Source organism: Cherax quadricarinatus, chromosome 61 (assembly GCF_038502225.1).
Source record: "Cherax quadricarinatus isolate ZL_2023a chromosome 61, ASM3850222v1, whole genome shotgun sequence".
Taxonomy (NCBI): Eukaryota; Metazoa; Arthropoda; class Malacostraca; order Decapoda; family Parastacidae; genus Cherax; species Cherax quadricarinatus.
The window spans coordinates 2,962,775-3,089,642 of NC_091352.1; the positions used below are offsets into that span (position 1 = coordinate 2,962,775).

Below are 126,868 nucleotides of genomic sequence, written 5' to 3' on the forward strand. Positions count from 1 at the left end.
ACTTAGGATAGATGCCTTGGGACGACGTTTCGGTCTATCCTGGATCATTAAGCCATCAGTTTGACAATGTTGAGCAGCGGTATTAGACAGCTAGTTGCAGCGGTACGAGAGACAGCTAGTTGCAGCGGCACGAGAGGCAGTTGCAGCGGCACGAGAGACAGCTAGTTGCAGCGGCACGAGAGACAGCTAGTTGCAGCGGCACGAGAGGCAGTTGCAGCGGCACGAGAGACAGCTAGTTGCAGCGGCACGAGAGACAGCTAGTTGAAGTGGCACGAGAGACAGCTAGTTGCACCGGCACGAGAGACAGCTAGTTGTAGCGGCACGAGAGACGGCTAGTTGTAGCGGCACGAGAGACGGCTAGTTGCAGCGGCACAAGAGACAGCTAGTTGTAACGGCACGAGAGACAGTTGTAGCAGCACGAGAGACAGCTAGTTGCAGCGGCACGAGAGACAGCTAGTTGTAGCGGCACGAGAGACAGCTAGTTGCAGCGGCACGAGAGACAGCTAGTTGTAACGGCACGAGAGACAGTTGCAGCGGCACGAGAGACAGCTAGTTGTAGCGGCACGAGAGACGGCTAGTTGTAGCGGCACGAGAGACAGCTAGTTGTAGCGGCACAAGAGACAGCTAGTTGTAACGGCACGAGAGACAGTTGTAGCAGCACGAGACAGCTAGTTGCAGCGGCACGAGACAGCTAGTTGTAGCGGCACGAGAGACAGCTAGTTGCAGCAGCACGAGAGAGAGCTAGTTGTAACGGCACGAGAGACAGTTGTAGCAGCACAAGAGACAGCTAGTTGCAGCGGCACGAGACAGCTAGTTGTAGCGGCACGAGACAGCTAGTTGCAGCGGCACGAGAGACAGCTAGTTGTAACGGCACGAGAGACAGTTGTAGCAGCACGAGAGACAGCTAGTTGTAGCGGCACGAGAGACAGCTAGTTGTAACGGCACGAGAGACAATTGTAGCAGCACGAGAGAGAGCTAGTTGTAGCGGCACGAGAGACAGCTAGTTGCAGCGGCACGAGAGACAGCTAGTTGTAACGGCACGAGAGACAGTTGTAGCAGCACGAGAGACAGCTAGTTGCATCGGCACGAGACAGCTAGTTGTAGCGGCACGAGAGACAGCTAGTTGCAGCGGCACGAGAGACAGCTAGTTGTAACGGCACGAGAGACAGTTGTAGCAGCACGAGAGACAGCTAGTTGTAGCGGCACGAGAGACAGCTAGTCGCAGAGGTACGAGAGACAGCTAGTTGTAACGGCACGAGAGAGTTGTAGCAGCACGAGAGACAGCTAGTTGCAGCGGCACGAGACAGCTAGTTGTAGCGGCACGAGAGACAGCTAGTTGCAGCGGCACAAGAGACAGCTAGTTGTAACGGCACGAGAGACAGTTGTAGCAGCACGAGAGACAGCTAGTTGCAGCGGCACGAGAGACAGCTAGTTGCAGCGGCACGAGAGACAGCTAGTTGCAGCGGCACGAGAGACAGCTAGTTGCAGCGGCACGAGAGACAGCTAGTTGTAACGGCACGAGAGACAGTTGTAGCAGCACGAGAGACAGCTAGTTGCTAGTGTCAATTATCAGATAATTGTTTCTTCTCCCCCGGGGTACATAACACGACCAGCGCAGATTTAGTCCATATTTTAGTACCTATTTTCAATATACTAATAATTATCAGATGAAAGCATTCATGGTTATCCTGTGAAGCGAGGTGATTAACTTAATGAGTTATCCTAGATAATTTACACTATGTATGATAATTGTAATTAAGTATACCTGTGCCTAAATAAACTTACACTACACAAACTAGACCACATCTGTAGTCAAGATTAACACTACATCTGGAAATTAGTCACTTCTTTTGTTTTGAGTTATCCTAGGTAATTTACACGTATATTACTATGTATGATAATTTGTATAACTGTTTGTGTACCTGTACGTAAATAATTTAAACTTATACACCAATAACCCGCACGCAGGAGAGAGGAGCTTACGACGACGTTTCGGTCCGACTTAGACCATTTATAGTCACTGATACAAGAGTCAGGGAGATATTCTGGCTCCCTCACTCTTCTGTAAATGGTCCAAGTCGGACCGAACCTTCTCTCACTTATGTGCGGCTTATTTGTGTGTAAATGAGTTCATTTAGGTAGAGGTACACATAAATACGGGTTATTTATCTATTGTTCCAGTCAAGGTATTGTGGCTTGTTTTTTTATCTTCAATCCCAGCTGACACCTGGTCATAGTAAACAGCAATACTCTTGATTACCTAATACAGCAATGTGTCGAGCATCTCCGAGAGAAGACTGGTAACTGGAGGGGTGAACTGGCTGGTAGGGACAAGACAGTTTATTCACTCCAGCTCTGGGGGGTAGAGTGAGGTGTTGAGGAGCTTAGGAAACGTACACCCTCACCCTCGACGTGTGAAGCCAGACTGTCGGAAGTTGAGGATGTGAGAGGCTGCCAGCTCAGCCTGTGGGCGGGGCACACACCCAGGAGAGATGATGTGGGCGGGGCACACACCCAGGAGAGATGATGTGGGCGGGGCACACACCCAGGAGAGATGATGTGGCCGGGCACACACCCAGGAGAGATGATGTGGGCGGGGCACACACCCAGGAGAGATGATGTGGGCGGGGCACACACCCAGGAGAGATGATGTGGGCGGGGCACACACCCAGGAGAGATTATGTGGGCGGGACACACACCCAGGAGAGATGATGTGGGCGGGGCACACACCCAGGAGAGATTATGTGGGCGGGGCACACACCCAGGAGAGATGATGTGGGCGGGGCACACACCCAGGAGAGATTATGTGGGCGGGACACACACCCAGGAGAGATGATGTGGGCGGGGCACACACCCAGGAGAGATGATGTGGGCGGGGCACACACCCAGAAGAGATGATGTGGGCGGGGCACACACCCAGGAGAGATGATGTGGGCGGGGCACACACCCAGGAGAGATGATGTGGGTGGGGCACACACCCAGGAGAGATGATGTGGGCGGGGTTCAGTAGGGACGGATTACAACGTGGGCGTGGTTTAACAGGGAGAAGATGTAGGAGTGGTCGAACAGTGGAGCAAAGTAATTAATGCATGGGACCCTGTATACAGGGATGAAGGAAGTAGGCTCCTAATATGAAGTAAGGATGGTCTGGGGTGCATAATAAAGATATTAAACTAACTAATATGGAATGTAGGGGGATGTGGGCGGTGGCCAGCAGGACGAAGAGCACGTGGGTGGTGGCCAGCTGGACGAAGAGCACGTGGGCGGTGGCCAGCAGGACGAAGAGCACGTGGGTGGTGGCCAGCTGGACGAAGAGCACGTGGGTGGTGGCCAGCAGGACGAAGAGCACGTGGGTGGTGGCCAGCAGGACGAAGAGCACGTGGGTGGTGGCCAGCAGGACGAAGAGCACGTGGGTGGTGCTCAGCAGGACGAAGAGCACGTGGGTGGTGCCCAGCAGGACGAAGAGCACGTGGGTGGTGCTCAGCAGGACGAAGAGCACGTGGGTGGTGCTCAGCAGGACGAAGAGCACGTGGGTGGTGCCCAGCAGGACGAAGAGCACGTGGGTGGTGCCCAGCTGGACGAAGAGCACGTGGGTGGTGGCCAGCAGGACGAAGAGCACGTGGGTGGTGCTCAGCAGGACGAAGAGCACGTGGGTGGTGCACAGCAGGACGAAGAGCACGTGGGTGGTGCCCAGCTGGACGAAGAGCACGTGGGTGGTGGCCAGCAGGACGAAGAGCACGTGGGTGGTGCCCAGCTGGACGAAGAGCACGTGGGTGGTGCCCAGCAGGACGAAGAGCACGTGGGTGGTGCCCAGCTGGACGAAGAGCACGTGGGTGGTGCCCAGCAGGACGAAGAGCACGTGGGTGGTGCCCAGCAGGACGAAGAGCACGTGGGTGGTGGCCAGCAGGACGAAGAGCACGTGGGTGGTGCCCAGCTGGACGAAGAGCACGTGGGTGGTGCCCAGCAGGACGAAGAGCACGTGGGCGGTGGCCAGCAGGACGAAGAGCACGTGGGTGGTGCCCAGCAGGACGAAGAGCACGTGGGTGGTGCCCAGCAGGACGAAGAGCACGTGGGTGGTGGCCAGCAGGACGAAGAGCACGTGGGCGGTGGCCAGCAGGACGAAGAGCACGTGGGTGGTGCCCAGCAGGACGAAGAGCACGTGGGTGGTGGCCAGCAGGACGAAGAGCACGTGGGTGGTGGCCAGCAGGACGAAGAGCACGTGGGCGGTGGCCAGCAGGACGAAGAGCACGTGGGTGGTGCCCAGCAGGACGAAGAGCACGTGGGTGGTGGCCAGCAGGACGAAGAGCACGTGGGTGGTGGCCAGCAGGACGAAGAGCACGTGGGTGGTGCCCAGCAGGACGAAGAGCACGTGGGTGGTGGCCAGCAGGACGAAGAGCACGTGGGTGGTGGCCAGCAGGACGAAGAGCACGTGGGCGGTGGCCAGCAGGACGAAGAGCACGTGGGTGGTGCCCAGCAGGACGAAGAGCACGTGGGTGGTGGCCAGCTGGACGAAGAGCACGTGGGTGGTGCCCAGCAGGACGAAGAGCACGTGGGTGGTGCCCAGCAGGACGAAGAGCACGTGGGTGGTGGCCAGCAGGACGAAGAGCACGTGGGCGGTGGCCAGCAGGACGAAGAGCACGTGGGTGGTGCCCAGCAGGACGAAGAGCACGTGGGTGGTGGCCAGCAGGACGAAGAGCACGTGGGTGGTGGCCAGCAGGACGAAGAGCACGTGGGTGGTGCCCAGCTGGACGAAGAGCACGTGGGTGGTGCCCAGCAGGACGAAGAGCACGTGGGTGGTGCCCAGCTGGACGAAGAGCACGTGGGTGGTGCCCAGCTGGACGAAGAGCACGTGGGTGGTGCCCAGCAGGACGAAGAGCACGTGGGCGGTGGCCAGCAGGACGAAGAGCACGTGGGTGGTGCCCAGCAGGACGAAGAGCACGTGGGCGGTGGCCAGCAGGACGAAGAGCACGTGGGTGGTGCCCAGCTGGACGAAGAGAACGTGGGTGGTGGCCAGCAGGACGAAGAGCACGTGGGTGGTGGCCAGCAGGACGAAGAGCACGTGGGCGGTGCCCAGCAGGACGAAGAGCACGTGGGCGGTGGCCAGCAGGACGAAGAGCACGTGGGTGGTGTCCAGCTGGACGAAGAGCACGTGGGTGGTGGCCAGCAGGACGAAGAGCACGTGGGTGGTGCCCAGCAGGACGAAGAGCACGTGGTTGGTGCCCAGCTGGACGAAGAGCACGTGGGTGATGCCCAGCAGGACGAAGAGCACGTGGGTGGTGCCTAGCAGGACGAAGAGCACGTGGGTGGTGCCCAGCAGGACGAAGAGCACGTGTGTGGTGCCCAGCAGGACGAAGAGCACGTGGGTGGTGCCCAGCAGGACGAAGAGCACGTGGGTGGTGCCTAGCAGGACGAAGAGCACGTGGGTGGTGCCCAGCAGGACGAAGAGCACGTGGGTGGTGCCCAGCTGGACGAAGAGCACGTGGGTGATGCCCAGCAGGACGATGAGCACGTGGGTGGTGCCCAGCAGGACGAAGAGCACGTGGGTGGTGCCCAGCAGGACGAAGAGCACGTGGGTGGTGCCCAGCTGGACGAAGAGCACGTGGGTGGCGCCCAGCAGGACGAAGAGCACGTGGGTGATGCCCAGCAGGACGAAGAGCACGTGGGTGGTGCCCAGCAGTACGAAGAGCACGTGGGTGGTGCCCAGCAGGACGAAGAGCACGTGGGTGGTGCCCAGCAGGACGAAGAGCACGTGGGTGGTGCCCAGCAGGACGAAGAGCACGTGAGTGGTGCCCAGCAGGACGAAGAGCACGTGGGTGGTGCCCAGCTGTACGAAGAGCACGTGGGTGATGCCCAGCAGGACGAAGAGCACGTGGGTGGTGCCCAGCAGGACGAAGAGCACGTGTGTGGTGCCCAGCAGGACGAAGAGCACGTGGGTGGTGCCCAGCAGGACGAAGAGCACGTGGGTGGTGCCTAGCAGGACGAAGAGCACGTGGGTGGTGCCCAGCAGGACGAAGAGCACGTGGGTGGTGCCCAGCTGGACGAAGAGCACGTGGGTGATGCCCAGCAGGACGATGAGCACGTGGGTGGTGCCCAGCAGGACGAAGAGCACGTGGGTGGTGCCCAGCAGGACGAAGAGCACGTGGGTGGTGCCCAGCTGGACGAAGAGCACGTGGGTGGCGCCCAGCAGGACGAAGAGCACGTGGGTGATGCCCAGCAGGACGAAGAGCACGTGGGTGGTCCCCAGCAGTACGAAGAGCACGTGGGTGGTGCCCAGCAGGACGAAGAGCACGTGGGTGGTGCCCAGCAGGACGAAGAGCACGTGGGTGGTGCCCAGCAGGACGAAGAGCACGTGAGTGGTGCCCAGCAGGACGAAGAGCACGTGGGTGGTGCCCAGCTGTACGAAGAGCACGTGGGTGATGCCCAGCAGGACGAAGAGCACGTGGGTGGTGCCCAGCAGGACGAAGAGCACGTGGGTGGTGCCCAGCAGGACGAAGAGCACGTGGGTGGTGCCCAGCTGGACGAAGAGCACGTGGGTGGCGCCCTGCAGAACGAAGAGCACGTGGGTGATGCCCAGCAGGACGAAGAGCACGTGGGTGGTGCCCAGCAGGACGAAGAGCACGTGGGTGATGCCCAGCAGGACGAAGAGCACGTGGGTGGTGCCTAGCAGGACGAAGAGCACGTGGGTGGTGCCCAGCAGGACGAAGAGCACGTGGGTGGTGCCCAGCAGGACGAAGAGCACGTGGGTGGTGCCCAGCAGGACGAAGAGCACGTGGGTGGTGCCCAGCAGGACGAAGAGCACGTGGGTGGTGGCCAGCAGGACGAAGAGCACGTGGGTGGTGCCCAGCAGGACGAAGAGCACGTGGGTGGTGCCCAGCAGGACGAAGAGCACGTGGGTGGTGCCCAGCAGGACGAAGAGCACGTGGGTGGTGCCCAGCTGGACGAAGAGCACGTGGGTGGTGCCCAGCTGGACGAAGAGCACGTGGGTGGTGCCCAGCAGGACGAAGAGCACGTGGGTGGTGCCCAGCAGGACGAAGAGCACGTGGGTGGTGCCCAGAAGGACGAAGAGCAAGTGGGCGGGGCCCAGTGGGCCGAAAAGCATGTGTGGGGCCTACCAAGCCGTAGAGCATGTAGGCGGGTGCAGCCAGAGAGTAAAGTGAATAATGGAAGTGCCCGGTAGGGAAAGGGGGTGCCTAAAACTTAGGCCTATCACAATCCAGTAGACTCAAGATGATGTAATTCACTCATTTTCCACAGATGACTCTGCTGACAAGTCTACTCCACGTCGAACCAGGTAAGAACCAGGAATAATGGATTTAAGTTGGATAAATTTAGATTTAGAAAGGACATAGGTAAGTACTGGTTTTCTAACAGAGTTGTAGATGCGTGGAACAGTCTTCCCAGTGGGGTGATAGAGGCTAGGACCTTGGGTAGCTTTAAGAAGAGACTGGACAAATATATGAGTGGGAGGGGCTGGGTTTGATTGGTGTTGGGGGGGTGCGGGAGTTGTTTCTTGAGTAGCTTTAGGTAGAGATCGTTTTGATAAGGACCTGCCTCGTATGGGCCAGTAGGCCTTCTGCAGTGTTCCTACATTCTTATGTTCTTATGTTCTTAAGAATATAAGAAAGGAGGAACACTGCAATAGGCCTACTGGCCCATACTTGTCAGGTTCTTGTCAAATCCAAACTAAGTAATAAAAATATTCGCCCAACCCATTATCAATGTTACCCAAGGAATAATTTTTTAATAACTCTGTTAGCTCAAGTGCAAGTCTCTCTCAAATCCAACCCCCTTCCATGACCCCCTCCCCTCTACAACAATGATCGTGTGGAAAAAGACACTTATGTACAGTTAAGGACATTTATTAAAGGAAACGTTTCGTCACGAGTGGCTTCTTCAGTCCTAATACAGAGAAAACTAAGAAAACATTTATATATATAGTGGCAGGAGTCAGGTGAGGTGACGCGTGGGGGGAGGTGGTAGTAGTAGTAGTAGTAGTAGTAATGGAACTAAGGAGGTGAGGCAAGAGAGGGACCTGCTGGCATCAAGTAACACCAGTTCCCAGGATGGGTAATATCCTCTTGCTTAGTAATTTTGAAATACTGTAACTACCGGATTTTTGCTTTATAGTGTTACTGACAGAAATTAGTGCGCTTCAATGCATTTTCTCCGTCTTAAGTCGTCTTCTTTAATAACTAGTTTAGCTTCATTGAATTTCATGAGGTGTCCAACATCTTCTCTGGTTTAGAAAGACACGTAAGCAAACACTATAACATATTTATTAGAAAACGTTTCGGTCCTGGGACCTTGATCACTTCTTGTCTTTCTAAACCAACTTGTCGGTATTTATTACCAAGGTTTATACCAACATCTTCTCTATGTTGAACACATGCGTTTTTGCGGTCATCATTTCTGCAAGCATTTTTGTGTTCTGCTATTCTAATGTCCAGAGTTCTGGCTGTTTCCCCTACATATACTTTGTCATACCCCCCACATGGTATAGTGTAGATTCCTGCACTTGTGCTAGAATCATGCTTGGGTTTTTGTATCAGGTTCCTAATAGTAGTTGAGGAGCTGGTAGATATTTTAGCCAGTTTTCTGTCAAACATTTTTGAAACATTAGTGGCAACGTTGCTGACCGGTAAAACGATGTAACTTGGAGGCTTTTCTTCAATTTGATAGGTGTTGGTCTTGCTGAGGATACGTGTCGCACGTTTCCTGCAGTCACGTATGAAGTGTACGGGAAAGTGCAGTGAACTAAAAGAGTTGGTGATGTATGTACATTCTTCTTCGAGGAACTGTGGACTGGAAATTCTGTAGGCTCTCAGAAAGAAGCCAATAACTACCCCTCTTTTAGTTCTTGTGTCATGGTGAGAGAAGAAATGTAGAAGATCGTTCTTGTAGGTAGGCTTCCGGTAGACTTTAAAAGAAAGTTTATTTTCCCCTTTGCATAAGAGAACGTCGAGAAAAGGTAATTGGTTATCCTTCTCCTCCTCTAGTGTAAATTTAATAGTAGGTTCCAGAGTGTTGATGGTGTTGAGGATGCCTCGTACGTCAAGATTTTTGGGTACAATGACCAAAATATCATCTACGTACCGCATCCATGTAACTGAGCGAGGGATGTTACTGAGGATCCTTCTTGATTCCAGGTCCTCCATATATAAATTGGCAAGAACTGCACTAAGGGGGGATCCCATGGCTAGTCCGAAGAGTTGTTTGTACTTCTTGTCCTCAAACCTAAAACAGTTATAACGAACACAAAGTTCGACAAGGCTCACAAAATCTTGGCGGGGTACAGGTAACTCTGTATCATCTTTAATCACCCTGCGAAGAAGATCAATGGCTTGATCAACTGGGACATTGGTGAATAAGGCAGTCACGTCAAAACTTGCAAGCTTCTTATCACTCATGTCGAGATCCCTAGAATAGCAGAACACAAAAATGCTTGCAGAAATGATGACCGCAAAAACGCATGTGTTCAACATAGAGACGATGTTGGACACCTCATGAAATTCAATGAAGCTAAACTAGTTATTAAAGAAGACGACTTAAGACGGAAAAAATGCAAGCATTTTTTCTTAGTTTTCTCTGTATTAGGACTGAAGAAGCCACTCGTGGCGAAACGTTTCCTTTAATAAATGTCCTGAACTGTACATAAGTGTCTTTTTCCACATCTTGTCGGTATCACCATACCATTTCCTCAACAATGATCGTTCTTCCTGGTGGGGAACTGAAACAAAATTTACGTAGAAGAAACGGGGAAGGAATCACTCCAGACAAGTTGAGAGAGAGAGACTGGTGTAGCTTGGATCACACCGACAATGTTCGTCTCTGACACACATCCAGAGAAGGTCATCTCGTGCACTGGGACAAAACAGCAATGGTCTAAGAATGTCCAGCAGGAAATAAGGCAGATGACACTGTGATGAATGATTTTGAAAACCGACAAGTTGAAGAATTGAGACACTTATGCAATATATGGGAATCTTTATGGGTAAGGAGAGGAGGAGTGTGAGGTAATCAGTCCCTCAGCCTGGAATCGATGTGTTCAGTCCACATCGATTCCAGGCTGAACACCGATTCCAGGCTGAGGGACTGATGACACTGTGTTGAAGCATCCTTATTTGCTACCTCAAACACAGTAGAAGAAAGGAATGGCAAATACACCTTCTCAACTTGTACATATGATTAAGCTTATTTAGATACAGGTGCACATAAATACAGTCATACATATTATTATACATAGTAACACGTGTAAATTACCCAACAGGATAACCCAAAAAAAGTCAAAGTGATTTATAGAAATAGATAGTTTTTACCAGCAGACAGTCTCTGTGTGGACTTCCAGGTGATAGTGGTAACTGTGGCTAGACTGGGGAGACTGTTGTCAGGTGATGGTGGTAACTGTGGCTAGACTGAGGAGACTGTTGTCAGGTGATGGTGGTAACTGTGTCTAGAGTTACCTGGTTACCTGGAGGTTATTCCGGGGATCAACGCCCCCGCGGCCCGGTCCATGACCAGGCCTCCCGATGGATCAGGGCCTGATCAACTAGGCTGTTACTGCTGGCCGCACGCAGTCCAACGTACGAGCCACAGCCCGGCTGATCCGGCACTGACTTTGGGTATCTGTCCAGCTCTCTCTTGAAGGCAGCCAGGGGCTTATTGGCAATTCCCCTAATGCTTGATGGGAGGCTGTTGAACAGTTTTGGGCCCCGGACACTTATGGTGTTTTCCCTTAGTGTACCAATGGCGCCCCTACTTTTTATTGGCGGCATTTTGCATCGCCTGCCCAGTCTTTTACTTTCGTAGGGAGTGATTTCTGTGTGCAGATTTGGGACCATTCCTTCCAAGATTTTCCAAGTGTAGATTATGATATATCTCTCCCTCCTGCGTTCCAATGAGTACAAGTCAAGTGCTTCCAAGCGTTCCCAGTAGTTAAGGTGCTTGACAGAACTTATACGTGCAGTAAAGGATCTCTGTACACTCTCTAGATCTGCGATTTCACCTGCTTTGAATGGAGATGTTAATGTACAGCAGTATTCCAGCCTAGAGAGAACAAGTGATTTGAAAAGGATCATCATTGGCTTGGCATCTCTCGTTTTGAAAGTTCTCATTATCCATCCTATCATTTTCTTTGCACGTGCGATCGTGGCACTGTTGTGATCCTTGAAAGTGAGATCCTCAGACATTACTACTCCCAGGTCCCTTACATTATTTTTCCGCTCTATTGTATGACCGGAGTCAGTAGTATACTCTGTTCTAGTTATTATCTCCTCCAGTTTTCCATAACGGAGTAGTTGGAATTTGAACATCATATTGTTTACCGTTGACCACTGGAAAACTTTGTTTATATCTTCTTGGAGGTTAACCGCGTCCTCAGCAGATGACAGCCTCATGCAGATCCTAGTATCATCCGCAAAGGATGATACGATGCTGTTGTGACACTGTGGTGTATATCTCTGTCTATGTCTGATATGAGGATAAGGAATAAGATGGGGGCGAGTACTGTGCCTTGTGGAACAGAGCTCTTCACTATGGCAGCCTCCGATTTAACTCTGTTGACCACTACTCTTTGTGTTCGATTTGTCAGGAAGTTGAAGATCCATCTCCCCACTTTCCCAGTTATTCCTTTAGCACGTATTTTATGGGCTATTACGCCATGATCGTATTTGTCAAATGCTTTTGCAAAGTCTGTGTATATTATTACATCTGCATTCTGATTTTCTTCCAGTACATCCAAGGCCATGTCATAGTGATCCAGTAGTTGTGAGAGGCAGGAGCGACCTGCCCTGAACCCATGTTGCCCTGGATTGTGCAGATTTTGGGAATCCAGGTGATTTGCAATCCTGCTCCTTAGCACTCTTTCAAAGATTTTTATGATGTGGGACGTCAGAGCTATTGGTCTATAGTTCTTAGCTAACGCTTTGCTGCCACCTTTATGGAGTGGGGCTATATCCGTTGTTTTAAGTGACTGTGGAATTTCACCCATGTCCACGCTCCTCCTCCATAGTGTACTTAGGGCACGTGAGAGGGGTTTCTTGCAGTTCTTAATGAAAACAGAGTTCCACGAGTCTGGGCCAGGGGCTGAGTGCATAGGCATGTTGTCAATGGCTTTTTCGAAATCTATGGGAGTTAGGGTAATGTCGGAAATCTGGCATACATTTATGGAGTTTTGAGGCTCATTCATGAAGAAATCATTTGGGTCGTCGATCCTCAGACCGATTAGTGGTTCACTAAACACAGAGTCGTACTGGGATTTCAATATTTCACTCATTTCCTTGTTGTCATCTGTGTAAGTCCCATCCTGTCTGAGTAAGGGCCCGATACTAGATGTGGTATTTGCCTTGTTTTTGGCATATGAAAAGAAATATTTTGAATTTCTTTCAATTTCACTAATAGCTTTAAGCTCCTCCTGCCTCTCCTGGTTCCTGTAAGAGTCATTTAACTTAAGTTCGATAGTTTCCACTTCCCTGGTCAGCGCCTCCTTTAGTGTATCAGATATTCTAGCACTCCTGAGGAGCTCAGTGACTCTTCGTCGTCTTCTGTAGAGGGAGCATCTTTCTCTCTCCAGTTTACTCCTGCTCTTCTTCTTTCTTAGGGGAATATGCCTAGAACATGCTTCGGCTACCAGGAAGTTGATCCTTTCAAGGCACTGGTTTGGATCCATGTCATTTAAGACATCTTCCCAACATGTTTCGTTTAGGACATGGTTTACCTGGTCCCAGTTGATGTTCTTGTTGTTGAAATTGTATTTTGTGAAGACACCTTCACAGGTACATGCATTCTGCTGTTCAGGACCCCTATGCATGTACGTCTGGACTTCGATTAGGTTGTGATCAGAATTAGTTGTTTTTGATATTCTTATGTCTCTTATCAGGTCCTCATTATTTGTGAAGATAAGGTCAAGTGTGTTTTCTAGTCTTGTTGGTTCCACTATCTGCTGGCTTAAGGTGTGTTTTTCGCAGAGACTTAGTAGCTCATGTGTGTGTGACCTTTCATCTGTGCTACCTCCGGGGATTGTTTCAGTTATAACATTATTTGCTACATTCTTCCATTTTATATGCCTTAGGTTGAAATCACCAAACAGTAAGATGTTTGGGGATGGAGCTGGAAGGTTTTCCAAACAGTAATCAATTTTCAGTAGCTGTTCCTTGAACTGTTGTGAGGTTGCATCTGGTGGCTTGTATACAACCACAATGACTAGGTTTTGGTTCTCGATCTTTATTGATAGAACTTCAACTACCTCATTTGTGGTGTTCAGCAACTCTGTGCAGATAAGGGACTCTTTGACATACAGGCCAACCCCCCCTTGTTGCCTGTTTTTTCTGTCGCATCTAAAAGGGTTGTAACCACTTATCCATATTTCACTGTCAAAGTGATCTTTTGTGTGAGTCTCTGTGAAGGCTGCAAACATTGCATTAGACTCCTCTAGAAGTCCACTGATAAAAGGTATTTTGTTGTTGGTGGATGGCTTAAGGCCCTGTATATTAGCAAATATGAACGAGGTTGTATTCTGTGTTTGTTGGGGGGATTTTGTTATTGGCATCAGTAGTTGTAATTCTGGAGGGCCATGGGTGGCCACTGGCTGCGCCTCCAGTCCAACAAGGCTCCAAGGTGGTGGACTATTTTTATTTCCTTCCATTTTCTTTTTCCGTTTCCTGCCACTAAAAAATCACCTGGAGTTGGGTTGTCGTAGCTACTATTGTTTGTCTTGTGGGGTCTGTGCCTCCTGGTCCCTTTTAGATGGTATGCAGGGCACTCGATGTTGTAACACTGCTTCTGGAGGACCGAGGAGTGGCACATTTTTTGGTGAAAGAAAGTACAGGAAGAAGAACGACACACTCCTTTAGACAGGAGGTAGCTACATTTTTTGGGAGGCTCAAAGTTGCATGTCCCATTTTTTTCCCTGTTATTCCATGCTTACAGATGCCCCAAGCATAATATTTGCACAAATTCACCTTTGGTTGAGAATTGTTGGGTGTGTTGTCAATTTCTGCAGGTTCTGGGACTGCACTATAATCCTCAGTATCCAAACCAGGGCCACCCCGTCCTGGATTCCATCTTTCCCCAGTAGAGGAAGAAGGAAGAGACTCCTCTCCAACATCTGTACTGTGGGCCACGGTCTTGTGCAATGGTGGAGTTTACCTGGAGTTTACCTGGAGAGAGTTCCGGGGGTCAACGCCCCCGCGGCCCGGTCTGAGACCAGGCCTCCTGGTGGATCAGAGCCTGATCAACCAGGCTGTTGCTGCTGGCTGCACGCAAACCAACATACGAGCCACAGCCCGGCTGATCCGGAACTGACTTTAGGTGCTTGTCCAGTGCCAGCTTGAAGACTGCCAGGGGTCTGTTGGTAATCCCCCTTATGTGTGCTGGGAGGCAGTTGAACAGTCTCGGGCCCCTGACACTTATTGTATGGTCTCTTAACGTGCTAGTGACACCCCTGCTTTTCATTGGGGGGATGGTGCATCGTCTGCCAAGTCTTTTGCTTTCGTAGTGGGTGATTTTCGTGTGCAAGTTCGGTACTAGTCCCTCTAGGATTTTCCAGGTGTATATAATCATGTATCTCTCCCTCCTGCGTTCCAGGGAATACAGGTTTAGGAACCTCAAGCGCTCCCAATAATTGAGGTGTTTTATCTCCGTTATGCGCGCCGTGAAAGTTCTCTGTACATTTTCTAGGTCGGCAATTTCACCTGCCTTGAAAGGTGCTGTTAGTGTGCAGCAATATTCCAGCCTAGATAGAACAAGTGACCTGAAGAGTGTCATCATGGGCTTGGCCTCCCTAGTTTTGAAGGTTCTCATTATCCATCCTGTCATTTTTCTAGCAGATGCGATTGATACAGTGTTATGGTCCTTGAAGGTGAGATCCTCCGACATGATCACTCCCAGGTCTTTGACGTTGGTGTTTCGCTCTATTTTGTGGCCAGAATTTGTTTTGTACTCTGATGAAGATTTAATTTCCTCATGTTTACCATATCTGAGTAATTGAAATTTCTCATCGTTGAACTTCATATTGTTTTCTGCAGCCCACTGAAAGATTTGGTTGATGTCTGCCTGGAGCTTTGCAGTGTCTGCAATGGAAGACACTGTCATGCAGATTCGGGTGTCATCTGCAAAGGAAGACACGGTGCTGTGGCTGACATCCTTGTCTATGTCGGATATAAGGATGAGGAACAAGATGGGAGCGAGTACTGTGCCTTGTGGAACAGAGCTTTTCACCGTAGCTGCCTCGGACTTTACTCTGTTGACGACTACTCTCTGTGTTCTGTTAGTGAGGAAATTATAGATCCATCGACCGACTTTTCCTGTTATTCCTTTAGCACGCATTTTGTGCGTTGTATATTTACGGTTTTAGATGGTTGTATATTTACTGTTTTTGTGGTGGTTTTGGTAGTGTCCCTAGGAGAGTCTGGGCTGGCAGTAAGGCTGGGGGCTGGGTCTGAGTCAGCACTGGGGCTGGGGGCTGAGCCTGGGCCAGCGGCTGGGCCTGGGCCAGCACCAGCACCAGCACTGGGTATTAGTGCTATGACTGGGGGAGCCTGGGCCAGCACCAGCACTGTGGGTATTAGTGGGGAGATTGTTGTCAGGTGATGGTGGTAACTGTGGCTAGACTGGGGAGACTGTTGTCAGGTGATGATGGTAACTGTGGCTAGACTGGGGAGACTGTTGTCAGGTGATGGTGGTAACTGTGGCTAGACTGGGGAGACTGTTGTCAGGTGATGGTGGTAACTGTGGCTAGACTGGGGAGACTGTTGTCAGGTGATGGTGGTAACTGTGGCTAGACTGGGGAGACTGTTGTCAGGTGATGGTGGTAACTGTGGCTAGACTGGGGAGACTGTTGTCAGGTGATGGTGGTAACTGTGGCTAGAGTGGGGAGATTGTTGTCAGGTGATGGTGGTAACTGTGGCTAGAGTGGGGAGACTGTTGTCAGGTGATGGTAATAACTGTGGCTAGACTGGGGAGACTGTTGTCAGGTGATGGTGGTAAGTGTGGCTAGACTGGGGAGACTGTTGTCAGGTGATGGTGGTAACTGAGGCTAGACTGGTGAGACTGTTGTCAGGCGATGGTGGTAACTGAGGCTAGACTGGTGAGACTTGTCAGGCGATGGTGGTAACTGAGGCTTGGCCGGAGAAGGAAAATTGTTATCTCTACTAATAAGTCTTTGAAGAGACCAGAGAAAGCCAGGAAAAATGAAAGAGAAAGGCTATTAAGTTTTATTCGGTAACATTTACTGCGGCAGCGCAGGCAGTGTGGCTCGGGGTTACAAAGACACTGATAATCTTCCTTGTTCACATTACCTAAGTTGTTTAGCTTCTTGATGTATATGAACGTCTTGCATGACCTCTTATTGTTCTTCATTTCCTCTGTTTCTTAAGGTAATAGGTAATGTTCTTACCTCGACGTTAAACCACTGCCCTATTAATATTAGTTTCATGGGAAAACGTTAAACTCCAAATGGGGTCATTCAGCGCATGGGGAATGGGAAGTATAATTAAATTTTATCCAAGGTAAGTAAATAAGTTTATTTAGGCACAGGTACACAAGTACAAGTATCATACATAGTGTAAATTGTCTAGGATAACACAAGAAAAGTCAGTGTGACTTATTTTCATTGGGTACTTGGTAATTAGGGATAGCAACAGTTCCTTGAATCAAGAGCCTCACTTCAGCACCCAGGAACCTCTCTGAAAGGTGGGCCAAAGCCAGTGTTTGCTGGTTAGGTTAGGTCAGGTAAGGTTTGTCAGGAAACAGGACAAGTGTTTACTGACGCGGGTCTTAGTAATATGACCCGCAGCTGGAGCTTTTGGTCATCTGACTGAGGCCTTCCACTGGCTTACCCCTCCACCCCCATTAAAAATTAGGACTATCATTATCGATATATTCAGTGTCTGCTGTTCTAGCACGTCTCTTATATAAGTTGCGGCGCTCAAGAATGTAAAAAAACAATCCGGTGCAACATCTGGGTATCTTTATTCTGGGAAGATTTCGCCAACCAGTGGCTTCTTCAGTCCAGTTCAGAGAAAGGTAGAAGATGATTAGGAATTTGAGGAAATCAGTCCCTCAGCCTGGAGTCGATGTGTTCGCTTCATCAGTCTTGATAAAGACGCAGCATATTCGCACATGTAAAGCTTATATAAGCTCCGTCTCCGCGAATGTGCTGCATCTTTATCAAGAGTGAAGGACTGAACACATCGACTCCAAGCTGAGGGACTGATTACCTCAAACTCCTCCTCATCTTTCATCTTTCTCTGCACTGAAGAATCCATTGATTGGAGAAACGTTTCCAGATTAAGGATACCCAGATGTTTTAAACCATTTATTCATAACATAATCCGTATATCCGACTCGGCGCTCAAGATCATTGTTCAGCATTACTGAATCTGGGACTTGTGCGTTGTCCTTGGTAGTGTGTAGACGTCTCCGTCCGTCCCAGCCCTTAGCCATGATCAACCAGGAAGCCTGGTCAAGGACCGGGCCGCGGGGGCGTTGACCCCCGGAACACTCTCCAGGTAGCATCAATGACTGTTTTCTCTCCTATTCTTCCTGGGATGCTTGTGTTATATTCTTCTTGCTGGACACATCATTCTCTACCTGGGACTCTGTTTTTATCATATTCTTAACGTCAGTTACTCCCGAATAAAAAAAACTGCACCCATTTCCTTATAATTACTCAAATCAGCCACATATTGACTAAACCCATTCTACTTCCTCTGCTCTATACGTCTCTGAGCTTTCCCAGTGTTTGTCTTGAAGATTAGACAAAACACTGAAAGTTAGACAAAATACTGAAAGTTAGACAAAATACTGAAAGTTAGACAAAACACTGAAGGTTAGACAAAATACTGAAAGTTAGACAAAACACTGAAAGTTAGACAAAATACTGAAAGTTAGACAAAATACTGAAAGTTAGACAAAACACTGAAAGTTAGACAAAACACTGAAAGTTAGACAAAACACTGAAAGTTAGACAAAATACTGAAAGTTAGACAAAACACTGAAAGTTAGACAAAATACTGAAAGTTAGACAAAACACTGATAGTTAGACAAAATACTGAAAGTTAGACAAAACACTGAAAGTTAGACAAAATACTGAAAGTTAGACAAAACACTGAAAGTTAGACAAAACACTGAAAGTTAGACAAATACTGAAAGTTAGACAAAACACTGAAAGTTAGACAAAATACTGAAAGTTAGACAAAACACTGAAAGTTAGACAAAATACTGAAAGTTAGACAAAATACTGAAAGTTAGACAAAATACTGAAAGTTAGACAAAACACTGAAAGTTAGACAAAACACTGAAAGTTAGACAAAATACTGAAAGTTAGACAAAACACTGAAAGTTAGACAAAACACTGAAAGTTAGACAAAACACTGAAAGTTAGACAAAACACTGAAAGTTAGACAAAACACTGAAAGTTAGACAAAATACTGAAGATTAGACAAAACTTTCAGACTTATGCAAATCACTTCTCTTTGTGGAGATGTGAAGTTAATCCCATGTGTCAGAAATCTTTCCTACGAAGGTGGAAAGGCGTAGAATTTGGAGTAACATGGGTAAAGTGTACAAATTAAAAAAAAAACAGGATAAATTAAAGAGATATAAATAAAGTTCAGAAAGTATCTAACCGTGAAAAGACTCGTAACATTTACTTCAGGTTGTGTAAATTTAGATTTAGAAAAGATGTAGGGACTTAGTGGTTTGGCAGTAGAGTTGGAGATAGGAGAAACAACCTTCTAAGTATACCACTGGCTCCTGGCTGAGATATACTCGCCTCCTGATATTGTTCTTATCTATGGGTTTTGAGACTCTCTTACCGCGGGTTCAAACCCCATCCGTGGTATGGTTAGGTTGGCTAGTTCGTTTACAATAGCTCTCTTCTCATGCTGACATCAAGGAAATTAGCTCGTGGATCGGGCTGCAATATTTGCAGCCCGATCACTTCACTCAACATCAGTTGGGCCAGATGACAGTCATGTTCTCCTCCTACAACTGAAAACCGCCGTTACCAAGTACTTTGGGCCATGACACCTCTCAGTCTCCCATGTGCGGGTTATTTGTGTGTTGTTCCAAATAACCTGGAGCCAGAAAAAAAGCATGTGTGTGTGTGTGTCCGTCCTCAGCTTACGGCTAGATAAGATAAGATAAGAGTTCGTTCGGATTTTTAACCCCGGAGGGTTAGCCACCCAGGATAACCCAAGAAAGTCAGTGTGTCATCGAGGACTGTCTAACTTATTTCCATTGTGGTCCTCAATCTTGTCCCCCAGGATGCGACACACATCAGTCGACTAACACCCAGGTACCTATTTGCTGCTAGGTGAACAGGACAACAGGTGTAAGGAAACGTGTCGAAATGGTTCCACCAGCCGGGAATCGAACCCGGGCCCTCCGTGTGTGAAGCGGGAGCTTTAGCCACCAGACCACTAGACTGCTAAATTTGTTACTAATTTCGCTCCTAAAGCAATTTCTGAACTATTACAATAAGTCTAACATTATTTAATAATGATTCAAGACTCCCCGAATTATTACTAAGGCCTAAAAATTGGTGGCTCGGTGGCCTGGTGGCTAAAGCTCCCGCTTCACACACGGAGGGCCCGGGTTCAATTCCCGGCGGGTGGAAACATTGCGACACGTTTCCTTACACCTGTTGTCCTGTTCACCTAGCAGCAAATAGGTACCTGGGTGTTAGTCGACTGGTGTGGGTCGCATCCTGGGGGACAAGATTAAGGACCCCAATGGAAATAAGTTAGACAGTCCTCGATGACGCACTGACTTTCTTGGGTTATCCTGGGTAGCTAACCCTCCGGGGTTAAAAATCCGAACGAAATCTTATCTTATCTTATCTTAAATGCTATGTTGGATTTAAGGATTCGTTAAGAAGGTAGAGTCCGAATTAAAGTGTCGTTAAGGAGGTTAAGGGGGACTATACTATTCCAGGCATGCCACGTAAACTACTAAACACTTAGTAATTTCTAGCCGTCAGTGGGGGTTAGGGTATCTTCAAATTTCCACAGAGGTCCTCATAGCTACTAGGGCTCTAGTGATCACCACCTTGCTACAGTAAATACATCTTACTGTCTTCCACCATCACTTGTGAATTTCTCCTAGTATCCTTGCTTTATCCCTGGGACGTTTGTCATAGTTATATACTGCCTGTTGTTTCTCATTATCATATACTGGGAAAAACTAAGCTATTATTACTGACTGGGTTTAGTCTACTAAGGTCCACCTGAGTTAACTGAGACGCATTGTTCCTATTTTCCCTTTCTGCGGGGAAATTTGCTTCCCATATAATCCCCTCTTAGATTTAGGCAACATATATTTTTTTCCGGGAGGGTATAACTTTCTTTTGTGTCTACTAATTGTTTTATTACACATAAAATACATTATTTTTGTATCGAATAGATAAATAAAAAATGTATGTGTATAAGGCGCAAACTTTGGTGGCCCATAATGAAGGTAGAACAACAAGAGCCTCGTGGACACTTCTCTCCTCGATAGTTTCTCAACAGAAATCTTTAAAATCATCTTCTCTGCCTCATCATGGACTCCCAAGACTCTTCATCACTTACTAAACTTATTCTCAACAACTTTGTAAGTTTAGATAATTAGTTTATGACTCCATTCAGGAAGAACTAACAACGGAAATAAGTTAAATTATTATTATAATCAAAAAGAAGCGCTAAGCCACAAGGGCTATACAGCAAAATAAGTTAAAAATCCAAACAAAATCGTCTCTTAATACTGCTTAAGTACAGCTTTATCTGCTAGTGTAATAAAGTCTTATTATTTGACAGATAGTACAGGGAAAACCTCGAGCACAACAAGGGAAGGTTTGTGTGATCAAGAAGTTACTACGGACGGTCAAGAAGTTACGTGAAAAGAAGGCTGATAATGACCTCATAAAAGCAAAATTTAATCGTAGGGCTGAGAAACTTGTGGAGGAAGTCATGATCCTTAAGGTATGTTCCTGATCAGCCGGGCTGTGGCTCGTACGTTGGTTTGCGTGCAGCCAGCAGCAACAGCCTGGTTGATCAGGCTCTGATCCACCAGGAGGCCTGGTCACAGACCGGGCCGCGGGGGCGTTGACCCCCGGAACTCTCTCCAGGTATGTTAATTGTAATATATGTTTTAGAGCTGGGGATAGTTTATTCATGGAATGTAGAATAAGTAGGAAGAAAAATTTATTTTTATTGTTCATGTACTGTACATTATCTCTTTCTGGTTTTTAACACTTTATTATCACTTGATTGGTAACAATAGCAGTACCTATATATAATTCTCAGTATATATATAGTGTGTTATAAAATAGGCCATATGAAAAAAAAAAATTTCCTACTCACTACTGTAGGTAAAGCTATAAAGTTAATAGTTGGTCAGTATCTTGACAGGTTTTTCTTGAAGGATTGGAGATATAGAATGGTCGTTTATTCTTCAAAAATGTTGTTAAGTAGAAAATGAGATAGCAAATTGGTCTAGTCTAGGATTTACTACAGATCCGTTGTATCTGTGGAAATGCTGCTTACCATGTATTAGTGTCACTCATAAAGAGAAGGTACACAACTTGCAAATTGCAGATTATTATTATTATTATTATTATTATAATCAAGGGGAAGCGCTAAACCCGTAGGATTATACAGCGTCCGGGGGGGATGTGGAAGGCATTCAGGCTTAATTCGGGGAACTGGAGCACAGATCCAATTCCCTAAATCAAGAGCCCCTCACCAACATCAAGGAACCTTCCATGAGGGGTGCAAATTGCAGAGCCAGCCATAGTAATACAATAGAAGGAAATAGCAGTAGATACTGTGCATTTTTTCAAGTCAGAGATCAGAAGCAAGAACAGGGGTAAATATTCATGTGAATAGATTTCTTTTGAATTGCATGAAAAATGTACTTGGAGGAAGAGCTTCCCCAGATGTGTAAGTAGTAATCAAGCCTAGTCCAAATGATCTGAGGAAGTAATGGAAATGTAAGCAGGTACTACAATTAATAAGCCATAATGGTGATCTCAGAGGAATACAGCTTCATGGTGTGCAAGAAACCTTTGGTAAGGGACAACTTCAAACACTCGAAAAAAAAAATAGTAGTTTTAGCGGCAACGTGGTTGGTTAGGCATTCATCCAGGAAGTATAATCTCGGGCAGTCATCCAGGAAGTTTAATCTCGGGCAGTCATCCAGGAAGTATAATCTCGGGCAGTCATCCAGGAAGTTTAATCTCAGGCAGTCATCCAGGAAGTGGTCTCTGGCAGTCATCCAGAAAGTATTGTCTCAAGCAGTCAACCAGGAAGTATGGTCTCAGACAGGGCTATGAGAGTGGAACTTAAAACCAGTCATAGGAATTGGGTATGGAAGTACTGGCCATGTTTCTAAAAGATAAGGAAAGCTTAAGAAGAGAGACAATGATAAAACTGGTATTTTATTATGTATATATAAACTAAGTAGTGTACCAGCATACAAATATCTTATTATTTTTTTAACTATTCCATGTACATAGCCTTATCTGCTAACATGTTTCTGTTTTAATTGCTGTTAAATTTTTAAAAGCATATCTTATTTCAGCGCATTGCTCCGATTGATATAATGAAGTTCATCATCCTGAATAAGAAATCATTCACAGCAGTTGCAAGTAATGTAAGTGACCTGTGCTTTATATTTGATTCTGGCATGTTTCACTATTCAAATTTAGAAAAATTATCAACATCTTAAGTATGTAATTAACAAACTGTGGCATGGCTGGGGATTGAACCCGTGTTACCTTGGCCCACCTAATGGGAAGCAGGTTAAAATTCACAATGCTCTAACCACTGGACCATACAGTGGTTAAAGTGTTGTGAATTTTGACCTTCTTCCCACAAGGTGGGCCAAGGTAGCATGGGTTCGATCTCTGTCCATAACACAATTTGTTAATTGTATAAGTACCACTTGTTTTGTGGTTGCATTAATCTTAAGTATGTATTTTTTATTAAATAATTCTGAAGGGTATTTGGATCTTTTGTTTTAACCAAACTTTGCTACACTGAATATTGTGTTGTCTTTGGCTTAATAACTCTTTCACTGTCTCCCATGAAGATTTACGGTATTGACACCACTGTCACTCATGTAGATCTACATTTTATGCACAGTGCCCTGAAATATTCTGTGAGCAGTAATTTTGTCTTAGATGAGAGAATGGGTCTGCACTTAGTATAAAAGAACTCTTGCCTCGAGCAGTGCGTGATGGGAAAAGCAAACCTCTGACTATGTGTTCAGTTTACATAGCAACTTTGAGGTATTTTCTAGGGTAGGTTTTATGGTTTTATTGGCCTTTTCTTGGTATTAATTGATGGAATGGAAGACATATTGAAATAAAGATGACTTTGATCGGCTTCAGGAATGAGAATGGCTTGAAATAGAGCTTAAATTAAATTGTTTGATTTTTGGCAACTTTCATGATGCAAAGTGGGGGCCACTACACTCTGTCTGGTTTATGAGTTTTAAATAGGCCTATTTCTACTATTGAGCCTGCTTAAACCATGACCAATCATTCTTGGTTATATTTTATATTGTCCAAGATATAGGATAAAACTTTGAATTTTCTGTGTGATGAGTTCAAATTGGAAGGCACATGTTATATAGGAAAGGTCTGGGGAAGGGATTAATGAACAAAGGATAAGCTGCTTTAGCGGCTGGAATCAACACTGTTTATTTTGGACTCTTGTTTTTAAACTGAAATTCACTTAATTTTGTGCAAAATTGGTCATATTACAAACTTAGGCAGTTTCTTGACTCAGTTGATAGACCGGAAGGCTTACTAGTGATATAAGTAGTAAGAATTGTAATTGACTTAAAATAGGACTCACAGTGGGTGGAGTCACTGATACATAAATTGCTCCCAGACCGTCAGCTTTGTGCCAGTGTATTTCATTAAGTTTTCCATCAAATTTCACGTTTTTTGGCATCATTTCCTCCTGAAAAAGACTACCATTTCAGAAGATTTTTTGTATTGCAACACTGTCAGCACTTTTAATTTCAGGGGATGCAACAATGAAAGGGTTAAATATTTTGTTGGAAAGTCACACTATTAGAACTGATAAAGTTATGATTGAGTTGAGGGAAGTTATCCTTTGAGGTATTTCAGTCTCTCCATACCTCCTCTTTGCAAGTGTAGAAAAATGGTGACCAACCTTAGTGTGTGGATTCTTCTTCTTTCAACAAACTGGCCATATCCCATCAAAGCAGGGTGGCCCAAAAAGAAGAACAAAAGTAACGTGTGGATTGTTGTGACATATGTAGCTTCGTTCCTTCAGATGTTGTTTGGTGCTACAAGTTTATTAAAATATTTCTAAAAGATTAATGACATGGACTCCCTTCCCTCATTTATGCAGAGCTTCAAAAGGCAAGAAGGTATGCCAGACATAGAAATGTTTCAGCATGAATATGGTGATATTAAATAAATTTTAAATATTTTTTTCCTCAGCCAAAGGCAAAAATAGAGGAGAGAGCATTGTGTCGTCTTGCTACACACAAAGGCATTAGTGCTATCATTAATAAATTTCGAGAGCAGTATCCGAAGTGGGCAGAAGAGGTTCCAGTCTTACTCAAGGTTAGTATTATTAAAGAAATGTAAAATTGGACATTTTCATGTATTTTAATATAATACTGCAACATCAGTGATAGAACACATTATTCTTTTTGATCAACTATAATTGATTTATAGTCTAAACAAAAGATGTTTGGCAATATGGTAACAATCTTTTTATGACATGTATAAAACACAGGCTGTATGGAAGACTTTATTAGTAGATGTTTTGATTGGAGACCAAGGTTTATAGTATCTTAAAAACAGTACGTACTTAGATGACATGAAATATATAGAGCAGCGGTGCAGGTGAACATTGGGGTAAAGTACCCTTTATGTCAAGTTATGCAGCTGGCTGAGCAGAAGAGGGGGGAGAGGCTAAACAAGATGATGACTACCCACACTGTATTAGGGTGTTTGTAATGCTAAATTGGGCTGCCTCTAGGCACTGCCGTTTGTCCTTTGTTTTCTCCTGAAAGAACAAGTTAGGCCTCAGTCAAACATGTCTTCTAAATGTTGGAGCAAGGACCAAGCTGGAGGCAGTGGAAATGTTGTGTCTGAGGTCATTGTGTGTTTTGAATACTATTCAAAGAATTCTTAGTTCGGAGATTAAAAGGAAGTGCAGATTACTAAAAGTATTACCTAGAGGGCTAAAGGGTTGTTAAGATGGCTCAGACATTTAGAGAAGATGGAGCAAAATAGTATGACTTGAAGGGTATATAAATCTAGAGTGGAGGGAAGAAGGGGTAAGGTTCATCCTAGGAAAAGTTGGAGGGTGGGGGTTGAAGAAGGTTTTGTATGCAAGGGGCTTGGACATCTAACAGGCATATATGAACTCATTTAATAGGAGTGAATGGAGGCAATTGGTTTTTATGATGATGTGCTGTTGGAGTGTAAGCAAGGTAATATTTATAAAGGGATTCAGGGAAACTGCTTAGCTGGACTTAGAGTCCTGAATGCAGGAAGTCCGGTGCCTGCACTTTGAAGGAGAAGTGTTATTATTATAGGTTGGAGGGGCATCTGAGCTGAAGTGTCGGCATGCCTCTGGCAAGGCGGTGATGCAGTGAGTGATGGTGAAAGTGTTTCTTCATTTTTGGGCCACCCCTACCTTGGCAGGAGAGAGCTGGTGTGGTGATGATAAAAAAAATTAAAAAGCATTGATTGACTTCCTATACATGTTGAACTTGAATGACTGAAGAAATCAGATGGTTTTACATGGTACCATAATGTGTGTAGGACACCCTTTATCTCTATTCTCATAAGGCTTTTCCAACCCAGCCAGCAGAATATTTCCTCACTTCCTAAAAGTGGGAAACTTGGTATTAACTTGTACAACCTTAGTTTGTTGATAATAAAACCAATTTCATATATGCAATCACATTTTAAACACCATTGTACTCTTGATAGGATGATGTCTTCTATATCATGTCTTCCCATCCCTAAGCTAGTAATCATGGTCTGAATGCTTGCTAGAAATGGTACTGGAACACACATTAAACATCATTTGAAACCAGGGAGTTTCAAAATGTAACCTACCTTTGTGTATTTCAGGGTCTTGGAATTCTTCATCGAAAAAAGAAGTTGGAGAGATTGAAGCGGAGGGGCAAGTTGGAAAAGTATCTGGAAAAGGAGCAACGCTCTCTCAAGCTTCTGCAAGAACTAACTAATATTGATATAGACCCAAAGATCATTAAGGGGGCTATTGATATGTCAGAGGAAATTAAAAAGGAAAAAGCTAACAGCAAAAGTAGAAAGAGAAAGAAGGAGGGGAATATGACACCAAAAGTAGTAAAGAGAAAATTGGAGGAAACAGAAAAGAATAAAATATATGTAGAGAATATTAGCAAAGGAAATAACATAGAAATGGGAGAAAGTGGTAGTAAAAAGAGCGGCAGTTTAGATGATGATACTGATGATGCAAGTGATGATAAAACTACTGATAAAAAGCTAAAGAAAATAGAAATTATTAGAAAGAAAGCTATAAGTGAAGATGATAACAGTAGTGAAGAGGAGAACGAAAACGAAGTAAATGGAGGAAATATTAAAAATAAAGATAATGGTGATATGTCAGATTGCGAAGTTAATGTTGGCAATACATCAGATTGTGAAGATAATGTTGGTGATACATCAGATTTTGTAGTTCAAAGCTTAAGTCAGAACTTACAACATGAAGAGCAGACAGGGAATAATTCTGAAAGCAAAGATGAAAGCAGCAGTGAAGAGGAGTTAGAACATAGTGATTCTTACAGTGAGAGTGGTGAGGATGGACTGACAGTTACTACAGAATGTAGAAATGTAGAGAACCCTTCCATTAGCAAGGTTTCTAAAGCCTCAAGGATTGCAGAAGTGAAGCAGTTGGACCTCAAGAACATTGATGGAACTATTGAAGGAGATCACAGTAGTGTCGTTTCTGATTCTGAAGATGAAGCTTTTTTCGTAGGAAAAACAGCATCCAAAAAAAATAAAAAGAGCAAAAAAAGCAGTTTCTTCTTAGGATCCGGAAACTGCAGCGAAGATTTAGAAGACAGTGATGAGGAATCAGAAGGTGAAGACAGAGGACAAAGACCTGCCAAGGAATCCTACAGTAATGCTGAAGATTCTGATGATATAGACACTGGCAAATATCTTAGAATGAATATGTTCAGACTGAATTGCAGTAGGAGAGGTGCAGACCGAGGACGTGGGGGGAACAGAGGACGAGGTAGTGGCAGGGGACATACAGTGGATAGAAGTAGAGTTTGGGACAGAGGACAGAGCAAAAACAGAGGGTGGGGAGGGAACTGGGAAAGAGGCAGTGGCAGAAGAGAGGAAAACTGGAAAAGGGTGATTGGAGAGAATTATGAAAATTCTTCCAAGATTGAGAGAAATCATGGAGATTTTAAAAATAAAGAAAAAGAAGTTCGAAGAGGTAGAGAGAGAGATTACAACTGGAATGAAGAGAGAGAAATTGGAAGAGGAGGCCGAGGCAATAGAAGAGGTGGCCGAGGAATTGCAGGAAATGAAAAACACAGAAGAGGAACATTTAACCAGGAGTCAGGCAATAGGTTCCAAAACCAAGGAGCAAGAAGAGAAAATGGAAGACAGTTTTCCTGGAAAAGGTATGCATTTTATTTTATTTGAGCCATGTCTTTTATCACTTGCCATAATCAGCATTTGTTATTCACATATATGTACTAATGTTTCTTTAATGGTAAAAGATTTTAAGCGAAGTTGAGACAGGCTTGACTCCTTAGTATTGCCTTGAAATACTTCATTCTTTGTTACATCAGCATTTCATCAGTTTTCATATCCAGTTATACAATTTTTATTTTTATTTTTTAATGTACCAACTGTCTCCCACCAAGGCAGGGTAACGAGACTCAAGAAATCGTAATGACACGATTGCAAATAAACCATACCCCCGGCCGGGAGACTCTATGACCGCGGGTTCAATCCCGGCCGGGGGTATGGTTTTTTTTAAGGCAGGGTAATTTATACAGAAGGGGTTACTAGCATCTTGCTCCTGGCATTTTAGGAAAATCTCTTCTTTCAGCAAACTGGTCATATCCCACTGAGGCAGCATGGCCCAAAAATAAAAAGTTTCTCTTTTTAATTTTACTAATATATACAGGAGAAGGGGTTACTAGCCCCTTGCTCCCGGCATTTTAGTCGCCTCTTACGATACGCATGGCTTATGGAGGAAGAATTCTTTTCCACTTCCTCATGGAGAACAACTTTTTATGTATCATATATATTTATTACCTAGATTTGCCACAGATGGAAGAACTATCATCTCTTCCTCAACCACTAGTGGGATTCCTTCTTTAGGCAATAACAATATTACCATATATTTGTCAGTTTATTTTTATGTTTGTTATTTAAATACCAACACAATTGTTTTTTGGATGCTGCTTTTTGGGATTTTAGAAAAGGATCCCAAGGCAGATGTCTGACATGCAGTTGTTGGGAATACTAGCTACAATTTCTTCATAACACTTATTAAACTCAAACTCATCAAGTTCTTCAATTCTTGTTACATCATCTTGAATTTCTTCATCAGCTTTGATGCTGCTAGCAGACCAGCAGCACTCTCTCAGTTCTTGATGTGTGAAATGCTCTCCTGAGTTTCTTTCAATTCATTTTCTATATTGTCATTTGTTTTACACGACTAATCCACTGCGTCGTCATGGAAAAGTTATTCTTTCGTCCGGGATCAAAAAATGTGTTGACTATTATGTTATAGTCAGTGGCATAAGACTTGAACCTGGTTAACATTATTTTGAGAGCTGATAGTGTGTTACCCCAGGTGTAAGAATCTTGGATCACTCAAAGCTGTTGACGAAATGTTTCAAATATTGTACGTGAGGCAGCATTTCTGTGACAAAACATTTGTTTTGTGAAATATTTTTTAAAAAAGATAACTTGGTGTCAAGATTCTATTTATTTCCAGCAAGTGATGACTGGTGTGTTATCATTAGTATTTTAATAAAAACTAAGCTCTAAACCCACCAGGGTCATACACCACTGCAGGTGTATAATCAAAGCAATATTTTACAGTGGCTTTTTTTTCTTCAGTACAGTCTAACATTAAAGGTGATGCATTTTCTTGATTTTTGGCTACTTCAAAAATTCACTTGAGCACTCAGGATTAGCAATGTCTTATCTGCAACACTTTCTATGTCCAGTTTTCCTGTGCACATGCACAAGTGTTGTCATATCAGAAAAAGGTTGTTTAATTTCAATTTTTTTTTATTTTCAGGGCTATCATCATGAAACTCATACACTATGATGTTCCTACATCACACACTTTAAGTAAAAAAAAAAAATTAAAAACATTGGACAAATAAAATATGGCTTGAATGCCCCCTCCTCCCCATTTAATGTTGCATTAGTATGATCTTGTATATATTCACTTGTGTAATGTTCATCTTATTCTTTCAGTGATCTCAGTAACCCAAACATGATACCCTTGCCAAGGAAAGATGATACTTCTGGTTCTACACCAAAACCACCACCAGCAGCAGCAGCAAAAGCACCACAAGGTGAGATTACCCACGTACAGTATTTTCCGTCATATAAGGTGCATGACAGAATCATCATAATGGAAAATCACTGATTATATTCAAGTGTTAATAACCCTCTTACTTTACGCTAAAGCGTAAAGTAAGAGGCTTATTAGCCTACCCTTGACCCTGACCTTGACCATATAAGGCACCAAGTGATTTTCCAAGACTTTTTGTAGGAAAAAAGAGGTGCTCCTTATATGCTGGAAAACATGGTATATACTATATTCAGTAGGCTGTACACACAAAATTTTTTGCAAAGTTTTTATATTTTGCTGGGTAATTTTGTATACATACCGAGTGTCTATGCATACGTCCCCTCCCTCCTAAATACCCTAACCTCAGCCTCACTATCTACATTAAAACTGTTTTACTGTTTTTAGTAACCTACAACCTATTCCTTATATTGTAATATCTGCCAAATTGCTTTCTTTGCAAATACTGTAGAGTACATAAATACTGTACGTATATGGATATTGGCAGTTTGGAGGGATATGTTGTGTATCTTTATATGTGTATGCTTCTAAACTGTTGTATTCTGAGCACCTCTGCAAAAACAGTGATAATGTGTGAGTGTGGTGAAAGTGTTGAATGATGATGAAAGTATTTTCTTTTTCGGGATTTTCTTTCTTTTTTGGGTCACCCTGCCTCGGTGGGAGACGGCCGACTTGTTGAAAAAAAAAAAAAAATTATATATATATATGTAGTCCACTTGGTGACTTTTACATTACAGTAACCAAGGCATTCAGGTTTGATCAAGTAAGGATAGTGCAGGTCTAGTCACTATTAATAAAGATTTGGAAACTATCATTGTGTCACTTCTCCATTATATGAGGTTGTTCATGTAATGAATACAAGAGGCATGTGCAGTAGATAGCTGTCAAAGGCAATCATATAGAATATGTAAACTGAAGGGAAGACTACAATACAGTGCCAGGTAGCCAAGGTTATAAATGCTACTTGTGTTGATCAGAATACATGTGCCGTAAGTCAACCTCCTCTAACTTTGGTATTTCCTGTAGGTGGATCATCAAGAGGCGGGACACAAAGTCTACACCCATCATGGCAAGCTAAGTTACGTGAGAGAGAACAGTCAGTGTCCATCAACCAGTTCCAGGGTAAACGACTTGTGTTTAATGATGATTAAAAGATTACAATTTATATTAACTTGAGCATAATTTAAATTATTAATGACCATTAATCCTTAAATGGTCCAAACATATATATATGTTTTTTCAACATCTGAAAGTATGTAAAAAAATGTAGATCTTTTTTTTGTTTTACATTTGAAAACATTTAAAAAAACTTATCTACATTTTTTTTTGTTATATTTGAAAATATGTAAAAAAAAAAAGTAGATCTACTTTTGTAGCACTACGAATCTGAACGTCGATTTGTTTGGACCGTTTAAGGGTTAATGTTCAATGCAAGCCTTGCAAGGAATGTAATCTGAAACAGTTTTACAAGTTATGGTACACCTCACCTTTCTTAATTTTCACAGATTAATTAGCTGTGTATTATGTTACGAATACTTTTTAAATACATTGAACTCTAATTAATGCACTAATGGGGGAGGAAGTGTACATTATTGCCAATTGTTGGTGGTTTCTGAATTACACCATTTATTTTTCATGGTGTTGCATCCAGAACAAACCATGTGAAACTGTACAGTGAAGGTATAAGAAAGGGAAAGTTAGAATGAGAGGGTAGTTATAATTATTATAGTATTTGTATAATTTAGAAAAATAAAAAATGCTGCATACAGTAAATCTTAATATGATGAACTATTAAGGGGAATTGTCCAAGGTTCCATTAAATCAGAATATGGTTAAGAAACAACAAAATCCATTATGTCAATAGTAGTTCATTTTAGAAATATATAACTATTGTATTTAATAAAGCATCCATTAAATTTTTTTTATATACACTATTATGTTCACAAGAAAGCATTGTGTCATGTATGGTTTCCTTTATGGGGTAATTAAATGCATAAACTAAAAACCAGATTCGTCCTCTACTTATTTTTTCTAATACAGTGGACCCCCGCATAACGATCACCTCCGAATGCGACCAATTATGTAAGTGTATTTATGTAAGTGCGTTTGTACGTGTATGCTTGGGGGTCTGAAATGGACTAATCTACTTCACAATATTCCTTATGGGAACAAATTCAGTCAGTACTGGCACCTGAACATACTTCTGGAGTGAAAAAATATCGTTAACCGGGGGTCCACTGTATATCTATTTTGTTCTCCATGGGGAAGTGGAACAGAATTCTTATTCCATAAGCCATGTCTGTCATAAGAGGTGACAAATGCTGGGAGCAAAGAGGCTAGTAACCTCTTCTGTATATATTACTATAGTTAAAAAAAAATTTTCTTTTTGGGCCACCCTGCCTTGGTGGGATACGGCCAATTTGTTGAAAGATCTATTTTGTATCGGCAGTCATTGTTTGATATTTGTATCTCAGGTTTCTGAAGTATACTGGTAGGAGCAGTGTGCTTATGATCAGATAGTACCAAGGTAATAGCGTAGGCAGGGAGAGAGTAATGGAACTAGTCTCTGTACACATACTGCCCATTTACCTAGCAGTACATAAATTGCATTCATGGGGGGGGGGGGTGTTAAACCCATAGGAGTTGTAGTTTCTAGAGGAATGGAAGGCATTCAGGCTAGATTCAAGGAATTGGAGTACAGATGCAATTCCTTGGATCAAGAGCTCCTCTTATGTAGCAGCAAATAAATCCATGGGTATCAGGCAACATCCTGGCAGGTTGCTAATTACTTGACTTGGTAGCTTAAATAGGCGACCTCTTCAAGGGGGGCTCCTTGGCGTGGTGAAGAGGCTCTTGGTCTGAGGAATTAGACCTGTCGGTCTCCTTCCTCAGACCGAACCTAATTACCCCCCAATCCCCCGTTCCTTATCCCATCCTCCCCTTTTTTCTTTCCTCCTCCTCCTCACCCCTTCCTTTTTAGCCTTTGTTTTTTTTTTTTTTTTTCCCCACAGGCACGCTAGTTCCTAGGTAGGGGAAAGGGTACCGGGGTCCATCCCATTCCATTGAGGTTCTTGGCGGTGGCGTAGTTTGCCGTGGAATCTGGATTGCCTGGGGATGTCCCGATCCCTCTCCAGTATCCCGGAGGGTGGCTTTGGGTGTCTCTCGGGCGACGGGTGTATCTCTGGAAGCCACCTTTCGGATTCCGGGGGTGGTGGCCGAAGGAGGTATGCTTTGTGGCGGATTTCCAGCCGCCCTCTCTTTTGTCCACCGAGGTAGCTCGGCAGATGTGAGGTTGCTATCCCGGATTGCCGGTTTACTGGCATGATGGGTAGGGTATGGCACGGGTTTCATGCTGCATCTGCGCTACTTGCAGTGCTGAGGTCCTCTTGGGCGCGGAGGGAGATTTCTGGCCCTTTCATTCCTCCTAGGAACTATCCCTCCCCGGTCCCCCCCTTTTTTTATTCTTTTTTTTTTTATTTTTATTTTTTCTTTTTTTTCTTAAAAACAAAAAGAAAGAAGTAACCTAACCATGGCAGCCCTAGTCCATGAACCTGCTACCCCCGGGCCCCTTCTTGATACTGCACCCCGTTCTGACCCCGCCTCGTCTTTGGACCACTCTTTGGACACTCCTCATGCCTCTGTACCTCTTGCCGGTGCTGTTTCCTCACCCGCTTCAGGTACTGAGGCCTCGACTGACTCCTTCGATTTATCTGACCTTCGCTCTCCTCTGACTATGCTTCCAGCCTCTCCCTCTACGGTGCGGCAATTTTCGAATCGCCGGCCCGTTCCACGTTGGACTAACTCTGGTCCCACGCCTAAACGCCAACGACAATTACCTGCTGATGATACTTCTCCACCTTCTCGTTCTTCTCAGAAAAGATCGACACGTCCTTCACTACCTTTCCACGCTCAGTTTCAGACTGCACAATGGACTAAATTCTTCACTTTACGACCAACTTCCTCTACTGCCTATCTTTCTGACCACAGTATTGGCAAGGCACTCCTACACCATGTTGGTAAAGATATTTCTTTTCATGCTCTTAAGAGAAGTATGCGCATCATCACCGTACAGAATGCTACCCAGGCTCATGAGCTTTCTCGTCTTTCCCATATCGATACTGTTCCTGTCACTATTGAAAAACATTCCCTCAATTCTTGTAGTGGTACCGTCATTCTGCCCCATACCATAGTTCAACAAAATTTCCAGACATGTGGCACTGACATTCTTGAACAGCTGGAACTCCAAGATCTCCCAATCCTCAAGGTAGACACTTACGTTCTTCCTGCCCACGGGCGGAGACGATACCCTAGCAATGTGGCTCGTTTAACTTTTGACAGCCGTGAACTCCCATCCTCAGTTTATGTAGCAGGACATCGGTTACAAGTTCGAAAGGTGATCCCTACACCGCAACAGTGTAGAAATTGCTGGCGATTTGGCCATCCAGCGAAATATTGCAGATCTATCGCCGAATGCCCAGTCTGTGGTGCCGATGACCATTCTAATACGTCTTGCAATCGACCTCCCTCTTGCCTTAATTGTCATGAGGCTCACCCTTCGTACTCTCGCCGTTGTCAAGTCTACTTAAATGAGCGGGAAATCCGTTACCTCAAAGAGGCAGAAGGTCTCCCTTATGCCATGGCAGTTTCATCTCCGCCTCCAAGGGAGACTACCTCGTGTTTCTTATTCCTGTGTTTCAAAACGTCCCCCCACTTCTGGGATCCCATCTTCTGCAACCACCTCTGTGGTTACCTCTCCCATAGTCACTCCTGTATCTAATTCTTTTGCTGTCCTAGGCTCAGACGTCCCTACTTCAATGCCTCAGTCTGATCTCGCTTCTTCATGTTCTCTCTCACAAGCCTCAGTAGTGACGAGATCTCGTATGACACCTCCTCCCAATCGTCCCTCTACTTCTCAAAAGTCAAAAAAAGGTCCGTTAACACCTCCTACCCATCTTCCACCTCCTCATTTTACCTTCCCTGTCTCTGTACCTGGTTCTCCCCCTCTCACTGGCTCTGTTACAAGTGTAGAGGTTCACCCTCCTCCTCGTACTATACCTTCCTCCCCTGTTCCCTCCCAAGTTTCTTCCTCTTCTGCCACCTCCCAGGTTTCTGCCTCTTCTGTCCCCTTCCACGCTTCTTCAGTTCCCTCCACCCTTTCGCCCTCCCCTACCTTGGTACAGTCCAATACAGTTCCAATCTTTACTCATCCTCCCCCTACCATTTCCAATATTGTCTCCCATACGACGTCTCTGAATTCCGAAACACTTGAAGCAATCTCTGAATATATTGCAGAGACCAAACCATCAATAGACACTGATCCACCCTCCATTCCTTCTCTCTCCTCTGCTCCATCTGCGTAACTCCTTTCTTCACAGCGCACCGTTCCTTCGCTGCTTGAACGTTTTCCACTGCCTCCGCATGTGGACTTTTCTAACCCCTCTAGTCCGTAGGAACCCTTACCTGCGGATTTCAGGTATCTTTATCATTGCCAATCATAGCCTATTTACAGTGGAATATACGCGGCCTCAGGGGTAATCGGGGTGAGCTTCAGATGTTACTCTCCCAGTTTTCCCCTGTTGGTGTTTGCTTACAGGAACCAAAATTACACTCTGCTGTTCTCTCTCCCATCTCAGGCTATAATTTATTGTATTCTTCAGATCCTTTTTCCTGATGGGACCTTTAATGAAAGTGCCCTTCTTCTACACACTGATATTCCGTACCATCAGCTATTTGTTCGTACCTCGCTGCATTACACAGCAGCCCATATCCACTTGCATAGGTGGTATACGCTCTGTTCTTTATCTCTCTCTCCTTCTCGGGCATTATCTATTCCGGATATTGCCTTTCTTGTTTCGTCATTACCGCCACCGATTCTGTTACTTGGCGATTTTAATGCCCACCACTTCCTCTGGGGGGGGTCTCACTGTGATTCCCGTGGCATTCAGTTAGAGGCTTTTCTTACCACCCACCCCCTCCATGTTTTAAATACAGGTACTCACACCCATTTTGATCCTCGGACTCTCACTCTCTCTTGCATCGATCTCTCAGTCTGCTCTTCCTCCGCCGCATTAGACTTCACTTGGTCTGTTCTCCCGGACTTACATGAGTCACAGCGATCATTTCCCAATCATTCTTACTTCCCCTTCATATTCACCACCTCTTCACATCCCACGCTGGCAATTTGATCAGGCAAATTGGAACCATTACTCACACCTAACTGTTTTTAGAGAGGTTCCTTCTTCGTCCTCCATCGATGAGCTTTTACACCTCTTCTCGTCCTCAGTTTTAACCGCAGCTTCTAATTGTATACCCCAAACTTCGGGCAGGCATTCTCAGAAATGCGTGCCTTGGTGGTCTCCTGCTTGTGCAGTACGTTTGAAACTCGCTGCATGGGACAGGTACCGGTACAATAGAACCACGGAGAGACTTCTTGATTTTAAGCAGAAGCGTGTGATCGCTCGCCGTGTCATCCGTGACGCTAAAAGCACTTGCTGGCGAGATTATGTCTCCACCATCACCTCTGCTTCCTCTATGAGTGCAGTCTGGAAAAAAGTACAAAAACTGAGTGGTAAATATTCTCCTGACCCGGCTCCTGTTTTGCGGGTTGCCGGTGTTGATATAGCAAACCCACTAGATGTTGCCAATGAAATTGGCAATCATCTGGTCCGTATTTCTCAGGGACTCCATCTATGCCCCTCGTTTCTTTCCTCAAAGTCTGCCAGAGAGTTAGCACCCTTGGACTTTTCTTCTGTCAGAGAACAGTATAATGTGCCTTTTACACTTCAAGAACTGGAGGCAACACTATCAGCTTGCCGATCATCGGCAGCCGGGCCCGACGACATTCATATTCGTATGCTACAACATTTACATCAGTCAGCTCTTGCAGTCCTATTATGCCTTTACAATCTTATTTGGTCACAAGGAGTTCTTCCACAGCTGTGGAAATCTGCCATTGTTCTCCCTTTCCGCAAACCAGGCACTACGGGACATGAAGCCTCCCACTATCGTCCCATTGCTCTTACCAGTGCAGTTTGCAAAGTGATGGAACGCCTGGTAAATAGACGTTTAGTGTGGTATTTAGAGACACACAACAGTCTCTCCACTCGTCAATATGGCTTTCGTAAGGGACGTTCTACCACAGAACCCTTACTACGCTTGGATACGTATGTTCGTAATGCCTTTACTAATAACCACTCAGTTATTGCCATATTTTTTGACCTTGAGAAGGCATATGACACAACTTGGAGGTATAATATTTTAGCCCAAGCCCACTCCTTAGGCCTTCGAGGCAATCTACCATCCTTCCTTAAGAACTTTTTAACTGACAGGCATTTCCGTGTTCGGGTTAATAGTGTGCTCTCCCCGGACTTTATCCAAGCTGAAGGTGTCCCCCAGGGATGTGTTCTGAGCACAACACTTTTTCTCCTTGCTATTAATGATTTGGCCTCTAGTCTTCCATCAAATATTTGGTCATCACTCTATGTTGATGACTTCGCTATTGCCTGTGCAGGCGCTGACTGTCACCTCATTACAGTTTCTCTCCAGCATGCGGTCGACCGTGTTTCCAATTGGGCCACCACACATGGGTTTAAATTTTCCAGCACTAAAACCCACCAAATTACTTTCACTAGACGCTCTGTCATCTCCGATCATCCTTTGTACCTCTATGGCTCCCGTATCCCTGAACGTGATACAGTCAAGTTTCTGGGCCTCCTCTTTGACCGTAGGTTATCCTGGAAACCTCACATTACCTTTCTGAAGGCAACTTGTCACAGCCAGCTGAACCTTTTTAAAACCCTTGCTCATCTTTCATGGGGAGCTGATCGTCGAACCCTCCTTCACCTACATTCCACCCTCATTTTATCGAAACTTGATTATGGTGACCAGATCTATTCAGCGGCATCTCCTGCTACTCTCTCTAGCCTTAACCCCATTCATCACGAAGGATTACGTTTATGCCTTGGTGCTTTTCGCTCTTCCCCTGTTGAGAGCCTCTATGCAGAAGCGAACGTTCCATCCTTATCCAATCGCCGTGATGCCCATTGCCTTCACTACTATGTACGCTCTCATGATCTCCGCAATCCTTCCATTTATAGAATGGTCACTGATGTTAGTAGACATTCTTTATTTGTTTGCCGCCCCTGTTTACTCCGTCCCTTCTCTCTTCGCCTTCATTTGCTCTTGTCTTCTCTTCAATTACCACCTTTCTATGTTCGTGTAGCATCTCACTTTTCCCTACCCCCCTGGGAAGTTCCAGCTGTTCGAGTCTGTTCTTTCTCTCTCCCTTGCTCGAAAGCCCAACTGTCTACGGTCGCTTCCTGCTCTCTTTTTCTTGACCACTTCCACTCTCATTCTCATGCCATTGCTGTGTACACAGATGGCTCTAAGTCTTCTGACGGCGTAGGATTCACAGCAGTGTTTCCGGACAGCGTCGTACGAGGACATTTACTATCTTCGGCTAGTATTTTTACTGCTGAATTGTATGCCATCCTTGCAGCACTTATCCGTATTGCATCTATGCCTGCGTCACCATTTGTGGTTGTCTCAGACTCCCTTAGTGCTTTACAAGCTATACAGAAATTTGATACACCTCACCCCTTAGTCCTCCGTATCCAACTTTGGCTACGCCGCATCTTTACCAAGCATAAAGATATTGTTTTTTGTTGGGTCCTTGGTCATGTCGATGTACAGGGCAATGAACAGGCAGACACTGCTGCACGGTTAGCAGTACATGACCTACCAGTTTCATATAGAGGTATTCCATTTACGGACTATTTTGCTGCAATATCTTCCCACCCGTGATGAATGGTTTGAAAAACCGACAAGTTGAAGATTGAGACACTTATGCAGCATATGGGAATCTTTATTCAGGAAACGTTTCGCCACACAGTGGCTTCATCAGTCCAATACAAAGAGGAAGGCGTATTGTATTGGACTGATGAAGCCACTGTGTGGCGAAACGTTTCCTGAATAAAGATTCCCATATGCTGCATAAGTGTCTCAATCTTCAACTTGTCGGTTTTTCAAACCATTCATCACAACTGTCAGACACTGCAGCATCATGGGATCTTGTTACAAAGAATTCTTCAACACTTTTTCAACCTTTGGACGAAGACCTACTTTGACTAGTGGATGGTACCACTATGACCCCGCCTCCGCCTGCTTCACCTCACCTCACTACAGTATATAAGCCACGTCTACGGCCCTATGCTGTACATTCTACAAGATTGATGGACTGAACACATCGACTCCAGGCTGAGGGACTGATTACCTCATACTCCTCCTCTCCTTACGCCTTCCTCTTTGTATTGGACTGATGAAGCCACTGTGTGGCGAAACGTTTCCTGAATAAAGATTCCCATATGCTGCATAAGTGTCTCAATCTTCACCTTCACACCCATTGGCAACAACATTGGTCTACTATGCTTGGCAACAAACTTCAATCTATTAAACTGAGTATAGGTTACTGGCCGTCTTCTTATCACCAGGTTGGGAGACTACTCTCTCCCATCTTCGCATTGGCCATACTCGTCTTACTCATGGATATCTCATGGAGAGGCGCCCTGCTCCTCTCTGTGAGAATTGCCAAGCTCCATTATCAGTCAGCCACATTCTGTTGGACTGCCCACTTTATCAATGAGCACACAGAATTTACCTCCGCTGCTCTCTCTTTACCTTCCCTTCTCGCTGATGGACTCACCTTTCATCCGCTCTCATTGACTTTTTGACAACAACTGACTTACTTCACAAATTCTGATACCTTCAGCCCTTTCTACTTCAATCTCTTGCTACCCTCTACCCCCGTACTATCCCCTGCCCCGCTGTTTTCTGTAACCTACTGATCATCCCTCCTCCCTTCTGCCACCCAATACCCTCGCTTCCTTCCCTACCCTGCAGCGCTGTATAGCCCTTGTGGCTTAGCGCTTCTTTTTTATTATAATAATAATAATAATTAAATAGGCGAGAGCATTTCCTCTCCACAACACTGGTACATCTTATGAGAGGAAAAATGGTCACTGGGAATAAAAAAAATTTACAAAGACCTGTAAAGTTATTTATCACTCCATCCAATAAAAGGTATTATGTGCTCTATAAGTTAAAATAATCTCGACAGTAAAATCTATTTTATATGAAACTTTATATGAAAAAAGGAGTTACATTAGAATTATGTAGAATTATATTTAGAATCATACATTACCATTTATGTCATTTCTACAAAAAAAAAAGAAAACAGTGAATCGTTTAAATAATCATGTTTTTAATACTGTATTGTAGAAGAAAAATTTAATTACAATAAATTCAAGAAATAACAGTTCATGAATTTTGAATTATAACATGTTATAAAAATAAGACATTCATTAATGCATTCCAAAAATTTGTTGACGAGGAACACACAAACCTGACCCGACTACCATCAAAATTCTGAATGATTTACCTTTACCAGCAACAATTTATACACAAAGATGTCTTGCAGTTTATGTACACCAAGTTTACTTTGTGGCCTTATTGATACCCTTGCAAGCCAAAGGTCTTTCACCTAAGGAAAAAACTCAGTTTATTAGCTTCCTATTCATTAAATTACTTTTCATATGTTGAGAATAATTTTTTATGTGGGTATGCCTGCCAGTTTTATATATCAAGTTCTTCTGATAACAGCTTGAGTTTTGCATCTAGGCCGCCCTTCTCCATGTCTGGCTCATGCTTGAGGATCTCAGAGGCCTCCTTCAGATACTTTACAGCTTCTGTCATGTAGTCCTGCAAGAAAAGAGTATTCTATCTACAGTAAATTTTGTGATTAACATGTAAATCATTGATACCTTCAGACCCCTATGGGTTTGGCACTCCCCCATGAATGTATTAATAATTTGATGCCTTCAAAGAATTCAAGCTACCATCACTTTCCTAGGATCAAATCTGCTTGAGTCCTATCTCCTTTAGGACTATTTAGTGCTTCCCCATGAGTGTACAACAGTAATAACTTACACAAGATCACATAAGGTAAATGTCTTAATTTATAGTATACTTAGGGTAAAGACACCACCAGTACTGTATATTTACAAAGTGATGGGCATTTGTCTTACCTGTGTGGCCTCCTTAGTGATGATATCATTAGACAGGAGTAACCTAGCCTGTGCCACAAGGGCAGCTTGAAGCTCAAACAAGAGTGTGCCCCGGAACAGACTCAAGCCTGGGTCTATAGTATTAGCCAGCTCCAACAGTTCTCGGCAGTACTCCACTTTTCGTTCCAATTGTTCTCTTGTCATATCTGTAAATTTAAGAGCAAAGTCAGTTTGTATTTTTTTATGGCTAAAGGTGGATTTAAACTGTCCACTGTACATTGCTGAGGGCAAAATATAAATGACATAACTATCACTTCTGTAAATAAAATATTTACATAATATTAATTTAATTATAAAAGCCACAAACATGCACTGAAATGCTAAATTAAGAATCCAGAGCAACAAACTGGCCAAATCTTACTCTGGGTATTAAAGTTATTATATTCAAGGAAGTTGCCTTAATGCTAGTGAAAGGCTCTTCATACAAGAATTTTGAGCTACCCAAATGTTCAGATCAGCACTGTATGACCCTTATGGGTTTAGCACTGGGTTATGATTTATTATAATCATCAGATTACCCTCAACCCCTTTCTCCAAGATGTTGTATAACCCCCTTCAGGCTTAGTGTTTCCTCACTATGGTAAAGTTTTTATTGTAATAAAGTTGGTAGAATTACCGACAATATGTAAAGTAAAAGGACACAAGTGCAACTAATGTGGCATTTATTGTGGCAACGTTTCGCTCTCCAGGAGCTTTATCAAGCCATTACAAACAATACATGGACACAGAGGGTATATAAAGGCTCAGAGTGAGGTGAATACTAGTGAGGTACCATTTCGATGTTCACTAGTGGTAGTAGTAGTAGTAGTAGTGGTAGTGACAAAAGTAATACAATATGGTAGAGCAATTAATTCGTACATGAGTAAAAGGATATAAAAGCTATTACTTGGGTAACATAAAAATAGGTTGAACAAATATAAACTGGAATGAGGCAGCTTGTTTCAGTGTTCACTCTCTGTGCTTTGTGTAGTGTAACAGGAGAGACTATGTGATGGCAGGGTTTACTGTTTTCAGGAGGATTCTTGCTAAGACTTCGGAGATGGTGAAGCTGCCGTTGTTTTGTTTAATTGTATTCGAAACAGCGATCAGTGCTGATTCAAGGCACTTGCGTGTGCGGAAATTAGTTTCTTTTATCACTAATTGGGCGTCTCTGAATTTCATAAGATGATTAGTGGAATTTCGGTGTTGTACACAGGCGTTGTTTAAGTTGTCGTTCCTACATGCGTATGTGTGTTCATTGAGGCGGGTGTCGAGGTTTCTTGCTGTTTCACCTACGTAGATCTTGTCACAGCCTCCACAGGGTATAGTGTAAACTCCTGCCTTGACTGGTTCGTGGTTCTTGGGTTTTGTCCTGGTTAGATCCTTTATTGAAGTGGTAGAAGCGATGGCGACTCTGGTGTTAGCTTGTGAAAGTACTTTTGAGACGTTTAGTGCAACCTGGCTGTTGGGAAGAATTATAACTTTGTTGGGAGCGGTGTTGATGCGTGGAGAATTGATGATCTGAAGAGCTCTTTTCTTGCAGTCTTTGATGAAAAAAGAAGGAAATTGTAACTCAGTGAATGTTTGGTGAATGTAAGTACATTCTTCGTCAAGAAACTCAGGACTACAAATTCGGTATGCTCTTAGGAAAAACCCGATGATGATGCCTCTTTTGGTCTTGGTATCTTGACTGGAATAGAAGTGTGTGAGATCATTTTTATTGGTGGGTTTCCGATAAACTTGAAATCTTAGGTTGTTGTCTACTTTGTGAATGAGAACGTCGAGGAAAGGTAGCTTGTCATTGGACTCTTCTTCTAGTGTAAACTGTATGGCTGGTTCAACTGCGTTGAGCCTTGCCTGAAGATCCCGTACATCAAAACGTTTTGGAGTTATTACGAGGACATCGTCCACGTAACGTAACCAAGTGACGCTTGAAGGGATGATGTTGGCGAAGTGTTCGGACTCTAGGTGTTCCATGTATAAGTTGGCTAGGACAGCACTTATTGGGGACCCCATTCCCATGCCGTAGGTTTGTTTGTAGAGCTTGTTATTGAAGGAAAAACAGTTGAAGTTAACACAGAGTTCAATCAAGTCAACAAAATCTCCGGGAGGTAAAGGAAGATTAAGGTCCTGGTTGACTTTACGTCGTAGAACCTCGATGGCTTTTTTGGTAGGTACTTTTGTGAAGAGGGAAGTCACATCCAAACTGCCCCGCTCATCTTAAACACTCAGGCGACCTTCTCAACCGCATCCGTAACCTCTCCATCCGTAACAAGAAACTAAGCAGTTTGGATGTGACTTCCCTCTTCACAAAAGTACCTACCAAAAAAGCCATCGAGGTTCTACGACATAAAGTCAACCAGGACCTTAATCTTCCTTTACCTCCCGGAGATTTTGTTGACTTGATTGAACTCTGTGTTAACTTCAACTGTTTTTCCTTCAATAACAAGCTCTACAAACAAACCTACGGCATGGGAATGGGATCCCCAATAAGTGCCGTCCTAGCCAACTTATACATGGAACACCTAGAGTCCGAACACTTCGCCAACATCATCCCTTCAAGCGTCACTTGGTTACGTTACGTGGACGATGTCCTCGTAATAACTCCAAAACGTTTTGATGTACGGGATCTTCAGGCAAGGCTCAACGCAGTTGAACCAGCGATTCAGTTTACACTAGAAGAAGAGTCCAATGACAAGCTACCTTTCCTCGACGTCCTCATTCACAAAGTAGACAACAACCTAAGATTTCAAGTTTATCGGAAACCCACCAATAAAAATGATCTCACACACTTCTATTCCAGTCAAGATACCAAGACCAAAAGAGGCATCATCATCGGGTTTTTCCTAAGAGCATACCGAATTTGTAGTCCTGAGTTTCTTGACGAAGAATGTACTTACATTCACTGAGTTACAATTTCCTTCTTTTTTCATCAAAGACTGCAAGAAAAGAGCTCTTCAGATCATCAATTCTCCACACATCAACACTGCTCCCAACAAAGTTATAATTCTTCCCAACAGCCAGGTTGCACTAAACGTCTCAAAAGTACTTTCACAAGCTAACACCAGAGTCGCCATCGCTTCTACCACTTCAATAAAGGATCTAACCAGGACAAAACCCAAGAACCACGAACCAGTCAAGGCAGGAGTTTACACTATACCCTGTGGAGGCTGTGACAAGATCTACGTAGGTGAAACAGCAAGAAACCTCGACACCCGCCTCAATGAACACACATACGCATGTAGGAACGACAACTTAAACAACGCCTGTGTACAACACCGAAATTCCACCAATCATCTTACGAAATTCAGAGACGCCCAATTAGTGATAAAAGAAACTAATTTCCGCACACGCAAGTGCCTTGAATCAGCACTGATCGCTGTTTCGAATACAATTAAACAAAACAACGGCAGCTTCACCATCTCCGAAGTCTTAGCAAGAATCCTCCTGAAAACAGTAAACCCTGCCATCACATAGTCTCTCCTGTTATACTACACAAAGCACAGAGAGTGAACACTGATACAAGCTGCCTCATTCCAGTTTATATTTGTCCAACCTATTTTTATGTTACCCAAGTAATAGCTTTTATATCCTTTTACTCATGTACGAATTAATTGCTCTACCATATTGTATTACTTTTGTCACTACCACTACTACTACTACCACTAGTGAACATCGAAATGGTACCTCACTAGTATTCACCTCACTCTGAGCCTTTATATACCCTCTGTGTCCATGTATTGTTTGTAATGGCTTGATAAAGCTCCTGGAGAGCGAAACGTTGCCACAATAAATGTCACATTAGTTGCCCTTGTGTCCTTTTACTTTACAAAGTTTTTATTTATTAACAAGTTTCTGAAAGTACGGAAGTTTTTTGTTTTTTTCACGTGTATCAACTGAATAGTATATCGAAAATTATGCACTTGCACAAAAAAGGGAAGGGGGGGAAAATGTATTAACTACTAGGCTTTGCAGTACATCAAAAGATTTGTGAAGATGAACAAACATCTCAACACTTCCTACAAAGTCAGTTGCAGGACACTAATGTTGATAAATTGCAAAAGACAGGTAAAAAATATTTCTTTACAAAAGGATGGGTGAATGACTGGAAAGCATTGGAGATGATTATGCTTTTCAATAATCACCTAGATTTTTTTTTATTTTTTTTTTTTTATTTTAAGTAAATTTGCAAATGAAAATAGTACATCATGAAGTATCTCCATGTAAACCACTAAGAAGTAAACAAAAACTTAGTCAAACCAAGGTAATGTAAATACTACAAGGTATTATACATAAAGGTCTAGCGCTTATTTTTAAAAATACAGTAATAAAAATTACATTCAATAGGAAGTGGTGAACTTTGAAAAGTAATGCAACACCTGGAAAAAGAAGGTAGTAGAGTTTGATTCAAGGAAGGGCAGAGTAGCTCTTAGTTCCTTGAATCAAGAGCCCTTGACCAAGAGAAAAAGCAACTGAATCAACTAGATGTGGGCATGCACACCTACAAATAGATAATCTCACACTACTACAACCAATGGTTCCCCCTCAACAGAGGTGCCTTGATACAAGGAGTTGGACCTATCATCCCTTTCCTTGGATCAAACCAGACTGCCTCTCGTTTCCCAAGATGCTATACGATCACTATAGTTTTAGAGCACTCCCATGAGTAAACAGTATGAAAATTATTTACCTCTATATCTGCATTCTTTGTGGTTGCCATAGAACTTGATGAGGGCATACTTAGCCTCCATAAAAAAGCGATGTTTGGGATGTAAAGCTTTCTTGTAGCACTCTAAAAATTCCTCTAGCTGTCGGGCTGTGTTTTGTTCTAGTCCACGGAGCTCTTTATATAGTATTTGATCACCCCAGAACACCTAGTGGGTTGCAATGAATGAGTAAAGTCCAACTTATTAAAGTACATGCTAGTATATACAGTAGGGCCCCTACTTACACGGCAGGTTAGGTTCCAGGCTACCGCCTAAAAGCGGCCAACGCCGAAAAAGTGGAACACCGTGTTTTCCACTTACAAATGCATGTAAATGCCAGACAACAAGTTTACACTAACTTATATTAAGTTAGCACTGTACTGGCCTTCAACTATTAATAAAACCATTGATATGGTATGTATAGATAATGAAAGTAGTATTTAGCAATCTTATAACTGTTGTACTGACATTTAATTTTTTGATTACATAATGATATGAATTTAAAATAACATGCATGACAAAATTGGTGGCTTTAGTAATACAGTACAGTAAACCACTTTTTCACAATTCCACCTACTGTTTTTGCCTGTTGACAATTCATTTTTCGTATAGTATATTTTCACCTTTCGTTCTGAAGGTTCACCACCTATTATGGTGGTGAACTTTTTCCTCTTAGTGTTTACCAAATGCAGTAATACTGTGTATGCTTATTTTATGTATGTATTGAGACCTCACATTTACTAGGAAGATTGGTTAAGAACCACAGATTTAACTTTTTAAGTGATTCACATAATAGTACACAATTTTTTGTGCCTTCAAATATGCTAATTGCCAATATTTTTAACCTCATCTCAATTGTTTGGGTCTCCTATGGCCACCTCACTTTCTCTGGGAGAACTGCCAGCCTATTCTCTATGGAAAGAATACACACTAACTGTCAATTACTTTCCTCCAAACTTAAGTCGTTTAACTTTTTTTTTTTTTTTTTACAATGGACTTAACGGTATCTGTAGATGCCTTATTTTCTCATTACATTGTCAAATGCTCCAAACCTTAGAACATTTGTAACTTTACTTGATCTTTATCTCCTCTCCTTACCTATGGTACTGTATTTTCTTTGCCTTTCCCATCTTCTGCCTAGATGGGTTTTGTCCTGTGGGGTTTTCTCCCACTGGGATTTGATCCTACCTTCATGGGCCATTAGCTCTCGTGCAGTGCTCCTTTTTTTCTCTTGTTCTTAGGCTACTTATTTTTACTACTACTACTATCTCTTTTCTAAGTCTCCATCCTCTGAACCCTTTTTTTCACTACCACTATTACTACTATTACCACTGTTGCACTACTTTTTCTACTATTATTACGTCTTTAATACTACAAATATCTCCTCTCATCCGCACCCTCCCTTCTGTGTGGCTAGTTAATGGTCCAAGTTAGACCAAAACATCATCACATGGTTTTTTCGAGCTGTCATGGCACATAACCCATTTTTCCCCATAAGCTGTTCAGTCCACCTGTCACATTTCTAAGTAGCTCTTTTCCTGGAACCTAACTGTTGCAAAAGGTGACTGTCTACTGTAATCCTAAGATGTACTACAGTAATACTCTTACTTTGCCCAAATTATATACAGTAGATAACCTATATAAAAATTTGAAGTTAAAAGTTTGAGCTGGTTTAGTTTTAATGAGCTGTGTTACAGTATTTCAAAAATGTTAAGGAATAAGCAAGCTTGACATATTCAGTAGTAAATCAGTACACATTACTCTTACAAATGTAATACACAAGCAAAGTAAAAGAAAAAGGTACAAACTGTTTTGCCTAAAATAGTGTTGGGGCACTTCTGGCATGCCCATCTGGCATCCATGTCCAGAGGCGTGGTAGACTGAACACGTCCACCACACTCGCTACATAAGAGGGTGCCCAGGTACGTTCCAAGCTCAGTGGGATCAGAACATCGCCGACATGTACACAGGAAATACTTCGCAAACTAGAAAAAACAGACGAGAATAAATACATGGAAAATAAAATTTAATATTTGTTTTTTGAACTGAATGACAGGTTTAGCTCCTTTTTTATGATTTTGACAACCTATAATTTTTTGTGTATTAATTGTATAGGCTCTACCCACTCCCTTCCCCCAAGGGGAGGTTTCTTTGGTGTTAAAAAAATTTTTGATCCAAGAATTAGTACTACCTTCCCCTTAGTTCAAACCAGATTACCTCCTATTTTCCAGGTGTTGCATGACCCTTACAAGTTTGGTGCTTACCCATGAATAAAGCAGTACTATAACTTTTGTTACCTAGCAAGAGTTCTCAGATTATATTCAGTTAGTAAAATTTATAATCTTACTGCTAAGAAATGTGTTCTTCATAATTATAGTCTTACTGCTAAGAAATGTGTCTTTCATACCTGTAGCTGTTTGCGGCGTTGTAGTGTATTCCAGAGTATGTTGGTATAGGTGCTGGTTATAGGGTTACCCTTTCGAATGACGACAGTTGCTCGTAATATTAGTGCCAGGTCCTCGTCGAAAGCATGTTTGGTGTTGGGAATGCAGTCATGTGCCATCATGGCAGCTTGTGGGTATATCCCACGTACTCGCTGACCATTATGTTTTAACTCAAAACTATTGATAAGTAAGATGCCGCACATTCGGTATATTTCTTTACTGTCTGCACCATTGTATTTTATATAGTTTCTGTGAATAAATAAATGTTCACTTTTTAGGATATTTACACATGGTATAAAATCTGAAACGTAAAGCTGGCATGAATTACAATAGGAAAATGCTCTTCATTCCATTTGTGGGGGCTACGAATTTGACATATAATGTATCCAATAAATCTCTATCAAGGTGATGGCATTGGACCTGTGCTCCATTTCTTTGAGAAGAACCTTAATACCTTCCCTTTTCCCAGACATCTATGGGTTTAGTACTCCTCCCATGAATATAATAATGATAATCTACTAAGGTGATGAAATTTTGAAAATTTTTATACTATTTTTTAACATGTTGGCTGTTTCCCACCGAGGCAGGGTGACCCGAAAAAGAAGAAACATTTTCATCATCATTCGCTCCACTGTCTTACCAAAGGCGTGTCTACAGCACAGTTCAAAATCTGTCCTTCAGAGTGCAAGCACTGTACTTCCCACCTCCAGGTCTCAAGTCCTGAATCCCTTCATATTACAAATTTTGAAACTTACAACTGATATACAGAATGAAATTCCTTTATTTACTGAACTCCTGCATGAAAATATAATTTACTGAAATCTTAATTATCAAGTCATACAAGTATGACACTTAATGGAACAAGAATTTAATGTACTACTGACTTTTAATTGAAACTAACTTACTGCACCAATTGTGAATTTACTTTTCCTCCTGCACTCTCCCCTAATCCTCCTACCATCACACACTCCTGCACTTCACTCCCTCATTACCTTTCCACATCCTTCCTTGCAGCACTGTATGACCCTCTCAGATTTAGCGCTTAATTTTATTTTTTTATTTTTTTTTTAACAAGTCGGCCGTCTCCCACCGAGGCAGGGTGACCCCCCAAAAAAAAGGAAATCCCCAAAAAGAAAATACTGTCATCATCATTCAACACTTTCACCACACTCACACATAATCACTGTTTTTGCAGAGGTGCTCAGAACACAAGTTTAGAAGCATATACATATAAAGATACACAACATATCCCTCCAAACTGCTAATAACCTGATACTCTAATAGAATTAAGCTCAATTATAATATATATGAACAAGGATCAATTAGGTAGCTGTTATTTTTGTTGCCTAATTAAAAATTTTGCTCATTTGACTGCAATGACTATAAAGTACAATACGGTAATCTGTATGTATAATCTTGTAAATTTAAGTACAGTATATTGTACACAAAAAAAAACAGAAAACTTACTGAAGGAAATCAACAGTGTTTCTTTGAATAACAGAACCCATCTCAGTGTTCTTAATATTGTGGACATGATCTTGTAGTTGGTTGATGGTCTGCCACTTCTTGGGATCAGTTTGCTTGAGTAGAAGACATCGTAGAGGTGTAATACATTCATAGGCTGGGTGGGCAGACTCAACATTGTCTATCTTGATCTTCACTCCAGACCCAGCCAGTATAGGACACTCATGCTGGCAGTAGAGGAAGCTCTTATCAGTTTTATAGTGTACAAAGAAAGCAGAAAAGCAATGCTGAGAGAGACTAAAGAGGCTGGCTTTTCAAGGAGGTTGCCTTATATGCTGACAAGGGCTCTTGTCAGGTTACTGAGCTATTCTGCCCTTCCTTAGACTGTGTCTCATTTACTCCCATTCTCTAGGTGCTGTATTATCTACACAAGCTCTGTTCTTCCAAATATAATTAATGTTATTTTGTGAAAATAAAACAGCAATAATGGTAATCACCTTGTGATATTTTGAGACTTCACAAGATGGTGCACACAGAGGGTAGTGGCACCTGGAACAAGTGTAGGTGCCAGTGATGGCCTTGTGGCATCCCAGACACACTGGTGGAGAGCGTTGCTTGGGACCCACCACCAGGACTTCCTCCTTCAGGATCACCTCACCAGGACGAATGTCACGGCTCGCTACCATGTGCCTGCACCACAAATGTTTATAAGTAGATTTATTGGTTAAACATTTTAATGAACAAGTCTATAAAGCATACCATCTATTCCCCAGGTGGTGTATGGCCCTATAGGTTTAGCACTTCCCAATGAATACAATGTAATGAAGTTCAACAACAAAATGGAAGGTTGAATTGTGACCTGCCAGAATAAGCTGGCTTTTTTCACTGAAAAGGACCTTCACAGGAGGTACTGCACCTTGACGCTAGAATTCGAACTACTTTCTACCTCAAATAAAACCTGACTGCCTCCCATTTCCCTCCCAGGTGCTGACCTTTGTGAGTTTAGCACCTTCCTATGAACATAATGAGCTTAGCATTTAGTATGATTATAATAAGAGTATAATCCCACTATAGAGATAATGCAAAACAGTGGATGAAGATGGTAACTGGCTGTATAGCATAATATAATTATCAAAACTAAGCACTAAACCCACCAGGGTCATATAGCACTGCTGGCAGTATTGCAAGTGTCTAAAGTGGAAACCTTCCCATTATACTGATGGAAGCATAAAAGGGAGGAAAAACACAATTAAGAAAATCTTGTATGAAAGCTGAAATTCTTAAGTTATCTCAAACTTGAGTTATGTTAAAGTTCTAATATGATACGTAATTTATTTGCAAAGATCTTTAAAACGCTGTCATCAATTCAACATAAGATGATAATGACAAGACCTTCCATTACACAAACCTTCCATAAATTGGATGGTTTTGAACGATGTATGGCTTGCATTTGCCTTTATGGTCTTTCCAGTCCTGTTTCTGACACTCTCTAGAACAGTAGAACACTGAACGACATGAAGAACAGAACTGCTTGGCTGGTTTGTTGCACACCTCACACACGCCTCCCTGCACCTCTGGCATCCTGCAAACAAAGACATATATACAACAGTTTTAGTAGTATTTATTATTATTACAATGCGCTAAACCCGGAGGATTATACAGCGCCTGGGGGGGTATGTGGAAGGCATTGCTTAAAACTGGAGCACAGATCCAATTCCCTAAATCAAGAGCCCCTCACCAACATCAAGGAACCTTCCTTGAGGGGAGTTTTAGTAGTAGCTTTAGCTATAGTAGGTGACCTCTGTGGGTTTAGCGCTTAGTTTTGATTATAATAATAATAGATGTAGTAGTCTTAGTTGTCGTAGAGGAATATTAGTAATTATCGTAGTGGTTGTAATTGTAGTACTAATTGTTCTAGTAGTTGTTGTAGACGTTTTTGTAGTTGTAGTAGCAGTAGTAAGAGGTGGTGGTGATCACTAAATATAACACCTTGCATCAATACACCATGGAAATACAATTATCGAGCATTCACTACAGTACTTTGAATCACAAGGATAATGGCTCCTTGATCTGTACTCCTTGGAACGCAGGAGAGAAAGATGCATCAAAATTTACATCTGGAAAATCCTAGAAGAAATAGTCCCAAATCTGCAAATACAAATCACTCCCTTCGAAAGTAAAAAGACTCGGCAAAAGGTGCAACATCCCCTTAATGAACAGCAGAGGCGCCATAGTACACTAAAAGACAATACAATAAATGTCAGGGGCCCCAAGACATCAACAGCCTCCCATCATATATAAGGCAGTTTATCAGTAGATCCCTAGATGTCGAGAGGGAGCTGGGTAATTCCTGGTCAATACCTGACCAGCCGGGCTGTCATTCGTACCTTGGACTAGTGTGGCCAGCAGTAACAGCCTGGTTGATCAGGCCCTGATTCACCGCGAGGCCCGACCATGGACCAGGTCGCGCGGGCGTTGACCCCCAAAACATCTTGGTAGGTATGGTAAATCACGTTACCATGACAACTATACATCTCCATGGTTACGTCACATTAATTACAAATTTCCATGATGACTCACCATGGTAATTGTACTTCTCCAAATGGTAACATACACGTAGGATGTGTGAGGGATGGGGTTAGTGGAGGTCAGGGAAGAATGCAGGAATAAAATTGAAAGCGAACTTGGTGCAATAGGTTATTCAAAGTCTGCATCACAGGTGGTCATTACCTGATGGTAATCAATTTAAGCGCTAAACCTGAAGGAGTCACAGCCGTACAGGGCATGATGTGTGAGGGATGGGGTTAGTGGAGGTCAGGGTGCAATAGGTTATTCAAAGTCTGCATCACAGGTGGTCATGACCTGATAGGTCAAAACGTTGCGCTGACAAACGTTTGTTTTATAATGTTTTGTCTTGACATGTGTGCAGCATTATTATAAGAGATCCCGTGTTGTACTTGTCATCTACGTGTACTGGTCCAACATCCACCTCTAACAAGTTAACATCTCTGCTCTCACAGTTTTCAAATAAATTTCGATACAGGTTTTAAAGGGTCGTAATAAATGCTCCAATATAAGAGGCTGGCACCAGAAAACATGATTTATCTTATCTTACCCTGAAATAAAATAAAGTGACCTAGTGGAAGTGTCACAAATTTATATTGCCGTTTGTAAAAAGAAGTATATATGCAGATTTTCCTAAATAAAACTTATCGCCAATATGATTATATTCCTGAGGGTACGCTAAACCCGTATAGTTATACAGCTGCTGGGAGAATGAGAAGCAATCAGGTTCAATCCAGAGAATGGAAGGTCAGGTCCAATTCCTTGGATCACGAGCCCCTCACCAGGAACAAAAACTATATTTTAGTGTAGACGGTAGTGGAAAAGCATATGGATACACAAAAGGTCTAGGAATTAGGCCTCAAACGGGTTAAACAGGAGCACATCAGAAATTATATCTACAGTATGTCTTATTACAATCAAAACCAAGCGCTAAACCCACTAGGGTCATACAGTGTGGAACAATATAAAACTCAGTGCATATACCTTATGGCTTTTTCCATTTAAAAGTATATAATAACATAAGGAGAATAACAGTTTCTCTTCTCTAAATCAAGTAAAAATTAAGAATCATATAAAATAATATTTATATCAACAATAGTTATGGTGCCAAGTAGAGCAGTTTAACATACTTAAAGTACTCATGTCTGAGCAGTGAAGACATAAGAAATACCAAAGAATTTTTCAGCTTAACAGTTACCTTCCCTCTCGCAAACTGTCCCCATTTCCGCGTGCAATATACCAGGTGAGGACTAAACAATCACTCACCTTACTGGTACTGACTCAAGTGTTCACCCAAGTGTAAACAGTGAGAGAGCAGCATGAGGGAACACACAGCACATGTACACTGCCACGACCAAAATAGTTGTGAGGCTGAAGGTGATGGCGGCTGCTCATGTCCTGCGCACGCACTCCACTATTTACTATGACCTGCCAGCCACCAGCCTCACTACCATTCTCGAAGGTTGGAGAACTCACCGCAATGATCATTTACACAAAACCATGGAAAAAAGAATCGGTGATATAGGTAATATATACACTAAGTTAGACATCTAAAGATCCTCACTGGAAATAAGTCACTTTATCTGACTTTTTGGGGGGGGGTTATATGATAATTTATGTAACTATTTATGTGTACCTGTACCTGAACAGACTTACACCTGTTAGTCTATAATCAGTAAGATCTATACTTCTCTGTGTATAAACACTAAGATGAGCACCTCCATGTGTATATATATACACTGAGTACGCTCGTCATATAACAAGGTGATACACATTTACAAAACAATACAAGATGGACACGTTTTAACAATGCGAGTACACAGTCTACATATATAAAACATCCCTATGTACCCAGTACATAACATAAGAGCGTAAGACAATAAGAACAACAATTAGACTCCTCAGTGTGTTGAGCAATAAGCATTGATTTGTCAAGCTTATTGGCATTGCTCGTTGGCACTGATGTTGGCACCATTATCAAAGGTATCACCATCACTGCAGAATAAACAAAAGTCAAATGGTCTTGGTTAATCGGCTTCCGTAGTCAACAAGAAGACATTACGCGATATATAGCGTAGTGTCTATAAGAGCAACTTACTGGTGATGAACAAATCATTGTACACTGTTCCGCTCTATGTTTTGCTCTGGGTTCAGGTCTAGGTCAGTGTTTCACACTGATTTGAGGTCTGGTAAGTTTATTCTGGTACATTTCCACATAAGTAAAGTTATCATACATAGTAACATATGTTTGAATTGCATAGGATAACCAAAAAAAATTCGGAGGTCTACCATCTATGGTTCCCATTACTGTACTTGACTTACATTTTAGCGTCACAATAACACTGGACTTTCGAAGATAATTCAAAACATACTACATAAATACATCCGTCTATGGTACTCCAGTATAACTCACCAGAAACCCGCGGGGGTCATACAGGGTATTATGAACAGAGGTAGCAACTCAAGGTCTGTCACACTTGGTCGTAGACAAAGTCAGCGAACAACCTGGCAATGAAAGGGCAAGGCAAACACAGAGGGGTTAGTTTTTCTATACCCGTATATTCCTTCACTACTATGTACAATATTTATACAGTTAAGATAGCAGTATACAGATAAGACAGAGCAGAGACATTCATAGCAGGAGTGGACTGGACCAGTGTAAGCTAGAGTCTGCCTCACAGCCTTGCTGTAAATTAAGCATTATAATTTTTTTTTTTGCGTGTGTGTCATAATTAATGTCTGCATAAATAACTAATTACGACTGGGACCAGATATAAACATGTAAAAGCTCATTGTCACTGTAACTTGGTCAGCTATCAAAACTTTGCGGCACACTCCCTGGACCCATTATGTGCTTCTGGAACCATTGACTACCGCCTCACTGGTTGGTTTAAAATACTAAATTATCTGACAGCCAGGGCCCAGACAGGTAGGTGTGACATCACCTTGGCTGAAGAGACAACTCTCACCTTATTGGTGGGTTGAAATGGACAATTAATACCCTACAAATATGATAATTGCCTCCCATTGCTCAGGAGTTTTGTGACCTGTACGGGTTTAGCGCTTCTGCATGACCAATAATGAGTGATCATGTGGCGGTATACACAGACTAGAGCCACAAATAACTTGGTCAGAGGCCAAGACCACTCGTCCTGTCAATGACATTAATATCTCTACCCTCGACCTGTGTTGCAGAGGTCTTGTTTGCTTAATAATAACAGTGTTCGACTTTGTTCTAACTATACATGTTGTCATTCAATGTTCTTATTTTAATGAAATTTTTGCTTGTGACATGGCTGTAGTGTTTAGAATGGTTTAGAATATTGACAAGATGTGTGACCTGTGAGCAACACCGTAAAGTCTATCATACACCGCCCACCTGGTGTATTACGAAGCAGCATTTTACACTCGTATGGTTTGATGTAACGCGCATAATAAAAACAATAAATCAAGCTGTATTTTGACTTTTTTAAGACAGAGTTTTCTTAGTATAGACTGAGCTGCTTGACTGAGACAGACTCATCATTACACGCTTTCCCAGCTTTCCTGACAAACAAAACCACATAACCGCTGTGATGAGTTGACCGCCTCGGGTTGACTGTCAATCCTTGAACGGAAGGGGAAGGGAGTATAGGTCCATTCTTGTCAGTGCAAGGCTCTTGATCCACTGTAATGGAACTACACTAAGGAGACCTGAGTAACTCATTCTCTCAGCTGTGATTTTTCAGTTCTCTATATAATAAAGTCAATATTTACTGTTCTAAGTCCAGGGTGGGCAAACTCTCCTGCCCACGTCCAGGGTGGGCAGACTCTTCTGCCCACGTCCAGGGTGGGCAGACTCTCCTACCCACGTCCAGGGTGGGCAGACTCTCATGCCCAAGTCCAGGGTGGGAAGACTCTCCTGCCCATGTCCAGGGTGGGCAGACTTTCCTGCCCACGTCCAGGGTGGGCAGACTCTCCTGCCCACGTCCAGGGTGGGCAGACTCTCCTGCCCACGTCCAGGGTGGGCAGACTCTTCTGCCCACGTCCAGGGTGGGCAGACTCTCCTGCCCACGTCCAGGGTGGGCAGACTCTCATGCCCACGTTCAGGGTGGGCAGACTCTCCTACCCACGTCCAGGGTGGGCAGACTCTCCTGCCCACGTCCAGGGTGGGCAGACTCTCCTGCCCACATCCAGGGTGGGCAGACTCTACTGCCCACGTCCAGGGTGGGCAGACTCTCCTGCCCACGTCCAGAGTGGGCAGACTCTCCTGCCCACGTCCAGGGTGGGCAGACTCTCCTGCCCACGTCCAGGGTGGGCAGACTCTTCTGCCCACGTCCAGGGTGGGCAGACTCTCCTGCCCACGTCCAGGGTGGGCAGACTCTCATGCCCACGTTCAGGGTGGGCAGACTCTCCTACCCACGTCCAGGGTGGGCAGACTCTCCTGCCCACGTCCAGGGTGGGCAGACTCTCCTGCCCACGTCCAGGGTGGGCAGACTCTCCTGCCCACGTCCAGGGTGGGCAGACTCTCCTGCCCACGTCCAGGGTGGGCAGACTCTCCTGCCCACGTCCAGAGTGGGCAGATTCTCCTGCCCACGTCCAGGGTGGGCAGACTCTCCTGCCCACGTTCAGGGTGGGAAGACTCTCCTGCCCACGTCCAGAGTGGGCAGACTCTCCTGCCCACTCCCAGGGTGGGCAGACTCTCCTGCCAACGTCCAGAGTGGGCAGACTCCTACCCACGTCCAGGGTGGACAGAATCTCCTGCCCACGTCCAGCGTGGGCAGACTCTCATGCCCAAGTCCAGGGTGGACAGACTCTCATGCCCAAGTCTAGGGTGGGAAGACTCTCCTGCCCACGTCCAGGGTGGGCAGACTCTCCCGTCCACGTCCAGGGTGGACAGACTCTCCTGTCCACGTCCAGGGTGGGCAGACTCTTCTGCCCACGTCCAGGGTGGGCAGACTCTCCTGCCCACTTCCAGGGTGGGCAGGCTCTCTGGCCCACATCCAGGGTAGGAAGACTCTCCTGCCCACGCCCAGGGTGGGCAGATTCACTTGCCCACGTCCAGGGTAGGAAGATTCTTCTGCCCACGTCCAGGGTGGGCAGACATTCCTGCCCATGTCCTTGGTGGGCAAACTCTCATGTCCAAGTGCATGGTGGGCAGACTCTCCTGCCCACGTCCAGGGTGGACAGACTCTCCTACCTACGTCCAGGGTGGGCAGACCCTCCTGCCCAGGTCCAGGGTAGGCAGACTCTTCTGCCAGCATGCAGGGTGGGCAGACTCTCCTGCCCACGTCCAGGGTGGGCAGACTCTTCTGCCCACGTCCAGGATGGGCAGACGGTGAATGAAATAGCGCATCACCGAGAAATCTGCAGATCACAGACACGGTGCAGATTCTCTTAATGGAACGTCGACCGTCCCTGCGTGGATCTTCACTGAATCATTGACCAAGCTGCACACAGAGCGAGACCTGTCTCTTTGTCCTCGTGGGCACGCCATCTAGACACCATCACTGTTACATTCGTGAGGAGAGCGCTAAACCCACATGGGTCGCATAACCCGGAGAAGGGAGAGCAGTCAGATTCGATCCAAGGACAGGTCTTCATACCGGACTGCTGGAAGCAGCGATCAATGCGGCTCACCATCTCGCAGCCCTTAAACTCCATCACCAACAATAATAACTACAACAACAGCAACCGCCCTATAATTAAAAAAAAAAAAAAGAAAAATCATCACATAATTGTTTTTTTATTTTTTTATTTGAAAAATGCCTTTTAATCTTTATTAACTTCACTTGTTACTCTGGACATTTCCTACACAGGCAGGAGATGCCACATTAATTGCAGTTTATTACCATTATTAGGCTTTTCATAAGAGACGGAACAGGAGACAGTAGTCAAGATAAGATTCGTTGTGGAACAGGCTTTTATCTGGGACAACGTTTCGCTCTCTGTAGACCTTTATCAAGTAATGATAAAGCTCTTCACAGATTTAACGTTGTCCCAACAGAAGCAACTTGTCTTGTCTTCGCAGAGACTGGTTAAACTTTAGTGCTCGGGAGATCATCTACGTTCATGTAATTGACAATTATCTGTTCTAGATTCAAGAGGATGAACTCCAACTCTTCGTCCCACCTTGTAACTCTCCACCGACGTACAACTGGCAAATCTGTTGTTTAAGCCAATGTTTTTGCTATAGTTATATTTAATCTCTCCAGTCAATCCTTCCTAACTCTCTACCTTTCCTGATCTAGTTCATCCCCTCCAGCACATCAGCATCATTCTTTTCTTCTCACTACTATATTCCTGTCCCTCTTTTTGTGATAGTTAATTTCTGACTTTCTTTCCCTGTCTTTCTCCCTCACACCAATCCCACAGCCAGCATCCACTTGCCGATCCTAATGACCTCCTGCTCACAGGTCAGGTACAATTGACCCTCTGGGGTGTCCTCTGCTTCGTGTCTGAAGATCTCCGTTGCTTTCTTGAGTAGCGCCTTAGAGAGGAGCATCCTTTTTTTGAGCTGCTGGGTTGTTATCTTCCTCTGGCCGAAGTAGCGCTGGGCGTTCTGTAGAATGGTCTTGTGGTACTCGTAGAAGGTGAGTCCGACGTATGGGATGGTCTGAGCGGTAGATGGGTCCAGACGGGAACACACGGTGAGGAATTCCTTGCAGGCTTTCTCCTTCTTGGCGATCTCCAGCCAATGGGCTTCGTCCTTCTCCTGTAGGTGAGTTAGACATTGCTTTAGGTTAGGTAAGATTCCCCAGTAAACAGGACAACTGCCTTCTGACGCGGGTGTTAGTCATATGACAACCTTCCCTCTCCCTCCCCGACGGAGCTTGCCAGTCCACCCCTAAAAAAATTAAAACTAACATCGTTTGACGTTGGTACTGACGTTTTGAGTTAGACCTGTACTTAAGTTGTTAAATTTTATCAACTATATTGCTGCAGTTCACTTTACCAAAAACATCAAGAATACTTTAACCCATGAAATGGGAATTGAAGAAAACGTGTAGTGTATGTATAGTGAGTCTTGCTATGTATAGTGAGAGATGCACAGTCTTGCTATGTATAGTGAGAGTCTTGCTATGTATAGTGAGAGATGCACAGGTTTGCTATCTATACACTTGTAGCGCTCTATGACCTTTGTGGTTTAATTTTTAGTTTCAACTGTATTAATAACAATAATGGTGTATACACATGGTGTGCAAAATATACATTTATAATGTAGTAAGACTCAACAGAATCATGTGTGACGTAATATGACAGGGAAATACAGCCATTTTTTCCCACACTGTAATGTAACTATTATATAGGGTAGGGGAGTTCCACACAGTATGCATACTCAAGTCTGTTTAATAAGGTTTCTCTCACCGTCTCTGCAGCCTTCTCCTTGGACCTGCCATACAGCTGTAGTAGTGAGTGCTTGACGGCATGGAGGTGGTAGTGGTTGCTGTGGACTCTCGACACCCACTCCTTCTGCAGCGCCTCCAGCGTGTCAATGGTAGGGCCTGCCAGAGCCATCTCCACAGCGGCACCCAGTGCCAGGTTGGTCCGTAGTACCTCCTCAACGCTCACCTGTTCAGGGGACACACGAACACATAATGTCGCCTCAGCTAGGCATTCTTAAACAGGTGAGGACAAATGTAAGGTCCCATGTGAGAGACTTGACAGAAAAGTTTACAAAATAGAGAAGCACTGTAGCAAGCCTGACAGTGTCCCCCCACACTGACCTGGTGTGAGCAGGCCTGGCAGGTCCACGGAGCCAGGTCATCCAGGGGGTTAGTAGGCAGGACAAGCTTGGAGCAGCGACGGCAGACGAGGGCCGAGAAGTACGTGTCAAGTTCAGTGGGGTCAGCGCAGCGCTGACATGTACACGAGAGTAACTTACTCTGACGAAGGTGGTCCCGCCTCGCCCGTGTTCCCCACAGGATATCTGTGTAAATGGCTGTGATGGGTTCCCCACGTCTGATGGGATCTGATGCCCTGAGGGTCAGCTGATTGTCCTGTCACAACAGAGAGATGTTACGGGAGTTATAATAACATACAGACATGCATATAAGTAATAATAATAATAATAACAATAAAACTTATTTCTACAAGTACGTGATACAATTCGTACAGACCATAGCTAACATAAGTGACGTATTATATAGAAAGCCCCTGGTTATGCAGAGAATTTCAGGCAACTTAAGTTAATTTTGTCTTCAGGATGCCACCCACACCAGTCGGCTAATAACCAAGTACCTAGTTACTGCTAGGTGAACAGAAACAGCAGGTGTCTTAAAGGAAACACGCCCCAGTGTTTTCATCCGTACTAGGGATCGAACCACGGACCTTAATGTGTGAGATGAGTGCGCTACCAACCTTATCAACGGCAATTACCTTCTAATGCTGTATTTTGTCCCACAGGATGGTCCTAATGATGCCTTTTATCTTACACTTAGTGCTTTACATGAATATAAGAATAATCAGGGCTATAATAATCAGCGTATGCCATATGGCATACGCTGTCAGTGGCCCTATGAACCCCAACACCACCAATAACATAAGAATATCCAACTACAAATTCAACCATTGTGGACAAATAGTGACACTTATTATTTAAACCTTAAATAACACTGATTCCGAATGTGACTGGGTTGTGTACCTGCCAATTTGCAAATTCTAATGCAAAAGTGGAAGCTGTTGTACACAGTACTTGGGAAGGATAAGGAACAGGGGAGGATGTCTGGCTGGTGTCAGCCAGCCCACACACATCTACCAAGGCTAGTTGGTAAGTTTATTCAGGTATACACAAATACAGTTACATAGATTATCATACATAGCAGCATATGTGTAGAGAACCTGGGATAACTCAAAAGAAGTCAGAGTGACTTATTTCCATTGAGGTCCTTTATTTCCATTGATGGATGGACTAGTGTGTTTTTCTCAAGTGTGATGCCAGACACACGTATAATGACACATATACAAGTATAATAGCAAATACACAAGTATTAATAAAATTACAAGTTACATAACAAGCTTTTCCTGTTTGTATATGACTACTGTGTTTGTGTTCGACACATGCATCAGCAGATGTTGCCTTACCTTGAAGACAGGCTTGGTGTTGGGCATGCAAGAGTGGGTAGACAGGGATGCCATGGGGTAGAGTGCTTGTACCTCCCCGTAAGCTGTCTTGGTAGGCACCTGGTTGATCTGCAACACTCCCAGCACCTACGAGCAACACATGGCAACGTTAGTGGTACATGTCGAGTACCTTCAACATCCAGAAGTATATATATTCAGGGCCACAGGTATGTGTATACATATCCATGTCATGTGCTTCATATATCTTGTCCATAATCGCTCACATGTTATGGATAGCTAACTTAGACGATATTTCGGTTCTTGATATATCATTGTTTTGACCAATTGTGAACCATTATAAATGTGAACCAGTATAATGGTACAATACTGGACCAGTATAATGGTACCGCACTGGACCAGTATAATGGTACCGCACTGGACCAGTATAATGATACAATACTGGACCAGTATAATGGTATAATACTGGACCAGTATAATGGTACCGTACTGGACCAGTATAATGGTACCGTACTGGACCAGTATAATGGTACCGTACTGGACCAGTATAATGGTACCGTACTGGACCAGTATAATGGTACCGTACTGGACCAGTATAATGGTACCGTACTGGACCAGTATAATGGTACCGTACTGGACCAGTATAATGGTACCGTACTGGGCCCGTATAATGGTCCAGTACTGGACCAATATAATGGTCCAGTACTGGACCATAACTCGTACTCTGGAAAGGTTGTAAAAATGAGTTTTGGGAGATATTAACCATGTGTGTACTGACTGTATGTCAACCACGTGTTTACCGACTGTCAACCACGTGCGTACTGACCGCGTGTATAGCAGCTTCAGACCCATCCACACCCGGGTACTGGTGGATCTTGAAAGTGTTTCTGAGAAGATGAACTACGTCGTGACCAACACACCTCGGGTACCTGCTGTTGAATCTCTCTGTACACATCCTCCAGCGCCTCGGATCACGACCAGCCAACACCAAGCATCTACAAATGGAGTTGGAACACTTAAGTAGATAGATCACGACTAGCCAACACCAAATATTATTATTATTTTTATTATAATCCAAAAGAAGCGCTAAACCACAAGGGCTTCAACACCAAACATAAATTAGGCCATTTTACATTACGGTAGATAATACACATGAGTAGATAAAATAAACGTAGGCCTATATGCAACAATCTTGTATCAATATTGATGAGAGGTTTTGCCTGCTCAGCTGGCTTCTTCAGTTGAAATACAGAGGAGATAACAGTTGTAGATATGAGGTGATCAGTCCCTCAGTTTTGGTGTGTGCTCAGTTCAAGAGTTGGAGGAGGACTGATTACCTCAAACTTACCGAGGGGCTGATCACCAGGTTGAGGGACTGATCACCAGGTTGAGGGACTGATCACCAGGTTGAGGGACTGATCACCAGGTTGAGGGACTGATCACAAGGTTGAGGGACCGACCACCAGGTTGAGGGACTGATCACCAAGTTGAGAGACTGATCACCAGGTTGAGAGACTGATCACCAGGTTGAGGGACTGATCACCAGGTTGAGGGACTGATCACCAGGTTGAGGGACTGATCACCAGGTTGAGAGACTGATCACCAGGTTGAGAGACTGATCACCAGGTTGAGAGACTGATCACCAGGTTGAGGGACTGATCACCAGGTTGAGGGACTGATCACCAGGTTGAGAGACTGATCACCAGGTTGAGGGACTGATCACCAGGTTGAGGGACTGATCACCAGGTTGAGGGACTGATCACCAGGTTGAGGGACTGATCACCAGGTTGAGGGACTGATCACCAGGTTGAGGGACTGACCACCAGGTTGAGGGACTGATCACCAGGTTGAGGGACTGATCACCAGGTTGAGGGACTGATCACCAGGTTGAGGGACTGATCACCAGGTTGAGGGACTGATCACCAGGTTGAGGGACTGATCACCAGGTTGAGAGACTGATCACCAGGTTGAGGGACTGATCACCAGGTTGAGGGACTGATCACCAGGTTGAGGGACTGATCACCAGGTTGAGGGACTGATCACCAGGTTGAGAGACTGATCACCAGGTTGAGGGACTGATCACCAGGTTGAGGGACTGATCACCAGGTTGAGGGACTGATCACCAGGTTGAGGGACTGATCACCAGGTTGAGGGACTGATCACCAGGTTGAGGGACTGATCACCAGGTTGAGGGACTGATCACCAGGTACTGATCACCAGGGACTGATCACCAGGTAGGGACTGATCACCAGGATGAGGGACTGAGGACCAGGATGAGGAACTGACCACCAAGCTGAGGGACTGAGGGACTGACCACCAGAACTGAGGGACTGACCACCAGGCTGAGGGACTGACCACCAGGTTGGGGGACTGATCACCAGGTTGAGGGACTGATCACCAGGTTGAGAGACTGATCACCAGGTTGAGGGACTGATCACCAGGTTGAGGGACTGATCACCAGGTTGAGGGACTGATCACCAGGTTGAGGGACTGATCACCAGGTTGAGGGACTGATCACCAGGTTGAGGGACTGATCACCAGGTTGAGGGACTGATCACCAGGTTGAGGGACTGATCACCAGGTTGAGGGACTGATCACCAGGTTGAGGGACTGATCACCAGGTTGAGGGACTGATCACCAGGTTGAGGGACTGATCACCAGGTTGAGGGACTGATCACCAGGTTGAGGGACTGATCACCAGGTTGAGGGACTGATCACCAGGTTGAGGGACTGATCACCAGGTTGAGGGACTGATCTCCAGGTTGAGGGACTGAGAGGGACTGATCACCAGGTTGAGGGACTGATCACCAGCTTGAGGGACTGATCACCAGCTTGAGGGACTGATCACCAGCTTGAGGGACTGATCACCAGGTTGAGGGACTGATCACCAGGTTGAGGGACTGATCATCAGGTTGAGGGACTGATCACCAGGCTGAGGGACTGATCACTAGGTTGAGGGACTGATCACCAGGCTGAGGGACTGACGATCAGGCTGAGGGACTGGTCACCAGGTTGAGGGACTGATCACCAGGCTGAGGGACTGATCACCAGGTTGACTGATCACCAGGTTGAGGGACTGATCACCAGGTTGAGGGACTGATCACCAGGTTGAGGGACTGATCACCAGGTTGAGGGACTGATCACCAGGTTGAGGGACTGATCACCAGGTTGAGGGACTGATCACCAGGTTGAGGGACTGATCACCAGGTTGAGGGACTGATCACCAGGTTGAGGGACTGATCACCAGGTTGAGGGACTGATCACCAGGTTGAGGGACTGATCACCAGGTTGAGGGACTGATCACCAGGTTGAGGGACTGATCACCAGGTTGAGGGACTGATCACCAGGTTGAGGGACTGATCACCAGGTTGAGGGACTGATCACCAGGTTGAGGGACTGATCACCAGGTTGAGGGACTGATCACCAGGTTGAGAGACTGATCACCAGGTTGAGGGACTGATCACCAGGTTGAGGGACTGATCACCAGGTTGAGGGACTGATCACCAGGTTGAGGGACTGATCACCAGGTTGAGGGACTGATCACCAGGTTGAGGGACTGATCACCAGGTTGAGGGACTGATCACCAGGTTGAGGGACTGATCACCAGGTTGAGAGACTGAGGGACTGATCACCAGGTTGAGGGACTGATCACCAGGTTGAGGGACTGATCACCACTGATCACCAGGTTGAGGGACTGGTCACCAGGTTGAGGGACTGATCACCAGGTTGAGGGACTGATCACCAGGTTGAGGGACTGATCACTGATGAGGGACTGATCACCAGGTTGAGGGACCAGGTTGAGGGACTGATCACCAGGTTGAGGGACTGATCACCAGGTTGAGGGACTGATCACCAGGTTGAGGGACTGATCACCAGGTTGAGGACTGATCACTGACTGATCACCAGGTTGAGAGACTGATCACCAGGTTGAGGGACTGACCACCAGGTTGTGGGACTGAACACCATGTTGAGGGACTGATCACCAGGTTGAGGGACTGATCACCAGGTTGAGGGACTGACCACCAGGTTGAGGGACTGATCACCAGGTTGAGGGACTGATCACCAGGTTGAGGGACTGATCACCAGGTTGAGGGACTGATCACCAGGTTGAGGGACTGATCACCAGGTTGAGGGACTGATCACCAGGTTGAGGGACTGATCACCAGGTTGAGGGACTGATCACCAGGTTGAGGGACTGATCACCAGGTTGAGGGACTGATCACCAGGTTGAGGGACTGATCACCAGGTTGAGGGACTGATCACCAGGTTGAGGGACTGATCACCAGGCTGAGGGACTGATGACCAGGTTGAGGAACTGACCACCAAGCTGAGGGACTGACCACCAAACTGAGGGACTGACCACCAGGCTGAGGGACTGACCAGCAGGCTGAGGGACTGACCACCAGGTTGAGGGACTGATCACCAGGCTGAGGGACTGATCACCAGCTTGAGGGACTGATCACCAGGTTGAGGGACTGATCACCAGGTTGAGAGACTGACTGCCAGACTGAGGGACTGATTACCAAATTGAGGGACTGACCATCAGGTTGGGGGACTGATCACCAGGTTGAGGGACTGATCACCAGGATGAGAGACTGATTACCAGGTTGAGGGACTGATCACCAGGTTGAGGGATTAATCACAAGGTTAAGGGACTGATCGCCAGACTGAGGGACTGATTACCAGATTGAAGGACTGACCATCAGGTTGAGAGACTGACCACCAGGTTGAGGGACTGATCACCAGGCTGAGGGACTGACCACCAGGTTGAGGGACTGATCACCAGGCTAAGGGACTGATCACCAGGTTGAGGAACTGACCACCAGGCTGAGGGACTGACCATCAGGTTGAGGGACTGATCACCAGGTTGAGGGACTGCTCACCAGGCTGAGGGACTGGCCACCAGGTTGAGGGACTGACCACCAGGTTGAGGGACTGATCACCAGGCTGAGGGACTGATCACCAGGTTGAGGGACTGACCACCAGGCTGAGGGACTGACCATCAGGTTGAGAGACTGATCACCAGGTTGAGGGACTGCTCACCAGGCTGAGGGACTGACCACCAGGTTGAGGGACTGACCACTAGGTTGAGGGACTGATCACATTAACATCTCCATACAAAGCAGGTGAAATCGCAGAACTAGAGAGTGTACAGAGATCCTTTACTGCACGTATAAGTTCTGTCAAGCACCTTGACTACTGGGAACGCTTGGAAGCACTTGACTTGTACTTGTTGGAACGCAGGAGGGAGAGATATATCATAATCTACACTTGGAAAATCTTGGAAGGAATGGTCCCAAATCTGCACACAGAAATCACTCCCTACGAAAGTAAAAGACTGGGCAGGCGATGCAAAATGCCGCCAATAAAAAGTAGGGGCGCCATTGGTACACTAAGAGAAAACACCATAAGTGTCCGGGGCCCAAAACTGTTCAACAGCCTCCCATCAAGCATTAGGGGAATTGCCAATAAACCCCTGGCTGCCTTCAAGAGAGAGCTGGACAGATACCCAAAGTCAGTGCCGGATCAGCCGGGCTGTGGCTCGTACGTCGGACTGCGTGCGGCCAGCAGTAACAGCCTAGTTGATCAGGCCCTGATCCATCGGGAGGCCTGGTCATGGACCGGGCCGCGGGGGCGTTGATCCCCGGAATAACCTCCAGGTAACCTCCAGGTAACCAGGCTGAGGGACTGATCACTAGGTTGAGGGACTGACCATCAGGTTGAGGGACTGATCACTAGGTTGAGGGACTGATCACCAGGTTGAGGGACTGATCACCACGTTTGGGGACTGATCACCAGGTCGAGGGACTGATCACCAGGCTGAGGGACTGATCACCAGGCTGAGGGACTGACCATCAGGTTGAGGGACTGATCACCAGGTTGAGAGACTGATCACCAGGTTGAGGGACTGATCACCAGGTTGAGGGACTGATCACCAGGTTGAGGGACTGATGACCAGGTTAAGGGACTGATCACCAGGTTGAGGGACTGATCACCAGCTTGAGGGACTGATCACCAGGCTGAGGGACTGACCATCAGGTTGAGGGACTGATCACCAGGTTGAGGGAATGATCACCACGTTTGGGGACTGCTCACCAGGTCGAGGGACTGATCACCAGGCTGAGGGACTATCAGGTTGAGGGACTGATAGCCAGGTTGAGGGACTGATCACCAGGTTGAGGGACTGATCACCAAGTTGAGGGACTGATCACCAGGTTGAGGGACTGATCACCAGGTTGAGGGACTGATCACCAGGTTGAGGGACTGATCACCAGGTTGAGGAACTGATCACCAGGTTGAGAGACTGATCACCAGGTTGAGGGACTGATAACCAGGTTGAGAGACTGATCACCAGGTTGAGGGACTGATCACCAGGTTGAGGGACTGATAACCAGGTTGAGAGACTGATCACCAGGTTGAGGGACTGATCACCAGGTTGAGGGACTGATCACCAGGTTGAGGGACTGATCACCAGGTTGAGGGACTGATCACCAGGTTGAGGGACTGATCACCAGGTTGAGGGACTGATCACCAGGTTGAGGGACTGATCACCAGGTTGAGGGACTGGGGTTACTGATCACCTGGTTGAGTGACTGATCACCAGGTTGAGTGACTGATCACCAGGTTGAGGGACTGATCACCAGGTTGAGGGACTGATCACCAGGTTGAGGGACTGATCACCAGGTTGAGGGACTGATCACCAGGTTGAGGGACTGACTGATCACCAGGTTGAGGGACTGATCACCAGGTTGAGGGACTGATCACCAGGTTGAGGGACTGATCACCAGGTTGAGGGACTGATCACCAGGTTGAGGGACTGATCACCAGGTTGAGGGACTGATCACCAGGTTGAGGGACTGATCACCAGGTTGAGGGACTGATCACCAGGTTGAGGGACTGATCACCAGGTTGAGGGACTGATCACCAGGTTGAGGGACTGATCACCAGGTTGAGGGACTGATCACCAGGTTGAGGGACTGATCACCAGGTTGAGGGACTGATCACCAGGTTGAGGGACTGATCACCAGGTTGAGGGACTGATCACCAGGTTGAGGGACTGATCACCAGGTTGAGGGACTGATCACCAGGTTGAGGGACTGACCACCAGGTTGAGGGACTGATCACCAGGTTGAGGGACTGATCACCAGGTTGAGGGACTGATCACCAGGTTGAGGGATAATATACATTATATAAACTGGGCCCCATTCATGGGGCGCAATACTGACCATGTGTGACCCTGCCTGGCTATGTGTGACCCTGCCTGGCCATGTTTGACTCTGGCTATATGTGACCCTGCCTGGCTATGTGTGATCCTGTCTGGCCATGTGTGACTCTGCCTGGCCATGTGTGATCCTGTCTGTCCATGTGTGACCCTGCCTGGCCATGTGTATCTCTGTCTGGCTATGTTTGACCCTGCCTGGCCATATGTGACCTTGTCTGGCCATGTATGAGGCATGTGAGAGGTACCTGAGGGCGGTGACGACCTCGTAGAGGTGGTGAGGTCCTCCATCAGCATCGTCTATATCGATGGTGACCCCGGCTGCTCTGGTGACCTCACACTCCGGCTGGTGGTCAGGGGTGTTCTCACACTTGGGCCCACATAGGGGCCACGAGCACCTCGAGCACCTAAGGGTTACAACACAGGGTCACATATCACACAAAACGAGGTCAAGAGATCACCTGAGGTGCATATAATATTCCTCTGGTTTATTAATAAATAAAAAAATATAAATATATAATATATATATATATATATATATATATATATATATATATATATATATATATATATATATATATATATATATATATATATATATATATATATATATATATATATATATATTTATATATATAAACTCTACGAACCAAGTAATTCTGGCTGCCTCTGGCACAGCCACTACTCTCTTACCTGTACCTTCCGGAGACCCTCCTGTAGCAGGCGAGACAGACAGGTTCCGTCTCCTGTTTTGGTCCCAACACCAGCGGCGCCTCCCTCAGGATGAAGTCGTCCACATCCAGGTCTCTGGATGCTACCAGTAAGCGACCCACCTCCTTGTTCTTGCTGACCTGCACCACAACCAGACACGTCTTAGATAGCCATCAAAGAGAGATGTGGTCTTGTCCAAGGCTTGAGTTGTGTCCATGGTTGGGAGTTATGTCCAAGACTGAAGGGTTGTGTCCAAGACTTAAAGACTGTGTCTAAGGCTAAGAATTGTGGCCAAACCTTTCATAACTTTAATTTTAGCTCTCTGTCTCACTGAGCTTTCAGCGAACTCTCAAAAATACTCACACACACACACACACACACACACACACACTCAAACATACACACACACACACACACGAAGTGGAATAGTCTGGAAAGTGACGTAGTGGAGGCAGGAACCATAAATAGTTTTAAGACGAGGTTTTATAAAGCTCGTGGAGCAGGAAGAGAGAGGACCTAGTAGTGACCAGTGAAGAGGCGGAACCAGGAACTATGACTCGACCCCTCCAACCACAATTAGGTAAGTACACACACACACACACACACACACACACACACACACACACACACACACATACACTTACCGTAAAGGGTCTACACTGATCCTTGTGTCCGGGCCATCCTTTCTTCTGACACTGTCTGCTACAGTAGTAAACACTGCGACACCCAGTACACTTGGTGTGTGCTTCACACCCACACCCACCACACTTCCCACCCACATCGCCATCCACACTGCCGCCCACATCGCCACCCACACGCCCTTCTATGGTTGCACCGTCCGCCATGTCGGTGGAAGCTTCGCCCATCCTCCGGCGGGACCTGAGGAAGAGTTACCATTTAACACGTTGAACAAAGCAATTTTTAACATTACACAGGTACCACCTAGTGGTAAATAGGTATCAAGCTCAGTTTCGCTCTGTGTAGCGTTATGTCACGTCATGTTTATGCCTCAAGAAATCGTAATGACACGATTGCAAACAAACCATACCCCCGGCCGGGCTTGAACCCGCGGTCATAGTCTCAAAACTCCAGCCCGTCGCGTTAGCCACTAGACCAGCTAGCCACAATAAGATTCATCCAACTAGGTATATTTCTACACCATAGGAAGGTTAGCACAGGCACCTCTGTGACCACAAATGCAAGTTTTTACAGACGAATCTCCAGCTAGCGTGGCCGTGACGAACTCTAGCTCAAGTCCCTTCACTGCCGTCAATTACGATTTCTTAAGTCATGTTGACGGCAGTGAAGGGACTTGAGCTAGAGTTCGTCACGGCCACGCTAGCTGGAGATTCGTCTGTAAAAACTTGCATTTGTGGTCACAGAGGTGCCTGTGCTAACCTTCCTATGGTGTAGAAATATACCTAGTTGGATGAATCTTATTGTGGCTAGCTGGTCTAGTGGCTAACGCGACGGGCTGGAGTTTTGAGACTCTATGACCGCGGGTTCAATCTCGGCCGGGGGTATGGTTTGTCATGTTTATATAGAGAGAACCGTACTAGCAATGCTCATGTCAGTAACCAACCTCACACACGCTATTAATATACATACACAGTAATTAAGAAGTTCCACATTACCCACCATTTTTTTTTTTTTGCACTTTCGAAATATAATTCACACTGCCGCCTCACATTTCCGGCATGATTATGAGGACGGAGGATCAAACCTACACCAGCAGTGTGGATGCTGTCATCCAGCCTCGCTCCCTGGGAGAGCATCACATCTCGAGGGTGGAACCTGCAGCATTCCCCAGCACTCAGCCACCCACACGGGTTTAGCCTTCCACATGAATATGGTTCTAACACTTATTTTGATAGCATGTATATAAATTTTTAATTTGGCTGATATCACCGATGATTATAGAAGAAAAGAAAAAAGCGATAATAAGAATAACAACAAGAAGAATAAACAGAAAAATAATGATAATAATGCAAATAATAAAATAAAGAAGAGAGAAATGAAAAGATGGAGGAGAAAGTGAGAAATTTGGATTATTCGTAGAACCAAGAAAGTCAAACAATATTACTTATATACATTAACTTGCTTATTTCTGTATAAAAAAAATTACTGAGTTTTAAGTATTCTTTCTTAATTGGGTTTTAAACCTATCTACTGTGCACTACCCGCCAGGAATACTTTAATACCTAATACAGTGAATAATGTGAACTATGTATATATATACACTGACAGACAAACATCTCTTATTATTTTTGCTGTTGTAATATTGGTTTATAGTTTCAATTAAGAGTATTTTATAAATTATATCAAAATTTGTATTATCTTCACCAAAACTCTCATGTAACTTGTATCATTAACCACAAATTCACTGGTTATTATATATATATCTATATATATATATATATATATATATATATATATATATATATATATATATATATATATATATAAAACAAAAAGGATCTAGTTTTTCGATGACAGACTCGGTGGGTTGTTACTGGGTCACAGTTTTCACTCCGCTGCAGCGTCTACCCTGGTGTATGAGTGCTGGGAGTCCTCCCTAGGCCTACCTGACAGTGCTGAGCCTCAGCAGGTAGCGAGGGTCAGCAGGGACACACACACATGGCACTCTAGACAGCGTCCACGACGCAGCACAACACACAAGTCACCCCTCTCCTTCCTACTTCTACGTCTGGCTGGCACCCACCTTGGCATCGGGAATCGTCTTGACGTTGTCTTACCGCACGGTTTACGTGGTTTATGTCACCCTTTCCACTAAATGTAAACTAACAACTCTTCCTTTTGTTGAGTTGGTCACGTGTATAAGTTTTGGTATTTATATTAATCACAGAAGTTCATCAAACTCTCTCTCTCTCTCTCTCTCTCTCTCTCTCTCTCTCTCTCTCTCTCTCTCTCTCTCTCTCTCTCTCTCTCTCTCTCTCTCTCTCTCTCTCTCACTTACTCTCTACTCCAATACTGAAAACAATAATTAAGAAATTAAATTTCTCATTTGCCCCCCAAAAAATATATATAAATATTTTTTCTGGTCAGGTCTCCCGTTTTCTGTTGTCCTCGGCGTCACATCTATGACTCTACCTCCAACTTAGTGACTCTTTATAGATAATTTTAGAAATAGGTTCCTGGGTGACATCATGGGCAGGAAGATGTGTTGATGTGCTGTTAGTACCTCTGTTTTCACATATATTTAACCTTGATTGCAGAATACATACACTGAGAGATGTATATTCTGTGTATAATACATGTGGAAAATTTTTTAATTTTCCGAAACTATAGTGCCTAATAGGTGTTTAATGTGTCTATATGGGTCAAAAATGTATTTGAAAATAAGAGTAGAACCAAGAGCTCCCTTTGCGCATGCGCGGATGTGCGGGGGGGAGTGGCGGGTTTGTTTTGAAGGTGGAGAGGAAGCGGAAAAGGCATGGTACCACGAAATTGGCATTCACGGCGGCCTAAGGATTAATATAGGCCTCATTTCGTAATAGGAAGTGTCGTGACTGTTCCTAGTGGAGAGTGAGGGAACGTGATTTACGGGACCACGATAATAGAGTGGTAAAAGGTGATTACGGGTAGGACCGGGGGTGACTGACGCGTCGTCCTGGACTGAGCCCCGGGAAAATTACCCTTGGTTTAATCATCACTCATCGGTCTCAGATCTTAATGGAGTGATCTCTAATGTGTATAATAATTTGAGTCATTAAATCGTCTTGTGAATTGTAATGTAATTAAGGATAATAACGCTAAGTTAAGAGAATATGTGAAGTGAAATAAGTCGTTTGCTCCGAGTGAACACGCTAGACCTCGTTGTTAACGAGACGAGGAAAGGGAAACTCCTTGAGTCACGACGTCTAAAGCAGGACAAACCAGCGGATACCTCGTCCTGCTGGAATGAGAATCGTGTCGGTGTAGCAGGACATCGAAAATGAGATGGTGAATCAAGAAATGAGGAATATCAATCACCCACAGTTAAGTAACCCTTCTAGTTATAGCAACCTTAGACTGGCCAGTGGTGGTATGTTATAATTAGATAGGTTATGAGTGATCCAGCTACATCAAGTGACCACCAGAGAACATCTGGTAAGTAGTGGGATTATGTACAAATGTTTTCCTTGACGGATGTATCCAGGTGTATCCTACCCCCCTCCCCTTCATTCAGCTAAACTAATATAATCTATACAGTCCACAATTAATTAGTAGCACCGTACTTGTGGGTGCTACCCAATCCATACTGGTCTCGGATAGATATGGATAAGATTGTGAGGTCGAGGGGACCACTTGGTGCGACCAGGGGTGGTTAAGTTTTCTCACATGTCTACACGGGGTGACTACGGTAAACAATATGATTGTCTCCCAATGAGATTACTGGTATGTATATAATGTTGAGGTACATACAGGTAAGCACCCTAGAAAATTTTCCATATCTGCCCGTTGGTCCTTCGAAAACGGATGCAATCAGTGAAAAAATTAATTGAATTAATTACTTAATAATTAAGTGACTGATTGAAGGAAGTGGGTGTAGGGTGCACAAGTTTAATCGATCGTGTGATGGATGACAATTAGCCCAATTAATTGCTAGCACATGTGTGGCTAGGATTTATACAAGAGTAAAGTGCAAGAATTACTCTTATAAGGCGCCTACTTAAGTTGTATAATCAGTGATTAATAATTCTCTAACCATGACTGGATCTAATGGAGTTAATGTGGCTGACAAGTCCGTGAATTTTAGAGTAATGAAAGCATCATTACAGGCTATTAAAAGCCATGTGACGAAGGCATTTGATTTAGTGAATCAAAGAACCGTGAACCCTAATGAATTAAAGTTATATTTAGATGCTTTAGAGAGTAGATTTGATTGGTACAAATTGTGGTTTAAAGACTGTGAAAGAGATCTGCTAGAGAATTGTGCAGATGGAATGGAAATGAATGTTTTAATTAATCAACATTACGAATTGGAAGAAAAACTGTCTTGTAAAAGTAAGGCTTTGAATAAATTAAAGGGTGTAAGCCAGGCAGTTGATCAACCTATTAATGCAAAGGGTGTGTTTGCCAAAACCTCCGTAGTACGGTCTGGAGGAAATCAGACTAGGTCGGCAGGAATTAATTGTTCAATTGCAGACCAGTCAGCCAAACAGTTCTAAGGATATAACACATAATGACTCTGAAGTATCTGTCAAGCCTCAAAAGGGAAAAATAATCCCAGTGGTAATAATCATAGTTAAGAGTTAAATAGGCACATATCAAGTCAGGAATCAGTAATAGTGGTTCCTCACATCAAGGTAAGAGGAATAAGTACCTCAGTAAGTGTAACCCAGTTAATAAGAGGTCAGGCAAGGAAAAGAGAGACTGCCTTTTCTGCCAGGGTACTCATTTCACTAAAAATTGTAATGCCTGTAATTCATGGGATATTAAAGTGGAAAGAATGAAAGAACTTGACAGATTTATCAGATGTCTAGACAATCATAATGTAAAGGATTGTCATACCAAATTGAACAGTTGCTATCAATGCAACAAGGGAAAGCACCATACAGTTATGTGCAGGGTTGTATGTGATTCTTATAATAATGGTGACAATAATGATAATGTTAATAACCCTGACACTACAGTGACTGATGTAAAGGTTGCAGCTAATGGCAATAATGATGGCCTAGCTGAGGTAGCCTTGACGGTGTTGGATGTAAAAATTCAGGATAAAGGGCATAAATCCAAAACCATACGGCGTCACTCTCCTCAACACTGGTACGGGCCATGTAATATATGGCAGACTACCGCCTAGTAATAATGACTAGAGGAAGTAGTGAATACGGTCACGGTGTCTTACTCATGAAAGGTCAACCCAGTACAAGTATTCTTCTATCGAGAATGATGTTGAACCAGTCTAATTTGTGGGAGCTGGACAGCATAGGGATTAATGTAAATGAGGAAAGTCCAAATGATTCCTTTACTCAGGAACAATACCTGAAGGATGTTAAATGTGAATCTGGACATTACTGGGTGCGACTTCCGTGGAAGCTTGACCGTCCAGAATTACCTACTAATTATAGGATGGCGTATGGACAGTTAAAGGGCCCAGCTCTGCGAACTGAGCAAGACACCAAAATTGTTGACTGCTTATAATGATATAATTAATAAGCAGTTAAATAATAAATTGTTCTTACTTCAGGCGACGATAAATGCACACCTTAAATGCACAGGCGGTCCACTGAGCGAAGTAATTGGGTAAATAATCTTATGTGGACAATTTCCGGGTGTGACGTCAACTGAAGAGGAACTAATGAGGATATGTGAAGGGGTTAATGAAATAATGAAGAAATGTGCTGGGACTGACTTGGGATACTGAGAGACTTGTTATTGTTAAAGTCTCAAAATTCCAGTATGCCCAATAAATTAATCCAGGGAGCATAGGCTTATGCCCCTGAGAGAATGGAACACTAATTAGTCCATTTTGAGGGATCAATAAATACAGATGGCCATGGAGTTGGTGCCTATATGCAGTAATGTGCTGGGGCTGACTTGGGATACTGAGAGACTTGTTATTGGTAAAGTCTCAAAATTCCAGTATGCCCAATAACTTAATCCAGGGAGCATAGGCTTATGCCCCTGAGAGAATGGAACACCAATTAGTCCATTTTGAGGGATCAATAAATATAGATGGCCATGGAGTTGGTGCCTGTATGCAGTAATGTGCTGGGGCTGACTTGGGATACTGAGAGACTTGTTATTGGTAAAGTCTCAAAATTCCAGTATGCCCAATAACTTAATCCAGGGAGCATAGGCTTATGCCCCTGAGAGAATGGAACACCAATTAGTCCATTTTGAGAGTTCAATAAATATGGGTGGCCAGTGAAGATGGAAAAAATTGTACTCCACATTATGTAAGTCGTCTAGCAACGACCTCCGCCCGGCCGCAGTGTGGAAAATTTTTTAATTTTCCGAAACTATAGTGCCTAATAGGTGTTTAATGTGTCTATATGGGTCAAAAATGTATTTGAAAATAAGAGTAGAACCAAGAGCTCCCTTTGCGCATGCGCGGATGTGCGGGGGGGAGTGGCGGGTTTGTTTTGAAGGTGGAGAGGAAGCGGAAAAGGCATGGTACCACGAAATTGGCATTCACGGCGGCCTAAGGATTAATATAGGCCTCATTTCGTAATAGGAAGTGTCGTGACTGTTCCTAGTGGAGAGTGAGGGAACGTGATTTACGGGACCACGATAATAGAGTGGTAAAAGGTGATTACGGGTAGGACCGGGGGTGACTGACGCGTCGTCCTGGACTGAGCCCCGGGAAAATTACCCTTGGTTTAATCATCACTCATCGGTCTCAGATCTTAATGGAGTGATCTCTAATGTGTATAATAATTTGAGTCATTAAATCGTCTTGTGAATTGTAATGTAATTAAGGATAATAACGCTAAGTTAAGAGAATATGTGAAGTGAAATAAGTCGTTTGCTCCGAGTGAACACGCTAGACCTCGTTGTTAACGAGACGAGGAAAGGGAAACTCCTTGAGTCACGACGTCTAAAGCAGGACAAACCAGCGGATACCTCGTCCTGCTGGAATGAGAATCGTGTCGGTGTAGCAGGACATCGAAAATGAGATGGTGAATCAAGAAATGAGGAATATCAATCACCCACAGTTAAGTAACCCTTCTAGTTATAGCAACCTTAGACTGGCCAGTGGTGGTATGTTATAATTAGATAGGTTATGAGTGATCCAGCTACATCAAGTGACCACCAGAGAACATCTGGTAAGTAGTGGGATTATGTACAAATGTTTTCCTTGACGGATGTATCCAGGTGTATCCTACCCCCCTCCCCTTCATTCAGCTAAACTAATATAATCTATACAGTCCACAATTAATTAGTAGCACCGTACTTGTGGGTGCTACCCAATCCATACTGGTCTCGGATAGATATGGATAAGATTGTGAGGTCGAGGGGACCACTTGGTGCGACCAGGGGTGGTTAAGTTTTCTCACATGTCTACACGGGGTGACTACGGTAAACAATATGATTGTCTCCCAATGAGATTACTGGTATGTATATAATGTTGAGGTACATACAGGTAAGCACCCTAGAAAATTTTCCATAATACACATTGAGGTGTAAGTTTATTTAGGTATAGATCCACATAAGTATAATTATCACACATATGAATTATCTAATTTTTAAAGGGGGGGGTGGAAGGGTAAGCCAGTGGAAGGCCTCGGTCAGATGACCAAAAGCTCCATATGGGGGTCATCATATAACCAAGACCCGCGTAAGCAAACACTTGTCCTGTTTCTTGACAAACCTTACCTGACCTATCCTATTACATGTGTATAAATTACCTAGGATAACTGAGTGGCGCATGTATCAGTATATATATATATATATATATATATATATATATATATATATATATATATATATATATATATATATATATATATATATATATATATATATATATGTCGTGCCGAATATGTAAAACTGGTCAATTAGCAAGAACTCATTTAAAATTGAGTCTTTTCTAAAATTTTCTCTTATACGTTTAAAGATATATTTTTTTCATTAATGTTAATGTAAAAATTTTTAATTTTGCTCCAAAAGGATCTTAGAAAACTTACCTAACCTTATTATAACAAGAACAATTTATTTTAGCCTAACCCAACTAAATATATTTTAAATACCTTTACAGTAATTTAGTACTAAAGAAACACAATCAAATATATTTTTTTCGTTAGGTTCAGAATGATTTTGGCGAAATTATTGCATACACAAATTTTCACTTGTCCTATATGGCAAGATGAGCGTTGCTATTTAAGCCAAGATCGCAAGTTCTGCCTATTCGGCACGACATACTACTATATAGAAAGTCCCTTATTATGTAGAGCATTGCCCGCAAATTAGGTCAATTTTGTCCCCAGGATGCGACCCACACCAGTCTACTAACACCCAGGTACCTATTTTACTGATGAGTGAACATGGACAGCAGGTGTCTTAAAGAGACATGCCCTAATGTTTCCAGCCGTACCGGGAATCGAACGTCGGACCTCAGTGTGTGAGGTGAGTGCGCTACCAGTCTACCACTCAGACAAGGTGAATTATGAACATTTTCAAGGTTTAGCAAACCTGGTCCAGGGTTGTGTTGTGCAGGTCTTCGTTATAACACTGACCAGCCAGTGTTGACGAGCTGGTCTGCTGACAGTGTTGACGAGCTGGTCTGCTGACAGTTTGTTAGGTAAGACACATATGCAGCAGTTAGACAACTTTATTCCGAAACATTTCGCCTACACAGTAGGCTTCTTCAGTCGAATACAGAAAGTAGGCAGGAACAGTAGAGATGTGAAGACGATGTAATCAGTCCATCACCCTTAAAGTCGTAGAATTTGAGGTTGTCAGTCCCTCGGCCTGGAGAAGTTCAGTTCCATAGTCAGGAACTATCTGAAGATCAAGCGACAGTGCGGAGACTTAAATACTGTCGGAAGGAGAGGTGCAGGGTAGTAGTAGTAGTAGTAGTAGTGAGAGGCCACTGAGAGGTCATGTCCCTCTCAGATCCAACACTTCTCACTTGAAAAGCTTGTCCAAGGTGTTTTCTGTACCAAGATGCCACGTGTTGCAGTGTCTGACAAGATGAACATCAAAATGGTATACAATACCGACAGGTTGTTAGGTAGGTCTTCACATCTCTACTGTTCCTGCCTACTTTCTGTATTCGACTGAAGAAGCCTACTGTGTAGGCGAAACGTTTCGGAATAAAGTTGTCTAACTGTTGCATATGTGTCCTACCTAACAACCTGTCGGTATTGTATACCATTTTGATGTTCATCTTGTCAGACACTGCAACACGTGGCATCTTGGTACAGAAAACACCTTGGACAAGCTTTTCAAGTGAGAAGTGTTGGATCTGAGAGGGACATGACCTCTCAGTGGCCTCTCACTACTACTACTACTACTACTACTACTACCCTGCACCTCTCCTTCCGACAGTATTTAAGTCTCCGCACTGTCGCTTGATCTTCAGGGAGGGACTCTTCGACTGGCTTCTGCACTGGCAAGACGTACCTGCTCCTGCTCCTGGTTGGGAGGATCAGACCTCGACACTCAGCAATTGGAACAGGCAAGAGAAGAGGAATTCTTCATCCCGCTCCAGGACTTGGTGCGTAGCTGGCTGCCTGCCCCTGGGCAGACAGTTGGCCTCTGCACTCTTGTAGCTGGGTGAAGTCTTCCCTACTCTCTCCCTGCGATCCCCGTTGGGGAGGGGAACCTGTACCAGCGTCGTCTTCACCTTCATGCACGATGAGCTACGCAAATCGTGTCAAGATCAAGCCAACAAGTGGTACCGTTGATGATTCAACGAAGATTGCTCTTGCAACTGCTGTTCAAGGAACACTGCAAGTTAAATTCAACGCCATTTTGTCTCTGAAAGAAGCATTCATTGGTGTGTGTCACGACGATGCTGAAGCAGAGAAGCTACTCACTACAGATGCCACCACTACACTCACTGCTCAAGGGTTTACTGTTATGTCATCTCCTGCCCTCAAGGCCAGGAAATCAGTATTCCTCAAAAAACTGGACAAGATTCTGACGTCTCAATCGCCTGCAGAACTCAAGACATCCATCGAGACGCAAAATACTTGGGCTACTGTTGACAGCATCACAAAAATCCCGAATGCATCGTCCATGCTCAAGGTCACCTTCACCGACGTCAACATGGCTGCCACTGCTCTGACTGAAGGTCTTGCTGTTTACTACTACTTCATCAGTCCAACCTACATCGAAGCAGAGAGATATCAGTACATCCAACACTGCTGGAACTGTTATTCTTACCATCACACCACCAAAGCATGTCCAGTAAAAGACAAGAAGTTCTGCACTACATGTGGTAGTGAGGGACACACCTTCAGTTCCTGCACCGCTGCTACTCCACCACAACCATCGTGTTTAAACTGTAAGAGCAACGACCACCATACACTGGCAGCAAAATGTCCTACACGTAAGGATATTGTGAAGAAAACACAAGAAGCAGCAAAGAAAAAACCTACTAGCAACACACCAACGTATGCAGCAATTGCAAAGATCCAAGCTAATACTACGAAATTACTTCAAGCTACTACTCAGCCAGCCTCCACCATCATCACTCCTCCAGCATGTGACGTAACCAAGATCCACTACTGTCTACTATACGCTCACATGCAAAATATGGCTGCACCTGGATCTTTTAACTCTACCATCAACGAGTTATTTGCACTAAATAATATGCCATCATTTATATTCCCAGCATCTCCACCTTCGGAAGAAATACTCAAATTTACCAAGGACCTAATCAACACTTCTGCATCAGCAGCTCCAACACCACCAACCCCTAGTGACGTCACTCCAGCAACGTCCAATGAGAAGTCTCCATCGCCTCCACTCCTCAAAGAAACCGACCAATCAGAAGCCTTTCCACCAGAAACATCTTCCCATTCGTCCATTGAAGAAGAAGAAGAAGAAGAAGATGAAGATGTAAATGTACATTCACCAGCACCAATAATACCATCTCAAGACCCAAGATATGATACTGTACCAGAAGAAGAAAAATACCATTATGTTAGATGGTACAACGTATCTTTCTGTACCACAGTAAATTATCCTCAGGACATGGAGCCAGCTGAACTAAAATCTCGCCTCATCAACAAGACAGTCAAGTATGTCGTTGGACCTTCTAAAGAAGCTGATCCCGTTAATCTTTCCACCATTATGGCAAATCTTGACCTTTGGTGTAAAACTCCTCAATATGAACACTCCTTAACTCGCCTCATGATAATTCCTCTCCAACGCTTTAAACAACTCAAAAATGGAACTTGCCTCTCCAAGGACACTTTCTTCGTCAAAAAACGCCACAATTCCAAGTAACCACCAAGCCATTATGTAATGACCAATCAACGTTGAGCCCCTCCCTTGTCGCCTGCAGCCACCAATCACCATCAAGAAGCAGAAATCTTCCATCCAGCAAGTTGCAGTCAGCTCCTGCAGAGTTCCTGTTGTCTACATCGTCTTTCATCATCGTCATTCAGGCTTAGCAGTTGGGTTTAGTCCTGACTCTTCTCTCTTCGACTCAAGACATTCCTCTCACCGTCTATTCTTCGCACTGTCCCCACTTGCCCCTCGCCCCTCGTGGGTCCTTACCTGTGAGTCCTATCGTATCGTGATCTTCAGATAGTTCCTGACTATGGAACTGAACTTCTCCAGGCCGAGGGACTGACAACCTCAAATTCTACGACTTTAAGGGTGATGGACTGATTACATCGTCTTCACATCTCTACTGTTCCTGCCTACTTTCTGTATTCAACTGAAGAAGCCTACTGTGTAGGCGAAACGTTTCGGAATAAAGTTGTCTAACTGTTGCATATGTGTCTTACCTAACAACCTGTCGGTATTGTATACCATTTTGATGTTTATCTTGTCAGACACTGCAACACGTGGCATCTTGGTACAGAAAACACCTTGGACAAGCTTTTCAAGTGAGAAGTGTTGGATCTGAGAGGGACATGACCTCTCAGTGGCCTCTCACTACTACTACTACTACTACTACTACCCTGCACCTCTCCTTCCGACAGTATTTAAGTCTCCGCACTGTCGCTTGATCTTCAGATAGTTCCTGACTATGGAACTGAACTTCTCCAGGCCGAGGGACTGACAACCTCAAATTCTACGACTTTAAGGGTGATGGACTGATTACATCGTCTTCACATCTCTACTGTTCCTGCCTACTTTCTGTATTCGACTAAAGAAGCCTACTGTGTAGGCGAAACGTTTCGGAATAAAGTTGTCTAACTGTTGCATATGTGTCTTACCTAACAACCTGTCGGTATTGTATACCATTTTGATGTTCAACCTGCTGACAGTGTTGACGAGCTGGTCTGCTGACATTGTTGACGAGCTGGTCTGCTGACAGTGGCTTTAATGAGTTATCCTGGGTTACTGACCCTCCGGGTTAATAAGCCAGACATCTTCCGTGGAGGTGGAGGTCCCTGTCGTGGGGGAGGTGGTGGTGGTGGGCACCCCACAGGAGGGGTGAGGTGGGGAAGGTTGGGGTGAACTGTCCACGTGGGTGAAGGTTTATATATAAACATAACTTGAGAGTAGACACCCGCAGCCAGGGAGGGAGGTGAAGGAGAGACGGTGGTGAGGGAGGGAGGTGAGGGAGAGACGGTGGTGAGGGAGGGAGGTGAGGGAGAGACGGTGGTGAGGGAGGGAGGTGAGGGACGGTGGAGAGAGCAGACACAATGAGAGGAAGATAGACGGATAGACAGTGTAGTAATGAGGAAGATAAGAAGGCTTGGAAAAGTACAGATCAATAAGGAAAATGAAAATGGATAAAAATAAAAGAAAATGGGACGTGGATAGGAAAACGGGAATTATTGAAAAATATCAAAATAAAGAAAATGGGATATGAATGTCAATATTTTTAGAGCGTAGACTGAGGAAAACATAATAAACATGACATAATTTTTGGGTGAGTTAGACGAAAGGAACTTATGTAACTGAGACCCGCATCAGGAAACACTTGTCCTGCTTCCCGACAAACATCATACCTACTTAAAGTGGTTCCCAAACTTTTTCAGCTTGTTACCCAATTTAACATGCCACATAAAGCATGTTACCCCTTTCACAAAATGTTGTTATTATTGATATATATGGCTAAACGTGAACGTATACAGCCTCGCATACTCTGCTAATCCTAGCAAAACCATTGAAAACGTAAGAACCACACATACATTATATATAAAATTAATAATAGCTACAAATGCACAGTAACAGTGGGTAAATACTAACTATATACTGCACAGGGCAGTACACATACATACCAGCTTATGTCTACCTCGGCTGATGCTCACAGATAAACTGACAGTGTGAAATAGAGGCAGCCTCAGGAAGTGAGTGACGCGTACTGGACAGGTCGATCTGGGCTACTGAGTGACTTTTGTCCTGAAGCATACTTGTCAAAATACTTTTGGGTTTCCACACACTTAGCTATATATTTCTTCTTTTCTAATACTGTATATTAGTTTTTGATGTTTATTGTTATTTGGTTTAACTTTATTACTTACTTATAATAGGTTTACTTTACAACTTTATATACTAAGACAAAGTTAACAATAATCCTCATACCGGGTACCGCATTGTTTTCTTGATTTTCAGAATTCATAACTTTTTTTCTGTCACCCCTCCATTACCCCCCAAAAATGGTTAAATTACCCCCAGGGGGTAATTTACCCCCAGTTTGGGAACCACTGCCTACTTACCATCGTTCAACACACATGACGTTGTCTATATATAACTCATTACGATTGTGACCAGACATAAACATGTACATAGTTCATTATCAACTGTAACTTGTTCAGTTATCAGAATGTTGCAGTCCAGTCCCTGAACCTATTATGTATTCACCTACTTATGACTGCAGGGGTCGATTGACAGTTCCTGACTCCTCTGTAGAGATGCAGTCCCTGGACCCATTATATGCCTCTAATGTTGAGATACACTCCCTGGACCCATTATGTATCTGTTATGTTCATGAACAGTCTCTGGACCCATTATGTGTCTTTGTAATGTTGAGGCACAGTTTCTAATCCCAATACGTGCCTGTCATATTGAGGGAGTCTCTAGACCCATTATGTGCCTCTGTAATCTTCTGAGGAACAGGCTAGCAATTTTAGGAGGGTGAGATTGTGTTTTCCTGGTGAGGACAAGAGAGGGTGAAGAACTCGACCCAAAATAACACGAGGTGGACACAGCGCCCGGAACACAGTAGCAGCAGCCAATCACTGCCACTGAATCTCAGGCTTTAAATAAACCATTAGCTAATCACAGCCACCGTCTCTCACGCTCTAAACATATTAGCTAATCACGGCCACCGTCTGTCAGGTATTAAACCAACTATTAGCCAATCACAGCCAGGATCTCACAGGCATACACACACCAAGAGTCAACCCGGTTTCAGGCTACACACGGACTATCAATCAATCATGGTCTTTCATGATACACACAAACCATCAATTAACCACGGTCTCTCAGACCATATCTCGGTCACAGCTATCGTCCCTCGGGGAATGGAAAGTAATCAGCCTTTATCTGAGGATGGGAAGGGTAGCTCCAGCTCCCGTTAGGTTAGGTTAGGTAAGGTTCGTCAGGAAACAGGACAAATGTTTCCTGACGCGGGTCTTAGTCAGATGATGACCCGCCTTTGGAGCTTTTGGTCATCTGACCGAGGCCTTCCTCTGGCTTACCGGTCCACCCCTTTAAAAATTATGGTCATTTATAACCAGTCTATAGTTATATCCAGCTCCCGGTATCAACAGCCCTTCACCAGTATCAACGTCATGCATAACGTCAAGTGTTTTATCAAGATTCCAAGTCAACACCAGTTCTTATTAAATTTTCCTGCTTTACACTGTAGAATTTTTAGTGCATTAATTTATTTCGAAGCCCAGGATGTCACCCATAACATTTGACTAATACCACCCAGGTACTTGTTTGCTGCTAGGTTAACAGGGACAGCAGGTGAATGGAGACCTGCCCATTCCTTTCATTTCGCTCAGGATTGAACTCGGATCCTCTGGTTTATGAGCCAAAAACGCTAACACAGAATTATGAGTCGCCTAATTATCTTTTCTTCTATGTACTAGTAAGTTTTATGAGGTTATTCACCAATTTCGGGTTCCATCAATCACTAACAGCTATGTTGAGAGCAAGTGAGTGAGTGAATGGGCAAGTAAAAGAGTAAGGGATACAAGTGAGTGCGTACTCACCAAATTGTGTTTAGTCTCTGCTCCTGGCCCCGTTTCTTAGCGTGAGTGCGTCTGTATCAAGAAAGCAGGGTGAGGTGGAACCTACAAGACTGAAGATATATTTAGCATGATAGGTCCTTGGCAAGCGCTCGAAATTTACCAGGCACACTAGATTTCTGTAAGCAAGCAAGCGTGCACGCACACACACACATTATATATATATATATATATATATATATATATATATATATATATATATATATATATATATATATATATATATATATATATATATATATATATATATATATATATATATATATATATATGTGTGTGTGTGTGTGTGTGTGTGCAGCTGGTTTTTTTAATGAAGGTTTGATTCATGAGGATTTGTAATGAAACATGAAAGTTTTAAGAGATCTTTACTCTTATTACCAAAGGACAACAGCTTAACACATTTCCGGTTTAACAAACATTATTACTTTTCTTCATAATTATACACTTAATGGTAAGTAAAGATAACATCCACGCTTTCATTTAACACGTGAAATTCTTTAGTATGTAACACTTATCACGTAAGTTTTGTTTCAGGTTCCATAAAGCAGAAACGTAATTTATCTTACACCTATTACCGGACGCAACAAATTTCGGCCGCATTTGTTAAGATCCAGTGGACGGAGGCCAGCACTCAATGTTTGTCTTAACAAGGTTACCTCCCTTGCTGCTTCACACACTCAATGTTTGTCTTAACCAGGTTAACTCCCTTGCTGCTTCACACACTCTAAACAGTTACTCTTTAAACAAATTCAAGTCTATGGTGACCGTAGACTATTTCGTGAGGTAATCTATAGTTCACTGCAATCTGAGTTTTGAAACATCAATTTTAGCCTATTTCTCATCTCTGGGGAGTCATCAGGATGTGAACTGTATAGCACATAGGTGTATAGCATATAGCACCCTTTACTATAACACCAGATTCATCGTGACTGACATTGGCAAAGATTACCTTTCCCAGCAGTAACTGCAGTCTCTTGACTAACGTCATGACTAGCGACACCCTCAGAGTAGCCAGTGAGCAATGTCGAGGGTTGAAAAGGCGACATTAGTGGGCAATGCAAGAACCCTACCATGGCAACACATATACCTGTAGCAGGAACGTTTAAGGGGAGGATAACGTCGCTTCCCACTGCCGCAGCTCTGCTAAGTTCTGTTGAGCTACCTGACACAGCTGTCCCTCGGGTTGGTCCTTAGGTTCATCTTGTAGCACACGGATACACTGCTGAAGGAGGGCCTTAGCCGTCTCCACGTCTTTTTTGAGAGCTACGGTGTCAACCTGCTTGGCGTCAGGTTCCTGGCGTGCGCGGGCGAGGACTGCTAAGTGATACTCATAAAGTGCTACACCCGCATAAGGCGCCAGTCTGGCCATGCCGGGATCCAAAGCCGTGCATACCTTCAAGAAGTCCTGACACATCTTCTCCTTCTTCTTCATGGACTCCTGGCCTACGCTGGAAGGATCGCGGCCATACATCTGCAGGACTGTGTGGCGAGCCGCGAACAGATGGAAATGATTCGGGTGGACGGTAGTTTTAGCATGACGCTGAACTAATTTTTCTAGAGATTGCAAAACCGGCATGGCAAGCGCTGCCTCAATTTCCTCTCCTAATTTTAGATTTATGTCTGTTACTTCTTCAGCAGTCATGGTGCCGTTACAGGTGGTGCAGATCCAGGAGGCCAGTTCGTCTAGTGGCGCGGCTGACAGCATAAAACCATTAGTGCACTGTTTACAACGTAGAGCAGAGAAGTGTGTGCCCAACTCAGTAGGGTCGGAGCAGCGGAAACAAGTGCACATAAAGTACTTGCTGTGTTTAAGGTGATCTCTTCTCGCCGCTGTACCCCATAGTATATGCGTGTACATTGTGCTGATGTGCTCCCCACGCTTGATGTCCACTGCCGCCTTCACTGTTACCTGACGATCCTTGTTGAAGGCGTGCTTGGTGTTGGGAGTGCACGAGTGCTCCAGCATAGCGAAGGTCGGATATAACCCCAACACCTCAGATTCTTTCAGCCGGATCTCCAAGGCATTGACGTCAATGATGCCGGTGATGGTATGGATAGATTTTTCCGAGCTGTCTATGTCCTCAATGGGGAACTCTTGGATGAAGAAATAGTTACGGAGAAAATTGACAATGCTCTTCTGGTTCTCCTGGTAGAGGTGGGTGCCCTTACGATCCTCATAATGGCTCTCAAGCGACAAGAGTTGCTCGTACTTCTTCGGCGACTTCTTCTTTAGAGCAAGACATCTGCGGAGACAATGAATCATTAACAACTGTGTATGAGTGGAACAATCTGTCTGTCAAGCTGGGTCAATGATGCAAATAATTTGGTGGTTTTAATGATAAATTGAACAACGTGAGTGTGAGCTTCAATATAAGCCAGAAAGCCTCCAGCAACGACCCTTGTTTCTTTATGTTATTCAAACATATATGATATCATTTCACACATAAATTTTTACCAGTCAAATAAACAACTGCTATGGTAGGATTTCGATTTTTTCTTTTCGAGATAATGGTAAACTAATTAATGACATTTTACTGGAGATGGGAAATATTTAATTTCTTAAAATATGTAATACACTCCCATACAAACGTATTGGAGTGTAATACACTTCCATATAAACATATGGGAGTGTAATACACTTCCATATAAACATATGGGAGTGTAATACACTTCCATATAAACATATGGGAGTGTAATACACTTCCATATAAACATATGGGAGTGTAATACACTTCCATATAAACATATGGGAGTGTAATACACTTCCATATAAACATATGGGAGTGTAATACACTCAGAACTGTCTTCGAAAACACCCACAATAAAGTCGTTTAAAACATATATTGAAAATACAGTTTGAATTATCCAAAACTTAATTTTTAAAAAATGTAACTAGTAATTTTTAGTGTTTCAAATTTAATTTTCTTCTGATTTTTCAGAAAATTCCAACGAAGTTGTAAATTACGCAAAGTTATTAATTATGCAGGACAGTAAATATTTTAGAAAGAAATGGAGTCTTTTCCACCTCAGAAGCAAGATTTTTGCAAAACCTACAGTCCATGGGTAAAATATTAACTTCTACACTACAATATATGTTACCTAATGATATGTGTTATGGCTGACATGATCAACAAAATACCCACTGACTCCTCGATGCTTATGATAAAACTTCTTTTTCTGGCTGTCTCCTGATCCGACGCTGTTTTCACCTGATTTGACTCCTTTCTTTTTTTGGAGTGGGGGGGGGGGGGTTGATAATAGTCCAGAACGGACCGAAATATTTTCCTGTTTACTCTCCTATGATGTGGGTTATATAGTGCCTGAGGATTAGTTGTGTAGTGAATGAGGGTTAGTTGTGAGCACCTGAGGGTTAGTTGTGAGCACCTGAGGGTTAGTTGTGAGCACCTGAGTGTTAGTTGTGACCATCTACCTGAATATACCTGGAGGGTGTTGAGGGGGTCAACGCCCCCGCGGACCGGTCCATGACCAGGCCTCGAGTGTTCGCTGTGAGCAACTACCCTAGTACTATCTGTGAACACCTACCTGAGTGTTAGCTGTGAACACCTACCTGAGTGTTAGCTGTAAACACCTACCTGAGTGTTAGCTGTAAACACCTACCTGAGTGTTAGCTGTGAACACCTACCTGAGTGTTAGCTGTAAACACCTACCTGAGTGTTAGCTGTAAACACCTACCTGAGTGTTAGCTGTAAACACCTACCTGAGTGTTAGCTGTAAACACCTACCTGAGTGTTAGCTGTAAACACCTACCTGAGTGTTAGCTGTAAACACCTACCTGAGTGTTAGCTGTAAACACCTACCTGAGTTTTAGCTGTAAACACCTACCTGAGTGTTAGCTGTGAACACCTACCTGAGTGTTAGCTGTAAACACCTACCTGAGTGTTAGCTGTAAACACCTACCTGAGTGTTAGCTGTAAACACCTGAGTGTTAGCTGTAAACACCTACCTGAGTGTTAGCTGTAAACACCTACCTGAGTTTTAGCTGTAAACACCTACCTGAGTGTTAGCTGTGAACACCTACCTGAGTGTTAGCTGTAAACACCTACCTGAGTGTTAGCTGTAAACACCTACCTGAGTGTTAGCTGTAAACACCTACCTGAGTGTTAGCTGTAAACACCTACCTGAGTTTTAGCTGTAAACACCTACCTGAGTGTTAGCTGTGAACACCTACCTGAGTGTTAGCTGTAAACACCTACCTGAGTGTTAGCTGTGAACACCTACCTGAGTGTTAGCTGTAAACACCTACCTGAGTGTTAGCTGTAAACACCTACCTGAGTGTTAGCTGTAAACACCTACCTGAGTGTTAGCTGTAAACACCTACCTGAGTTTTAGCTGTAAACACCTACCTGAGTGTTAGCTGTGAACACCTACCTGAGTGTTAGCTGTAAACACCTACCTGAGTGTTAGCTGTAAACACCTACCTGAGTGTTAGCTGTAAACACCTGAGTGTTAGCTGTAAACACCTACCTGAGTGTTAGCTGTAAACACCTACCTGAGTTTTAGCTGTAAACACCTACCTGAGTGTTAGCTGTGAACACCTACCTGAGTGTTAGCTGTAAACACCTACCTGAGTTTTAGCTGTAAACACCTACCTGAGTGTTAGCTGTGAACACCTACCTGAGTGTTAGCTGTAAACACCTACCTGAGTGTTAGCTGTGAACACCTACCTGAGTGTTAGCTGTAAACACCTACCTGAGTGTTAGCTGTAAACACCTACCTGAGTGTTAGCTGTAAACACCTACCTGAGTGTTAGCTGTAAACACCTACCTGAGTTTTAGCTGTAAACACCTACCTGAGTGTTAGCTGTGAACACCTACCTGAGTGTTAGCTGTAAACACCTACCTGAGTGTTAGCTGTAAACACCTACCTGAGTGTTAGCTGTAAACACCTGAGTGTTAGCTGTAAACACCTACCTGAGTGTTAGCTGTAAACACCTACCTGAGTTTTAGCTGTAAACACCTACCTGAGTGTTAGCTGTGAACACCTACCTGAGTGTTAGCTGTAAACACCTACCTGAGTGTTAGCTGTAAACACCTACCTGAGTGTTAGCTGTAAACACCTACCTGAGTGTTAGCTGTAAACACCTACCTGAGTTTTAGCTGTAAACACCTACCTGAGTGTTAGCTGTGAACACCTACCTGAGTGTTAGCTGTAAACACCTACCTGAGTGTTAGCTGTGAACACCTACCTGAGTGTTAGCTGTAAACACCTACCTGAGTGTTAGCTGTAAACACCTACCTGAGTGTTAGCTGTGAACACCTACCTGAGTGTTAGCTGTAAACACCTACCTGAGTGTTAGCTGTAAACACCTACCTGAGTGTTAGCTGTAAACACCTACCTGAGTTTTAGCTGTAAACACCTACCTGAGTGTTAGCTGTGAACACCTACCTGAGTGTTAGCTGTAAACACCTACCTGAGTGTTAGCTGTGAACACCTACCTGAGTGTTAGCTGTAAACACCTACCTGAGTGTTAGCTGTGAACACCTACCTGAGAGGAAAGACGACCTCGTAGAAGTGGTTAGGTTCGTCGAAGTTAGCAATCTCGATGGGTGAGCCTATCTCCTGGCCGACCACACACTCTGGCAGGTGGTCGGGAGCAGCCTCGCACGCTGGGCCACACATGGGCCATTGGCACTTCTGACACCTGATGGACATATATGGAAATTCAGCTCCCAAGTTTTGACAGTAGATATGAAATATGTGAGGAAATTAAGCTTGTGTTTCACACCTGACAGGCAACGTGGAAAAATTACCTCCTGATTATGACAGCTGACAGCAAATATGTGCGGAATTTCAGCGCCTGATTAGCCTAGCTAGTGAGAGACGAAAGATGATTAATTAGCTGACGGAGGCTAAAACATCCAGGTTTAGAACTTTAACATACGAACATAAGAATGGAGGAACACTGCAGAAGGTCTACTGGCCCATACAAAGCAAGTCCTTATTAAACCACCCCTACCCTAAACTACTCAAAAATTTACTCCCGTACCCACGACACCAATTAAACCCAGTCTCCCCCACCCCCCTTACTAGGTTCCTTTATCTCTTTCTTCTTTAATTAAGAAGTTACAAACATCGTTGCCAGTGACATTATTTTTTGAATGTTATTATACGAAGTACTAACTAAAACAGTGCTGGTTATTCGTTGCGAACACTGCTGGAGGCTCGATCCTCCGTTCCTTGATAATCCAGAGAACAGAGGAATTCATGTTATTTAACATTCTACGGGAGAAATTCATTTAAATTATTTGACATAGCAGGATATACAATTTGTTTTCATTCAATTACATTTTTGAAGATTTAGACAGAATAAGAAAGTCAGTATAAAGCCAGACACGACGAGAATATTATTATACAGTAACACTGTAACATTATTACCATCATTATACAGTAACACTGTAACATTATTACCATCATTATACAGTAACACTGTAACATTATTACCATCATTATACAGTAACACTGTAACATTATTACCATCATTATACAGTAACACTGTAACATTATTACCATCATTATACAGTAACACTGTAACATTATTACCATCATTATACAGTAACACTGTAACATTATTACCATCATTATACAGTAACACTGTAACATTATTACCATCATTATACAGTAACACTGTAACATTATAACCATCATTATACAGTAACACTGTAACATATATTCTTGCTTCCACTGGTGACAGGATATACACACCGGGGGTGTATTTCAGTGTATATATACTGAGTTTGCTTTAATTCCTAATTTAGGCATTATTGTTTGATAGAGAAAAAGTTAGGAGCTGCATTAATAACCACGTAGTTAATAGGTTGTGAACCCCATTAACCAGCCTAATAACTTAGACTAAAGAATATCTAATGCCATTTAAATCGAGTATAATGTAATATTTATCATCAGGACACTGAAGAGGGTGTCAGTGAGATGCAGAAGTGTATATTATCCATCTCTTTTATGATTTACATGATGGCTCGTCTGTGTTGTGTGAACAATATTAATTTCTAAGAGTGGTGGAGGGGTAAGCCAGTGGAAGGCCTCGGTCAGATGATCAAAAGCTCCAGCTGTGGGTCATTATATGACTAAGATCCGCGTCAGGAAACACTTGTCCTGTTTCCTACCCAAACTTAACTGACCTAACCTCTGTATTAGTGAACAAAACTGTGTCGTGGGAGAATGTGATGGTAGCACTGTGTGTAGTACACTGTGTGTAGCACACTGTGTGTAGCACACTGTGTGTAGCAAACTGTGTGTAGCACACTGTGTGTAGTACACTGTGTGTAGTACACTGTGTAGTACACTGTGTATAGCACACTGTGTGTAGTACACTGTGTGTAGCACACTGTATGTAGTACACTGTTTGCAGTACACTGTGTGTAGTACACTGTGTGTAGTACACTGTGTGTAGCAAACTGTGTGTAGTACACTGTGTGTAGCACACTGTATGTAGTACACTGTGTGTAGTACACTGTGTGTAGTAGCACACTGAGTGTAGTACACTGTGTGTAGTAGCACACTGAGTGTAGTACACTGTGTGTAGTACACTGTCTGTAGTACACTGTGTGTAGTACACTGTGTGTAGTAGCACACTGAGTGTAGTACACTGTGTGTAACACTACGTGTAGCACACTGAGTGTTGCACACTGTGTGTAGCACTGTGTGTATCACACTGTGTGTAGCACTGTGTGTAGCACACTGTGTGTAGCACTGTGTGTAGCACTGTGTGTAGCACTGTGTGTAGCACACTGTGTGTAGCACACTGTGTGTAGCACACTGTGTGTAGCACTGTGCGTAGCACTATGTGTAGCACACTGTGTGTAGAACTGTGTGTAGCACACTGTGTGTAGCACACTGTGCGTAGCACACTGTGTGTAGCACACTGTGTGTAGCACACTGTGTGTAGCACTGTGTGTAGCACTGTGTGTATCACACTGTGTGTAGCACACTGTGTGTAGCACTGTGTGAAGCACACTGTGTGTAGCACACTGTGTGTAGCACTGTGTGTAGCACTGTGTGTAGCACACTGTGTGTAGCACTGTGTGTAGCACACACTGTGTGTAGCACTGTGCGTAGCACTATGTGTAGCACACTGTGTGTAGAACTGTGTGTAGCACACTGTGTGTAGCACACTGTGTGTAGCACACTGTGTGTAGCACACTGTGTGTAGCACTGTGTGTAGCACTGTGTGTATCACACTGTGTGTAGCACACTGTGTGTAGCACTGTGTGAAGCACACTGTGTGTAGCACACTGTGTGTAGCACTGTGTGTAGCACACTGTGTGTAGCACTGTGTGTAGCACACACTGTGTGTAGCACTGTGTGTAGCACACACTGTGTGTAGCACACTGTGTGTAGAACACACTGTGTGTAGCACACACTGTGTGTAGCAATGTGTGTAGCACACACTGTGTGTAGCACTGTGTGTAGCACACACTGTGTGTAGCACACTGTGTGTAGCACTGTGTGTAGCACTGTGTGTAGCACTGTGTGTAGCACACACTGTGTGTAGCACACTGTGTGTAGCACTGTGTGTAGCACACACTGTGTGTAGCATACTGTGTGTAGCACTGTGTGTAGCACTGTGTGTAGCACACACTGTGTGTAGCATACTGTGTGTAGCACACTGTGTGTAGCACACACTGTGTGTAGCACACTGTGTGTAGCACACTGTGTGTAGCACTGTGTGTAGCACACATTGTGTGCAGCACACACTGTGTAGCACACTGTGTGTAGCACACTGCGTGTAGCACACACTGTGTGTAGCACACTGTGTGTAGCACTGTGTACTCACCTATTTGTGGTTGTACTCACCTATTTGTGGTTGCAGGGGTCGAGTCCTAGCTCCTGGCCCCGTGTAGCACACACTGTGTGTAACACACACTGTGTGTAGCACACACTGTGTGTAGCGCACACTGTGTGTAGCACACACTGTGTGTAGCACACTGTGTGTAGCACACTGTGTGTAGCACTGTGTGTAGTACACTGTGTGTAGCACTGTGTGTAGCACACTGTGTGTAGCACACTGTGTGTAGCACACTGCGTGTAGCACACAGTGTGCAGCATACACTGTGTGTAGCACACACTGTGTGTAGCACACACTGTGTGTAGCACACACTGTGTGTAGCACTGTGTGTAGCACACTGTGTGTAGCACACTGTGTGTAGCACTGTGTGTAGCACACTGTGTGTAGCACACTGTGTGTAGCACTGTGTGTAGCACTGTGTGTAGCACTGTGTGTAGCACACTGTGTGTAGCACTGTGTGTAGCACACACTGTGTGTAGCACACACTGTGTGTAGCACACTGTGTGTAGCACTGTGTGTAGCACTGTGTAGCACACTGTGTGTAGCACTGTGTGTAGCACACTGTGTGTAGCACACTGTGTGTAGCACTGTGTGTAGCACTGTGTGTAGCACACTGTGTAGCACACTGTGTGTAGCACTGTGTGTAGCACTGTGTGTAGCACACTGTGTGTAGCACACACTGTGTGTAGCACACTGTGTGTAGCATACACTGTGTATAGCACACACTGTGTGTAGCACACTGTGTGTAGCACACTGTGTGTAGCACTGTGTGTAGCACACACTGTGTGTAGCACTGTGTGTAGCACACACTGTGTGTAGCACACTGTGTGTAGAACACACTGTGTGTAGCACACACTGTGTGTAGCAATGTGTGTAGCACACACTGTGTGTAGCACTGTGTGTAGCACACACTGTGTGTAGCACACTGTGTGTAGCACTGTGTGTAGCACTGTGTGTAGCACTGTGTGTAGCACACACTGTGTGTAGCACACTGTGTGTAGCACTGTGTGTAGCACACACTGTGTGTAGCATACTGTGTGTAGCACTGTGTGTAGCACTGTGTGTAGCACACACTGTGTGTAGCATACTGTGTGTAGCACACTGTGTGTAGCACACACTGTGTGTAGCACACTGTGTGTAGCACACTGTGTGTAGCACTGTGTGTAGCACACATTGTGTGCAGCACACACTGTGTAGCACACTGTGTGTAGCACACTGCGTGTAGCACACACTGTGTGTAGCACACTGTGTGTAGCACTGTGTACTCACCTATTTGTGGTTGTACTCACCTATTTGTGGTTGCAGGGGTCGAGTCCTAGCTCCTGGCCCCGTGTAGCACACACTGTGTGTAACACACACTGTGTGTAGCACACACTGTGTGTAGCGCACACTGTGTGTAGCACACACTGTGTGTAGCACACTGTGTGTAGCACACTGTGTGTAGCACTGTGTGTAGTACACTGTGTGTAGCACTGTGTGTAGCACACTGTGTGTAGCACACTGTGTGTAGCACACTGCGTGTAGCACACAGTGTGCAGCATACACTGTGTGTAGCACACACTGTGTGTAGCACACACTGTGTGTAGCACACACTGTGTGTAGCACTGTGTGTAGCACACTGTGTGTAGCACACTGTGTGTAGCACTGTGTGTAGCACACTGTGTGTAGCACACTGTGTGTAGCACTGTGTGTAGCACTGTGTGTAGCACTGTGTGTAGCACACTGTGTGTAGCACTGTGTGTAGCACACACTGTGTGTAGCACACACTGTGTGTAGCACACTGTGTGTAGCACTGTGTGTAGCACTGTGTAGCACACTGTGTGTAGCACTGTGTGTAGCACACTGTGTGTAGCACACTGTGTGTAGCACTGTGTGTAGCACTGTGTGTAGCACACTGTGTAGCACACTGTGTGTAGCACTGTGTGTAGCACTGTGTGTAGCACACTGTGTGTAGCACACACTGTGTGTAGCACACTGTGTGTAGCATACACTGTGTATAGCACACACTGTGTGTAGCACACTGTGTGTAGCACACTGTGTGTAGCACACACTGGGTAGCACACTGTGTGTAGTACACTGTGTGTAGCACACACTGTGTAGCACACTGTGTGTAGCACACACTGTGTGTAGCACACACTGTGTGTAGCACACACTGTGTGTAGCACACTGTGTGTAGCACACTGCCTGTAGCACACACTGTGCGCAGCACACTGTGTGTAGCACACACTGTGTGTAGCACTGTGTGTAGTACACTGTGTGTAGCACACACTGTGTGTAGCACACACGGTGTGTAGCACACACTGTGTGTAGCACTGTGTTTAGCACACTGTGTAGCACTGTGTGTAGTACACTGTGTGTAGCACTGTGTGTAGCACACTGTGTGTAGCACACTGTGTGTAGCACACACTGTGTGTAGCACACACTGTGTGTAGCACACACTGTGTGTAGCACACTGTGTGTAGCACACACTGTGTAGCACACTATGTGTAGCACACTATGTGTAGCACACACTGTGTGTAGCACTGTGTGTAGTACACTGTGTGTAGCACACACTGTGTGTAGTACACACTGTGTGTAGCACTGTGTGTAGCACACTGTGTGTAGCACTGTGTGTATCACACTGTGTGTAGCACACTGTGTGTAGCACACACTGTGTGTAGCACTGTGTGTAGCACACACCGTGTGTAGCACACTGTGTGTAGCACACACTGTGTGTAGCACTGTGTGTAGCACACACTGTGTGTAGCACACTGTGTGTAGCACACACTGTGTGTAGCACTGTGTGTAGCACACACGGTGTGTAGCACACACTGTGTGTAGCACACACTGTGTGTAGCACACACTGTGTGTAGCACTGTGTGTAGCACACACTGTGTGTAGCACACTGTGTGTAGCACACACTGTGTGTAGCACACACTGTGTGTAGCACACACTGTGTGTAGCACACACTGTGTGTAGCACACTGTGTGTAGCACACACTGTGTGTAGCACTGTGTGTAGCACACACTGTGTGTAGCACACACTGTGTGTAGCACACACTGTGTGTAGCACACACTGTGTGTAGCACACACTGTGTGTAGCACACTGTGTGTAGCACTGTGTGTAGCACACACTGTGTGTAGCACACTGTGTGTAGCACTGTGTGTAGCACACACTGTGTGTAGCACACTGTGTGTAGCACACACTGTGTGTAGCACTGTGTGTAGCACACACTGTGTGTAGCACACACTGTGTGTAGCACTGTGTGTAGCACACACTGTGTGTAGCACACACTGTGTGTAGCACTGTGTGTAGCACACACTATGTGTAGCACACACTGTGTGTAGCACACACTGTGTGTAGCACTGTGTGTAGCACACACTGTGTGTAGCACTGTGTGTAGCACACACTGTGTATAGCACACACTGTGTGTAGCACACACTGTGTGTAGCACTGTGTGTAGCACACACTGTGTGTAGCACACACTGTGTGTAGCACACACTGTGTGTAGCACTATGTGTAGCAAACTGCTACTCTACACTCTGTGCTACACATGGCAGAGTATCACTGGGAACCACAGGTAAAAATATCACGATGGTGTTCTCTGCTACCAGCCCAATGTTCTCTGCTACCAGCCCAGTGTTCTCTGCTACCAGCCCAGTGTTCTCTGCTACCAGCCCAGTGTTCTCTGCTACCAGCCCAGTGTTCTCTGCTACCAGCCCAGTGTTCTCTGTTACCAGCCCAGTGTTCTCTGCTACCAGCCCAGTGTTCTCTGCTACCAGCCCAGTGTTCTCTGCTACCAGCCCAGTGTTCTCTGCCACCAGCCCAGTGTTCTCTGCTACCAGCCCAGTGTTCTCTGCTACCAGCCCAGTGTTCTCTGCTACCAGCCCAGTGTTCTCTGCTACCAGCCCAGTGTTCTCTGCTACCAGCCCAGTGTTCTCTGCTACCAGCCCAGTGTTCTCTGCTACCAGCCCAGTGTTCTCTGCTACCAGCCCAGTGTTCTCTGCTACCAGCCCGGTGTTCTCTGCTACCAGCCCAGTGTTCTCTGCTACCAGCCCAGTGTTCTCTGCTACCAGCCCAGTGTTCTCTGCTACCAGCCAAGTGTTCTCTGCTACCAGCCAAGTGTTCTCTGCTACCAGCCCAGTGTTCTCTGCTACCAGCCCAGTGTTCTCTGCTACCAGCCCAGTGGTCTCTGCTACCAGCCCAGTGGTCTCTGCTACCAGCCCAGTGGTCTCTGCTACCAGCCCAGTGGTCTCTGCTACCAGCCCAGTGGTCTCTGCTACCAGCCCAGTGGTCTCTGCTACCAGCCCAGTGTTCTCTGCTACCAGCCCAGTGGTCTCTGCTACCAGCCCAGTGGTCTCTGCTACCTGCCCAGTGTTCTCTGCTACCAGCCCAGTGTTCTCTGCTACCAGCCCAGTGTTCTCTGCTACCAGCCCAGTGTTCTCTGCTACCAGCCCAGTGTTCTCTGCTACCAGCCCAGTGGTCTCTGCTACCAGCCCAGTGTTCTCTGCCACCAGCCCAGTGTTCTCTGCTACCAGCCCAGTGGTCTCTGCTACCAGCCCAGTGGTCTCTGCTACCAGCCCAGTGTTCTCTGCTACCAGCCCAGTGTTCTCTGCTACCAGCCCAGTGTTCTCTGTTACCAGCCCAGTGTTCTCTGCTACCAGCCCAGTGTTCTCTGCTACCAGCCCAGTGTTCTCTGCCACCAGCCCAGTGTTCTCTGCTACCAGCCCAGAGTTCTCTGCTACCAGCCCAGTGTTCTCTGCCACCAGCCCAGTGTTCTCTGCTACCAGCCCAGTGTTCTCTGCTACCAGCCCAGTGTTCTCTGCTACCAGCCCAGTGTTCTCTGCTACCAGCCCAGTGTTCTCTGCCACCAGCCCAGTGTTCTCTGCTACCAGCCCAGTGTTCTCTGCTACCAGCCCAGTGTTCTCTGCTACCAGCCTAGTGTTCTCTGCCACCAGCCCAGTGTTCTCTGCTACCAGCCCAGTATTCTCTGCTACCAGCCCAGTGGTCTCTGCTACCAGCTCAGTGTTCTCTGCTACCAGCCCAGTGTTCTCTGCTACCAGCCCAGTGTTCTCTGCTACCAGCCCAGTGTTCTCTGCTACCAGCCCAGTGTTCTCTGCTACCAGCCCAGTGTTCTCTGCTACCAGCCCAGTGTTCTCTGCTACCAGCCCAGTGTTCTCTGCTACCAGCCCAGTGTTCTCTGTTACCAGCCCAGTGTTCTCTGCTACCAGCCCAGTGTTCTCTGCTACCAGCCCAGTGTTCTCTGCTACCAGCCCAGTGTTCTCTGCCACCAGCCCAGTGTTCTCTGCTACCAGCCCAGTTTTCTCTGCTACCAGCCCAGTGGTCTCTGCTACCAGCCCAGTGTTCTCTGCTACCAGCCCAGTGTTCTCTGCTACCAGCCCAGTGTTCTCTGCTACCAGCCCAGTGTTCTCTGCTACCAGCCCAGTGTTCTCTGCTACCAGCCCAGTGTTCTCTGCTACCAGCCCAGTGTTCTCTGCTACCAGCCCAGTGTTCTCTGCTACCAGCCCAATGTTCTCTGCTACCAGCCCAGTGTTCTCTGCTACCAGCCCAGTGTTCTCTGCTACCAGCCCAGTGTTCTCTGCTACCAGCCCAGTGTTCTCTGCTACCAGCCCAGTGTTCTCTGCTACCAGCACAGTGTTCTCTGCTACCAGCCCAGTGTTCTCTGCTACCAGCCCAGTGGTCTCTGCTACCTGCCCAGTGTTCTCTGCTACCAGCGCAGTGGTCTCTGCTACCAGCCCAGTGGTCTCTGCTACCAGCCCAGTGGTCTCTGCTACCAGCCCAGTGGTCTCTGCTACCAGCCCAGTGGTCTCTGCTACCAGCCCAGTGGTCTCTGCTACCAGCCCAGTGGTCTCTGCTACCAGCCCAGTGTTCTCTGCTACCAGCCCAGTGGTCTCTGCTACCAGCCCAGTGGTCTCTGCTACCTGCCCAGTGTTCTCTGCTACCAGCCCAGTGTTCTCTGCTACCAGCCCAGTGTTCTCTGCTACCAGCCCAGTGTTCTCTGCTACCAGCCCAGTGTTCTCTGCTACCAGCCCAGTGGTCTCTGCTACCAGCCCAGTGTTCTCTGCCACCAGCCCAGTGTTCTCTGCTACCAGCCCAGTGGTCTCTGCTACCAGCCCAGTGGTCTCTGCTACCAGCCCAGTGTTCTCTGCTACCAGCCCAGTGTTCTCTGCTACCAGCCCAGTGTTCTCTGTTACCAGCCCAGTGTTCTCTGCTACCAGCCCAGTGTTCTCTGCTACCAGCCCAGTGTTCTCTGCCACCAGCCCAGTGTTCTCTGCTACCAGCCCAGAGTTCTCTGCTACCAGCCCAGTGTTCTCTGCCACCAGCCCAGTGTTCTCTGCTACCAGCCCAGTGTTCTCTGCTACCAGCCCAGTGTTCTCTGCTACCAGCCCAGTGTTCTCTGCTACCAGCCCAGTGTTCTCTGCCACCAGCCCAGTGTTCTCTGCTACCAGCCCAGTGTTCTCTGCTACCAGCCCAGTGTTCTCTGCTACCAGCCTAGTGTTCTCTGCCACCAGCCCAGTGTTCTCTGCTACCAGCCCAGTATTCTCTGCTACCAGCCCAGTGGTCTCTGCTACCAGCCCAGTGTTCTCTGCTACCAGCCCAGTGTTCTCTGCTACCAGCCCAGTGTTCTCTGCTACCAGCCCAGTGTTCTCTGCTACCAGCCCAGTGTTCTCTGCTACCAGCCCAGTGTTCTCTGCTACCAGCCCAGTGTTCTCTGCTACCAGCCCAGTGTTCTCTGTTACCAGCCCAGTGTTCTCTGCTACCAGCCCAGTGTTCTCTGCTACCAGCCCAGTGTTCTCTGCTACCAGCCCAGTGTTCTCTGCCACCAGCCCAGTGTTCTCTGCTACCAGCCCAGTATTCTCTGCTACCAGCCCAGTGGTCTCTGCTACCAGCCCAGTGTTCTCTGCTACCAGCCCAGTGTTCTCTGCTACCAGCCCAGTGTTCTCTGCTACCAGCCCAGTGTTCTCTGCTACCAGCCCAGTGTTCTCTGCTACCAGCCCAGTGTTCTCTGCTACCAGCCCAGTGTTCTCTGCTACCAGCCCAATGTTCTCTGCTACCAGCCCAGTGTTCTCTGCTACCAGCCCAGTGTTCTCTGCTACCAGCCCAGTGTTCTCTGCTACCAGCCCAGTGTTCTCTGCTACCAGCCCAGTGTTCTCTGCTACCAGCACAGTGTTCTCTGCTACCAGCCCAGTGTTCTCTGCTACCAGCCCGGTTTTCTCTGCTACCAGCCCAGTGTTCTCTGCTACCAGCCCAGTGTTCTCTGCTACCAGCCCAGTGTTCTCTGCTACCAGCCCGGTGTTCTCTGTTACCAGCCCAGTGTTCTGTGCTACCAGCCCAGTGTTCTCTGCTACCAGCCCGGTGTTCTCTGCTACCAGCCCGGTGTTCTCTGCTACCAGCCCAGTGTTCTCTGCTACCAGCCCAGTGTTCTCTGCTACCAGCCCAGTGTTCTCTGCTACCAGCCCGGTGTTCTCTGCTACCAACCCAGTGTTCTCTGCTACCAGCCCAGTGTTCTCTGCTACCAGCCCGGTGTTCTCTGCTACCAGCCCGGTGTTCTCTGCTACCAGCCCAGTGTTCTCTGCTACCAGCCCAGTGTTCTCTGCTACCAGCCCAGTGTTCTCTGCTACCAGCCCAGTGTTCTCTGCTACCAGCCCAGTGTTCTCTGCTACCAGCCCCGTGTTCTCTGCTACCAGCCCAGTGTTCGCTGCTACCAGCCCAGTGTTCTCTGCTACCAGCCCAGTGTTCTCTGCTACCAGTCCAGTGTTCTCTGCCACCTGCCCAGTGTTCTCTGCTACCAGCCCAGTGTTCTCTGCTACCAGCCCAGTGTTCTCTGCTACCAGCCCAATGTTCTCTGCTACCAGCCCAGTGTTCTCTGCTACCAGCCCAGTGTTCTCTGCTACCAGCCCAGTGTTCTCTGCTACCAGTCCAGTGTTCGCTGCTACCAGCCCAGTGTTCTCTGCTACCAGCCCAGTGTTCTCTTCTACCAGCCCAGTGTTCTCTGCCACCAGCCCAGTGTTCTCTGCAACCAGCCCAGTGTTCTCTGCTACCAGCCCAGTGTTCTCTGCTACCAGCCCAGTGTTCTCTGCTACCAGCCCAGTGTTCTCTGCTACCAGCCCAGTGTTCTCTGCTACCAGCCCAGTGTTCTCTGCTACCAGCCCAGTGTTCTCTGCTACCAGCCCAGTGGTCTCTGCTACCAGCCCAGTGTTCTCTGCCACCAGCCCAGTGTTCTCTGCTACCAGCCCAGTGGTCTCTGCTACCAGCCCAGTGGTCTCTGCTACCAGCCCAGTGGTCTCTGCTACCAGCCCAGTGTTCTCTGCTACCAGCCCAGTGTTCTCTGCTACCAGCCCAGTGGTCTCTGCTACATGCCCAGTGTTCTCTGCTCCCAGCCCAGTGGTCTCTGCTACCAGCCCAGTGGTCTCTGCTACCAGCCCAGTGGTCTCTGCTACCAGCCCAGTGGTCTCTGCTACCAGCCCAGTGGTCTCTGCTACCAGCCCAGTGGTCTCTGCTACCTGCCCAGTGTTCTCTGCTACCAGCCCAGTGGTCTCTGCTACCAGCCCAGTGTTCTCTGCCACCAGCCCAGTGTTCTCTGCTACCAGCCCAGTGGTCTCTGCTACCAGCCCAGTGGTCTCTGCTACCAGCCCAGTGTTCTCTGCTACCAGCCCAGTGTTCTCTGCTACCAGCCCAGTGGTCTCTGCTACCTGCCCAGTGTTCTCTGCTACCAGCCCAGTGGTCTCTGCTACCAGCCCAGTGGTCTCTGCTACCAGCCCAGTGGTCTCTGCTACCAGCCCAGTGGTCTCTGCTACCAGCCCAGTGGTCTCTGCTACCAGCCCAGTGGTCTCTGCTACCAGCCCAGTGTTCTCTGCTACCAGCCCAGTGGTCTCTGCTACCAGCCCAGTGGTCTCTGCTACCTGCCCAGTGTTCTCTGCTACCAGCCCAGTGTTCTCTGCTACCAGCCCAGTGTTCTCTGCTACCAGCCCAGTGTTCTCTGCTACCAGCCCAGTGTTCTCTGCTACCAGCCCAGTGGTCTCTGCTACCAGCCCAGTGTTCTCTGCCACCAGCCCAGTGTTCTCTGCTACCAGCCCAGTGGTCTCTGCTACCAGCCCAGTGGTCTCTGCTACCAGCCCAGTGTTCTCTGCTACCAGCCCAGTGTTCTCTGCTACCAGCCCAGTGTTCTCTACTACCAGCCCAGTGTTCTCTGCTACCAGCCCAGTGTTCTCTGCCACCAGCCCAGTGTTCTCTGCTACCAGCCCAGAGTTCTCTGCTACCAGCCCAGTGTTCTCTGCCACCAGCCCAGTGTTCTCTGCTACCAGCCCAGTGTTCTCTGCTACCAGCCCAGTGTTCTCTGCTACCAGCCCAGTGTTCTCTGCTACCAGCCCAGTGTTCTCTGCCACCAGCCCAGTGTTCTCTGCTACCAGCCCAGTGTTCTCTGCTACCAGCCCAGTGTTCTCTGCTACCAGCCCAGTGTTCTCTGCCACCAGCCCAGTGTTCTCTGCTACCAGCCCAGTATTCTCTGCTACCAGCCCAGTGGTCTCTGCTACCAGCCCAGTGTTCTCTGCTACCAGCCCAGTGTTCTCTGCTACCAGCCCAGTGTTCTCTGCTACCAGCCCAGTGTTCTCTGCTACCAGCCCAGTGTTCTCTGCTACCAGCCCAGTGTTCTCTGCTACCAGCCCAGTGTTCTCTGCTACCAGCCCAGTGTTCTCTGCTACCAGCCCAGTGTTCTCTGCTACCAGCCCGGTGTTCTCTGCTACCAGCCCAGTGTTCTCTGCTACCAGCCCAGTGTTCTCTGCTACCAGCCCAGTGTTCTCTGCTACCAGCCAAGTGTTCTCTTCTACCAGCCAAGTGTTCTCTGCTACCAGCCAAGTGTTCTCTGCTACCAGCCCAGTGTTCTCTGCTACAAGCCCAGTGTTCTCTGCTACCAGCCCAGTGTTCTCTGCTACCAGCACAGTGTTCTCTGCTACCAGCCCAGTGTTCTCTGCTACCAGCCCGGTTTTCTCTGCTACCAGCCCAGTGTTCTCTGCTACCAGCCCAGTGTTCTCTGCTACCAGCCCAGTGTTCTCTGCTACCAGCCCGGTGTTCTCTGTTACCAGCCCAGTGTTCTGTGCTACCAGCCCAGTGTTCTCTGCTACCAGCCCGGTGTTCTCTGCTACCAGCCCGGTGTTCTCTGCTACCAGCCCAGTGTTCTCTGCTACCAGCCCAGTGTTCTCTGCTACCAGCCCAGTGTTCTCTGCTACCAGCCCGGAGTTCTCTGCTACCAACCCAGTGTTCTCTGCTACCAGCCCAGTGTTCTCTGCTACCAGCCCGGTGTTCTCTGCTACCAGCCCGGTGTTCTCTGCTACCAGCCCAGTGTTCTCTGCTACCAGCCCAGTGTTCTCTGCTACCAGCCCAGTGTTCTCTGCTACCAGCCCAGTGTTCTCTGCTACCAGCCCAGTGTTCTCTGCTACCAGCCCCGTGTTCTCTGCTACCAGCCCAGTGTTCGCTGCTACCAGCCCAGTGTTCTCTGCTACCAGCCCAGTGTTCTCTGCTACCAGTCCAGTGTTCTCTGCCACCTGCCCAGTGTTCTCTGCTACCAGCCCAGTGTTCTCTGCTACCAGCCCAGTGTTCTCTGCTACCAGCCCAATGTTCTCTGCTACCAGCCCAGTGTTCTCTGCTACCAGCCCAGTGTTCTCTGCTACCAGCCCAGTGTTCTCTGCTACCAGCCCAGTGTTCGCTGCTACCAGCCCAGTGTTCTCTGCTACCAGCCCAGTGTTCTCTTCTACCAGCCCAGTGTTCTCTGCCACCAGCCCAGTGTTCTCTGCTACCAGCCCAGTGTTCTCTGCTACCAGCCCAGTGTTCTCTGCTACCAGCCCAGTGTTCTCTGCTACCAGCCCAGTGTTCTCTGCTACCAGCCCAGTGTTCTCTGCTACCAGCCCAGTGTTCTCTGCTACCAGCCCAGTGTTCTCTGCTACCAGCCCAGTGTTCTCTGCTACCAGCCCAGTGTTCGCTGCTACCAGCCCAGTGTTCTCTGCTACCAGCCCAGTGTTCTCTGCCACCAGCCCAGTGTTCTCTGCTACCAGCCCAGTGTTCTCTGCTACCAGCCCAGTGTTCTCTGCTACCAGCCCAGTGTTCTCTGCTACCAGCCCAATGTTCTCTGCTACCAGCCCAGTGTTCTCTGCTACCAGCCCAGTGTTCTCTGCTACCTGCCCAGTGTTCTCTGCTACCAGCCCAGTGTTCTATGCTACCAGCCCAGTGTTCTCTGCTACCAGCCCAGTGTTCTCTGCTACCTGCCCAGTGTTCTCTGCTACCAGCCCAGTGTTCTCTGCTACCAGCCCAGTGTTCTCTGCTACCAGCCCAGTGTTCTCTGCTACCAGCCCAGTGTTCGCTGCTACCAGCCCAGTGTTCGCTGCTACCAGCCCAGTGTTCTCTGCTACCAGCCCAGTGTTCTCTGCTACCAGCCCAGTGTTCTCTGCCACCAGCCCAGTGTTCTCTGCTACCAGCCCAGTGTTCTCTGCTACCAGCCCAGTGTTCTCTGCTACCAGCCCAGTGTTCTCTGCTACCAGCCCAGTGTTCTCTGCTACCAGCCCAGTGTTCGCTGCTACCAGCCCAGTGTTCTCTGCTACCAGCCCAGTGTTCTCTGCTACCAGCCCAGTGTTCTCTGCTACCAGCCCAGTGTTCTCTGCTACCAGCCCAGTGTTCTCTGCTACCAGCCCAGTGTTCTCTGCTACCAGCCCAGTGTTCTCTGCTACCAGCCCAGTGTTCTCTGCTACCAGCCCAGTGTTCTCTGCTACCAGCCCAGTGTTCGCTGCTACCAGCCCAGTGCTCTCTGCTACCAGCCCAGTGTTCTCTGCCACCAGCCCAGTGTTCTCTGCTACCAGCCCAGTGTTCTCTGCTACCAGCCCAGTGTTCTCTGCTACCAGCCCAGTGTTCTCTGCTACCAGCCCAATGTTCTCTGCTACCAGCCCTGTGTTCTCTGCTACCAGCCCAGTGTTCTCTGCTACCTGCCCAGTGTTCTCTGCTACCAGCCCAGTGTTCTCTGCTACCAGCCCAGTGTTCTCTGCTACCTGCCCAGTGTTCTCTGCTACCAGCCCAGTGTTCTCTGCTACCAGCCCAGTGTTCTCTGCTACCAGCCCAGTGTTCTCTGCTACCAGCCCAGTGTTCGCTGCTACCAGCCCAGTGTTCGCTGCTACCAGCCCAGTGTTCTCTGCTACAAGCCCAGTGTTCTCTGCTACCAGCCCAGTGTTCTCTGCCACCAGCCCAGTGTTCTCTGCTACCAGCCCAGTGTTCTCTGCTACCAGCCCAGTGTTCTCTGCTACCAGCCCAGTGTTCTCTGCTACCAGCCCAGTGTTCGCTGCTACCAGCCCAGTGTTCTCTGCTACCAGCCCAGTGTTCTCTGCTACCAGCCCAGTGTTCTCTGCCACCAGCCCAGTGTTCTCTGCTACCAGCCCAGTGTTCTCTGCTACCAGCCCAGTGTTCTCTGCTACCAGCCCAGTGTTCTCTGCTACCAGCCCAGTGTTCTCTGCTACCAGCCCAGTGTTCTCTGCTACCAGCCCAGTGGTCTCTGCTACCAGCCCAGTGTTCGCTGCTACCAGCCCAGTGTTCTCTGCTACCAGCCCGGTGTTCTCTGCTACCATCCCAGTGTTCTCTGCTACCAGCCCGGTGTTCTCTGCTACCATCCCAGTGTTCTCTGCTACCAGCCCAGTGTTCTCTGCTACCAGCCCGGTGTTCTCTGCTACCAGCCCAGTGTTCTCTGCTACCAGCCCAGTGTTCTCTGCTACCAGCCCAGTGTTCTCTGCTACCAGCCCGGTGTTCTCTGCTACCAGCCCAGTGTTCTCTGCTACCAGCCCAGTGTTCTCTGCTACCAGCCCAGTGTTCTCTGCTACCAGCCCAGTGTTCTCTGCTACCAGCCCAGTGGTCTCTGCTACCAGCCCAGTGTTCGCTGCTACCAGCCCAGTGTTCTCTGCTACCAGCCCGGTGTTCTCTGCTACCATCCCAGTGTTCTCTGCTACCAGCCCGGTGTTCTCTGCTACCATCCCAGTGTTCTCTGCTACCAGCCCAGTGTTCTCTGCTACCAGCCCGGTGTTCTCTGCTACCAGCCCAGTGTTCTCTGCTACCAGCCCAGTGTTCTCTGCTACCAGCCCAGTGTTCTCTGCTACCAGCCCGGTGTTCTCTGCTACCAGCCCAGTGTTCTCTGCTACCAGCCCAGTGTTCTCTGCTACCAGCCCAGTGTTCTCTGCTACCAGCCCGGTGTTCTCTGCTACCAGCCCAGTGTTCTCTGCTACCAGCCCAGTGTTCTCTGCTACCAGCCCGGTGTTCTCTGCTACCAGCCCAGTGTTCTCTGCTACCAGCCCAGTGTTCTCTCAGTGTTCTCTGCCACCAGCCCAGTGTTCTCTGCTACCAGCCCAGTGTTCTCTGCTACCAGCCCAGTGTTCTCTGCTACCAGCCCAGTGTTCTCTGCTACCAGCCCAGTGTTCTCTGCCACCAGCCCGGTGTTCTCTGCTACCAGCCCAGTGTTCTCTGCTACCAGCCCAGTGTTCTCTGCTACCAGCCCAGTGTTCTCTGCTACCAGCCCAGTGTTCTCTGCTACCAGCCCAGTGTTCTCTGCTACCAGCCCAGTGTTCTCTGCCACCAGCCCGGTGTTCTCTGCTACCAGCCCAGTGTTCTCTGCTACCAGCCCAGTGTTCTCTGCTACCAGCCCAGTGTTCTCTGCTACCAGCCCAGTGTTCTCTGCTACCAGCCCAGTGTTCCCTCACAGCTCAACACAGTTACCAAACCTCTTATCCTGGGATATTAACCCAGGATAAGAAAGTAAAACCTGGTACTTTCTTGGGTTACCCTGGGTTAACAATCTTACCCTGGGTTAACAATCTTACCCTGGGTTAACAATCTTACCCTGGGTTAACAATCTTACCCTGGGTTAACAATCTTACCCTGGGTTAATTGTTTTCTGCTAGGTTAATAAGCTGAAGGTTGTGTTAGAGTGAAGAGGTTGGCAGGTCTGTCACCTGGTTAGGTGTACCTTACTTTATAAGTCAGCAATAATTCCGAGTCTGGCAAGAATTGACTCCCTCTGACTCTCCACTTAGTCAATGTTGACTCTCCTGTGTTGTTATTGTTGACTCTCCTGTGTTGTTAGTGTTGACTCGCCTGTGTTGTTAGTGTTGACTCTCCTGTGTTGTTATTGTTGACTCTCCTGTGTTGTTAGTGTTGACTCTCCTGTGTTGTTAGTGTTGACTCTCCTGTGTTGTTAGTGTTGACTCTCCTGTGTTGTTAGTGTTGACTCTCCTGTGTTGTTAGTGTTGACTCTCCTGTGTTGTTAGTGTTGACTCTCCTGTGTTGTTAGTGTTGACTCTCCTGTGTTGTTAGTGTTGACTCTCCTGTGTTGTTATTGTTGACTCTCCTGTGTTGTTATTGTTGACTCTCCTGTGTTGTTAGTGTTGACTCTCCTGTGTTGTTAGTGTTGACTCTCCTGTGTTGTTAGTGTTGACTCTCCTGTGTTGTTAGTGTTGACTCTCCTGTGTTGTTAGTGTTGACTCTCCTGTGTTGTTAGTGTTGACTCTCCTGTGTTGTTAGTGTTGACTCTCCTGTGTTGTTAGTGTTGACTCTCCTGTGTTGTTAGTGTTGACTCTCCTGTGTTGTTAGTGTTGACTCTCCTGTGTTGTTAGTGTTGACTCTCCTGTGTTGTTAGTGTTGACTCTCCTGTGTTGTTAGTGTTGACTCTCCTGTGTTGTTAGTGTTGACTCTCCTGTGTTGTTATTGTTGACTCTCCTGTGTTGTTAGTGTTGACTCTCCTGTGTTGTTAGTGTTGACTCTCCTGTCTTGTTAGTGTTGACTCTCCTGTGTTGTTAGTGTTGGCTCTCCTGTGTTGTTAGTGTTGACTCTCCTGTGTTGTCAGTGTTGACTCTCCTGTGTTGATAGTGTTGACTCTCCTGTGTTGTCAGTGTTGACTCTCCTGTCTTGTTAGTGTTGACTCTCCTGTGTTGTTAGTGTTGACTCTCCTGTCTTGTTAGTGTTGACTCTCCTGTGTTGTTAGTGTTGGCTCTCCTGTGTTGTTAGTGTTGACTCTCCTGTGTTGTCAGTGTTGACTCTCCTGTGTTGATAGTGTTGACTCTCCTGTGTTGTTAGTGTTGACTCTCCTGTGTTGTCAGTGTTGACTCTCCTGTGTTGTTAGTGTTGACTCTCCTGTGTTGTTAGTGTTGGCTCTCCTGTGTTGTTAGTGTTGACTCACCTGTGTTGTTAGTGTTGACTCCTGTGTTGTCAGTGTTGATTCTCCTGTGTTGTTAGTGTTGACTCCTGTGTTGTCAGTGTTGACTCTCCTGTGTTGTCAGTGTTGACTCACCTGTGTTGTCAGTGTTGACTTCTGTGTTGTCAGTGTTGACTTCTGTGTTGTCAGTGTTGACTCTCCTGTGTTGTCAGTGTTGACTCTCCTGTGTTGTCAGTGTTGACTCACCTGTGTTGTCAGTGTTGACTCCTGTGTTGTTAGTGTTGACTCCTGTGTTGTCAGTGTTGACTCACCTGTGTTGTCAGTGTTGACTCCTGTGTTGTTAGTGTTGACTCCTGTGTTGTCAGTGTTGACTCACCTGTGTTGTCAGTGTTGACTCCTGTGTTGTTAGTGTTGACTCCTGTGTTGTTAGTGTTGACTCCTGTGTTGTCAGTGTTGACTCCTGTGTTGTCAGTGTTGACTTCTGTGTTGTTAGTGTTGACTCCTGTGTTGTTAGTGTTGACTCCTGTGTTGTTAGTGTTGACTCCTGTGTTGTCAGTGTTGACTCCTGTGTTGTTAGTGTTGACTCCTGTGTTGTCAGTGTTGACTTCTGTGTTGTTAGTGTTGACTTCTGTGTTGTTAGTGTTGACTCCTGTGTTGTCAGTGTTGACTTCTATGTTGTTAGTGTTGACTCCTGTGTTGTCAGTGTTGACTTCTGTGTTGTTAGTGTTGACTCCTGTGTTGTTAGTGTTGACTTCTGTGTTGTTAGTGTTGACTCCTGTGTTGTCAGTGTTGACTTCTGTGTTGTTAGTGTTGACTCCTGTGTTGTTAGTGTTGACTTCTGTGTTGTTAGTGTTGACTCCTGTGTTGTCAGTGTTGACTCCTGTGTTGTTAGTGTTGACTTCTGTGTTGTCAGTGTTGACTCCTGTCTTGTCAGTGTTTACTTCTGTGTTGTTAGTGTTGACTTCTGTGTTGTTAGTGTTGACTTCTGTGTTGTTAGTGTTGACTTCTGTGTTGTTATTGTTGACTCCTGTGTTGTCAATGTTGACTTCTGTGTTGTTAGTGTTGACTCCTGTGTTGTCAGTGTTGACTCCTGTGTTGTTAGTGTTGACTCCTGTGTTGTCAGTGTTGACTCCTGTCTTGTCAGTGTTTACTCTCCTGTGTTGTCAGTGTTTGCTCTCCTGTGTTGTCAGTGTTGACTCCTGTGTTGTCAGTGTTCACTCCTGTGTTGTCAGTGTTGACTTCTGTGTTGTCAGTGTTGACTCTCCTGTGTTGTCAGTGTTGACTCCTGTGTTGTCAGTGTTGACTCACCTGTGTTGTCAGTGTTGACTCTCCTGTGTTGTCAGTGTTGACTCACCTGTGTTGTCAGTGTTGACTCACCTGTGTTGTCAGCGTTGACTTCTGTGTTGTCAGTGTTGACTTCTGTGTTGTCAGTGTTGACTTCTGTGTTGTCAGTGTTGACTCCTGTGTTGTCAGTGTTCACTCCTGTGTTGTCAGTGTTGACTTCTGTGTTGTCAGCGTTGACTCCCCTGTGTTGTCAGTGTTGATTCCTGTGTTGTCAGTGTTGACTCACCTGTGTTGTCAGTGTTGACTCTCCTGTGTTGTCAGTGTTGACTCACCTGTGTTGTCAGTGTTGACTCACCTGTGTTGTCAGTGTTGACTTCTGTGTTGTCAGTGTTGACTCCTGTGTTGTTAGTGTTGACTCCCCTGTATTGTCAGTGTTGACTCTCCTGTGTTGTCAGTGTTGACTCACCTGTGTTGTCAGTGCTGACTCTCCTGTGTTGTCAGTGTTGACTCCTGTGTTGTTAGTGTTGACTCCTGTGTTGTTAGTGTTGACTCCTGTGTTGTCAGTGTTGACTCCTGTGTTGTTAGTGTTGACTCCTGTGTTGTCAGTGTTGACTCCTGTGTTGTTAGTGTTGACTCCTGTGTTGTTAGTGTTGACTCATGTGTTGTTAGTGTTGACTCCTGTGTTATTAGTGTTGACTCCTGTGTTGTTAGTGTTGACTCATGTGCTGTTAGTGTTGACTCCTGTGTTATTAGTGTTGACTCCTGTATTGTTAGTGTTGACTCCTGTGTTGTCAGTGTTGACTCCTGTGTTGTTAGTGTTGACTCATGTGTTGTTAGTGTTGACTCCTGTGTTGTCAGTGTTGACTCCTGTGTTGTCAGTGTTGACTCCTGTGTTGTTAGTGTTGACTCCTGTGTTGTTAGTGTTGACTCATGTGTTGTTAGTGTTGACTCCTGTGTTGTCAGTGTTGACTCCTGTGTTGTCAGTGTTGACTCCTGTGTTGTTAGTGTTGACTCCTGTGTTGTCAGTGTTGACTCCTGTGTTGTCAGTGTTGACTCCTGTGTTGTTAGTGTTGACTCCTGTGTTGTTAGTGTTGACTCCTGTGTTGTCAGTGTTGACTCCTGTGTTGTCAGTGTTGACTCCTGTGTTGTTAGTGTTGACTCCTGTGTTGTCAGTGTTGACTCCTGTATTGTTAGTGTTGACTCCTGTGTTGTCAGTGTTGACTCCTGTGTTGTTAGTGTTGACTTCTGTGTTGTCAGTGTTGACTCCTGTGTTGTTAGTGTTGACTCCCCTGTGTTGTCAGTGTTGACTCCTGTTTTGTCAGTGTTGACTCCTGTGTTGTCAGTGTTGACTCTCCTGTGTTGTCAGTGTTGACTCTCCTGTGTTGTCAGTGTTGACTCTCCTGTGTTGTCAGTGTTGACTCTCCTGTGTTGTCAGTGTTGACTCTCCTGTGTTGTCAGTGTTGACTCTCCTGTGTTGTCAGTGTTGACTCTCCTGTGTTGTCAGTGTTTGTGTCAGAGGGACGATGTTTTGGTGAATATTTCAGGAAAGTCTTTAAGACAAGACTATGGGTCTTACTTTGTTATATTAAGTAATCAGTCAAAGCTCAGTTGAGTAATCTCGTTCGTTTAACTGATGTCAATCAATCTCAGTGAATTATATCAGGCTATTGTTCCAAGTCAAGTAATTCTTTCTCTCCCTGTCTCTTTCTGGTGTCTGCGTGTCTCTTTCCATTTGTGTGTCTGTCTCTCACCTGTAGGATCCGTCAACTCTCTTATAACATCCTAGACAGAGAGGTTCAGTGATCTGTTTAGGTCCCACCACTATGGGATCTTCCTTCAGTATGACATCACCAGCCTTGAGGTCACGTGACGCTACCATGTACCGACCCAGTTCTGCTGACGTCATCACCTGGGACACAACAAAACGGGAATTGTTTCAATGTAACAACTTTTTTAACCTGAAAAAAATTAAATTTCTAGTATGGTCAGAAAATATAATAGAATATACCGTTAAATATGACTTCTGTAATTATGTATTTGGAGTAAAGATTAAAATATATTGGCACAGAATTGTGTAACATCTGACCTCTTAAAGAAAACGGGGATGTATTTTTTACTAGGATTCCTAATGATTTAAAAGATCTAGAAATGGCTATAAATATAACCACAATTTTAAAAAGGGGTGGACCGGTAAGCCAGCGGAAGGCCTCGGTCAGATGAGCAAAAGCTCCAGCTGTGAATCATCGTATGACTAAGACCTGCGTCAGGAAACACTTGTCCTGTTTCCTGACAAACTTAACCCAGCCTATCATTCCCCAAATGTGGTAAATAGGGTTCAAACCCCGTACACAGACCCAGAAGGGTACATCTATCAGCGTGTATACTGACGGCACAATCCCTATTTTTCTGGAATGTGGGAGCAGCGCTAAACCCTTATGGGTTTAGCACTTAGTTTAGGTTATAATAATAATCATCCATAACCTGTGAGAAAGCAACCTTCAGTACAGAGCCAGGCAGGAAGCTCTTACAAATGGTCTTCTCCAGATATCTTCTTTCTCTAGTGAGGGTTCCTTTCTTTCTTCACGTGAAGATGGTCTTCTGGAGGACCGTGATGCTACTTTCTATACCTATTCTTTACTTCCTCCATCAACATCCCAGAATTATTATATGTTGTTCCTGTCACCCATTAAATAAGTGACTTTTACCGCTTCTATAATATTTATTATAGTACGGTGTTTCTCTAAATTTTGCAGGATCACTCCTATGGATTTACCGTTCCCCGGTGATAATAATAATAATAATAATAATAATAATAATAATAATAATAATAATAATAATAATAATAATAATAATAATAACAATAACAATAATAATAATTATAACACTGCTGGCGGTCACCATTTAACATCATGATGACCAGGAAGATGATAGGTATTACTTACCTGGAAAGGCTGGCACTGGTCCTTATGTCCATTCTTCCAGTGGTCCCTCTGGCACTCCCGCTTACAGTAGAAGGCTTGACGGCAGTTTGCGCAGCGCAGTTTGGCGATGAAGCCGCAGTTAGCGCACATGCCCACCTCTGGTTCCTGGCTGTCATCTGTCCCCTCCATCCTGTACACATATATACACACACAGACATATTAGTTAACACTAAGTTTAGGTGATACGTGTGTGTGTTTCGCAGTTATTATACATACGCTTTCTACAGTAGAACAAATGTTTATGAAATTAGTTAACGTTTGAAGCTTATCAACTCTACCATGGTTATTAATTCTTAAAATAGGAGTTCTCAGTATACAAGTGTTTCAAAAAGATGAACCTAACTGGTATGGACTCATGATTAATCGTCACCTTAAGAGGCACGTAACTTCCCCCGTCTTATAATTATATGTTCATTTTTCCACTATAATCTACCTTGTCTATAATTACTATCACATTTGCTTTGTCTGTTTCTTAAGGTGAAGTCCAGGATCTTTACTTAAGTCATGGTATAACTTAACAATTGTTGTAGAGGTCTGAGCATAGTTCAGATCTCTACAAGTTAGAGTATGTAGGAAAGAGGGAGATTATTTCCCAGTAAAAGTAGGCCTTAGACAAGGATGTGTGATGTCACCGTGGTTGTTTAATATATTTATAGATGGGGTTGTAAGAGAAGTAAATGCGAGGGTCTTGGCAAGAGGCGTGGAGTTAAAGGATAAAGAATCACACATAAAGTGGGAGTTGTCACAGTTGCTCTTTGCTGATGACACTGTGCTTTTGGGAGATTCTGAAGAGAAGTTGCAGAGGTTGGTGGATGAATTTGGTAGGGTATGCAAAAGAAGAAAATTAAAAGTGAATACAGGAAAGAGTAAGGTCATGAGGATAACAAAAAGATTAGGTGATGAAAGATTGGATATCAGATTGGAGGGAGAGAGTATGGAGGAGGTGAATGTATTCAGATATTTGGGAGTGGACGTGTCAGCGGATGGGTCTATGAAAGATGAGGTGAATCATAGAATTGATGAGGGGAAAAGGGTGAGCGGTGCACTTAGGAGTCTGTGGAGACAAAGAACTTTGTCCTTGGGAGGCAGAGGGGAATGTATGAGAGTATAGTTTTACCAACGCTCTTATATGGGTGTGAAGCATGGGTGATGAATGTTGCAGCGAGAAGGCTGGAGGCAGTGGAGATGTCATGTCTGAGAGCAATGTGTGGTGTGAATATAATGCAGAGAATTCGTAGTTTGGAAGTTAGGAGGAGGTGCGGGATTACCAAAACTGTTGTCCAGAGGGCTGAGGAAGGGTTGTTGAGGTGGTTCGGACATGTAGAGAGAATGGAGCGAAACAGAATGACTTCAAGAGTGTATCAGTCTGTAGTGGAAGGAAGGCGGGGTAGGGGGTCGGCCTAGGAAAGGTTGGAGGGAGGGGGTAAAGGAGGTTTTGTGTGCGAGGGGCTTGGACTTCCAGCGGGCATGCGTGAGCGTGTTTGATAGGAATGAATGGAGACAAATGGTTTTTAATACTTGATGTGCTGTTGGAGTGTGAGCAAAGTAACATTTATGAAGGGATTCAGGGAACCCGGCAGGCCGGACTTGAGTCCTGGAGATGGGAAGTACAGTGCCTGCACTCTGAAGGAGGGGTGTTAATGTTGCAGTTTAAAAACTGTAGTGTAAAGCACCCTTCTGGCAAGACAGTGATGGAGTGAATGATGGTGAACGTTTTTCTTTTTCGGGCCACCCTGCCTTGGTGGGAATCGGCCAGTGTGTTAATATATAAATTAATATATATATATATATATATATATATATATATATATATATATATATATATATATATATATATATATATATATATATATATATATATATACATATATATATATATATATATATATATATATAATATATATATATATATATATATATATATATATATATATATATATATATATATATATATATATCAGGAACATAGTGACATGAGAGACAAGGTGGGGAATAATAAGTTGGTTGAGAAGACCTTCCCATTCCGGGCAGATCTTTCTCAGATCTAATCTCTCCTCAGCAGTCAACTTCAACGTTCCTCACCTGAGCCTGCAAGTCACTAAGTTCCTTATATATACTCATGTACTCTCTGCTCAGGTAGATCTGTTTGTGACTTAAAGTCCACTGTGTGGCCGAAACTTTGTCGATTAAAGGCTCGCTTTATACTGCACTCGTGTCTCTTATTCTATCGTGTATTTGGTACCATAGTCCTCCATTACAAACAATTTTGGAAAAATACCCTGACTTTGCTTACTGTAAATAAAGCCAATACTTGCATTAATAGCTCATTACAATTGTGATCAGGTGTAGACGTGTGAATGGTTCATCACCTTTGTAACCTGTTCAGCTATCAAAACTTTGGGGCACAGTCCCGGGACTCATTATGTACCTCTTTTGACTACCACCCACAGGATGGGTATGGTGTGCATAATGAAGATATTAAACTACACTAACCTCCTCCATCCGTTAGGTACTCAATGATCCATATAAGAGAAAGCTTAAAGGTGACCTGATAAGTCAGTTTCACTCAAGGGATCGCAGATTCTACCACTGAGATGTGTTTTCTAATGTTATGGCATAGCCTTTTGTAATGAGAAAATGTGAACTTATGTGGAAATTGTCGAGATAATAATAACAGGATCAACGGCATTATAGCAGGAACCGTTCTTCATATTTTATTCAGGGGTCATAGAGTTTCTGTAAATCGAAAAGTTATTAAGAAACTGACATCACACGGAGGGTGGACACTGATTTAGACTCTGGTCACAAAATTAAAGTACATATGGGGGCGTTGACCCCCGGAACAGTCTCCAGGTAGACTCCAGGTAATAATAATAATAATAATAATAATAATAATAATAATAATAATAATAATAATAATAATAATAATGTATTATAAATAAGTTAATATAAAAAAATCAAATCCTGAAACCTGAAAAAAGTAAGTGCTCGCATTTTCTACTTTAGTTGTACCTATGATGATTTACATAAATTGTCATAATTTAAACTCAGAATTACACTCTAGATTGCATTTCAACGGGAAAACTCAGCAAAGTCTTAATGTTATATTTGAAACGGGAAACTTTGGTATTTCAAAATATTTTCCCGTTTTAGAAGGGCTGAAAATAAAGATCGCTTAAGTGCTTCACAAGTACTTAATGCAGACCTGAAGCTTCGACGTTGGAGAGCGGGAAGAGCTGTTTCTGGCTCTTCCTTAGCGGGAAGCCGTCTGTGATGGATATATTCCCCCTCGTAGCCTTCCTTTTTGCTTTGCCTCTGCAGCTCTTGGGCCTTCCTCTGCTTCGTCATGACAGACTTTGTTTCGCCTGTTGGTTCTACGGCCGCTACTGCTGCTTCTGCTCCTACGGCTGATGCTGCTTCTACTTTTGCTGCAGCTTCTACTGCTACTGCTGCTTCTACTGGTGCCGCCGCTGTTGCTGCTGCCGCTACTATTCCTGAGCCTACATCGTGACTCTCCTGGGAGGCGCTTGTAGCCTCTTGGTCAGGACTTCCCGAGCTACCACCACTTTTGTTGACATCCTGAGGTGTCATCTCTGATTGGCTCAACGCTACCCGAGGTGCGCTCTCTGACTGGCTCAACGCTACCCGAGGTGCGCTCTCTGATTGGTTCAACGCTACCCGAGGTGTGCTCTCTGATTGGCTCAACGCTACCCGAGGTGCGCTCTCTGATTGGCTAAAGGTTACCCGTCGCTCCCGCGTTCTGACTGACCGTTGAGGATCCTGTTCCTCTTTGTTCTTAGGCTCGACTGGTTCTTCAGCACCCTCAGAACGTAGGTGCTGTCCATCATTATGATTCAACATTTGTTCTTCTGTGTTCTGAGAGGTTATTGGTTCCACATATTCCTGCTGAACTGCTTGCTCTCCTAAGTTCTCAAGTTTAATTTGTTCTTCGATGGTTATTGCTTTTGTTCTGTCTTCTGTCTCGAGTTCTGTTTGGTCTTCACTGTTCTTGAGTTCCGTTTGAGCTTCAGCATTCTCAAATTCCGCTTGCTCTTCAGCATTTTTGAGTTCCCTTTGTTGTTCATTCTTCAGTTTCCTTTGTTCTTTATCATTCTTCGGTTTCGCTTGTTCATCTTTTAGTTCCATTTGTTCCTCAGAATTCTTGAGTTCTGTGTGTTCAGTATTCTTGCATTCCGTTTGTTCTTCATCCTTCGTAACTTCCACTTGCTCAGCATTCTTGAATTCTGTTTGTTCTTCAACATTCTCAAGTTCCACTTGTTCTTCGGTCTTTGTCTTTCTTTCGTCTCCAGTGTTGGCAGATTTTGGTTCTATAGTCTCAGGTTCTGCCTGTTCTTCTTTGTTCTTGAGCCACTGCTTTTCCTCGAGTTTCGCCTGTTCTTCTGTGTTCATGGTTTTAACTTCTTTTTCAGGCTCGTGTTCTGTTTGTTCTTCACTGTTATCGGGTTTCGCGTGTTCCGTCTGTCCTTCGCTATCGCTGAGTTTTGTTCTCCATGTGTGGTCGGACGTTTCTTGTTCTGAGTTTTTTGCTTTCGTTTGTTCCGTGTTCTTGTGTCTGAATTGTTTGCTTTTCTTGTACTGTTTTTGTTTTTCGTTGTTTGCGAGTTTCTCTCTTCCTTCACCGAGTCTTGTTTGTTCTGCTTGATCGTGTTTTGTTTGTTCCTTAGTCTGCTTCACTTTTGTTTGTTCTTCACTTTGCTTTCCTCTGGTGTGTTCTGTGCTGACGACTGGGTCGACCTGTTCTTCGTTCTTTTGCGACTTCGTTTGCTTTTCTATTGTTTCATACGTTTGTTCTCCACTGCAATGGGATGATATTTGTGCTTCGTTGCTCGTGGATGTTAGTTGTTCTTCCTTGTTCACGGATGCCACTGGTTGTTCACTTGTGTGAAATATTACGTATTCTGCTTTGGCATCAAAGGGAGGAATCTGTTCATCACTAATACTCTTTAGATTTTGTTCACTATCCGGTGAGAAAATTTGTTCTTTACTGCTAATATAACACGCCTGTTCTTCAGCGTTCTCTTCAGAGGCTGGTCGTTCCTTAGCGCTAGAAGATATCGCCTCTTCCTTTCCCTGGTTCTTCTCTGATATTGTGTGTTCTTCTTTGACCTGTCCCTTGTTCTTCCTGCCCTGGTTCTTCATGCGTTCACTGCCCTTTGTAGAACTTCGTTTATCGATGCTCTGCGTATTAACCATTTCGCCCTTGTTCTCCGACTTCTCATGTTCTTCACCAACACTCGTCCGGTACTTCCTGTTCTGCTTACCTTGTTCACTGCTAGAACTGTCTGTGCGTTGTTTCGTGGTGTTAAAGTGTTCTTCTTGAACACTAACTGTACGACGGCGCGTGCCGGAGCCGGCCTGTTCTTCACCAGTGCTTGGGATCCTCTCCTTTCTGTCTGAGAGTTCTTCACCGTCGTTCGCTGTACTCTTACGTCTGTTCTTCCTCTTATTCTGATGTTCTTCACCACTGCTTGGAGTTCTTTCCTTGGCGTTCGCTTGTTCTTCCCTATCTTTTGGTCTTGTTCTCCAGTTTGACTGTTGTTCTCCAGCGCTTGTCGTTCTCTTTCTCCCGTTCATTTCATCACCTGTTCTTGTTCTCCAGTTCGACTGTTCTTCTCCAGCGCTTATTGTTCTCTCTCTCCTGTGAGTGCGGTCTTCACCGGCACCGTGTGTCGGAGGCCTCCGGTTTAAGCTCTTAGTTTCCTCACTGTAGCTGCTGGTTCGCTGACCTCTGGAGGGAGGTGTTGGGGGGTATCCCCTTCGCCCCCTCGGGTACCTCCTGCCCTTGTTCCCCCCTCGGGGTTGTTGGCCAGGTGGTACCCTGTCAGACTTGGTGCCTCCCTCGGGGCTGTCTGGGACGCCCTCGGGAAGACTCTGGGCACTGTTTATGTCCGAACTTACAATGATGTCGGAACTTTGGTTGACGTCAGGATTTTGGTTGACGTCAGAATTTTGGGTGATGTCACGGCTTTGGTTGATGTCAGAACTTTGTTTAACATCAGAACTCTGGCTGATGTCAGGGTTTTCGTTGATATCAAAACTTTGGTTGATGTCAGAACTTTGACTGATACCAGAACTTTGATTGACGTCAGAACTTTGGTTGTTTTCAGAACTGCTGATGTCAGAACTTTGGTTGACGTCAGAACTTTGGTTTATGGCAGAACTTTGGGTGATGTCAGCACTTTGGCTTATGTCAGAACTTTGGTTGACGTCAAAACTGCTGATGTCAGAACTTTGGTTGACGACGTCAGAACTGCTGACGTTAGAATATTGGTTGACGTCAGAACTTTGGTTTATGTCAGAACTTTGGTTGATGTCAGGACTTTCGGTGATGTTGGAACTTTGGTTGATGCCGGGACTTTCGGTGATGTCGGAACTTTGGTTGATGTCGGGACTTTCAGTGATATCGGAACTTGGGTTGACGTCAGAACTTTCGATAACATCAGAACTTTGAGTAACGTCAGGATTCTGGTTGATATCAGGAGCCAGGAAGTTGTCAAGGCTCGGAACATCAGGAGAAATGTGAGTGTCAATGCACTGACTGTTTGTAAGAGTCTGAATGCTGTCAGGGAGTAAGTCAACCACAGTGCTGGTAGGAATGCTGGTATGAGCGTTGTTGGGATTCTCAGTGTTGTTAGGAAGTGTGTCAACCACAGTGGGGGTGCTGGTAGGGGTGCTGGCATGAGTGTTGGTGGGATTCTCGGTGCTGTCAGGAAGTGTGTCAACCACAGTGAGGGTGCTGGCATGAGTGTTGGAGGGATTCTCGGTGCTGCCAGGAAGTGCGTCAACCACAGTGAGGGTGCTGGCATGAATGTTGGTGGGATTCTCGGTGCTGTCAGGAAGTGTATCAACCACAGTGAGGGTGCTGGCATGAGTGTTAGTGGGATTCTCGGTGCTGTCAGGAAGTGTGTCAATCACAGTGAGGGTGCTGGCATGAGTGTTGGTGGGATTCTCGGTGCTGTCAGGAAGTGTGTCAATCGTAGCTTGAGTGCTGGCAGGGGTTTGAGTCTCAGCATTACTCGGGATGCCACCAGAAGAGCTGAAAGATGTCGTTTCTGTGACGTCGTTGTAGTTCTGAGAAGAACTGACAGCAGAGGTGTTGCTGGGCTCAGCAGCAGCGTCACCACAGTGCACAAGATCGAGGTCGTCTTGAGAGATACTCGTGTTGTTTATAGGTTTTGCAACACTGTAGTGAACACATTCAACGGTCGATGGGGATGTGTCGTTCGCTGGGGTAATGTCGATCGACGTTCCTTCGTTCTTCGGCAAGTCACTGTCGTTCGCAGAGGGAGGGACCTCGAGCGTCGCTGAAGACCAGGACGCAGGTGTTGTTGTGTCTGCGAAAATCAATCGCGAATCTGAGGATTGCAAATCTGGTGACCACGACTTTGATAATCGCAAAGTCTCGCTCATGTCGTTTAATTCGAAGTTCGCTGTGCCCTCCACCGTATCATCGGTGGTGTGGGTGAAGAGAGGTGTCTCCGTGGCAAGGGCCCCACTGGCATCTTCCTTGTGGAAGCCTTTAGTATGTCCGCTGTAACCTCCAGATAATTGTATTTTGACAAAATTTGCCAGCAGTTTCCTCACACCCTGCTGTGTGTCATTGCAGGTCTGAGTGAGACACTCCTTCAGATTCTCCAGCCGCACCTCCAATCTGGTACTGAGGGCCGTCGTTTGACTGTTCCTCTTATCGATGTTCCTCACCCTACCTTGTAGGGCCTCGATCTCCCGCTCCAATCTCAGGATAAGGTCATTATCTTCGTTGATTTTCGTTTCGTAGTCGTGTAAGATCTGGCGCAGGAGACTGAGCTCACCGGTGGTATCGCTAAGTTTTCTCTCGATCTGACGGATCTTGGTTTCCCCTGCAGCCTGACGCTCGGAGAAATCTTGCACGAAGGCTGCTACCACCTCCCGGAAGTGTTGGTGTACATGGGCTCCCGCCTCCCGTTCCGCCGTCTCATCCTCCTTCATTTTCTACACCCACTACTCGTTTTCTATAATTAGTTGAATCAGTCTTGCTTTTTTTATCTTTCTTGTGAACACCGTATGTTACAAACAATCTCTGTCTTTTGACACTACCTGCAAATGAACATTCTCAGAAGTCAGCTATCAGTTGTCTGGTCTCAACTTGTCATCACCAAAGCACTGACTATTTAATTCACATTTGATCTACAGCCTCTATACAAAACTTACTTGCACAAACACCAAAAACTCCTTCCCTGAGGATATAAACGAGCGAGACTGTTGAACAGACTGTAGTGAGTCTTCAGTCCTCTCCTGCTGGGGGTGTCTGAAGAGTCCTGAGTCCTGCAAAACACCCGCTAGAACAAGACGCTGCCAAATTGTTTGAATTTGTCCAATATTCACCTGAAATTCACATTAACACCCCACACAACACAAATTCGAAGAATTTCAATTTTCCGGGAGGCTAGGTTTCTCGTTCCTTCAGACCAACACGAGGGTCATAACATCACACTTGGACCACTGCGTGGACGACGCTAATACGAACTACAACACTGCACGGGAGATGGAACCACTGCACAGGATATGCGTTTTATATATAAATAACACTAGGCATGTGGCTGGAGAGAGAGAGTTTGTGGCCGGCTGGGGCCAAGCCTGGCACCTCAACGACTAGTGAACCCCACTCACTCTACCCCCTCCCTTCTCTCTTCCTCCTCCTCTTCTTCTTCCTCCTCCTCCTCCTCCCCCCCTTTATCTTTCCTCTCAGCTGAAGTTCAGAATGAAAGTTTCACCAAAAAAGCTTTCCTAGTTAACCCAAACCTGAAGTGTGAATTTTAAATGCGTGTAAAACTACGTCTAACACATTACTGTAGTGACTACCAGGTTGTTGTTAGCAATGATCTGCAAGGTCACTCTTTACCTATATTTTATTTTAGTAGCATTTTCCACAAGTTGGGACACACCGACCTCTTGCAACACTGCATAGCTCCTGAAGAAGCACTTGCAAAAGTGTGAAAGGCCTACAGCTAGTATTTTACATCTAGTGCACACACACAATGTATATATATATATATATATATATATATATATATATATATATATATATATATATATATATATATATATATATATATATATATATATATATATATATATATATGCAAGATATGTGTGTACTCACCTAGTTGTGGTTGGAGGGGTCGATTCATAGCTCCTGGCCCCCGCCTCTTCACTGGTCGCTACTAGGTCACTCTCCCTGCACCATGAGCTTTATCATACCTCTTCTTAAAGCTATGTATGGATCTTGCCTCCACTGCATCGCTTCCCAAACTATTCCACTTCCTGACTACCCTGTGAATCATCTGCGTCTTCAACTTCCAACAGTGACCCTTTGTTGCTGTGTCCCATCTCTGGAACATTCTGTCTTTGTCCACCTTGTCAATTCCTCTTCAGTATTTTATATGTCGTTATCATGTCCCCCCTATCTCTCCTATCCTCCAGTGATGTCAGGTCGAATTCCATTAACTTCTCTTCGTAGAACATACCCGTTAGCTCTGGGACTAGTCTTGTTGCAAACCTCTGCACTTTCCCTAGTTTCTTTAGGTGTTTGACTAGGTGTGGGTTTCAAACTGGTGCCGCATACTCCAGTATGGGCCTAACGTACTTGTGTGTGTGTGTGTGTGTGTGTGTGTACTCACCTAGTTGAGGTTGCAGGGACTGAGTCCAAGCTCCTGGCCCCGCCTCTTCACTGGTCACTACTAGGTCACTCGCCTTGAACCGTGAGCTTTATCATACCTCTGCTTAAAGCTATGTATGGATCCTGCCTCCACTACATCGCTTCCCAAACTATTCCACTTCCTGACTACTCTGTGGCTGAAGAAATACTTCCTAACATCCCTGTGATTCATCTGTGTCTTCAACTTCCCTTGTTGCTGTGTCCCATCTCTGAAACATCCTGTCTTTGTCCACCTTGTCAATTCCTCTCAGTATTTTGTGTGTGTGTGTGTGTGTGTGTGTGTGTGTGTGTGTGTGTGTGTGTGTGTGTGTGTGTGTGTGTGTGTGTGTGTGTCTGTGTGTGTGTGTGTGTGTGTGTGTGGTAGTGTGTGTGTGTGTGTGTACTCACCTATTTGTACTCACCTATTTGTGGTTGCAGGGGTCGAGTCCTAGCTCCTGGCCCCGCCTCTTCACCGTTGCTACTAGGCCCTCTCTCTCCCCGCTCCATGAGCTTTATCAAACCTCGTCTTAAAACTGTGTATGGTTCCTGCCTCCACTACGTCATTTTCTAGGCTATTCCACTGCCTTACAACTCTATGACTGAAGAAATACTTCCTACTATCTCTCTGACTCATTTGTGTCTTCAACTTCCAATTGTGGCCTCTTGTTTCTGTGTCCCCTCCCTGGAACATCCTGTCTTTGTCCACCTTGTCTATTCCACGCAGTATTTTATATGTCGTTATCATGTCTCCCCTGACCCTCCTGTCCTCCAGTGTCGTCAGGCCGATTTCCCTTAATCTTTCTTCATAGGACATTCCCCTTAGCTCTGGAACTAACCTTGTCGCAAACCTTTGTACTTTCTCTAGTTTCTTGACGTGCTTTATCAAGTGCGGGTTCCAAACAGGTGCTGCGTACTCCAGTATGGGCCTGACATACACGGTGTACAGTGTCTTGAATGATTCCTTACTAAGGTATCGGAATGCTGTTCTCAGGTTTGCCAGGCGCCCATATGCTGCAGCAGTTATCTGATTGATGTGTGCTTCCGGAGACATGCTCGGTGTTATACTCACCCCAAGATCTTTCTCCTTGAGTGAGGTTTGCAGTCTTTGGCCACCTAGCCTATACTCTGTCTGTGGTCTTCTGTGCCCTTCCCCTATCTTCATGACTTTGCATTTGGCAGGATTAAATTCGAGAAGCCATTTGCTGGACCAGGTGTCCAGTCTGTCCAGGTCTCTTTGAAGTCCTGCCTGGTCCTCATCAGATTTAATTCTCCTCATTAACTTCACATCATCTGCAAACAGGGACACTTCTGAGTCTAACCCTTCCGTCATGTCGTTCACATATACCAAAAATAGCACTGGTCCTAGGACCGACCCCTGTGGGACCCTGCTCGTCACAGGTGCCCACTGTGATACATCATTACGTACCATGACTCGCTGTTGCCTCCCTGTCAGGTATTCTCTGATCCATTGCAGTGCCCTTCCTGTTATATGCGCCTGATGCTCTAGCTTCTGCACTAATCTCTTGTGAGGAACTGTGTCAAAGGCCTTCTTGCAGTCCAAGAAGATGCAATCATCCCACCCCTCTCTCTCGTGTCTTACTTCTGTTATTTTATCATAAAACTCCAGAAGGTTTGTGACACAGGATTTGCCTTCTGTGAATCCGTGCTGGTTGGCATTTATACTCCTGTTCCGTGCCAGGTGCTCCACCACTCTCCTCCTGATAATCTTCTCCATAATTTTGCATACTATACACGTCAATGACACAGGTCTATAGTTTAGTGCCTCTTTTCTGTCTCCTTTTTTAAAAATGGGAACTACATTTGCCGTCTTCCATACCTCAGGTAGTTGCCCAGTTTCCAGGGATGTGTTGAAGATTGTGGTAAGTGACACGCACAACATATCTGCTCCCTCTCTAAGGACCCACGGGGAGATGTTGTCCGGTCCCATTGCCTTTGAGGTATCGATGTCCCTTAGCAGTTTCTTCACCTCCTCCTCATCTGTATGTATGTCGTCCAACACTTGTTGGTGTATTCCTTGCTGGTGTCCCCATCTGGTCTGTCCCCCCCAGAGTCCTTCCTGTCTCTACTGTAAATACTTCCTTAAATCTCGTGTTGAGCTCCTCACATACCTCTTGATCGTTTCTTGTGAGTTCTCCACCTTCTTTCCTCAGCCTTATCACCTGGTCCTTGACTGTTGTCTTCCTCCTAATGTGGCTATACAGCAGTTTCGGGTCAGATTTGACTTTCGATGCTATGTCGTTTTCATACTGTCGCTGGGCCTCCCTCCTTATCTGTGCATACTCGTTTCTGGCTCTTCTACTAATCTCCTTGTTTTCCTGGGTCCTATGCCTCCTGTACCTTTTCCATTCTCTGTTGCACTTAGTTTTTGCCTCCCTACACCTTCGGGTAAACCAAGGACTCGTTTTGGTCTTCCTATTATTTCTGTTTCCCTTGGGAACAAAACTTTCCTTTGCCTCCTTGCACTTTGTTGCCACATATTCCATCATCTCGTTTACTGATTTTCCTACCATTTCTCTGTCCCACTGAACCTCCTGCAGGAAGTTTCTCATACCTGTGTAGTCCCACCTTTTATAGTTTGGCCTGTCCCCTTCAGTTCCTGTTACCTTCTCCACTTGTAACTCTACTATATAGTCAAAACTCAGAACCACATGATCGCTAGCTCCAAGGGGCCTCTAGTAAGTGATGTCCTCAATGTCTGAACTGCTCAGGGTGAACACAAGATCCAGTCTTGCTGGCTCATCCTCCCCTCTCTCTCTGGTTGTGTCCCTGACATGTTGATGCATGAGGTTTTCAAGTACCACATCCATCATCTTGGCTCTCCATGTTTCGGGACCCCCATGTGGCTCCAGGTTTTCCCAGTCGATCTCCCTGTGGTTGAAATCGCCCATTACCAGTAACTTTGCTCTGCTCGAGTGAGCTCTTCTTGCCACCTCAGCCAGTGTGTCCACCATCACCCTGTTGTTTTCTTCGTACTCCTCTCTTGGCCTCCTGCAGTTCTGTGGTGGGTTATACATCACTCCAATGACTACTTTATGTTCTCCGGACTGAATTGTACCTACAATGTAGTCTCTTTCTCCAATCATGTCCATGCCTTCCATTTCCTCAAATCCCCATCGGTGTTTTATGAGCAGTGCAACCCCTCCTCCCCCTCTACTCCTTCTATCTTTCCTCAGGATCTGATATCCTGTTGGGAAGATTGTGTCTGTTATTGTCTCAGCGAGTTTTGTTTCTGTGACTGCTATGATGTCTGGGGATTTTTCACTGATTCTTTCGTTCCACTCCTCATGTTTATTCGTTATTCCATCCGCGTTTGTGTACCAAACCTTTAGTTTCTTTTCTATCATTGTGGTCATGCAAGAATATTGGGGTTGGGGGAGCGAGAGCCTTGGTGGGGGCCTATATGGGGCTGTGGTGTAGGTGGGGTTTGTGTTGATGGGGGTGGGGTCAGAATGCCCATAAGGGACACCTGTTGGGGTGAGGTTTGTGATATGGGGGTTGGTGGCAGAGGGAACAGTGAGTGGGTTGTAGTATAGGTTGCTCAGTTGCGTTGGGAATGTCGCGGGTGGAGTCTTTTGGTGGGAGATTCTGTGGTGTGTGTGTGTGTGTGTGTACTCACCTAGTTGTACTCACCTAGTTGAGGTTGCGGGGGTCGAGTCCGAGCTCCTGGCCCCGCCTCTTCACTGATCGCTACTAGGTCACTCTCCCTGAGCCGTGAGCTTTATCATACCTCTGCTTAAAGCTATGTATGGATCCTGCCTCCACTACATCGCTTCCCAAACTATTCCACTTACTGACTACTCTGTGGCTGAAGAAATACTTCCTAACATCCCTGTGATTCATCTGTGTCTTCAGCTTCCAACTGTGTCCCCTTGTTACTGTGTCCAATCTCTGGAACATCCTGTCTTGTGTGTGTGTGTGTGTGTGTGTGTGTGTGTGTGTGTGTGTGTGTGTGTGTGTGTGTGTGTGTGTGTGTGTGTGTGTGTGTGTGTGTGTGTGTGTGTGTGTGTGTGTGTGTGTGTGTGTGTGTGTGTGTGTGTGTGTGTGTGTGTGTGCGCGTGTGTGCGTGTGTGCGTGTGTGCGTGTGTGCGTGTGTGCGTGTGTGCGTGTGTTAGTTACCATTTTGTCCTAGGCACATGTCGATTAGACATTAGGCCTGTTGTATACGAGTACGTACGTACGTGTACT

General features: G+C 45.4%; 5 protein-coding genes across 7 annotated transcripts in view; 1 reads left to right on the forward strand and 4 right to left on the reverse strand.

Moving 5' to 3' along the window:
- The window catches only part of LOC128699469 (uncharacterized), an 11,094-nt gene extending 8,679 nt beyond the window's left edge, over window positions 1-2,415 (reverse strand). The window contains exon 1 of the mRNA XM_053792233.2: window positions 2,261-2,415. The gene's annotated coding sequence lies outside the window, so the exon portion shown is untranslated. The remainder of the gene's footprint in view (window positions 1-2,260) is intronic.
- An 18,029-nt stretch (window positions 2,416-20,444) lies between these two features.
- LOC128699523 (uncharacterized protein DDB_G0284459) lies at window positions 20,445-30,887 on the forward strand. 2 transcript variants are annotated; one of them, XM_070098135.1, is made up of 7 exons: window positions 20,445-20,589; window positions 20,793-20,957; window positions 22,558-22,629; window positions 24,455-24,580; window positions 26,108-27,654; window positions 29,477-29,577; window positions 30,621-30,887. In XM_070098135.1, the coding sequence occupies exons 1-7, from the start codon at window positions 20,539-20,541 to the stop codon at window positions 30,743-30,745; spliced, it is 2,187 nt and encodes a 728-aa protein (XP_069954236.1). In that variant the 5' UTR covers window positions 20,445-20,538; the 3' UTR covers window positions 30,746-30,887. The 2 variants fall into 2 exon arrangements, with proteins under 2 accessions (XP_069954236.1, XP_069954237.1); XM_070098136.1 differs by lacking the exon at window positions 20,793-20,957 and having other exon boundaries at window positions 20,454-20,589.
- Window positions 30,888-39,704: 8,817 nt separating this feature from the next.
- On the reverse strand, window positions 39,705-53,278 carry LOC138854493 (SET domain-containing protein SmydA-8-like). Its single transcript, XM_070098137.1, has 9 exons — window positions 53,139-53,278; window positions 50,716-50,889; window positions 49,805-49,997; window positions 49,311-49,534; window positions 47,807-48,092; window positions 47,208-47,384; window positions 45,384-45,567; window positions 40,676-40,860; window positions 39,705-40,349 (listed from the first exon to the last, which is right to left on the reverse strand). Exons 2-9 carry the CDS (start codon window positions 50,886-50,888, stop codon window positions 40,224-40,226), a joined length of 1,548 nt encoding a protein of 515 aa, XP_069954238.1. The 5' UTR covers window position 50,889; window positions 53,139-53,278; the 3' UTR covers window positions 39,705-40,223.
- Window positions 53,279-57,589: 4,311 nt separating this feature from the next.
- LOC128699522 (SET domain-containing protein SmydA-8) lies at window positions 57,590-84,799 on the reverse strand. 2 transcript variants are annotated; one of them, XM_070098138.1, is made up of 9 exons: window positions 71,448-71,574; window positions 69,507-69,741; window positions 68,845-69,002; window positions 68,400-68,558; window positions 61,759-61,927; window positions 60,936-61,061; window positions 59,579-59,851; window positions 59,220-59,423; window positions 57,590-58,566 (listed from the first exon to the last, which is right to left on the reverse strand). In XM_070098138.1, exons 2-9 carry the CDS (start codon window positions 69,726-69,728, stop codon window positions 58,210-58,212), a joined length of 1,668 nt encoding a protein of 555 aa, XP_069954239.1. In that variant the 5' UTR covers window positions 69,729-69,741; window positions 71,448-71,574; the 3' UTR covers window positions 57,590-58,209. The 2 variants fall into 2 exon arrangements, with proteins under 2 accessions (XP_069954239.1, XP_069954240.1); XM_070098139.1 differs by lacking the exon at window positions 71,448-71,574 and adding an exon at window positions 84,669-84,799 and having other exon boundaries at window positions 58,197-58,566.
- A 256-nt stretch (window positions 84,800-85,055) lies between these two features.
- On the reverse strand, window positions 85,056-121,633 carry LOC128699468 (uro-adherence factor A). The gene is made up of 5 exons (XM_053792232.2): window positions 116,171-121,633; window positions 112,927-113,095; window positions 111,736-111,893; window positions 90,211-90,366; window positions 85,056-86,947 (listed from the first exon to the last, which is right to left on the reverse strand). The coding sequence occupies exons 1-5, from the start codon at window positions 120,952-120,954 to the stop codon at window positions 85,807-85,809; spliced, it is 6,408 nt and encodes a 2,135-aa protein (XP_053648207.2). The 5' UTR covers window positions 120,955-121,633; the 3' UTR covers window positions 85,056-85,806.
- Window positions 121,634-126,868: the final 5,235 nt, after the last annotated feature.

What these genes read in the sequence shown, in the direction of transcription:
- LOC128699523 (XM_070098135.1), top strand. Translation starts at nt 20,539, where the DNA reads ATGGACTCCCAAGACTCTTCATCACTTACTAAACTTATTCTCAACAAC. An exon ending in AACTTATTCTCAACAACTTT is followed by an intron (nt 20,590 to 20,792) that starts GTAAGTTTAGAT and finishes ATTATTTGACAG; the next exon opens with ATAGTACAGGGAAAACCTCG. An exon ending in TCACAGCAGTTGCAAGTAAT is followed by an intron (nt 22,630 to 24,454) that starts GTAAGTGACCTG and finishes TTTTTTCCTCAG; the next exon opens with CCAAAGGCAAAAATAGAGGA.
- LOC138854493 (XM_070098137.1), bottom strand. Translation starts at nt 50,888, where the DNA reads ATGCCAGAGGTGCAGGGAGGCGTGTGTGAGGTGTGCAACAAACCAGCC. An exon ending in AAGTCTCAAAATATCACAAG is followed by an intron (nt 49,535 to 49,804) that starts GTGATTACCATT and finishes CTCTACTGCCAG; the next exon opens with CATGAGTGTCCTATACTGGC. An exon ending in ACACTATTTTAGGCAAAACA is followed by an intron (nt 45,568 to 47,207) that starts GTTTGTACCTTT and finishes GCAACCCACTAG; the next exon opens with GTGTTCTGGGGTGATCAAAT.
- LOC128699522 (XM_070098138.1), bottom strand. Translation starts at nt 69,728, where the DNA reads ATGGGCGAAGCTTCCACCGACATGGCGGACGGTGCAACCATAGAAGGG. An exon ending in AGGGTCTCCGGAAGGTACAG is followed by an intron (nt 68,559 to 68,844) that starts GTAAGAGAGTAG and finishes TGTAACCCTTAG; the next exon opens with GTGCTCGAGGTGCTCGTGGC. An exon ending in GAGGTCGTCACCGCCCTCAG is followed by an intron (nt 61,928 to 68,399) that starts GTACCTCTCACA and finishes CTCCATTTGTAG; the next exon opens with ATGCTTGGTGTTGGCTGGTC.
- LOC128699468 (XM_053792232.2), bottom strand. Translation starts at nt 120,954, where the DNA reads ATGAAGGAGGATGAGACGGCGGAACGGGAGGCGGGAGCCCATGTACAC. An exon ending in CTCCAACGTCGAAGCTTCAG is followed by an intron (nt 113,096 to 116,170) that starts GTCTGCATTAAG and finishes ATATGTGTACAG; the next exon opens with GATGGAGGGGACAGATGACA. An exon ending in ACCAGTGCCAGCCTTTCCAG is followed by an intron (nt 111,894 to 112,926) that starts GTAAGTAATACC and finishes GTTGTGTCCCAG; the next exon opens with GTGATGACGTCAGCAGAACT.